This window comes from Puma concolor, chromosome C2 (assembly GCF_028749965.1).
Source record: "Puma concolor isolate L17-30 chromosome C2, mPumCon1.1.hap2, whole genome shotgun sequence".
Lineage (NCBI taxonomy): Eukaryota > Metazoa > Chordata > Mammalia > Carnivora > Felidae > Puma > Puma concolor.
Window position 1 is genome coordinate 153,101,146 of NC_141675.1, and position 144,179 is coordinate 153,245,324.

Consider the following 144,179-nt stretch of genomic DNA (forward strand, 5'->3'; position numbering starts at 1 on the left):
GATCTCCGGTGGTAGAAACGGAGAGCGGAAACTTCTGAGAGCAGAAGCCACTGGGATCACGCTTCACACAAACTTCTGGAAGGTTGCTCAAGTGGAAGCATCACAAGAGGTTAGAAACTGGAGAGGACCTGGGAGCGTGGCCACCAGCCAGGAGGCGACTGCAATAGATTACGTGGCTAATGATTTAGGCCTGGTCTCAGCCACAGGAGTAAGGGAGTCGGGACAGATCGGAGGGCTGTGTCTGCACAAGGCAGAGCTGGATGGAGGCCCGAATGGAGGAGCAAAAGAAAGCTTACAGAACGGATGATGGCCCCTGGTGAGACTGACCAGGCTGCCCCTCTGGCAGGAAGAGCAGAAGAAGGGTTAAAACGACACGTGTCAGGGTTATTTGCCTATGTCCTCCGGAGGCAGGGAGTGTGACTTAGGAAGGTTCAAGCTTTATCATCCAAGACTGGGATCCTGCCGATTTTACAGAGCCTCTGGGGGGCTGGGAACGCTTCAAGGAGGAGCCCCCTCCCCACCCCACCCCCAAGCTAAGTACTCAGTGAAGGTCTGTCATCCGGCTCATGAGCAAGGTCCCCACCCGTAGGTCATGCCACGGTTATGCTCCACTGACCAACCACATCAGCGTACTCAGGGCTTGATTATTTCATCTCATTTAATCCTCACCAAACTCTGGGAAAATGTGGCTACCCCATTTTACTGATAAGGATAAAGTCTACAAGAGAAACAAAGCAATTTTATGTAGCCAGCTCTTAGTTTAGGCTGCTATAACAAATGTCCATAGAGTGAGTGGTGTAAACAACAAATATTTATTTGTCGTCATTCTGGAGGCTGAAAGTCTGAGACTAGGATGCTAACATAGTCGGATTCTGGGGGAGAACTCTCTTCCTGATTTATACGTGGGGCCTCCTTGCTGTGCCGTCACGTGGTAGAGAGAGAGAAGAAGCGAGATCTGTGTTGTGTCTTTTTATAAGAGCACTAATTCTATTCACAAGGGCTCCACTCTCCTGACCCAATTGTCTCCCAAAGGTCCCATCTCCAAATGCCACCACATTGAGGATCAGGGTTGGTGCAGATCCCGGGTGCATAAGCTGAGACCAGATATGGTGCATGGATGGTCTTGGATGAATCAGTTGACCTGTTTGAAGGCATTTTGACTAAGTACCTGTAAGCAGAATTCTGTAGATAATGTCTTATGACTTCACAAAATTAGACAGCTTTTCATTTACATATTAGGAGAAATTTTTTTCTTGCATAATGATGCATGATCAATGGAACAGCTGGATGTCTACATGCAAGAGAGTAAAGGTGGAACTTTTCCTGGTACTAAACACCAAAATTAGCTCAAAATGCATTCAAGACCTAAATGTAAGTTAAAATTGTAAAACTCTTAGAAAGAAATAAGCCAGTTTTGTAACTTTGAGTCAGGTAATAGTTTTTGAGATACAATACGAAAACACACACACACACACACAGACAACAGAAAAAAGAACAAAACAGATAAATTGGACTTCATCAAAATTAAAAATTTGTGTGCTTCAAAGGGCAAAAGCAAGAAAGTGACAGATAACCCACAGAATGGAAGGAAATACTTGCAAATCATATATCTGATAAGAGACTTGCATCCAGAATATACAAAGAACACTTCTAAGTCAACAGTAGAGCAACACATAATTCAATTAAAAGTGGACAAAAGATTTGAATAGGCATTTATGCAAAATAAAAAAAATACACAAATTGGAATAAACACCTGAAAACACATTAAGCCTCATTAGTCTTTTAGGAGATGCAAATCAAACCCACCATAAAGTAGTACTTCACATGAAATAGAAGACAATGACAAGTGTTGACAAGGATATGGTGAAATAGTTAAGAAAAAACCCAAATATTTTAAAGTTAAACAACATACTTCTAGAGAACCATGGGTCAGAGAAGAAATGACAAGAGAACTAAGAATATTTAGAACTAAGTAAAAAAATAAAACACACGTATTAAAAATTTCAGGATACAGTTTTTAAAAATCTGAACTACTACCTTAAGATGTTAGAAATTAAAAAAAAAAAAAAGAAACTAACCTCCACCCCCCCTCCATGGAATAGTAAACATAAAAGAATCAATCAATGAAATAAAAAACTTGGAAAAAAGAAAAAGAATCCCACACCTGGTTGTTTCAGAGAAAAAAAAAAATCCATGAAATTGATAAACCTCTAATTAAACCCATCCAGAAAAAAGAGAAAACATATACCACACCAATAATGAAATAGAAGCATCACTACAGATCCCACAGCCATTAAAAGGATAAGAAACAGGGGGGTCTGGGGGCCTCAGTCGGTTAAGTGTCAACTTCAGTTCAGGTCATGATCTCATGGCTTGTGAGTTCTAGCCCCACATAAGGCTCTGTGCTGACAGCCTGCTTTAGATTCTGTGTCTCCCTCTCTCTCTCTGCCCCTCCCTGATTCATGTCTCTCTCCATCTCTCAAAAACGAGTAAGTAGTAAAAAAAAGGATAAGAAGGAAACATTATGAGCAATTTTACTCCAGTTGCTTCAATAACTTAAATAAAATAAATTATTTGACATAATGTCACTTTGGTTGTATTAAAGAATGCATTTATTGTTTTTTTTTAATTTTAGTTACCCAACATGCAGTGTTATATTGATTTCAAGAGTAGAAGTGACTGATATATCACTTACACACAACACCCAGTGCTCATCAAAACAAGTGTCCTCCTTAATACCCATCACTCATCTAGATCATCTCTACCCCCCCCACCTCCCTCCATCAGCCCATAGTTTGTTTGCTATCATTAAGAGTCTCTTGTGGTTTGTTTCCCTCTCTTCTCTTCCCCCACCTTCTCATATATTCATTTGTTTTGTTTCTTAAATCCCATGTATGAGTGAAATCATATAGTATTTGTCTTTCTCTGATTGACTTATTTCATTTAGGATAATACATTCTAGCTCCATCCAAGTCATTGAAAATGGCAAGATTTCATTCATTTTTTTGATGGCTGAGTAGTATTCCATTGTATATACATATTACATCTTCTTTATCCATTCACTAGTTTATGGACATTTGGGCTCTCTCCATAGGTACTGTTGATAATGTTGATGTTGCTGCAAACCCTGGGGTGCATGTACCTCTTCCAATCTGTATTTTTGTATCTTCTGGGTAAATACCTAATAGTGCAGTTGCTGGATCATAAGGTAGTTCTATTTTTAGTTTTTTTAGGAACTTCCATACTGTTCTCCAGAGTGGTTGCACCAGTTTACATTCCCACCAACAGTGCAAAAGAGATCCCCTTTCTCCACATCCTCGCTGACACCTGTTTTTTCTTGTGTTGTTAATTGTAGCCATTCTGACAGGTGTGAGGTGGTATCTCCTCATGGTTTTGATTTGTATTTCCCTGATGATAAGTGGTGTCGAGCATCTTTTCATGTATTTATTAGCCATCTGGATGTCTTCTTCGGAAAAGTGTTTACAAAAATACAGCATCATTCTTGACAAAAACCCTCAACAAAGTAGGGGTATGTGGGACATACCTCAACATCATAAAGTCCATATAGGAAAGACTCATAGGTAATATTATCCCCAATGAGGAAAAACTGAGAGCTTTCCCCCTATGATCAGTAACAAGACAAAGATGTCCACTGTTACCATTACTATTTAACATAGCACTGGAAGTCAGCCTCAGCAATCAGACAACAAAAAGAAATAAAAGGCATCCAAATCAGCAAGGAAGGAAGAAGTCAAACTTTCACTATTTGCAGATGACACGATACTCGATGTAGAAAACCTGAAAGACTCCACCAAAAAATTGCTAGAACTCATACACAAATTCAGCAAAGTCACGGGATATAAAATCAATGTGCAGAAATCTGTTGCATTTCTATACACCAGTAACAAAGGAGCAGAAAAAGAAATCAAGGAATATATCCCATTTACAACTGCACGCAAACAATACGATACCTAGGAATAAAGCTAACTAAAGAAGTGAAAGATCTCTACTCTGGAAACTATAGAATATTTATGAAAGAAATTGGAGAAGACACAAAGAAATGAGAAAGCATTCCATGCTCATGGATAGGAAGAACAAACATTGTTGAAATGTCTATACTACCCAAAGCAGTCTACACATTTAACGCAATCCTTATCAAAATACGACCAGCAATTTTCGCAGAACTAGAACAAACAATCCTAAAATTTGTATGGCACTACCAAAGACCCCGAATAGCCAAAGCAATCCTGAAAATTAAAAACATACTGGAGGCACCATGTTTCTGGATTTCAAGCTATATTACAAAGCTGTAGTCATCGAGACAGTATGGCACTAGCACAAAGATAGACACATAGATCAATGGAACAGAAGAGGAAACCCAGAAATGGACTCACAACAATGTGGTCAACCAATCTGTGACAAAGCAGGAAAGAATAGCCAATGGAAAAAAGACAGTCTTTTCAACAAATGGTGCTGGGAACACTGGATGGCAATGTGCAGAAGAATAAAACTGGACCACTTATTTACAGCATACACAAAAATAAATTCAAAATGGATGAGACCCCAAAATGTGAGACAGAAAACCATCAAAATCCTAGAGGACAGCACAGGGAGCAATCTCTTTGAATCTAGGCTGTAGCAACTTCTTATTAGACATGTCTCCAGAGGCAAGAGAAACAAAAGCAAAAATGAACTGTTGGGACCTCATCAAGATAAAAAGCTTCTACGACGCAAAGGAGACAATCAGCAAAACTAAAAGGCAGCCTAGTAATGGGAAAAGATATTTGTAAACAACATGTCTCATAAAGGGTTATTATCCAAAATCTATGAAGAACGTATCAAACTCAACACCCAAAAAACAAATAACCCAGTTAAAAAATGGGCAGAAGACATGCAAAATGTACTTGTTCTTAGGAGATACATGCAGAAATATTTAAGGTGTGACTCATTTTCAAATGGCTCAGCCAAATTTGGACAATTGGTGAATCTAAGGGCAGGGAATATAAATATTCATTGTGTTCTTCCTTTACTTTTTCCTGTATATTTGAACATTTTCATAATACGAAGTTGGGAAACAGAAACAAGGCACAAAATCTTGTCAGCAGAGAGGCTCTCACTCCAGGTTCGTCATTTGAGACAGGCTGATGACAGGAAGGACCATGTCATGACCTTTCACCCAGAGAGCAGTGTCACAACCCTCCCTCTGGGTCAGGATGAGGCTTCTCCGTGGTGCTGGAGCCTCCTACAAGATGGACACAGACAGGAAGGACCTAGGTCACTGGAGGCCAGGCTCGCCCTTCCATCAGTAGCGAGGGCCAACAAAAATAGTGAGCAGCTTTCTGTAGATGTGTAGCCACTAACAACAACCTGTAAATGGTCGGGCAGTCAGCATGGGCCTTGCTCTGTAAACAAAGGTCTGACCTGCTTAGTTCTTCCCAGAGGTCGGAAAAAGAGGCCTTGACTCCCACAGACATGAAACCTTGGCCTAACTGGATACTAATTACTCATAAGAGCTTTGTTTACCCAAACTTCCCATATCCCAAGTTTGGTAGTTGAAAGGAGGGCTTGCCTGAAGAAGCAGAATCAGTGCTAGGAAAATGGCACCGATCTATCCAGTCCTGAAAGTCCTTTTCCAGAAATGATGTCGCTACTTGCGCAACAATAAACAATACTCGGTTGATAAACCCCACATTCAGGGGCTGGGAACAGCTTTCTTATGTTCCCAAGGGGCTGTCTATTTGGAATCGGGTAACATTGAAAGTAAGAGTCGTTGGCCATCTAAGGCCAGGTTGGATGAGACCAGAAGTTCCCATATTTTGGAATATCTCTTTGTGATGAGAGCATCCGTGAAGGACCCAGACTGTGGGGAGTTCCCAACGTTAGGAACCTACAAGACGAGGCCTGATACCACGAGTCTCCTCTTGGCCTCAGGTCCTGCCTGCCGCTGCGCATCCAGCCGCCCTCTTCGTCTTGAGGGGACGCTTGAGAGGGAGCGATGGGTGGGAGGAGACCCAAAATATCTCTGCAGATGAATCCAGCTACTCATTTCCTGATGACCTGCGTGTTCAGCAAACGGGGCACCTCAGTGGTTCTATGCTCTCACTGCTGCAGGTGCAGTGGAGAGAAAGACAAAATACACTGCAGCTTTTATGCAGCTCACATTATGGTGCATATGGTAAAGTCAAAGTTATTTAAATACAGAGAAGATGTGAGGAAGACTTTGGAAAATCTGGGCTCTCATGCCAGCTTTGAAGCTGGCTGGTTGGGGCCTGAGTGAGGAGTCCCCTGACCACCCCCAGACCTCAAGGTCTCGTCCAGATTTCCAGGAGCAGCCCTTCCAGCCCCATCTTTGAATGAGGGCCGTCTTCCCCTCCATCCCTCTGTCAGCGGATGCCCAGCCTGTAACGCGTTTGGTTAACGATGGAAAGGGGTCCCTCCCAGCTTCCCCACTCTGACCATCTTTGGCCTGAAGGACTGGAAACTTTCCTCCAAATGGAGAAAAGTCCCGGTGGCATGTACATTCATTATCCACACAAGGTTACTGTTCCTTTTGGGAAATGTGTGCATTTTAACAAGTCAGGGCCGTTTTTAAGGCAGCCTGTCCTGGCATGACGGGTCGCCGCAAGAGGCACAGAGGGACACAGGGCTCTGGGTTTGTGTGGGGCACTGTGTGCCACTCGGGTGATACGGCAGCAGACAGGTCCCCTGGGTACCTGTGTCAATAGGGAGGCTCGCTGCGACAACCATCATTTCATCCCTTAGGGGCCTCATGGTGGAAACATGAGTTTAGTTTGTGTATGCTGTAAGAAAGTGGTTGAGTTTCATTCTTTTGCATATTGCTGTCCAGTTTTTTTCAATACTATGTGTTGAAGATACTGTCTTTTCCCCATTGGATATTCTTTCCTGCTTTGTCGCAAATTAATCGACCGTATAAATGTGTGTTTCTTTCCGGGCTCCCTGTTCTGTTCCATCGATCTTTGTGTCTATTTTTGTACCAGTACCATGTTATTTTGATTACTACACTTTCCAGTTTATCTTGAAATCTGGGATTGTGATACCTCCAGTTTTGTTTTTCTTCTTCAGGATCGCTTTGGCTAGTTGGATTTTTTTTGGTGGTTCCATACACATTTTTAGGATTCCTTCTTCTAGTTCTGTGAAAAATGCTGTTGGTATTTTGATAGGGGTTGCCCTAAATCTGTAGATCGCTTTGGGTAATATGGACGTTTTCATATTTTTTCTCCCAATCCATGAGCGTGGAGTATCTTTCCATTTGCTGGTATCATCTTCAATTTCTTTCCGCAATATTTTATTGTTTTCAGAGTACAGGTTTTTCACCTCCTTGGTTGAGTGTATTCTGAGGTATTTCATTCTTTTTTGGATTCAACTGTAAATGGGACTCTTTCTTAATTTATCTTTTGCAGAGTTAAGTTTTAACTAGAATTCAAACTGTCATACCTTTTAGGTTTTGCCATCAGAAAAAGTAAAATTTCAGAATGTAGCTGTGCATCGGTGCTAAAGTCCTCCATCATAACCCGTTCTCTTCCTCCCCATGCCCTCCCCATACTCTCTCCATACCCTCCCCTCCCCATTCCCTCCCTGTCCCCTTTCTCCAAAGTTGAGAGGACTAACGGGGGGGGGGGGGTCCCCTGACCCTTCAGCCTGATCTCTGAAGGGGACACGTTTTAAGGCACCTTCTGAGGGCAGCAGGGGCCCGGGCTGACGCTGCCCCATGGGCCAGTAACAATCAAGAGCCTTCTTCTTCACTCAAAGGGGAATGTGGCTGCGGTAACAGAACACAGCAGACCAAGGGGCTTCGAACTGCAGGACTGGATCCTCCCCCTGTTCTCCAGGCCGCAGGGGTGGGGTGAGGGTCCACCCGGGCTGGTCCCTTCTGGGGGCCCCAAGGGAGATCCGTTTGGTGCCTCTGTCCCGCTTCTGGGCTGCTGCTAAGCTGGGCGTTCCTGCAGTCCCCGCCGGGGGCTCGCCTGCCTTCCCCGCTGCGGGTCTGGGTCTCCTTCCTGTGCCTGCAAGGACACCGGTCACGTCGGATCGGGGGGGTCTGCTCTGGCCCCTGTGACCTCATCTCAACTAACTACATCTGCAAAGACCCTATTTCCAAATAAGCTCACGTTCTGAGGTTCCGGGGGGACACTGATCAAGCCAGCACGGGCACCAAGCACCAACAGGGTATGTCTGTCACCTCGCTCTGCATGTGGCAGCAAGACCCGCCCGTGACCGCATGCTGGAGAACAGGACACCCGTCTGGAAGGTGGGGAGGCCAAGGCTGGAGAGCAGGTTGCCACGGTGATTGTGTCTGGGGTCCATCACGGCCCCCTAGCTCCCGCCGGGTCCTGTCCTACCCCCCTGGGTCTGTCGGTGCACCCTCCACACGGGGCCTGTGGGTGGCCGGCGGCCTTTCCTCCTCACCCGCGAGTCTGGGGTCCATGACGGAGCCTCGGAGCGGCCTCATGGCTCCGGGAGGAGGTAGGAGCGGCCCGTCCTTCTGGGGGGGGGGGGGGGGGTGCTGCCCGAGAGTCCCGGGCGAGGCAGCCCAGGACTTGTCACCCTGGCAACGGACGGAGGACCCTTCAAAGCCTAACCCAGGGCAGTGATTCACACAGCTGCCCGGGGGTTGGCCTTTGGTGCAAAGACAAGAGTTCTGGGGGGTTTATGTCAGCCGGCGGCAGAGCCTTCGGGGGTCAGTACCCCCCCCCCCCCCGCCCCCATCACGTCAGGAGGGTTCCGTGGGCTTTGGCTTTGAGAACCACACCCGGGGATCTCCCGGGCGTCCCCGGCAGGGGTGAGGCGGGAGCAGTCTGGGCCGCGTCTGGCAGCCGGGACACTCTCGCCCGTCTCAGATGCACAACTACTCGTCCCCGTGAGCTTTGTCTCCCTCGGAAAGTCAGCCCATAGAGCCCGGCATCAGCTCTGCGGGGAGATCTGTCTCCGGCCTCGTCTTTATAAATCTTAACAGACGGGAGACGAGCGGCCTTTCCGTCTCACCCTTTCGGACCCACACGGGCGCCAGGGCTCCACGGCTCCGCTGTATTCGGCTCCTCGCCTTCCGGCCTGGGTAGCATTTCCGGGGGTCGGAGGACCGGGGCGCCAATCCGGACCTTCTTCCCTTTTCCCTCCAGGCTCCTTGGAGGCGCCCAGCGGAGGACTCCTGGGCATGCGCGGTGTATCCTCCCCTTCGGCCGCTCAGGGCGGGCGTGGCCTCGGGTCTGGGTTTCCGAGGCCCCAGAGGAGCCATCCGTCCGAAAGGCGGGGAGAGGCATTGCTGGGGACAGAACGGCCCGGGTCCTGCCCCTGAGGCCTCCCCCTTCCCCAGAGGCTGACCCAGGAGGGGGGGGGGGGGGGGTGCCCCCCTGCGCACACAGGAGCTGGGAGCCCCCAGGCCCAGGCGCTGCTCCCAGGAGGAGCCCGCCGTGGGCGGGATGGGTCAGCGGCCAAGGCCGAGCCCTCAACTTGCCGTCCCTGCCGTGGCCCCTGAAGATGTTCGGACGCAGAGGAAAACAACGCCCCCCAGGACCCCCCAGGGAGGGGGCAACTGTAATGGACAGTGGGGGGCCCAGAGGAAAGACGTCCTGCAATCTCAGCAACGGGGAAGCTTGTGACCGTCCTCGAACTTGTCAGGTGTGAGCCCGGGTGTGGCCACCTGAACTGCGAGCCGCCTCACCTTGTCTGTTCTGCTGGACTCTGACTCTGGACAGAGCAATTCTACTTAAGACTGGCATTTGCCATCAGAATTATTACAAACAGTAGGATTCTTTCACGTGCAAGTGGCAGAAACTCATCTCAAAGTGCTTAAGCCTCAGAGGGGACTCAGCTTAGGTCCTTTATGAGACTAAGACGGAGGCTTCAGGAACAGCTGGATCAAGGGTCCAGGTGTCAGGACTCTGGCTCTCTCTGTCTTTTGGCTTCACCGCTTTCTCTGTGATAGCTTGGTTCTCAAACAGAGGATCTCCAAAAGGGACATGATGGCCATTGACACCCCTGGATTACAGGATTCGAGGTGCTTGTGATTTCAGGAATGGAGTCCCCTAGGGGGACAAGATGGCCATTGTAGGATAAGAGCCCTGGACAAGGTAAGGGGAACAGTGTGTGTGTGCACAGAGTATGCATCCGTTCTGCCTCCTCCTCCTGCCCTCCCAGCTTTGAGCTTCTGGGCTCCGGAAAGCTAACTACACGACTTGCCTGGCTCACCCAGTCCAGGCTGTTTGGTGCCCTGTGTTTTCGCCTGTGCCCTGTCTTCTGCTGGAAATGCCCTCCCCCTTCACTTCTTCCCACTCCTACCCCACACTCACCTAAAGGTCCTTGGCCCTCCATGTCCGGTCCCGGCATCGAGAGCACATGGGGGGAGCGCGGGGTCTCAGCTCCCCCCACCACCTGATGAGTCAGAACCTTCTGTGACAAGGTCTTCAAGCAATTCAGACGCCCCTTGAAGTGCGGAAGCACCATCAGTGACTCCTGCTCATCCGTCAGTGTTCGGCTCAGAGGCCACCTCCTCCAAAGAGCCCTCCCGGCCTGCTCCCCGCCCCCAGCCTGCAGCAGGGGCAGTTGGAGAGCCGGGGTGGCCCGGCAACGGGCGCGCAGGCCACCTTCGCCAGCACTTCGCGTCCCCGAGCCGCTGTCTTCTGTGCCCGTGACCCTGCGGAAGGACGCTTATCGTCTGTCGTCGTTCTGCCAGGGTCGGCGCTCGGGAGTCTGAGCACTCACTTGGGAATCCTCCCCCTGCACTCAGGCCTCTCCTGTAGCCGTGCTTGGGGTCCCTGTTGTGGGAGCCCCTGGGAGGGGAGACCACCTGCTCGCGAGGGCTTCGGGTGCGGTGGGAGCGTGGTGGGAGCCCAGACCGACGTGCCTGCTGTGGACTCTCCTCCTCGGAAAGCTGGCTTCCTGCTGGAACGGTCCGCGCCCTCCTGAGTGTTCAGGGCTCCCCGTAGAGATTCTTCTAAGGGCTCCCCGGGGACGTGCGGACAGCCCTCGGGGTTCTCAGGAAAGATGTAAGGCCTTCTTCCTGGCTCTCCTCCGAGCACCCCCCCAGCTGCCCAGACACAGCCCCAGTCTGTCCTCCCCCATCACCATGATGAGCACCCAGTGCTCCATGTGACCCCGTGAGCCCCCTCCCCCTCCCCCATGTCCCCTGTCCTCACAGCCTGGGAGATCTGTGTAGGACACACATCACACACGTCCCCAGCGGCCACCCTCTCCCTCCAGGCCTACCCCTGCCCCTGGCATCCCCCCCTGCACCACAGAGACGTCTGTGCAGTTGCCCTGCCCCCCCATCCCCTTCCCTGTCACCTTTGCCGCAGTTCCCCTGCCCCAGAAGCACAGCCCTCAGGCCTTTATACTCTTGTTCTCTCTGCCTGGAACGTTCTGCCCCCTCCCCTCCCAGGCTACCTCCTGTTAGCTTTACTCTCAGCCTGAATGTCACCTCCGGGTGTGATCTCTGACCCTGGTTAGCCATCACCCTATTGGAACCGTCTACAGAGCAGAGATTACCATCCTTTGTCCCTTTGGTCTTTGTCACCTGGCCTTGCCCCTCCTACAACGTAAGCTCTGGGGTCCACGGGGTCCACGGGCTCACTGGGGTGTCCTTCCCATCACTGCCTCCCATGCACTGGAACACACATCATAGAAGCTGCACAGACATTTACTAAATAAACAGATGTGAATGAAGTAACATACACACACACTATGCATCAAATAGAGTCAAGGGTGCTGGTCCTTCTCCGAATTGCGTCTGGACCCTGTCTGCCTGCTCTGTGCCCGAGGCTGACCCCTCTGCCTGCATTCCCAGCCCCCCGGGGGGCCGTCCCTCTCCAGCAGTCCAAGGGGGACTGGAGGACAGAGGGGGCATTTCCCTGTTCCCTCGACAGCCCCCACTGGCCTCAGCTGAGGCCACATCCCTCTCCTCCCTCCGGACCGAGGTGGGACCAGGTTCCCCTGGTGCTGGTGGCTGGGAGCCCGCCTCCTAGGTCCTGCCCTCATCCGTGCTGGAGCTGGGGACTGTCTCCTCGCCTCGTCGTCCTCTGCACCCTGGGGGAGAAGTGCTCCTGGCTGGGACCCTGGCTGATACACAGGGCACCTGCTTTCTGGGGATGAGATCGAGGGGTCTTTCCTCTGTTTACACATCGCACACACACGTTTTTGCTTTTCAGTTATTTATTTATCTAAAAACAATTTTTAAAATTTTCAATTCTATTTTTACATTTTCAGGTACTCAAGAAAGAACTACAAGAGCCTAGATTCTACACATGTGCACGTGTGTGTGCGTGTGTGTGTGTGCGTGTGTGTGTGTGTGTGCGTGTGTGTGTGCACGGGTGCATGGGAGTGTGTGTTTGACATCGAGAGAAAACTTTTGACTGCATAAAATTTATAAATGTTCAACAACAGCATCTTAAAACCACAAAGATTAAGAAAAAAATGACAGAACAAGAAAGAAATGGTTGCAAATTCTTAAGTTTTCCCATCTATAAATTTAGGACTAAACTAATCCTATGAATTTAGGACGAAAATATAAATGTAGCGCTAAAATATAAACGTGGGACTACGCTAATAACAACTTTGTGCAAGTTTGAGTGGGGTGTGGTTTATGTTTTTTTCTCATTGTTTTTAAAACCAACCGAATGTTATTCATGTAAATATTAGGTGACTTCTGCAGATTTGTGACCCTAGTCCTAGGGCGCAGAAGTGGTTTTGTTTTGGACATTTTTATGTCCGACCTTATTCTATGTCAACCTTAGAGAATGTTTGAAGGACGAGTGGTGTCAGTTTAAATCAAAACGCAATACTTCCATGTTTCTAAAGCGTCTGAGGGGGAAATCATGTATTCGTGAGAACATTCACGCAGCTATATTAATGTGATGCCGCGGTAAAGCTATGCCGCTCCCCTAGGAAGACAAGTATAGCACGAGTGTAGTGACAGCAGCATAAGGAAAGCGAGGACGATCAGAAATTTGTCGCAGAAATGCGTGCAGGTGTGCGTGGGTGTGTGGGTGTTCAGGGCCCCACTGCCCCGAGCTGAGTCAATCCCACAGGCGACCCCGGATCCCTGAGCCCTCACAGTGGGGACCCTGGTGACCCAGGGGACCCCCCGACCTTCCCGGCCTCTCTGGGCTGCGGGGGGAGCAGCGGGAGCGAAAGGGCCCCTCGGGAAAGGCTGGCAGCTGGACTCCCGGCGGGCCAGCAGCTGCCTGATGTGGTCGTTTTCCGCCCTTAGCGCCTCGAGCTTCCTCTTGGTGGACACAGCTGCCGCCCAGCTCTTCTGGGCTCTGTCCCAGTGGGCGAGGACCTCCTGGTGACAGTAGGGGGAGTTTCTCTCCAGCTCTGGGCCCACGTCCTGGGCCATTTTCTCGTACAGGTTGCAGATCTCACATATGGAGCTGGTATTTCTGCACACTGGGAGGTTTCTTCTTGATCTCTAAGCAGACGGAAACATAATAACTTAGAAAGTACCAGTCCACACCTTCCTAATCAAATGATACAAGTTAATAGAAATAATATCGGCACAGGCCAAGGTCACTAGCCTCCTGATGTGATGCACTGAAGAGAACACAGCATTTCCCCTGTGGTTCCCCGGCCGGAAGTGCGTAACTGGAATCGGATTACGAAGAAATTCCAGACAGACCTGAGATAGGGGGCATTTGATGGAAAGAACTGGCCCGTATGCTTCAAACCTCTAAAGGTCGTTAAAACCAAGAAAGCCTGAGAAATTGTGTCATAGTCAAGGAAAACTCACCGGACAGGACCACTCAGTGCAGGACATGGTCCTGGATTCGATCCCGGGCCACAGGAAAGAAACAGTTAGAGGCAATAGCATTTGAGAAGACGAAGACAATGTGAATGCGAACAGTGGATTAGACAAGCACTGTGTCCGTTAGATGCCCGTATCGGTCATCACACCATCGTGGGGGTGTACTAGGAGGTCTCGGGGAACAGGGGTTACGTGGCTTCAACTTTGTCAAAAGAAAGAGTTAGTCTCGTCTCTTCTTGATTCTAGATTTTACCTTCACATAGAGCTCTTTCTCCCCAGCTACCTCTCAGAGGCTGCCTCCACCCAGGGAGACCCCACTCCCGCATTGCTGTTTCGGCTTCTTTGTTCTCTATTCCACAGATACTCCCGTCCCGCCCCTGGCTCCCGTGGCCTTAGTGTACCGAACATAGCGCCCGTTGTATGTACAGCTTCTACGCAGGATCCTGAAAAAAGAAAGGTTTGCGCTGCCCTGTTTATGGGGGCTACAGGATGGCCATGCTGGGTATGTTGGGCAGCCGGCTCCCAGGCTCCCCGTTGCTCACAGAGGACTGTCGCCTGCCGAGTTATTCGGAATCACTGAATTTTTCTGTTCAACCTCATTCTAGTTATTTTGGCTCTAAGATAAGGAAAAGTTAATTACTTGCGTATTTGATCAACTGAAAAAAACAAAACCTCCAGACTGTATATTTTGAGTCCTGATCCATTAGTACAACTTGCCCAGAGGAACCAAGTGAATGGTTTTCACTTTCAAGTCACGTAGAAGAAATTCTGGCTGCCTTTCTCGCTGCACCTATGCAAGGGCCAGAGTTTGTGAGAACAGCAGCGATGAAAATAGTAACTCGGGTGCTTGGTAAGCAGCGAATCTCTTCCAGGTTTGGTCTCGGGAGAGCTTTGCTCTGCGAGACATGGATGGGCAGCTTCCCATACAGGTGAGGAAACACCCTGTTGTTTTTCTTCTTGCTCTGGTCCTGTATGCACTTGGTTGGGGCACAGGTACGAATAATTTGTTCATACCTTTGTTTAAAGCTCTTAACTGCCAGGGTCGCCTGGGTGGCTCAGGCTTCAGCTCAGGTCATGATCTCAGAGTTCGTGGGTTCGAGCCCCGCATCGGGCCCTGTGCTGACAGCTCGGAGCCTGGAGCCTGCTTTGATTCTGTGTCTCCCTCTCTCTCTGCCCCTCCCCTGCTCATGCTCTCTCTTTCAAAAATAAATAAAAATATTGAAAAGTTAAAAAAAAAAAAGCTCTTAACTTTCAAAGGACAAAGAAGGATCTTCAGAATTTAATCTTTACGTAAAAGAAAACTAACTATCTTGCCCAGTTAGCTCCTCTTTTGCCTTGGTCCTTGACTGTTTCCTTTTATTTCTATTTATAAAGCAAATTAACAACAACAACAACAAGATAGCAGGATATGTGGAGAATAGCCAGGCTCCAGAACAGCCCTAAGTTGAATCCCCTCTGTCACCTACAAACGTGACTTCAGGTTCTTCCTTTAGTCTCTCGAGCCTCAGTTTACTCACCTGTAATGTCAACTTCAAAGTCAGGTTGAGAAGACCGAAGAAATAATGTGCATCGTGCAGCAGGCTTGCAGCGTCTCGTGGAGAAAGATGTACCTGGAGGTGGCAGGCTTCCTCTCCACTCTTGGGAGACTCTGCTCTTGAAACAGGGTTGGCCCCAGGCTGCAATGACAGGGCCGATGTCGCTGCGAACTTCAGGCCAGTGAGCAGGCGCCGTGCTCAGCCATCCTGGGGGGAGGTGGGGGCGCAACCCTATGAATCACCTGGGAAGAGAAGGGGTGGGCTGTGATCTAAGCGGTCAAGTCCGCCCAGAAACCCCCCTTCCTTTTTGTGCTTGGGCTCATCCCCTCCAAATGGAAGGGAATCATCTCTGTCAGTGTCCCGCTCTAAAGAAGCATTGGAGGGGCGCCTGGGTGGCGCAGTCGGTTAAGCGTCCGACTTCAGCCAGGTCACGATCTCGCGGTCCGGGAGTTCGAGCCCCGCATCAGGCTCTGGGCTGATGGCTCAGAGCCTGGAGCCTGTTTCCGATTCTGTGTCTCCCTCTCTCTCTGCTCCTCCCCCGTTCATGCTCTGTCTCTCTCTGTCCCAAAAATAAATAAACGTTGAAAAAAAAAATTAAAAAAAAAAAAAGAATCATTGGAAACAGTCGTTCTAAAAAAGTTTGGAGACGAAAAAAGTTAAGTGGTGACTACCAAAGCATTAGTCACAAATAGCAATGAGGAAGCCTGTTTTCGGTACCAAGATCCCTACCTAGGAGGGATTAAACAGCTCTTCCGAAAGTGTGCATTGTACGATTTCATCGCAGGCTGAACGCCAGCAAATCTCAGCATCCGGCCCCACACCAACATCTGAAACATCTTTTCCCTTCATCCCCATCCTCCAAGAATAAACACTCTTCATGGAAATCTCAAGAGGAGGCAAGAAAAAAAGTTGTTTTTCCAACCGATTTTAACCGTCTTTTCTAAAGTAGGAGGCTGTCCCTGGTGTACCTTCCTTATAACAAACGCCTCAGTCAAAGAGGGCCACTGCCGCTTCTTCTAGCAAGTTCCCTGGGTGCAGAGAGTCAGGACGTGGCACCTGGCATGACTAACAGGCACCAGAATCCGGAGGGTTCCCACTAACTCACCAGGAGAGCTCACATTTTACACCTTGCCAAAGGGAGACGTGCCCTGAACTCTGCAGTCCCGTCCGCCGGTGGGAAACCTTAAAAGAGATCAAACACTGTTATTTTGAAACACCAGAGCAAGTATTTCCAAGACGGTCTCATCAAGTTCCATGGAATTAACATGGCTCACTATACGACGAGAAAAGCCATCCGTACGCGAATGTTCTGCTAGCTAGAGGAGTGTTTGCTGGGAATAATGCAAACAGAGCTGGGGAGCCAGATCGTCAGGGAGCAGGACAGCAGCTCTGGAGGCGGGAAATGATGGTGCCTGGCAATCCGTGTTGCTGCATCCTGAAAACCTCTGCTCCTGGTTTTACCAGGAGCTCATAACATCATGTAGAAAACAGATTTACAGGGGCGCCTGGGTGGCGCAGTCGGTTAAGCGTCCGACTTCAGCCAGGTCACGATCTCGCGTTCCGTGAGTTCAAGCCCCGCGTCGGGCTCTGGACTGATGGCTTGGAGCCTGGAGCCTGTTTCCGATTCTGTGTCTCCCTCTCTCTCTGCCCCTCCCCCGTTCATGCTCTGTCTCTCTCTGTCCCAAAAATAAATAAAAAACGTTGAAAAAAAAAAAATTTAAAAAAAAAAAAAAAGAAAACAGATTTACAGAAGCAGTTAAATAGGAAACTGCATGGAAAATTTGTCAGGGAATTATTTGTTTTTCTGATTATGTAAGTAATATACATGTTCTTAGTGGAAAAGAGGAGAAATGAAAACATGGCATATAGAAGAAAATAAAATCATCCAAAGGACTCAATTCTCGATGAAAAATGACCATTTTCTGATATATATATATATATGTATATATTTTTTTCTTTTTCTACAAAATTGTGTTTTGCTCTCTATATATTTGTCTTATGCTTTTCCACTTAATTCGATTGTATTCTTATGTTGTGCTATCCGAGGGGCTGAATGCCTAGGACACCCATCGCAAACATACTTCTCTGAGACTTAGAGTTTTTTTTCTAAAATATTTATATGAACTTTGCGGCCTACTCTGAAACATATGTATATTTGTTTTCATATAAAATATGCAGGACACAAATATAAAATGTAAGTTTTATTATAGGTAAATAAAATATAAAGTGCAATCTGTTTGGTAAAACATAAAATTATAAAACATATAATATGTAAAAGATCTAAAAATGAAATATGCTTCACTCTACATAAGTGGAAGTGCTGTTCCTTCATACTCTTTGACATTTTAGTTTATGTCATTTAAACACTGCTATGGCCCGCACCTCCAAGAAATTTTTTTTTGCTTAATTTTAGGTAGCATCTTTAAAATTCTTTTTTAAGTTTAATTATTTATTTTGAGAGAGACAGTGCAAGTGGGGGAGGGGCAGAGACAGAGGGAGAGAGAGAATCCCAAGCAAGCTCTGAGCCGTCAGCAGAGCCCGATGTGAGGCTCGAACTCACAAGATCATAACTTCAGCCAAAGTTAGATGCTTGACTGACTAAGCCACCCAGGCACCCTGGGTAGCATCTTTAAAATACTCTAGGTTACTGGAAAAAACTCACTGGTAATTTTTATACATAACACTACCCACCCCACAACACACACACACACACACACACGTGGAAAAACGAATATTCATTGATGGACTCCTTGGCCATAATTTCAAGGCTTGGAGGAAGGGGATTTCCTCAAGAAAAATGAATCTCCAACCCAATTCTAGAGTTGGTCTGAGGTGCCCCTTCGCTACACATAGGCTGATCGATTTACAGAAAAAAGAAGTCAATGGGTCGCAACATTTTAATTAACATTTTTCTCTGCTGAATGTCATGCGGTTTGGGCTTTCACTACTTGCCTGTGAAGAAATGAGTCACCATATGGCAAAAGATCAGCCACGAAGGCGTCATCATGCTTAGCATGGCTGTTTGCTTTCTTCATATCCCCCAGATTGTTACATTATATTGCACATGATAAGGTTACATTCTCTGCAGACACAGGCATGGCTTTTCTACATGGAATTAAATATGTCAGTATTTCATGACTCGTTGCACAGAGTGTCGTCTCTCCCCACTGTGCCCCCTGATCTGGACGGACAGTCACCATTGTGGGGACCACCTAGTATATTTGGGCATCAGAAAAGCACACAGACTGAAAGATGCAAGAACAACTCCTACCCAGCAACTGACAAATGAGCCCAGCCCAGCAGAGGAACTATTTGAGATGTCCCCATCATCCAACTCACCAAAGCCCAGCATTCCACAGTTAGACATTCATATCATTGGCTTTAGCCTATTGAGGTTGCGTGGCTTACAAAAGTGCTGATGCCATGGAGGTAAAGCCATACACTTCCAGCAGTCATTTGCAACAGTGTTTCTCCAGGAGGAGGGATCGAATTGTCTATAACAGTAACCTAGGCGAAAGGAGGGAGAGAAGGGAGCACGGTTAGAGATTTATAGGCTCACCCCCAGAGATGTGATTCTGGAGCTCTTTATATCCTGAAATGAATGCATTATGAATCCTTTCTTGAGAGCAGAGAAGATACTAAATGATCTCTGGGGGTGATTCAGTGACCATCACTAAGGGACAAAGGGGAGCCTGCACAGGGCACCGAACACGCCCGATTTTTCCTGGAAGGTCATCTATTAAGTGCTTTCTCAGACAGGGTATAATAATGGTGTACCTTGGATAAATACACGATAAAATGACAAAAACAAATACGTGTGCTTTGTGCCCCGCTCTGTTCATCTAGGAAGGAGCGTACGTGGCACAAATAAAGCGCCCCCACTCCTCCCGAAGTTCCCTCCTTCATTCAGGCATGAGCCCCAGCACTGTGGCCGGGACACCAGCTGTTTGTAAGCGGACTCCCAGGGCGCATCAGCGGACCTCACCTACCTGGCCAGAGGCCTCTGGTGGGGGAGCTACTGGCCTCCGTAACAAAGTGCCCACAAACTGGGTCACTTGAACAGTAAGTTTACCGTCTGACAGTTCCGGAAGTTAGAGATGAAGCATATCAGAGGGGTTCCTTCTGAGGGCCTCGAAGATCTGCTCCAGGCCTCTTCCCTGGCTTCTGATGGCCTCAGGCATTCCTTGTCCTTGTCCATCTTGTCCTTGCGTCTTCACATTGTCTTACGCTGTCTTCCCTCCTTGGGTCCTGGTCTCTGTGCCCAAATGTCCCCTTTTTATGAGGACATCAGTCATATTGGATTAGGGACACCATAATGGCCTCATCTTAACTTCATCTTGTGCACCCAAATGACTCGGTGCCCAAGTAAGTTCACATTCATGGGTACTGAGGACCTCAACATCTTTTGGGGACACAGTTCAGCCCATAACGCCTCCGTCTTTCTCCCTGGGACTGTCTCAGCCGTGCCTCCCTGTGCCTTTGGTGGCTGGGGATGGCACCTGGTCCTGCACCTGTGTCTCCTCTTTGTCTTGAATGGCTGAACAAGCAGCTCTCATCAGTGTCCCCACAGCCCCGTGAAGGATCCCCACAACTCCTTAGCGACTTATGGGGTTCCAGTAAAGGCAGCTTATCCCAACAGGGTCACAAAGAAACTGAAGCTCAACCCGGATGTTTACAACAAAGTAGGAAATCGACAGGCGAGCCCCAGATGGTCTTTCAGAGTCTGATTTCACCAGCTTTCTCCTTAGTGTGACTCTTATTAAATCATTACTTAATAATAATTATATTATTCTTGGGGCGCCTGGGTGGCTCAGTCAGTTGAGCGTCCGACTTTGGCTCAGGTCATGATCTCGCGGTCTGTGAGTTCAAGCCCCCTGTCGGGCTCTGTGCTGACAGCTCAGAGCCGGGAGCCTGCTTCGGATTCTGTGTCTCCCTCTCTCTCTGCCCCTCCCCCACTCATGCTCTGTCTCTCTCTCAAAAATAAATAAACATTAAAAAAATTAAAAAAAAAATAATGATATTATTCTTGTGTCTGAGCTTGGAAACAAATTATACCCCTATCTCTGGAGGGATATTTAGATCTTGCCTCTGGGTCTTGTCCGATAAAAGGTTAAAATTCAATTACCAAATGATCAAAGAGTTCACTTTCCCCATAGAACCATCTTAACGTAAGAATATGATACTAGTGACAACAGCAATCATACTTAAGAGGCCAAGATTTAATTTTTCAAAACTTTGCTGATACCCACCCCCCAAAAAAGAAATCTCCTTGTCACCTCAGAGGAAGCCAAAAGAAATATCATTCTTAGCCCTCACTGGGAGGTGAAATTTCCCACCTATCATAAGGTACCTGATCTACTTCCCATGACTGTCCCTCTTCACGCCCAGAGATACTGAGCACCCTTCATTCAAAGTTTTTCCCAGTGTGACCAGTTGATGAAGCCATTGGCTCCTTCGGCCTCAGGTCAGTACTGGCACCATGATGGACCTCGCCTGGTCCTGCAAAACCACAGCTCAACTCCCAGTAGCCTGAGGAAGGGTGGGGTGTTCTCACTGCTCCAGGGCATTTCTGGAACAGATTTGGTAGCAAGCCATTAAAGCAACAGATATTAGGCTTGGGATTCTAACATGTGACTACATGGTTACTGTTAGCCAAATACTAGGAAACACTGCCCCAAATCAGGGGCGTTAGAGATTTTCTCAAGGGCACACATTTCAATGCGATCCTCTCCACTCTGGGTGCGCTCTCTTCACTTGAAACATGGAGGTTTACTGGAAAGAGTCATTCCCAAGAAGTCATGCCCATTTATTCTGCCTGCGGAGTAACACAGGGCTTCTTGTCCGGACTCCCCGTGTGCGTGTGTGTGTGTGTGTGTGTGTGTGTGTGCATGTGCACCTGTGTGCATGCAGGTGCATGTACACTGATGGAAGGGGACAGCCCTGGGCACCACCTAAATGTGCCTGCAAACAATGTTCACTTATTGTTCCTTCAGACTCTAAATCTTAGAAACAAGCCCCCTGGGCGGGCTTGGGGGAAGCTTGGGGAGAGGGGCCCGAGCTGGGCAGGCAGCCCGAAGGGACCAGGGGGTGAAGAGTCACTGTGTGTGCTGCCTGTGCCTAATGACATGCTCAGAGTCAAAGCAGGAAGGCAAAATACGTCCTATAAATCCAGGCGCAAGTTGGGGGTCGGGAAAGGGAATCTGCACGAAGCAGCATTAGAAGCCCATGATGTTGGAGCATAAAGTCGAGTGATGGTAGGGCGACAGACACCTGGAAGTTGCCAGGAAGGGGCCTCAGGCCCACTTGGTTCAAGTTTCCCCTTGTCCTGAGGCAGCCCTCCGCCACCAGCAGTTAGGAAAGGAGGCGTTCCTGCAGGATTTAGAGCCTGGGCGGGTCTGTGGGTCTTGGAAAGGGCTCCACCCCCGTATTTAGAGTTTCCAAGGTCATTCCCAGTTCTACCTAATCTTGGGATAACTACAGGCCTTTGCCGAGTTCCCTTTTCCTAATCTGAAACCCGGGAAAATAAAATCTCCCCCACGGGAGGGGAGTGGCTCCCTCCTGTCCAAGTTCCTTGCACAGATGAAGCGCATAATTCATTTTCCCTTGAGTCGAGCTTTTATTTGTTGAGCCTTGAGATGGCTAGAAGGGTGTACCTTTAAAAAGCCAGGAAGGGGGTGGGGGCCCTGTGCATTTGTGCCTGGCTTGAATGTTTCTTGACTTCATAACAGCCTGACAATTTCACATTTCATGCTTGTATACAGACCGTTTTCTGTTTTCACTGAAAATGAATACTTGCTTCTTTTTCTGTTCGTGAAATAACATTATAGCAGAACTGGGAAAAGGCAGAAATTTCTAAAGACACAGCCCCCGAACCACCTTGTAAAAATCACCGTTTGTGTTGAGATGTATTTCCTCTCAGCGTTATCTTTAATTTTTAAATTATGGATAAATAAATGAATTGATTGAGTGATTTCACAATTTCCTAAGGGGAACTTCCTGAGGAGATCAGTTTCAAGATCGGTTTTAAGTTTTTGGGCTACCTGCTCACTTTCTCTTTAGAAATATTGTGCTGATTTGTGGCCCTGTGATCACCGAGGGAGAGTTCAAGTTTTACCACCTTTTTCCTTAACATGAAATAGGTTGTTTAAATCTTTGCCAATTTGGGGGGTAAAAATTGTAACGTAGCTTTTCTTACTTACACTTCTTTGAGTTTTTCGGAATGCTGAGCATATGTGTATTTTGGTATAAATGCTTTCTTGGGTTTATTTCACAATGATATGATTGTTAGTTGTCTATTGCTTCATAACAAATTACCCCCCAAATAGGGACACGAATCGACAAACATTTATTATTTCACAAGTTCTGCACGCCAGAAATTCCAGGGGCACCTGGGTAGCTCAGCCGGTTGAGCGTCAAACTCTTGATTTTGGCTCAGGGCATGATCTCACGGTTCGTGAGATCGAGCCCCGCATCAGTTTCTGTGCTGACGGTGTGGACAGCCTGCTTGGGCTTCTCTGTCTCTCTCTGTCTCTCTGTCTCTCAAAAATACATAAATAAACATTAAAACCAAAACAAATTCCGGAGAAGCTCGGCTGTTCGGTTCTAGTTCGGATCTCGGTGGAGCTGCAGTCAAGGTGCTGGCCGGCACAGAAGTGGCTGAAGGTGCGACGGGGGCTGGGCAGTCTGTTCCCACATGCTTCACTCACTCATCTGTTGGCAGGAGGCCTCAGTTCGCTCCCATGTGGGCCTCTTCATACATCCGTTTGCTTGAGTGTCCTCATGATCCGACAGGTGCCTTCGCCCAGAAGCGAGGGACCCGAGAGTAAGTAAGAAGAAAGCCACAGAGGTGTCTTTCACGACTCACCATAAGGAGGTCACAGTGTAGTATTTTTGTAAATAAGTTACCAAAATTGACTGAAGAGAAAATGTAAATAGACCCAGAACAATGAAAGAAATGCAATTGATTGTCTCTATGTGAGAAAGGCACATTATCACATGGTTCAGAAAGGGATACTCGTAGTCCATACCACTTTTCCAGAAGAGTAATGGATAGGGTAAGTCTGACCACTTACTCTATGAGGCAAGAACAAAAACAGAAACAAAAAAACACCTGGATAGCAAAGCCAGAGAAGTAGATGGAAGGAAACGAGAAGGCTCGGATAACTAATAGAAACAAGCGATATTACATATGAAAATCCAAATAAAGTTAGCAAACCAAATAGAACTTATATATAAATATATCATAGTGAAGTAGGATTTATCACAGGACTGTATCAGCGGTTTAGCTTTAGAAACTCTATTATCTCCGGGTGCCTGGGTGGCTCAGTGGGTTAAGCGTTCCACTTTGGCTCAGGTCATGATCTCATGGTCCATGGGTTCGAGTCCTGCTTAGGGCTCTGTGCTGATAGCTCGGAGCCTGGAGCCTGCTTCGGATTCTGTGTCTCCCTCTCTCTCTGCCCCTCCACAACCCCCCCCCCCCCGGCACTGCACTGCCTCTCTCTCTCTCTCTCAAATATAAATAAACATTAAAAATTTAAAAAAAAAAGAAAATCTATTATCTATTCACCACATTATCAGATTTAGGAAGAAAAACATGATCATTTAATAGATGTAGAAAATTAATTCAACAAAAAATCTAGTGCTCCTTCATAAGAAAATCTACTAATGAAGTTGAAATGATAGGATGTATCTAACAGATATCTGATACTGATCATAAGCAAATATGATACTTCGTAGTGAAATTTCGTAGGCATTTCCTATAAAACCAGGAAGGGTTCTGACTCTTCTGTTCAATATTCCATGGAAGATTTTAGAGAAAATGTATCTCAGCAATCTTGCCGGGGAGAAGACTCCTACAAAAAAGTAAATTACATCCCTTTACATAGAAAACAAAAATTACAAGAAATAATTAAAAGATTTCATTTATTATTATTATTTTTTTAATGTTTATGTATTTTTGAGAGAGAGACCGAGTGTGAGTGGGGGAGGAATAGAGAGAGAGGGAGACACAGAATCGGAAGCAGGCTCCAGGCTCTCAGCTGTCAACACAGAGCCTGATGCTGGGTTCGAACCCACGAACCATGAGATCATGACCTGAGCTGAAGTTGGACGCTTAACCCACTCAGCCACCCAGGTGCCCCTAAAAGATTTCATTTAAATGAATCAAAATATTCCTTTTACAAGACGGTAAGATTCCCCTGTTTTTTATTATACATATTTCAAATTATACATATGTACGTATTTAAGTATCCTCCCACACACAGTTGATTCTAGTTGTTCACAGTCCTCATGTCCTGCGAAATCACCATGAACACCAAATTAGAGCATCCTGAGCCATCGCTTCTAGAGAAATACAAGGTGAGTCCTGCAAGCCTCTGGTCGCAATGATGTCATCAGTAGGTGAATGCATAAACTTGTTTCATGTGCGTTTCTGTTTAAAGATACATGATTTCATATTTGTTTAGCATATATCATTTCATTAAACATTGACTCATGGCCAACAGTGCCGTAACTCTTATCTGAACCAAGTTTATCTAACTCACATACCCTCCCTGTAAGGCACGTTATGGCCTTCTTGGGCATAGGAACACCGCGGGCACTTCAGCACCATGCTGGGGGTGGGAGGTATTTTAAACAGTGACGTTGCCCACGAAAAGTACAAAAGTGTGGAAAATGTCACACTAAATAGACTGAAAGAGGGACACTTGTTTATAGTGCAAAAGCTGAGGCAAAAAGGCAAGGTGTTACCCCCCTTAACCTCCCCTGAGAAGATCAAAACTGGACGTCCCAAAATTTTCACCGATTTGTGCGTGCATGTCTGCAAATGACAGACAAAGCATCACCAGTCTAGATTGGGGGTGACAAATGCATTTTAGAAAGTAGGAAATTTTACAAATATGGCATCTGTGAATAATGAGGATCAATTCTGTATATATGCATATACATGTGCCTACATATACCTATACATACAAACACAGTATGTATAATATATGTATACGTATCGATAGAATATATGTATGCAATAAAAGACATCGAAGCATGGAGGCCCTTGTGGAAAAAGTAAAAAACAAACAAGAAACTACCGAAGCTGTACACAGGAGTTCTGGGTGGGGACACATGTCGTGTTCACAAATGGCAAGACTTCATTTCTCAAAGGTGAGCATTCTCGTGTTGATCTATGAATTTAATCTAATTTCAGACAAAATCCAACCAGGGCTTTTTTTTTTTTTTTTTTTTTTTTTGTGGAAAATGGCAAGCTGGTCTCTATGTTCCTCTGGGAGAGATCAGGAATTATCAAGACCGTTTTTTTTTGTTGTTGTTGTTGTTTTTTTTAAATTTTTTTTTTCAACGTTTATTTATTTTTGGGACAGAGAGAGACAGAGCATGAACGGGGGAGGGGCAGAGAGAGAGGGAGACACAGAATCGGAAACAGGCTCCAGGCTCCGAGCCATCAGCCCAGAGCCTGACGCGGGGCTCGAACTCACGGACCGCGAGATCGTGACCTGGCTGAAGTCGGACACTTAACCGACTGCGCCACCCAGGTGCCCCTCAAGACCGTTTTATAGAGGAAGGAGGAGAGCAAAGGAGCAGAGCCCAGAAGAGGGAGGGGCGTTAATATTCGCTCCACCAGATGGTAAGTAAACAACCTCAAATCAACTAGAGGAGGAGAAATGCCAGAAAGTTACAGGTGAATCCCAGATGAGCAACTTGGAAACCTGAAAATGTAGGGAAAGTTTGTCTACCTTTCCAGATTGTTTAAAATGACAGCTTTGGGGCGTCTGGGTGGCTCAGTCGGTTGAGAGTCTGATTTCGGCTCAGGTCATGATCTCACGGTTCGTGGGTTCGAGCCCTGTGCCGGGCTCTGTGCTGACAGCTCGGAGCCTGGAACCAGCTTCAGATTCTGTGTCTCCCTCTCTCTCTGCCCCTCCCCTGATTGCACTCTCTCTGCCTCTCAAAAATAAATAAAATTTCAAAAAATTTAAAAAATAAAAAATAAAAAAAAATAAAATGACAGCTTTATTGGACTTTATTCACATACCATAAAATTCACCCTTTTAAAGCATATGCTTTTGTGGTTTTAATTACATTCACAGAGTTGTACAGCCATCTGTTGCACTATTTAATTTTAGGACATTTTCATCTCTCTCCCCAAAACACTGACGCCATTAGCAGTCACTCCTCATTTTCCCCTCCCCTCACCCTCTAGAACAACACGAATCTGCTTTCTGTTCCTCTGGATTTGCCTATTCTGGACATTTCATACAAATGGAACCGTACGTTGTGTAGCTTTTTGTGATTGGCTTCTTCCACTTAGCGTAATGTTCTCCAATTTCATCCATGTCATGTCATGTAGTGGTGCTGCGTCTGTTTTTAAGACTAAATAATATTCCGTTGCATGAGTAGACCACATTTTATTGATCCGTTCATCAATACATCTGGGTTGATTGGACATTTGGGTTGTTTCCACTTTGGGGCTTTTCTGAACTGGCAGCCACCAGTTTGTTCTTTGTGTTTGATTCTGTTTGTGTTTGTGTGGTTGTTTGGTTGGATTCCACAATAAGTGAAATCCTATGGTATTTGTCTTTCTCTTCTGCTTTAGAAAATTCTCGGTAATTATTTCCTCATTTTGCATCTTCCCTATTTTTTCTGTTTTCTTTCTGGAACACCTGTAGAACATATGTTACAGTTATTTATCTTCTCACATTTTCCATTTCTTTTTTTTTTTTTAAATTTTTTTCAACGTTTCTTATTTATTTTTGGGACAGAGAGAGACAGAGCATGAAGGGGGGAGGGGCAGAGAGAGAGGGAGACACAGAATCGGAAACAGGCTCCAGGCTCCGAGCCATCAGCCCAGAGCCCGACGCGGGGCTCGAACTCACGGACCGCGAGATCGTGACCTGGCTGAAGTCGGACGCTCAACCGACTGCGCCACCCAGGCGCCCCTTTTTTTTTTTTTTTTTTTTTTTTTAAATTTTTTTTTCAACGTTTCTTATTTATTTTTGGGACAGAGAGAGACAGAGCATGAAGGGGGGAGGGGCAGAGAGAGAGGGAGACACAGAATCGGAAACAGACATTTTCCATTTCTTTATGTCTCTGCTGCATTGTTCGTAATTTTCTCATATCTGTCTTCCAGTTCACGAATATTTTCTTCAGCCATATCTCTTCTGTTGTGCTGCCTGCCAATTAAGATTTTAAATTCAGTAATTATATGTTATGTCTCAAAGATATAACTTGTTTTTTAAACGGTTTTTTTCTGGGGTGTCTGGGGGGCTCAGTTGGTTAACTGTCCGACTGTGGCTCAGGTCATGATCTCATGGCTCACGGATTCAAGCCCCATGTGGGACTTTGTGCGGACAGCGTGGAGCCTACTTCAGATCCTCTGTCTCCCTCTCTCTCTGACCCTCCTGCATTTTTGCTCACTGGTACTCATACTGTCTCTCTCTCTCTCTGTCTCCCTCCCTTCCTCCCTCTCAAAAATAAATAAACATTAACTCTTTTTATTCCTTTTTACTAGCATTTTTTTTTTCAACTTTTTATTTATTTTTTTGGGGACAGAGGGAGACAGAGCATGAACGGGGGAGGGGCAGAGAGAGACGGAGACACAGAATCGGAAACAGGCTCCAGGCTCTGAGCCATCAGCCCAGAGCCTGACGCGGGGCTCGAACTCACGGACCGCGAGATTGTGACCTGGCTGAAGTCGGACGCTTAACCGACTGCGCCACCCAGGCGCCCCTTTACTAGCATTTTTAAACCTATATCTTTCATCATTTTAAACACACTCATTGTATATTCTCTTTCAATTGTTTTCTTATATCCCAGGTAATGGAATTCTAATTTCCTATTTACTATGTGCCTGCTGGCCCTCTTGTGGAGTGTATGATGTCCTTGTATATTTTAATTTTTTTTAATGGGAACTAGTCTTCATTGGAGTTTGATTTCTTTTTTCTTTTTTAAAAAAATTTTTTAATGTTTATTTTTGAGAGAGAGGGAGAGAGAGACAGAGCAGGATCAGGGGAGGGGCAGAGAGAGAGGGAGATACAGAATCCAGAGCAGGCTCCAGGCTCTGAGCTGTCAGCACAGAGCCTGACACGGGGCTTGAATCCATGAACTGTGAGATCATGCCCTGAGCCGAAGTTGGATACTCAACCAACTCAGCCATCCAGGTGTCCCTGGAATTTCCTTTCTTTCTATGTGGTCTGGGTTGTCAGAGTGTTTCTCAAAAGAGGTTTTGATCTTTGTTTATCTCCTAAGATTCCAGAGGGGCACACTGGTTTGGGACACATTTTATGCTTATTTCTTGCCAGGGAATTCCTGGACAAAGTGGGGGGATGCAAATTGGAACCCTAACTTTGTGATAGGAAAGGGCTATGCTACTGGATTCTTAAGGGTATTTCTACCTTTACACCCAAATCCGGGTGGAAGGAGATAGTTGTTACCCTTGTTGTAACCCTGTACTAACGGGTAGGTGATTTTCTGGTCAGCTTTCAGGATCCGGCCCTAATGGGGGGTAGTCTCAGTTCCCACTCTTGCTTTGTCTGGCTCCAGGACCTCAACGTCTGTCCCTGTCTGGGTATTGAAACCTTAGCCTCCTACATTTCCAAAACTAAAATCCATTCTACGCCCAACTGCTTTAGCATCAGGTCACATGCTTCTCGTACCTCTACTCGCGTCTTCTTCTTTCGTTTTAATGCTATGTAGTGTTTTTAAATATTTGCAGCCCAAGGCTTTTCCGGTTATCCAGACTGTCACAGTGCTGGCCACACACCCTGATATTTTAAGACCCACATTTAAAAGCTGACCTACGTTATTATCCAAGCTGATCTCAGGGATGTTTCCTTTGATTCGACACGCAGAAGAACTAACGTGTTAAAATACAGAACACATCCTCTTCTGAAAAAATACTTCTAAAAATCAAATTAACATCTCGGGGCGCCCAGGTGGTTCAGCCGGTTAAGCGTCGGACTCTTGGTTTCGGCTCAGGTCATGATCTCACAGTTTCATGAGCCCCAGCCCCACATCAGGCTCTGTGCTGACAGCATGGAACCTGCTTCGGATTCTCTCGGGCTCCCTTGCTCTCTGCCCATCCCCCACTCACACTGTCTCTGTTTCTCTCAGAGTAAATAAACTTAAAACAATGAACATCTCAGGTGTCCCTCTTGATGTTTTAAATGACGAATTACGTATTTGTGTCTCCTAAAGCGTTCATCACGGCCGAGACCTATATTTTCTTGGAAGCTGTGGATACAGAACCAGGATACTGTGCCCAGCAAATGCAGTTCCACCAACACCCAGTAGATGGCGTAAATACAACCAGGTTCCAGGGAATGGCCTGCGTGTGGCACAGAATCAGAAGGAAGAGAAGAACCATTTATCATTAAAAGGAGAGTTTTGACGGAGAGGTGGGGCTGTCTCAAGTTTGAGACGGTCAGGGAAGCTGATACCTTAATCTCTCCCAAACGACATCGGAAAATGTCTGCCAACACGACTCTATTTAAATTTTGTTCAACTTTCTCAAAAGAAAAACAAGAAAAAAGAGAAAAGAAAAAGGAAAAGTGATTGTCCGAACAAAAGAAAAGAGGACAAAGACAGGGAGATATCCAAAGTGGGGCAAAGCCTGTGTTTTATGGGACCTTTTCACCAGGTGGTTCTTTCTTTGATGGTGAAACCCTATTTTTTTTTTCTTTGCTCACTTGGGTTGATTAAAAGTGACCCTCCCTCCTTTCCCCCCAAAATACAAAACATAAGAAACGAAACACCATGTTCACTGGGTTTTGCCACAGCATGGACTTTCCTTTTCAGAAAAGGAACTTCAGGCCCTACTGAACTGGCAACCCAATGTTGAGGGAGAGAGAGTCCCGCCCTTGGATTGCCCAATGCGCTGGGTTGTGGTAAGATCAAGGCTTGTCCAATTCCTGTCAACTCCAAGGATGTGGAAGAAATTTCGTGTGAGACAAGCGAGTCTGCGGAGATGTTTAAAACCCAGGACCCTGGTGCCTTCACTTAGACGAATCTAAGTTCTCATTCTACGTCACACTCCACACGTAGTGACAGAGAGCCGCACGGCCAGGTGAAAGCGCACACACATCCAGCGTGCACACACACTCTCCGTGGAAGCCTTCCTCATCCTGTCCTTCCCTCAGCACTGGAGTCCGGGACTTCCCAGAGGAACAGAACAGGACCAGTTGGAGTGGTAAGTGTCCAAGCAGAAAAGGGTGCAGAATGGCTTTTCACAACAGGCAGCTTGGTGGCTGGATGCCTCCTGTTCCCCTAACACGTGGCCAAGATCGTCTGGAGTTTTGGAACTGGAGGCTCACGGCAGGAGAGACCGGGCAGAACTTGAAGGTGAAAAGCCCAGGGTAGGATTTAGTCACAAGAGAGGTTAAAAGGTGTTGCCAGATATTCAGATCAGACTGTGAGTGTCAAGGGAAGGACAGGAGCATGACTTTGGTGCTGTCCATTTCTTTGAATTGGTTAGACTGAAAGAAGTAAGCACAGGATAAGGCGAGAAATCCCTATGAAACAAACGAGCTGGAAAATCCTGGCTGTGCTCCCGGCTGATCTGGGGCAACGTGGAAAGGCGGAACGCAATTCTCAGACCACCTCCCACCCCACCCCCCCCCCCACCCCCGTCTTAACGTCCTTTGTAGATGTTCCAGAGGACTCGGTGGTGGGGGCGGGGCGGGGGGAGGTCTTTCATTAGCATAGGGCTCAGTTATGGAAAGACTACATGATTTTGCTGTGGAGGGAAAGTCAGCCAATGTGAGACCTCCGATTTTCATAGCATAAAGTGAGTACATGACAATGGCATTGCTGCTCAGTGGCGAATAATGTGTTTATGAGGATGTGAGCATAAAACCCGGGACGTTTCCCCATCGCATTGGCTCACGGCTTTCCTTGTTTGCTTCTATTGCTGCAACTCTGTGAGAAAGTGACACGTTCCCTTTTCTTGGTGACTGATTCAACACCCTCTTGTCACATTCATCACACTTTTCTCATTTTTTTTTTTTTTTCTCCAGGACTCACAGTTCTGCTTCTGGCCTCTCCTGGGGTTTCAAGATAGTTATTTTTCTCATCCGTTCCTTTTTAGCTTTGTGTGAAGCAGCGGTAGAATCGATCACATGCCTTGTGGCGTCCCTTGGAAATCAACTTTCATGTTTTCCGATCACTGGGCTTTTGGTGGCACTCCTTGAATACCGATTGAGAGGTTCCCTTAGCTAAGTTACCAAAAACAAGTAAATTCAAGTGGAACATTTTATTTTTTATTTTTTATTTATTTTTTATTTATTTTTATTTTTTTTAATTTTTTTTTCAACGTTTATTTATTTTTGGGACAGAGAGAGACAGAGCATGAACGGGGGAGGGGCAGAGAGAGAGGGAGACACAGAATCGGAAACAGGCTCCAGGCTCTGAGCCATCAGCCCAGAGCCTGACGCGGGGCTCGAACTCACGGACCGCGAGATCGTGACCTGGCTGAAGTCGGACGCTTAACCGACTGCGCCACCCAGGCGCCCCTAAGTGGAACATTTTAAGTAAAATCTCCACGGAGTCCTGCTTGGTTTTTTTTCTTACTCTGCATAGATAGCAATGATATTTATTCTATTACCAATAATAGCATAAAAACAAAGGCATTTCACTTCTCCAGATCCTTTCTTCTTTAAGAAGACTGTCTATTAAATAGGTGGCAAGCAAATTCAACACTGCATGAGACCCTGCTAAATTACAATACCAAGTATGGTAGTTAAATAGAGGCACGGTCCGGGCACTAATCTGTGGCAAGTTATAATTTTGCACCTAGACCATTTTCCTAACTGGATGCCCCTGGAGCTCCAGGACAAAAGTTGAAAGTAGCAAAAACATTCTATTCCTTAGTTTTATTGTGAGAAATAAGGGGCAAGTATGTAAGCTTCTAACAGCCTAACGGATTAATAAAAGCTGAAGTGTTGATTTTGTACAATTACTGCTACTAAGCACTGTATACAGTGGTTCAACCGGGAGCTATTTTGCACCCCCAAGGGACATTGGCCAATGTCTGGAGATAGTTTCGGTTGTCGTAACGGGGGGGAAGGGACGCTGCTGTCTTCTAGTGCGTAGAGGCAAAAGATACCGCTAAACATCCTGGGATGCACAGGACAAAGGGACACTCCCCAACAACAAATAATGATTTAGCTCAAAATATCACAAGTGGAAACACTGAAAAACGCTACCATAATGAATGATTCCTCCAAGGAAACCAAAACTCATACTACATGACTGATTTACATGGATTCGACTTTTTAGCACCTTTATTGAGGTGTAATTCACATACCAAAAAAATGCACCTCTTTGGAGAGTGTAATTCAATGACTTCTAGTTTGTTCGGGCTTGTGCAATCACCACAATCAAGTTTACACTTTTCTCACCCTCCAAATGTCACATTTTAATCCACTTTAGTCATTTCGCCCCCACCGTCTCCGCCCCCCAAGCCCTCGACAGCCACAGATATGCCTGCTATCTGTATAGAATTGTCCTTACTGTGCGGCTTTCATATCCACGCAATTATACGACAGGTCACCTTTTGTGCCTGGTTTCTTTCAGCATCATGTTACCAAGGTTCATACATGTTGTAGCATGTATCAATACTTCATCCCTTTTTAGTGACAAATGGTGTGGTGTGTAAATAAACTATATCTCTTTATGCATTCATCAGTAGATGGCATTCAGCTATTTTGAATAGTGTTGCTTGAACATTCACGTACAAGTTTTCGTGGGAATGTATGTTTTCGTTCTCTTGGGCACAGACCCAGGAGTAGAATTACTCGATCATCTACTTCCAAGTTTCCCGTTTCGGGGAACAGCCAAACTGTTTTCCGAACTAGTGCAACCACTTTGCATCACTCCTAGTAATGTATGAGGTTCCAATTTCTCCCTTCCATGTCTTTTTCATTATAATTATCCTCGTGGGTGGCAGGTAGCATCTTATTGTGGTTTTCATTTGCATTTCCCTAATGACTAATGACAGCGAGCATCTTTTCAATGTGCTGGTTGACCAGCTGCTTATCTTTGAAGAAATGTCCATTCAGATCAATCAGGAATTTTTTTTTAAATTTTTATTATTAAGTTGTTAAAAAGACTTTATATAGACGCAAGTCCCTTATCAGGTATATGATTTGCAAATGTTTTCTCCCATTTTGTGGGTTGGCTTTTCACTCTGTTGCCAGTGTGGTTTACAACTTAAAAGTTTTCAATTTTGATTGGGCTCCAATTCATCTATTTTTTTTCCTTTTATTACTTGTGTTTTTAAAGTCATATTCGTGGCTTTGCCTAACCTTAGGTCGCAAAGGATTGCTTTCATGTTTCCTCTCAGGAGCTGTATAATTTTAGCTCCTACATTTAGCTCTATAGTCTATTGTGAGTTAATTTTTTTGTATAATGTAACGAAGGCATCCAACTTCGTTCTTCCGCAAGCGGGCATCCAGTTATGCCGGCCTCACTTATTGAGAAGACTTTTCTGTCCCCATTGAATTGCCTTGGCACCCTTGTTGAAATTAATTGATCACAAATGTGAAAGTTTATTTGGGGCCTCAATTCTATTTTATTGATCTGTCTGTCCTTATGCCAGTTCTACATGCTCTTGTTTATTGTAGTTTTGTGATAAGTTTGGAAATCAGGAAGCCTGAGCTTCTCAGCTTTATTCTTTTTCAATCTTGGTTTAGCTATTTGGATCCTTTGGACTTTCATAGAAACTGACAATTTCTGAGAAACAGCTAGCTGAGCTTTTCTTTTTCATGTTTATTTTTGAGAGAGAGAGAGAGAGCGCATGAGCAGGGGAGGGGCAGAGAGAGAGGGAGACACAGAATCGGAAGCAGGCTCCAGGCTCTGAGCTGTCAGCACAGACCCGGATGCGGGGCTCGAACCCACGGACCGCGAGATCATGACCTGAGCCCAAGTCGGACACTTAACTGACTGGGCCCCCAGGCACCCCCCCAACTGAGATTTTAATAGACATTGCATTGAATCTGTAGATCAGTTTGAAGAATATTGCCATTTTAACAATATTAAGTCTTTCAGTCCACAAACATGAAATGCTTTCTCGTTTATTTTGCTTTCCTTTCATTCCTTTCGACAACTTTTTGCAGTTTTCAGTGTACAGGTCTTACATTACTTTTCTCAAGTTTACTCCCAAACATTTTTGGGATATCGTTATAAATGGAATTGTTTTCTTAATGTCATTTTCAGATTGTTCATTGCTAACATATAGCAATCTAATTGATTTTTGTAAATTGGTCTCATATCCTGCAACCTTGCTGAACTTGTAATTTTTTAGTGGATTCATTAGGGTTTCCTATAAATAAGACAATGCCATACGCAAATAGAGATAATTTTCCTTCTTCCTTTATAATCTAGATGGATTTTCTTCCTTTTATTTCCCTAATTTCCCAGGCTAGACCTTCCAACATAGTGTTAAATACATGTATCAAGAATGGACATGTTTGGGGCGCCCGGGTGGCTCAGTCGGTTAAGCATCCGATTTCGACTCAGGTCATGATCTCACTGGCCGTGAGTTCAAGCCCCTCCTTGGGCTCTGTGCTGACAGCTCAGAGCCCGGAGCCTGCCTCGGATTCTGCGTCTCCCTCTCTCTCTGTCCATCCCCCACTCATGCTCTGATTCTCTCTCTCTCTCAAAAATAAACATTTAAAAACATTTTTAAAAAAGAGTGGACATGTTTGTATTGTTCCCCATCTTAGGGAAGAAGCATTCAATCTTTCGTCGTTAAGTATAATGTTGTCTAGATATTTTTGTCGATGTCCTTTACCAGGTTGAAGAGAGTTTATTTTCTTCCTAGTTTGTTGAATATATTTTTTATCATGAACGGGTGTTAGATTTTGTCAAATGCCTTTTCTGTTCTTTTAAAATGATGGGTGGTTTTGTCCTTATTCTATTGATATGGTGTATTACATTAATTGATTGTTGGATGTTAAACCAGCCTTACATTTGGGGGATATATTCAACTTGGTCATAGTGGATAATCCTTTTTATATATTCCTGGATTCAGTTTGTTAGTATTTAGCTGAGGGATTTTTGGGTCTATATTCAGAAAAGATATTGGTCTGCAGTTTGGAGAGTTTTCTTACAATATATTTGTTTGCTTTTCGTGTCTGTGTGATGTTGGCCTCATAGAATGACCTGAAAATTTTTCCTTCCTTTTCTATTCAAATGCTGTGTGAACAGTTTCTATTAATTTATGTTTAAATGTTTGGTCAAATGTAATCATTGAGTCATCTGGGCCTGGGTTTTTCTTTACAAGAAGTTTTTAAGTTAGTAATTTAATCTTTTTACTTATTACATGTCCTTTCCAGTTTTGTTTCTTCTTGAGTCTGTTGTAGTAGTTCCTGTCCTTCTTTTAATTTTTTTTTTAAATTTTTATTTGACAGAGAGAGCGAGAGAGAGCATGGAGAGGGGCAAAGGGAAAGAGAGAGAGAGAGACAATCTTAAGCAGACTCCATGCCCGGTACAGAGCCCTGTGTGGGGATTGATCCAATCACCCTGGGATCATGACCTGAGCTGAAATCAAGTCGGATGCTCAACTGACTGAGCCACCGAGGCACCCTCGCGATAGTTTGTGTCTTTCTAAGAACTTGTCCATGTAACGTGTGTCCGTGGCACAGGGCTGTTCATACTATTCCCTTATTATTCTTTTTTTTTATTTCTATAGATTAGCAGTGATGACTGCTCTGGTCTTTTATTAATGATTTTAATAACTTGAGTTTCCGATTTTTTTCTTGGTCTAGCCAAAGCTTTGTCAATTTCGTTGATCTTTTCAAGCAATAAACTTTTGATTTAATTAATTTCTTCCATGGTCTTTCTGATCTCTGTTTTCATTAATTTCTGCTGAAGTTTTTAATATTTACTCCCTACGATTACTTTAGCTTTAGTTTTCTCTTATTTTTCCAGTGTTTTAAGGTGGAAGTTTGGGTTACTGATTTGAGATCATTTTTCCTTTTTAATGTAGGTGTTTATGGATGTGCTTTTCCTTAGAACCATTGCTTTACTTGTATCCTATATGTTTTGATATGTTGTGTTTAGTTGTTATTCATCTCAGAGTATTGCCTAATTTCCTTTGTGATGTATTCTTTGGTTATTTAGGAATGTACTGTGTATTTCCCCATATTTGCTAATTTCCCAAACTACTTTTTATTATAGATGTCTAATCTCACTCCATTATAGTTCAGAGAATATACTTTACATGATTTCAAACCTTTGAAGTTTACTAAGCCTAGCATATGGTCTATCTGGAGAAACGTTCCATGTACACTTGAGAAAAATATCTGTTCTATTGTTGAGTAGAGAGGCTTATAAATGTTTGTTTGTTCTTGTTTGTTTGTAGTGTTTTTCAAGTCTTATATCCTTTTAACCTACTTCCTAATTGTTCTATACATTACGGAAAGTGGGATATGGAAGTCTTCAGCTGTTATTGTTGAATTGTCTATTTCTTCTTTGATTCTGTCAGTTTTTTGCTTCATCTGTTTTGGGCCACTGTTTTTAGTTGCATATATGTTTTCAACTATATTTTTCTGATCAGTTGATGCTTTTCATCATTATAAAATATCCTGTTTATCTCTAGTACAATTTTTTTTTTGGGGGGGGGGTCTTAAAATCTACCTTGCCTGATATTAGTAGTTTCTTTTCTGGTTGCTGTTAGGATGGGATATCTTTTTCCAGCCTTCTGATTTTCAACCTGTTTGTTTTGCCTTGTTTTGTTTTGTTTTTAGAGAAAGAGAGAGAGGGAGAGAAAGCATGCATGCATGCACGTGCGTGAGCTGGGGAGGAGCAGAGGGAGAGGGAGAATATTAAGCAGGCTCCACACCCAGTGCCTGACAGGGGGCTCAATCTCACAACCATAAGAACATGACCTGAGCCAAAATCAAGAGTCGGACGCTTAACTGACTGAACCACCCAGGCGCCCCATCAACCTATTTGTATCATTGAATCTAAAGTTTGCATCCTGTCGACAGCGTAGAGCTGAATCATGTTTTCTTCTCCGATCTAACGGTTTCTGCCTTTTGATTAGACTGTTTAATCCTTTCACATTTATTATTGTTATTGGTATGGTTGGATGTGTAGCTTCCATTGGACTTTTTGCTTTCTACATATCTCATGTCACATTTCGTTCCTCTATTTCTCTTCACTACTTTCCTTTGCATTAAATGCATATTTTTAGCGTAAGACTTTAATTTCTCCAGTGACTTTTTTCCTTTGTTTTTGAGTAATTTTCTTAGGCTTAGAGTAAGTTATTGTCTAGGGTTTATGGTACATGCCTTAACTTATTGAAATCGACTTTAGACATGCTAACTTAATACCAGTGAGATATAGTAACTTTTCTCTTACAAAGCTCCAACCTCTTCCCTTGTTTTGTAATATTATTGTTATACATATTATTTTCTGTATGTTATAAGCCCAACAGTAAATTGCTGCAATTTTGACTTTATATAATTTCATCTGTTTTAAGGAAGCTAAGATCAGAAAGGACAGAGACTATATGTCTCAAGGCTTTGTTGTGATCGATTTTTTTTGTATGTTTCATTTCTTGTTCGCTACATTTGTTCCTGTAGATTCCAGTTACCATCTGGGTAACCATAGCTTTGTTCCTTTCCACCTCCTTTATGCTATCATGGTCATATATATTACATTCACATACGTTATAAGCCCTGAACCATATTTTGACTAAAAGTTCTACACAACATGGTGTGAAGTGATTAGTTATTGTAGTCCTGGGTTTCATGTAGACCAAAGAGAAATACGCAAATGAAACGACTTATTTTCAGCAAGATATAACAATGGCAAGCTTAAGGGACATCCTGACTTTGTGATCTCTTTGACAGACTGACTAAGGCTGGGTCTAAAGATCTCTAATTCATGAAAGAGTACTTCACAACTGGGAACTTGTTTTGAACTGGCCAGTGATGCTCTGAAACCCTCACAGCTGCTTCAATGTCTGATTTTCCTGTGGTTATACAGACCCAGCTTGAGTGGTGTCATATTATTATAGAGTTCCCTCTTGCCTATATAAACATTTCAATACATACGAGTTTATGCACAAGGACATCTGCTCTTTTGGAAAGCTGAGTAGTGAGGGACTTGTTTTTGCGATGTTCCATATTTCTGAATTTTAAAATTTGTTCAGCATCCCAAGTCTGACAAGTTCAAGAATGAAATGAAAGGCCAGGCTGGCAACAGAGGTGTTTTCTGACTCATGAATAAGCCATCCAGGTAGAGGCAATACCTGTCGGGCAGGTTGGGTGTGTTACTAGATCACTTTCTCCATGCTTCAGCGGAGGGTGATGTCCAGGCACCCACATAAAGTAGTTTCCTGCTAAAATCAAGAAATGCTGGGAGTTCAGCTGAGAACTTCGCTTTCCCAAAAAATCAATATGGTCAGTGAACGGTTTCAGTAGACTTAACAGGTTTTTGGACACGGAGACTCTAGTTTGGGTCTTGTCTGTCTTTCTTTCTTTCTTTCTTTCTTTCTTTCTTTCTTTCCTTCTTTCTCTTTCTCTTTCTTTCTTTCTTTCTCTTTCTTTCTTTCTATCTTTCTTTCTCTTTCTTTCTTTCTTTGAATGTTTATTTATTTTTGAAAGAGAGAGAGAGAGTGTGTGTGCGAGCAGGGGAAGGGCAGAGAGAGAGGGAGACACAGAATCCGAAGCAGACTCCGGATTCTGAGTTGTCAGCACAGAGCCTGACGTGGGGCTCAAACTCCAGAGCCGTGAGACCATGACCTGAGCTGAAACTGGACACTTAACCAACTGAGCCACCCAGGTGCCCCTGGAGCTTTTCTTGAAGTAGTTTAAGAAGTTTCCTCCCTTTTCCTTTTGCCTTTGCTTGTTAGAAAATCTGTCACCAAACTGCTTCAGGTTTTGACTAAACTCTCTCTTCTTTTGCCCAAAGAGATGAGCTGGAATTCGAGCATATTTGTTACTCCTTGAAAAGAAGGTGTAGACGCCTCCCACTACAACCCCACGCAGGGCTGTGATGGGAGCCCCGTGAGGGGGATTTGTCCTCCTTCTTCTCTCCGACTGTGTGCTCACTCAACAGCATGAATGTTTAGCATTTTGTCTTTGACGTATGGACTATTAAAAATACGAAGATACTGAGTACTTACAACTCCTCTAAAAAACCGCTTCAAGTCAGCGTCTGTTGGTCTGTGAAGCCCTCTGGAAGTTGTCTGTTAACTTCTACCGACAACAAAGAGAAATGGGGAGGTAAAATGCTTGGATCTCTGATGAGCTCCAGTCAGAGATGATTTCTCTAGAATAAGTATGTAGTTTTTCTAAACATAGGCCATTTAGACTATGCTAACATTTCTATTCTGCAATTGTGTTGTTACTTCCTTTTGCTTTCCTTTGTGCGCATTCATTTCTTCAAAAAGTAAATAACTGTGGGAGCACCTGGGTGGCTCAGTTGTTTAAGCATCCTTCGTCGCTCAGGTCATGATCTCACGGTTCGTGGGTTCGAGCCCCGCGTCGGGCTCTGTGCTGACAGCTCAGGGCCTGGAGCCTGTTTTGGATTCTGGGTCTCCCTCTCTCTCTGCCTCTCCCCTGCTCATGCTCTGTGTCTCTCTCCTCTCTCTCTCTCTCTTTCTTAAAAATAAACATTAAAAAAAATTTTTAATAAAAAATAAAACAAATACCATGTCGTTTCATCAAAGCGCTTGTATGGAAAGGCCACACCATCAGGGGGCCTGCTTCCGGCTCTCCCCACTTTCTACATTATCTTCCAGGTCAGGATGGGACCTCCTGTTCAGCTTACTGAGGGCAGTGATGGGGGTTTTAGCTTTGGTCAGTTGCCTGTACCTGGCTAACACGATTTCCTTCATCATCGCTTGCACTGGCTTCTAGTGTCGATTTATGCAAATAAAATTCTAATTATATTTGAAGAAGCCCATTGTCATTCCCTTCATGACTTCTTAGCATCCTTGCGCTCACTCCTCCACCAGGTGTTAAGGGAAGGAAGCCTATATTCTCTTCTCTCTGCACATCTAGCACGTTACCAATGGAAGAATCGTGCTCAGTTAACAGTCCCCTTTCTTCCTGACACATGGGTTCTCTCAGGCACCTTCGCAGTATGACTTAGATATATGCGTGGCTCCCCACCCAAGACGCTTGGTTCTGAACCTCTCTCCAAATTCTACTGGGGACCAATCTCCAGACCATTTTCCAGCTGTGAAAGCAGGCTCTGTCTGGGAACTTACGTAGGATCGCTTCTCCCCAAAGGAGTCTGGCCCAGAAAATATCCAGGGACTTCTCTTAGTTGCAGGGACACTGCACTGAGAGTGACTTAGTCCTAGGCGTGTCTCAAGTACTTTGATGTTCACCTGTTCACATCCCGGCACTAAATTCTACTTATGAGGTCAAGACACAACTCAGTCACAGTTCTGTACTTGGAGCTGTCTTGAGCTAGAAGCAGCGGAATAAATTCGGCTTGTTTTTCAAGCCTCGAGAGACCCAGAAGCAGGTGGTGTAGGGATTGGGGGTGGGGGTAACTCACAACGTCACAGGGACCCAGGTTCCCTCTTTCTTTCTACTCAGTACAGGTTTGAGTCTCCACACCGCAAGGGGGCCGGCTGTTATGCCACCAGCAGGAATAGGGAAAAGGTGAAGGGTGACATTGACACGGCCGGTTAAGTAAACTCTTGTGAAGATGTCTTCCAGAGGCGGGGGCCCCCTTGCCCAAAATTGAGTTTAGGTGCTGATGCTGATAATACCATAACTGCATCCATCCAGAAGGTATGGAAAGGTTTGCTACCGATATAGTGAGGCTTTATGGGGTGAGCAGGGCGGATCATCCCAAGATGATCCCCAAATATCTTAAGACAGCAGAGAAAGGAGCCTGCCTTGTACGTTACCGAGAGAAGGAGAGGAGGCCAGGGGGAGAGTTGCTACATGTGGGTCGGAGCTTGTGGGGTCGAAACTTTCCACCACCGGCAAGGGAAGGAGCACCCAGGCTTGGTTCTCAGCTTCCTAGATGTGGGGAAAAAGAGGGAGGGAGGTGGGGCTTACAAGCAGTCAGAGGTCAGAAATGGAGTCAGACTCCATCACACCGTCTTGTAGTCTCCTGCTTATCTCTCGTAAGCGGCTGAGAAGTGTAGGGTTTAACCGCCACCGAGGAGGCCTGACTGTTCGTGCAGAGAGAGTTCGTCCTGGTGAGTTAGGCAAGTCCCAGCCTCTTCCTTCGTACTGTCCTCACTCAGCAACTATTGCAATAGTTCCTCCCGGTGTTCCTCATTTGGACGTGAAAAGTGATCTTGGCTGTCCATCAAGATCAGTGGCGTTCAGGCGCTCTGCTCATTTTGGGCAGGTGACCGGGTCCAGCGAACTGTAGCAATGTGAGCTTTCCCAGGGCTCAGAGGATCAACAAGGCGACTCCGAGAAGGGGCTAGCAGCCACCCTTTGGGCCAGAGCAGGACCCACAGTGTGTGCTCGATATAAACACAAGCGTGCGAATGCAGGCGTCTTAAAGCTCGATCACGGCGACACCTCTTGTTGTTAATTGCAAAGACAAAACGAACGCACATTATTTAAAAATCAGCCTAATTCTGACTTCCAGGTCGAAGGCTGTAATTCTTTAAACCTGAGGGAGAAGTCCTCTGAAAGATTATTCATAAAAGGAAGAAATTTTTCCCAGTGGAAGGACAAGAGGACAAAAATAGAATAATTAGATAAAAGTATTTTTCAATACTGTATTGTCCAGGGTTTGGCATGGAAAAACAAGAGTGTAGAAGAACGTTTCTCCCTTGGGCTCTCTAAATCTCTTTACCTGTCCTTCCCTTACAAAGCATTTTTGGACTCAGAGCTCACTCCCTGGTTAAAGACAGCCCTGCAATTGGAAGACAGGTCCCTTGGGAAGGTCTGTAAGTTCAAATCCTACCAGTAGGTTGGCAGCCGTGACAATGGACATCTAGGGTGTTTCTGGATGGAGGTGAACTTGCAGAAATAAGCCATTTCCCACTGAACCATAGAAGCTATGGTGCCTGGCTTGCTGATACAGGAGGAAGAGAAGGTCTATCCACATGGCATGGATGGATGGAGAAGGATTCAGAACTCGTTTATATTTACTTTTTTTTTTTTTTTGCGCATTTTCAATACTTCAAGGAGCCAGATGTTCCTGGAGGCATGTTCACACTTGCCGCTAAGAATTCAACCAGAAATCTCTTTGATGTCACATTTACGTTACAACTTTGATATTTGTAACCAATCCTCAGTTCCCACGAGATTGCTATCTGAACGGCCCAAGGTCACAGAGCCAAGCCAGAAAATACACCAAATTTAATAGCCACCTAGGGCCTTTATCCTGCTTCCCCAGAGAACCCATGGGCAACTCACAGGACTCCCTTGGCAGGGAATCTGAACACAGGAGTTCTGAAAAACCTCTTCTGGGTCCTGATTCATTTTAAAATGCCCCCCGCCCCCCCCCAACCGGCCCCGCCTTTCTTCTTTTGAAGAGCTTCAAACAAAAATAATTTCCACTGTAGCTGGAAAAGTAGAAAAGGTACTTAACTCCAGCCACATTTTTGGTACCCTATAAAAGCTAAATAAAAAATAACAGTTCAACAATGGACGAGGTACTGCATAGATGTGCAAGATCTTGGCAGGCTCATGAGCAAACCAACGATAGGGGGAAAAAAAAAAACCCATCAGCTCCTCCAACCTTATCTCAAAATACAAATCAGAGTCACGAGGGAAAGACCAGCACCTCCGCCCAGGGCACAGGAGCATCCCCGGCTTCTCACCTCACCTTGAAATGGGAACAGCAAACATCCTGCGCATCTGCTTTGCTGTGATGGCCCGACAGCAGAAAAAGGACATTTTTGCCACGACTGTATCATTTCATGCAGGAGTTTGGCTCCCGTCTCCTGACCTTGTCAGCAAAATTGACACTGAAGCGTTAGAACAAGAGTCTCGGTTTACGTATGCTTTCCTATGAGGTGCAAATTTGCACATACAGGCACCGATTTAACTGCCACCCCCTTGCAGGGCTTCGAGTTCTGGGGTCCATTCCCTAGTCTTTCTGCTCGTTATGAACAACTAGATACAGCCCTCGGGTTTACTAGTCATTTCTACCTCCCCTCACCCTTGTAGCTCCAGGGACCCCTGTAGTAAAACACACGTTATCGCAGTGATGCCTGTTTCCCGCCCTCTTTTTTGACGACCATCAAGAAATGTAGACTCCCACCACGGCACTGCAGATGGTCAACCTCTTGTGGCCTCTAGACTTTCCAAAGTCGGCAACAAGTTAAAACGATGGGGAGTTCTCAAAGGTCATCGGGACGAGACGGTCTTCAGAGAGCCCGATGGCTGGATCGGAGGCACTCTGTCCAGTTTTCCCGATTGAAAACGGTTAAAAAGTTGCTAGGAAGTTCTGAAAAATCAACCGCGGTTATGATAACAAGTTAAGCATTAGCAAGGAAGTTTTTCTTGAGTGTGAGTCTTGATGCGTGGTCTGGGCTTTGCCAGTAATCTTACACCGGTTGTCTGTTTTCCTTTCAGAGGTGGGTGGGAAGTCGTTCCCCCAATGCATCTGGGTTGTTGAATATCCATTATGTTACAGGGGCCTATTCCTTCTTCCAAAACAATGCTAATTTTTATGGAGTCTAAGTGAAAACAGGAACATTTGCTTTCTTAGGGGTAAAGTTCTTGGAATATGACAAGGAGTGAGTACATTTCTTGACAAATAACACTTAACCAGACATTGCTTTCACAACTGACTTCTCTTAAAAGAAAAAAAAAAGATTTATTTTTTTTAATGTTTATTTATTTTTAGAGAAAGAGAGGAGAAAGAGAGAGAGAGAGAGAGAGAGAGACATAGAATCCAAAGCAGGCTTTAGGCTCCAAGCTGTCTGCCCAGAGCCCAACTCGGGGCTCGAACTCACAAACCGTGAGATCATGACCTGAGCTGAAGTCAGACGCCCAACTGACTGAGCCACCCAGGCGCCCCTCCTGGGGCTTAGTTTCTAGAAAGGCCCACCTCCCATGAAAGGCTTCTGTGGTCAACAGGTGGTACCAGCCATCAGTGTATTACTCACAATAAAAGTGGCACGTGGGCATTATTATTGCTGTTGAATCGAATAAACACACCCCCAAATTGCTAATTTGTTCAAATCATTGAAAGATTCTCTGTGATTTACTGGATTCGATGAGGATGCAAATATAATAATAATAATAAAAAAAAAAAGCCGGGAGAGACAGCATCATGGAACATATTGTACCTTATTGTAAAATAAAAATAGCCTTGGACAGCCCGTGGAATGTGTTCTGACAGCCTAATCAGTTCTTTACTGTGGTTTTCCTGCTGGTCGGGGAGCCCTGCGTCAGAGACTGGATGCCAAGTGACTGGTTTGCGTTTTGGTGAGACATGTTTTTCTTGCTGAGAATTTTCAGGTCTGCAGTTTCCCTAAGTGCAAGGCAGCTAGGTCACCTTCCTGTGCGCTGGGGCACTGCCCTTCGTGCCGGGTGTCTCATCGAAGGCTGGGGTACGGGAGCTCAGGTCACCGGTGGACCCCAGGAACCTACAGCCTCTGTGGCGAGGCCGGCCGGTCACCTCCCTGTCCCTGGCAAACGGCAAGGATGGGGGTGACCCACCGGCATTTCCAACGTGTACAAAGGCACTCGCTCTCCAGATCCAGACTCTGTGCTACAAACAGCAAATTCATGACAATGTGTGCCTTTGAGGCAACTACCTAAGTCAATCTGGGCAAAGCGATATGAGATTTTCACCCTCCATGGATTATCCTAGGGTTTTTTTAGCCTAAACTTTTCAAGAATGACTTGCTCTTTCTTTCTTTCTTTCTTTTTTAATTAAAAAAATGTTATTTCTTTATGAGAGAGAGAGAGAGAGAGAGAGAAAACAAGTGGGGGAGGGGCAGAGAGAGAGGGGAGACCCAGAATCCCAAGCAGGCTCCAGGCTCCGAGCTGTCAGCGCAGAGCCTGACGCGGGGCTCGAACTCACGGACCGCGAGATCATGACCTGAGCTGAAGTCGGACACTTAATTGACTGAGCCCCCCAGGCGCCCCAAAACCGCATTCTTCTGTCCAGGGAGGGATTATCCTCAACAGATGCAAGAGTACCGGCCGTCGTGGCTGCCTCCCTCCCCGGGCTCTGGGCACCTCTACCCGACGCTGTGCTCCCAGGTCATCTTGTTTTGTTCAGTCAAGACCCAAATGGTGCATTTTTCATGCTCTTTCTTGGTTCTTTACCCAAACAGAAAACATAGGGAGCCGGGCCTACTGTGGTTATGAGCTTCCCGGATCGACCCAAAGTTGCTTCTAGATACATGCCGTTCCCTCTGCTGCTTCTCTGCTGCTTATTTCTGCCCCACCGACAGTGCTCTGGGGATGCCCGAGCACCAGGGTTTCACGCGGGTCTCCACACAGAAAAGATCCCTGCCCTGCAAACACACACACGCACACACACATACACGAACATGCGCCCTTTGAGCCAAACCGAACAAACACCCAGGACAAGGAGTTTAAAAACGGAGGCCCACGCAATATGTGTTATCGATGTCCAAGGAGCTTTGGTTCAAATTCTTACCATGCCCGCAAGCTCTGCAAGGTTTCCTCCCCAGCCTGCCCCACGCCTCACCTACCGCACTGGCACCCTTGTTCCCCTGCACACCCCCAAAGCCTCCCTTCTCCGGCCTCCCCTCTAGGACTCGACCTGCTTGGCCGATTCCTCCCATCTCAGCGCCAGACGAGCCTCTTCAGCGGCACATGCCCGGCCTCCCGGCCACCTCACTGACCCCCATGACCCCCATGACCCCCGTCATGACTCCCATGACCCCCATGACCCCCATGACTGCCCTCCTTGTCTTCTTTACCTCCCGACGAATGAGGCTTTTGTACGTTTACTTAGAAGCTGATGGTGAAGAGGAGAGAAAGTGGGACTGCGCGGAGGGTCTGCTCTGTTTACCGCTGTCTTCCTAGCTGGTAGGAAGTCGCCTGACCCATCGCACTTGGTTCAACTTGGTGAATGTCAAATAAACAAAGTTGTCAAGCCAAATGGTGCAGTGTACAAGGAGGAAACAAATGCTGGAGTTTCGACTCCCTGCCTCTCCACCCGGCGCTGTGACCTCAGCACGGTCTAGAAAGAAAGAAGGACCCAAGCCTGAGAGTCACCGAGCAAGTCTTTATTTAAGTAACAAATGGCCAACAATCGAAATGTGGTTAAAAGGTGGGACATAGCTTACGTCTAATTCCTAAGCACTGAACGCCTCTCGCCCTTGTCTGCGCCATCAGTGAGACTTGGGCTAGATTTTTCGCAAGTTAAGATTTTGAATGGGTTTTCAAGCCACAACGTTCGGGGAGTATTTATCTTCTTTCTGACTTTTTCTACTGGGCTGTAATCTTCTGAAGGGCAGGGTTATAAAGTGAGCATCTCTTCATTCTCTTATATTCCCAGGACAAACCTTGCGCCTGGAGCTCGATAATTCCTTATTGGAAAGAACCCCTTTATTTCTGGAGATTTCCTGTACTTCTTGTGACCAGGAAGTCTGTTTCGAATGATACACTTCATACTGTTTTATCTGCCGAATCGAGGATCGGCGATTTCTTTTTTCCTCAAAAAGACCAGACAGTAAACATTACGCATTTTGCGAGCCATACTTCCTCGTCACAATTCTGTCACACCACCGTTTTAGCATGAAAGTAGCCATAAACAATCTCGTACACAAATGGGCATGGCTGCATTGCAATAAATCTTTATTTATAAAAACAGGTTGTGGGCCGCATTTGACCTTTGGGCTATAGTTTGCTTTCTCCTGTGCTAGACTATTCTTACCGTAAAATAACCATTCCTAAAGTGAAATGTTGGACGTAAACTATGTGAGATCATTTTCATTTGCATTTCTAGTGTTATTCATTTGTTACTTGAATAAAGACTTGCTCAGTGACTCCCAAGCTTGAGTCCTTCTTTATTCCCTTTTCAGAAGGTATGAAACTTGACCCACTTAAGAAACGTACCGAGGCACTGCCTTCTTTTTTTCTCTTCCTTTTTCTTTTAAATAATACCTCATTTTTGTGACTATCCTGTTGACACAAACTGAACCTGAGACAAAGCTCCTAGCGCTGGCTCACTAAGCTCTTTGTGGTCAAACTGGTTTCTCACCCACCAGACTCCGGGTGAGAGAAAGAGAGGACTGTACCAGATTAGATGTGTTTTGAGGAGGGATCAATATGTAATATACACCAGACTGTACCTCCTTCATTGTCCCTGGGTCTAACAACAGCTAATTCCCATATACAAATTGTACACAAGGGAGGACAAAGGGATGGGCTTTGGTCCCTTAGTTGTGACCCTAAAAATGCCAGGAGAGCAGAGATGCGTTGACATTCCAGGCTTGGTACAGAAACCCAAATGGAACCGAGCCCTAGGAATTGACCGTGGGCCACTGCCTTTCCTCGTCTGGTGGTTACCAAAACCCCTCTGCATAGCTGTGCCTTCCACTTTGCCTCTGTCTGATCTGGAACAGATTGGAGATCGTCTGTAGAACTTTTGACTCCCCAGGCCCCCGGGTCTCCAAGTGCCCCCTCTAAAGAGATCTAAGCCCAGCCAAAAAAAAATCTTTATCTCTGGTTCCACCTCAACCCAGAGTTCAAAATGACCTAGGGAAGTGGGAGAGAGGGAACTTTTTCTTTTGACTCCTGGAAAAGCTGTGTCTTATCCCAGGCCCTGGGGACAATGGCACTGGTGGCTAATGAGACAGTGGGGATTTGTCTTGCAACCTTTAAGGTATTTAGTATGCAGAACTAATGGGAACCAGTAGGTACTCCAGACTGAGAACAGCCTCTTTTCTTCTTAAGAAGAGGTTGTCGAAGTCACCAGAGGGCTGGACTGGAAACAGAGCAAAGGGCCAACCAGGGGCCGTGGACACAACCAAAGGCAGATGACCGCATGGACACGGTGGGTCCAAGATGCTCTTTTCAGGATGGGGAAAGGTACAGGCAGCCCTCTCTGTGGCCACGGAAGGGATTCTCAGCCTTGGTTTCAAACCCATCATCTCAGGATGGGAAACACAATATTGACGTCCAGGCCTCACCCCAGACTAACTAAATCACAATCCCTTGGCTGTTTACAAAGTTGCTCTGGGTGATTCTAATGTGTAGTTGGGGTTGGGGAACAGCATTCCACTTCATTACTGTCACAGTGCTGAAAACACTATCGGAAGGAAGTTACTAAAGGTTACCAGTCTCCCCACCGGTCCCTCCCTTGAGATCCTCCTCATCTGAAACTAGGCTGTGAGGTCACCTTGTAAATGATTCCACTTATATATTCTTTTCCAAAGATGAAGGAGGGGGCATCTGGGTAGCTCAAGTTGGTTAAGAACCTGACTCTTGATTTCAGCTCAGGTCATGATCTCACCGTTCATGAGTTTGAACCCCATGTCAGTTTCTGCACTGATAGCGTAAAGCCTGTTTGGGATTCTCTCTCTCTCCCCCCCCCCCCCCCTCTCTCACAAAGTAAATAAATAAACTTAAAAAATCAGTAAATAGGGGCACCTGGGTGGCTCAGTAGGTTAAGCATCTGACTTCACCTGAGGTCATGATCTCGGGGTCCGTGAGTTCGAGCCCCGCATCGGGCTCTGTGCTGATGGCTCGGAGCCTGGAGCCTGCTTCGGCTTCTGCGTCTCCCTCTCTCTCTGCCCCATCCCCGCTGGTGCTCTGTCTGTCTGGCTGTCTGTTTCTGTCTCAAAAATAAACCATAAAAAATAAATAAAATAAAACTTAAAAGATGAAGGATGTCTACAACTAGAAATCAAACGGGACTCCAGTCTGATGTCATGTGTTCAGTTTTGGCCATTTCTGTTTGTCATGGTGTGACCTGTTACTGCAGCTCAGTTAACCCCGAGGTGACCCACATGGGTGGCTGTAAAATACCGTGATTCAGAGTGTGAGCTTTGAAGTGAGACCTGGGTTTGAATTTCTGTGCCTCAAATTACTAGCTCTTTGGTCTTGGGCACATGACTTAACCTAAAGCTTAGTTTTCTCACCTATAAAGTGGAAAGAATAATCCTTATCTCAAAGATTTGTTTGCAGAGGGGGGGAGGCAGAGAGAGAGGGAGAGAGAGAATCCTAAGCAGGCTCTGCACCATCAGCACGGAATCTGACACAGAGCTTGAACTCACGAACTGTGAGATCATGACCTGAGCCAAAACCAAGGGACAGATGCTTAACACACTGAGCCACCCAGGCACCCCTGATTTGTTAATATGATAGTAAGTGCACTATTAGAATAAATAACTTGATAGATAATAATAATTAAACAAGGCAGTGGATATAAAACACCTAAATCAAATTCCTGCTCCATGGTAAGACTTCAACCAATGATGGTTTTTATCATTAAAACCAAAATGAATGGTGTGTCTGGGCCAGAGTCTCAATTTCTTTTCTCAAGGGATAATGGTTCAAGAATAAGACTCAAGCCCATGAAGAAACTCTTGATTTTTCTTGAGCAGTGAGCTCACTAAAGTTTTCTTATGTTGTCAAGTACAATCAGATCCAAGGGTATTGGTTACTGTCGGCATACAATGAGGACAAACGTTTGGAGGAAACTTTCTGCAGAATACAGGCCGAAAATAAAAATTCCAGGGCTGCCTTTGATTTTCTTTGAATGCACAGAAACTCATGTGAGGGATGAGGATATTTCCATATTCCCTACTATCTGCTGGAGGTTAAGAGATGACGTATAGTAACCTGAAGGGAGTGTTTCTATAATCTTGGTTGAAATGAGTGTTAATCATTTAGGCAAAGTATGAACATCTCTAGTGCTTGATTTCAATTAAAAAAAAAAAAACAAGTAGAAATATACCACAAAGCAAGTAGAGTTCTAACATAATCTTTAGGAGGTAAATTATGTTTCATGTCGCCCTACCTTGTGACCACAATATTGGCTACCTGGCCAATATGGGGTGTGTGTGTGTGTGTGTGTGTGTGTGTGTGTGTGCGTAAGGGCCAAGTATTTACCTAGTTGTCTATCAGACTGGTAGAACCAGTCCTACTCCAAAAAATTTCTAGAACTTGCTCTTCACGATAGTATAAATGCATGTTTGAGAACCAAACTCGAACCTCGTCTTTCTGACAGAAGACATTTTAAATCGGAGGCTATCCTGACCTTCAATTCAAAGAAAAACAGAAAGTTCCACCCAAAAGTCAGAAAATGAAGGACAGGTGGGTGGATGGATGGGTAGATAGATAGATGATAGATTTAATAAAGCCCTGGAATGAAAAGAAATGCCTGTTATTCTGTCCCCCAAAGCTCCCAAGGCCACTCCACACTTAGCCTTCAGTTAGAAAGATGGTATCACTGTTGTCAGGTTGGTGACAGAGTTTTTTTTTTTTAATAAATGAGTTTTTTTTAATGTTTATTTATTTAGAGAGAGTGGGGGAGGGGCAGAGAGAGACAGAGAGAGAGAGAGGGTGAGAGAAAGAAACCCAAGCAGGCTCTGTGCTGTCAGTACAGAGCCTGACACAGCGTTTGATTCCAAGACCGTGAGATCATGACCTGAGCTGAAATCAAGAGTCAGACCCTCAACCGACTGAGCCACCCAAGTGCCCCCCCCCCCCCATTTTTTAAAAAATGTTTTATTTATTTTTGAGACACAGAGACAGACCATGAATGGGGGCGGGGCAGAGAGAGAGTGAGGCACAGAATCCAAAGCAGGCTCCAGGCTCTGAGCTGTCAGCACAGAGGCCGACGCGGGGCTCGAACCCACGTACCTTGAGATGACCTGAGCTGAAGTCGGACGCTTCACCGACTGAGCCACCCAGGTGCCCCGAGTTGCCCCTTTTTAAAAAATAAACATAACATCACTATCTGGCATTGGGCATCCTGACATTTGTTCATTACAGGTCCTCAGAAAACAAACCTAAAAAGCAGAAAACAATTTTCAAAACTCAAGGTCCAACGACCCTGTTTGCACATAGCAAAGTCGGCCCCTGCGTGTCCCCTGCGTGTTTCATCCCGTGCCGGTTTCCCCCCAGGCTTCCCCGTGTGCACCAGGAACACACACACACACACACACACACACACACACACACAGTTTTTCGTGTACCACTGTAGACAAGCTTTCCACTCCTCGCCGCTCCCCTAACAAAACCAGACGGGACCTTGCTGACGCAGGCTTCCCTCTTAACTGAAATTCCATCTCTGGGACGCAGTGAACTGACCAGCGTCGCTGCTTCCACATTTGGCCCCTGCTGACCCCGCCCAGGTGGTTTCCACACCCCCAGGTTTTCACTGTACACTTACCGCTGGTAGGAGCGCGTTGCCTCACCAGGAACCGTGAACCATCAGCGCACTCCCACCCCGTATCTCTGTTCGCACACATCACCAAGTTAGTTGTATCTGTATTTGATTCAGTATCAGGCAGAGTCAACACGTCAGTAGCAAACAAGAAACCGGAGGGGTGTTTGTGCAACGTCAAATATTGTTTTAGGTTCTATCACCAAGATTGGAGATAGATTGTCAAGCTTGATTTCTGGGAATGCTAATGTCCCATAAAAGTCAAGAAATAATGCTTAACTCAGTGGTATAAACCTTCTAGCTTATCACTGCAATGCAAGGCACTTCAGGAAAACTGGCACGATCAAACTCGTTTCCCAGGAACGAGCTAATGAGGTCCTATTTATTCAAGCAATCTGAACTCTTTGACTACCCAAGTGGTTTTCGATAAAGAAAAAAATAGAGCGATACTCAGAAAACCCTCGGAAGCCCTTAGACCCATGTTGCCGTCCTTGGAAGAAGAAGCAGGACTTCTGGGGAATGAAATCATGGGAGATATTTTAGGCCGGCTCACGGTCTCTGCGTAAGGACCGGTAAAAACAGCAGATCTTGGAGGAATCCAAGTCTCCCACAATTGAGCTGTCCCCCAATTCATTGCAAACACAGAAGAAAAGAGCATCTAGGTATCAGAACGGGGCTTTGCACGGGATCATTAGTGGGGGGTGTGGGTTCAGGCAAAACAAGCGAGTGTCCTGTCACAGTGGCCAAGCGCCATGGGCAGGAAGAGTGTCTTGGCACCAGCCCCCTGCCCCACGGAACCCTGCTCGCCGGGGTCCCCTGACAGAGCGCTCATGGAACCAGACACATCCCTCACCCTCGTCTAAACTGCGCGAGAACCTGGGAGATAAATTTCCTTCCTTTAGTTCACTAGTGCACAAACCGGCTCAGAGGATTCAGTGAACTTCCCCCCGGTCATGCAGTCAGTACATTCTAGAATCAACTCCATGCCTGTCTGAGACTAAACCTATACGTTCCCCCCCGCCTCCTCGTTCCAGCATACTGTTTTGCCAGAAAGAAATCATATCACAGTTCAGCATTCCGAGGCAAGGATTACATTTTGGGTTCATTTTTTTTTTCTCTGTTGGTCTCCACACTACGGAGCGAGAGCTGACGGGTGAGATAAGATATACCATTAAACAATTTGAAAAGCAAAACATGACGCTGTTTGCCCAAGAGATCGCTGCGAGTCTAAGCCGATAACCCGAGGGTTCCTGTTGGTGCACATGCTCTACTGGGGGATAAGGGCTATTTATTGACTGATAAACCGTAATGCCGTGCCTTTGGAATCACCGCCGCCTAGTAAGTACACACAGATTTCAGAAGGGAAGTGAGCGAAGGCAAGTGTTCAGTGATTAGCAGAAATTCGACAATGGGAGTAGGGTGACAACTTACAAGTTGTTAGTCAACGCTCGCTCCGGACGGGGGTGACCACCGTGGTGAACCAAAGCAGTTGGGACACAACAGATGATGGAGATAGAAAACGTTGGGGCACCTGGGTGGCTCAGTAGGTTAAGCGTCCAACTTTGGCTCAGGTCACGATCTCACAGCTCGTGGGTTCGAGCCCCGCGTCGGGCTCTGTGCTGACAGCTCGGAACCTGGAGCCTGCTTCGGACTCTGTGTCTCCCTCTCTCTCTGCCCCTCCCCTGCTTGCACTCTGTCTGTCTCTCTCTCTAAAAAAAATAAATATGAAAGAAATTAAAAATAATAAGAAGAAAAAAAAGAAAAAAAAAAAGAAAATGTCCTCCAGCACGTGGCCAAAAATAAATGCACAAAGGGGGAGTAACCCGAGGGATATTTCTTAGTGGGGGAGTAAAGCCAATCCAGTATGCCGTTTCCAGCCTGGATACGTGCTGTCAGCCACCGAGGGAGTTGAAGGAGGCACAGCCTGGCTTTCAGGAGCCCAAGCTTGCCTCGGAATTCTCCAGATCCTCTTATTCGGGCTGGACCGTCAAGGAGAACAAAGAAAGAAAAAGGCCTCCTTTTACTGGCATTCTTTATCATCTCTTTGCCCTGCTGATGACTCGGCAGCATCTACAAGTGCCCTTGATAAGGGGAAATGCCGTGCGAGGACAAGAGTGGCCATGGACAGTCTTCCCCTTGAGCCTATTTTTCGTTTAACACATGTGTGTACCTTTGGGTAGATCGGCGGGAGGCAGTGTTTCCTTAAGCAGCGTGGACCCTCTGCTTAGGTTGACAAGGAATAGAAGGGGTTCACGGCTGATATTTTAAGAGTGCCTGGTACCCTCTTTCTGCACTCCTGCTCTGTCTTCGGTGTGAAGTCCTTTAGAGTTTATGACCACTTGGCTGGGATCTTTCACTTTGCACAATTTAGCCAAATTGCATCACTCAGTTTTTCCACAATAGCTAGAATATTTGGCCACAGGCACAATCCCGCAAAGGGAAAGATCCAAAAGCAAAGACCCCAGTTGTTTACCTAATTTTGCTAATAATAAATGCCTGAAATGAGTCCTAGGTGCATTTACATCCTGTAGAAATAGGGGTACTGATGGAGAATCAGGATGTTTTATGACATTCTTCCGTGTGGCTCTCGGAGATGGGAGCTATATGGGCTCATAGGGAAGCGATTCAGGATACTACAAAAGAAAGAGGTACAGCCTAATCATTTCAATAACTGGTAAATCGAAATAAAAAGAGCCGGAAAACATGCAATGCGCCCCCAGGGGGCTGTGCCAGAGGCCAGGGGCTGAACTTGGGAGAAGTGGACACGAGGCTCTGTGTATGTTCAGGAACCAAAACCTCAGGGCAACAAGTGTCAGGACAAGCGAGGCCTGGAGGGAGGGAGGGGACCGTTGGATGCGATGTGCTGATGAAGGGTAGTGTCCACATCACCAGATGGAGTCACACACCTTGCTTGCCCTTTGATATTTCCAGCCTAAAAAGAAAGATGCCCCACTGACTTGGTGATTTATTTTATTTTAGAGCGTAAGTATGCAAGGAGGGGAGAGAGTCAGAGGCAGAGAGAGAGAGAGAAGAGAGAGAGAGAGAAGGAAGGAGAAACAGGGAGAGAGAATCCCAAGCAGGCATAACGCTCAGCATAGAGCCCAATGTGGGACTCAGTCCCACAACCCTGGGATCATGACCTGAGCCAAAATCAAGAGTCAGACGCTCCACTGACTGAACCACCCAGGCACTCCAACTTGGTGACTTTTTATCACTAACCAAGGAGCAAGCACTAAAATATTCACTGCTTTTGTCTTCCCCAAGTGATCACTGAAATTATTCAGGGTGATAATACCATTTTCTGTACGACTCTATTTTAAATATTCTAAATGTAAATCTTGGATTCTCCAACACAGACTCAGTCTACTGGGTGCAAAATACTGCATTTGCCTATCTGGTAGAGATAGGGTCCATGGCCACCGATAGTTCACTGTCTGGCCTAGCCTATTACCTATACAGTTGGTTCAAGATTAAACAGTAAGATGGCAACAGAAGATGTGAGTCGATGCCTGTAACACGTTGCCGGATCAGTGATATGGCCGGGCTCTGAAAGGAAGGTGGCATCCCATTGGTTGCAATGACCTGGAAATGGGAACTCTACCCTGTGGATGTTGCTTTCCTGCTTCCCAGCCCACGCTGTCAACACTGAAAAACAGACAATACCGTCTACCTTTCATTGATGGGACTCGCCACCATCCACCTAGTAAGAGTGGATGTCAGGTGAACCGGAAACAAATTGTGCATATTTAACATGAGATATAAGGTGGCACCAACACTAGCTAAAGCAACAAAGTCCGACTTGAAAAAGGCAAGGGGAAACTGGATCACCATTGGGTTCACGTCAGTGGTGCTTCGTACGTCACCGACACCCGAGCCGTGCTGTAGGTGGGGACCTGGAATCAACAACTAGCTCCAGCAGAGGTTTAAAGGAAGGTGTCCACGCCCCATGAACAGTGGTGATCATTTCTGTGTCTAACTTTTTAAGCGTACATTTTCCCACTTGACAAAATTGTATCATACAAATGCCCTAGCAAAGGTCTGCTTGGTGCTAAAAAATTAGGATAGCATGCCTATGCTAACACTTTTATTTCCAAATTAAGTTTTGAAAATTTAGCAGTTGACTACAAAAGATCTAAGGGATTTTCCGGGACATGAGACTGCCAGGGCTAAAACAGGGAGAATCATGGGAAAACCAGAAGATGGTTCCTTACCCTCCAGAGGAATAACTCGGAGGTTCATTGCTGTTAAGGAACTTTTGAATGTTGGGGTAATCTCTGTGCCATCCCATTATAATTTTGTAAATTTATTCTGAGTGTGTCTGTGTGTGTGTGAGACAGAGAGAGAGAGAGAGGGAGAGAGAATCCCAAACAGGCTCCTCATTGGCAGTGCAGAGCTCGACGTGAGGCTCGAACTCACAAACTGTGAGATCTTGACGTGAGTCGAAACTAAGAGTCATACACTTAACCAAATGAACTACCCAGGTGCCCCTTTTTCTGAACAGGGCACATGATTTACTAGTCCAGGGGCTGTGTCCTACGGGATGGTTTAAAAACCAATAGATGAAATCAAGTTCAAGAACAGATGACCTTGTAAGTAATTCAGTGGGGGCCGTTCACCTGTTCTGTGCAAGGGATCATCCTTCACAGTGTTCAGGTGTAACTGGCCTTGTGACAAAAGTTGGGCGAGCTTACCTATGAGGCCAGCTTTTCTATTAGGTTTATAGAAATACTGTTACTTCACCTTACCTACCCTTTCAGTTGGTAGCCCCTAGGCCTTGAGTAGTTGGCTTGTTTAGCTCCTTTTCAGAATTTGCTGCTGTCGATAATTTCGAAAATTCTCTCAGGTCCTTCATGGAACACAAAACAGCCACACTCCTCACCCTAAATGATGCCCTCAAACTTGGCGTGTCTGATCACGATTGTTTTCAACAGAAGAGGCCCAAACATGTATTTATCTGTTTCCCCGTCGGTCTCAACCTCAATCAAGAAAAAAAAAAAAAAATGGAGTGGCTTGTGAGTTCTGGGTTGAGGCGAGCTGGCGGCAAGAAGTTAATGCAACAGGGATCTTGTTTGGACCATACGCCATGTTATGGGAAGGAGGAGCAAAGAGAGAGAGAATGCTAGAACTGGTCACAATCCTTGAAAGGCAGCACGATACTGTTCTGAGAGACCCCTGTAGTCTACAGAGATGTTGAACGTATTGTCAACGATCAGTCACTGAAACTCCAAAAGCGAAGGGTGAGCTCTGGGAATGCGAGCTGGTGCCTGCTTCCACGTTGAGTTCGATGCCTGGGGACGCCATTTGGTTTCTAGCCTGATCTGGTGTAGTATCCACCAGGAGAGCCTCCTTCGAAGGCTTGAGCCTTTGGAGAAATTATTCTTATTGTTCTATTAACACTTTATCAGCTTCAAGCTCCAAGCCCATCAGGCAAATCTGGGGAGAGAATGAGTCCAATAGCTTGTCCTCGTGTCCTGACAGCCTCACACTGAGACCCACAGCTCTTTTTACACCAGTTCGAGCTTTGACATGGGTTTCTGCCATTCGAATAAATTATATGGGTACAAACATGTGTAAAAGTAGGGACTAACATAGTACAGCGCAGGGTATGAGAAGCTACAGTGGGATGCTGGTGTAGATCCTGGGTTTCAGGCTCTGTGGACACTGTGAAGGAAACTCTCTGGTCTTTGGAGTCTAACTCAAAATATCAAGAAACTGGACAGAATGACCTGTAGGCTCCCTCGAGCTATGACTAAGCCTTGCTGATTCTTCTCCTTGCTTCCTTTCTGGGACATAACCATCAGTAAGTGATTCCCTCTCCCTCAGAGCCACTCCAGGGAGAGATGTCCGGTGGGAGAGGCAGGACGGCAAAAGTGCGAGACGAGGTGTTTACATGAACGGGATGGCTTGGAGAGCTGGCGAGATGCCCTGACAAAATGGCATTCTTGGGGGTTTGGGGCAAGCTCACTTCTGCTTGGTGACTGGAATGTCTAAATGGAAGGCAGAAATGATAGAGAACAAATATGGGCTGTGATCTCTTCGTTACAAAGTTAATATTCATAAAATGTAAACATTAATAAATAAAAATGTGGCCTTTATTTTTTTTAAGTTTATTTATTTTGAGAGAGAGGAAGTGGGGGAAGGGCAGAGAGGGAGAGGGAGAGAATCCCAAGCAGGCTCTGCGCGGTCAGCACAGAGCCCGATGTGGGGCTCAAACTCATGAATTGAGAGATCATGACCTGAGCTGAAGTCAGATGCTTAACCAATGGAGCCACCCAGGCGCCCCAGCCTCTATGTTCTTCCGGCGTTACTAAGAGAAGGGCACCTTTCAGGCTCTTGAGGTTCATGCTAAGGCCAGTGTGACCTATATACTTTCGTACTTAATGAAATACCCTTAATGGTTCTATAGCTGGATCCATTTTTGTTTTTGTGATTCTTGCCATCGAAACAAGATCCCGTAAGGCTCAGGTTAGAGCCACCTTGGCAAGTTGCCCCACAGGTGAGATTGCTTGGCTCTTCCCATGTTCACCATCATTTGTTCTATTTATTTTTTCTATAATGCCTACAGCCCTTCAGTATCCCTGCCTATGAAAAACTTACCAGTTGAACTCGATCGTCCCCTCCTCTGGAAGCCTACCTTCAAACTCCCAGGGCACAGTCCATTGCCCTTCCTATGGGCTTCTAGAATATTTTGGTCATGTAGCATTTATCACCCAGTTTATAGTCAGCTACTTCCCGATCTTGCACTCTCCTCCAGGCCTGGGACCGTGGGGTCGTTGTCACCCAGCAAAGAGAAGACACCCAGTTCAGTTATTAATCAAATTAAATTGACACGGCCTCAATAGCAAAGTGTTCCATTGGTGCTAGGCCCTGCTGGGATCTGCCTGGCACTTTGAGGAACTGACCATGTGCGTCTGAAGGGAAATTCCAAATTTTAGTGCTGACATCCCCAATTTTATTCTGATTGGGAAATTGATGTAGCAGAGGAGTGGGGTGGCGGATGCTGAGGGGGTGAGGGTTCACCGTAAGGGGGGGGGGGCCTGTACCAGTGGAAGGGATCACTTCCAGCATTCACAGGATGAGCCCATGCCCCTGGTGGCCTGCCCAGATCCCCTCGGACCTCCTTCCCTGCTTCTCGGTGTGAATATTTCATCCCGGTCCACCACCTCCTTAAGGCCACCCTTGGCCACTTCCTGGCAGAGGCAGAAAGCCAGAGCACCGGGGAGGTTGGATGTCCCATCAGCCCTTCTCTTAGTAATAGTGGCCGGGGCAAGAGCAGGAAAGTCCAGATCCCTTCTCTACGATGCTACTTTCACTCCAGAACCTCTCCAGATTCAGGCCTGAGCCTAAAATTGTCCCCTTCCTTAACTTCATCCCTCCCCTGCCTGCCTCCCTTTCTCTCCGTCAGAGCGATTCCAGGAGCACTTGAATAAATCTCAAGTGCATCCTTGTTGCAACACCTGCTTCTAGAAAGCCACTCCCAGACGAGTTCAGCTCTGTGGCTTCCTGGGGCAAGCCTCCCATTGACAAGGTCAAAGGCAAGCAGCGCCCCAGCTCTGGTCTGCAGAGTCTTGTGAGGATTGAAACGGACATTCTTCATTCCCCACGGCTCACCTACATTCGGGGGAAGGAGGAGTGCTCTACAGGCCTCTGGGACAGGAGCTGTGGGAGCAAATGAGGCACCCGGCCACATCCTGCTGAGCCTGTGCAGGGACTTGGAGCTGTGGGGTCATAGGCAGCTTCCAGGAAGTTTTAACATAACACTGACATAACACTCCATCAACAGTCCCATATCTGAAGCAACTTAAATAGATCTGCTCAAAGGTAAAAATGTACTTTTTTCCTCTTAAAACACTTAAGGTGTTTGAGAGAATGAAGGTTTTTTTATGTCTCCATTTAAGCCAAGATGAGAATTGGAAGCACGACAGCATTTTCTTTTTTTGGAAATTATTCTTGGGAAATGGCTCTCCTGAAAGGCCTAGGTCTTGTGACCTTTTCTGTCCAGTTTTAAGACATCATTTTAGAACTTTGGATAAAAATGCAGACTTTAGATGTGTACTCTAGTCAAATTTGACACATGTAAGAGTCTTGCTTTCAATTAATCAGGAAGGAAGGGAGGAGGGAGCGAGGGAAGGAGGGAGGGAGGGAAGGAAGGAAGGAAGGAAGGAAGGAAGGAAGGAAGGAAGGAAAGAAGGGAGAAAGAAAGATTTACTGAATACTCATTCATGTTTATTTTTTATTTTAAGCTAATAGACTAATAACATTAACCCTCTTCAATTACAAGATGATATGCTATGTGTTTTGAAGAAATCTGATCATAGATTCCAGACCCTCCTCTCTAGAAGTGGCTTGTAAAGCAGATTTCATTCACTGGATAGGAGAGAGATTGGGTGACCCAAAATGTTTTCGGTCAAGATTAATAATTTACCCTGGTTTTCTCACTTAGCTTCCGAAATAATTAGCTCATTCGGTTATCAAAACATGCTAAGGAAAGTCTGTCCCTGTGGGACCGAAATCTCATATAGATACTTTTCTAGAACTTTCCTACTCACCTCCCCACACTTTGCCTTGCATTTTTAATGCCTCGCCACCTTTTGTTTACCTACAACCTCAGCACCTAATTGTCTTAACCTCTAAATTATTTCATGTATTCACACTATTTTGAGCTCATTTCCTTCTTTCATCACGTTTAAGAGTGTGTGATGAATGAAATGAATGAACATGAGCTCTACTTTGTATGGCCCCGCAAGAACGAAAGCCAGAACACTAGACCGTGATTATCATTCATGTAATGTATGACTACATATTCGTGTAGTATATTCAAAGGAATCGACACATGCATATGTATGCCCACCATAGACTAATTTGAGAAAAATGTAGCCTAATGAAAAATGCATGGGCTGAGAGACAGAACTGTTTTGAGCCTCACCCCTGACCCCCTTCCAGCTCTATGATTCTGAGCAAATCACTTAACCTCTCTGCCTCCCTCGCCTTTCAATGCAACTAATCGTGCCTTTTTAGCCTGAGTATCAAATTGGTAACATCCCTGAAAGATCCTGAGAATAAGTTGAGAACGAGTATTCAAATGTTAGTTTATTAATTAAAGCGGAGACCGGAAATATTCATCAAAAAGTAAGAAAATAAGAATTAAATTTCAATTGTCACAAACTGTAGTGTCCGTTTACAAATCTACGTGACAACTGATTATTTTAGGGACTCCGACGTGCCAGGGGCATGCAGCAAACAAGACTGGTGCGGTTGAGTCTAAATGAAACCAGCGAGAAACGATAAAGAACCAGCACAATTCAGGCGGTGCTCAGGGACATGCAGAGTAAAAGGGAGACCTAGGAAGCGAGTTGGGTTGGGGTCCCATGAGATGAGGGGCCCAGCCCCCCTGAGCAGGTGCCATTGGGCTGAGTCCTGAATGGGGTCAATTGGGTAAATGCAGATCTGATGGAGAACCTTCTGGGCTGGTAGGGCAGCCTGTGCCCATCACCTGAGGTAGGATACAGACAGACCTTGAAGTTGGGTTTCCCCTTTCTTGTTATTCTCCACTTCTGTGTTTACCTGTTTTATTTTTTTTTAATTTTTTAATGTTTATTTGAGAGAGAGAAAGAGAGAGAGAGAGAGAGAGAGCATGAGCAGGGGAGGGGCAGAGAGAGACACACACAGAATTGGAAGCAGGCTCCAGGCTCTGAGCCATCAGCACAGAGCCCAATGCAGGGCTCAAACCCACGAACCGTGAGATCATGACCCGAGCTGAAGTCGGACGTTCAACTGGCTGAGCCACCCAGGCGCCCCTACCTATTTTATATGGGGCTTCCTTACGAGCCTCCTATGATGTCCGTCTGATTCTACGATCTGGAGTAAGATCACCAGCTGGAAGGTGTCTGCACCTTCCGTGTCGTCTTCATCCTCTCAAGCCCTGAGCCCCCGGGGAGCCCAGCATCTTCTCGGAGGGGCCACCGTACTCTCGCGGGCAGAAGAGGAAGCCCTTGCTTCCCGGGAAAGAGAAGAGCAAAAGGGAAGGGTGCACTGTTCCCACTGGGGAACCGGAAAAAAAGGGAATGATTTACGCCAGTCCTTGGAGTCAAGGGAGGGGGTGGGACAAAATAGGGACTTTCAGACATCCCCCCTTAAAAAGGAGAATAACCCCTCACCCCTTCCTGCCCCCATTGAGTTCCGGCCGCCTGAAAAGCCACAGCGGCGCCCAGCGTGGAGTCGAGGGGATAATGCACAGCAGCGCGGACCCCAGAAATCAGGGGAGGGGACGTATCATTTGCTTCCAACAAATCATTCAGCATAAAGCAGCCGCAGAGCCCTGAGCCCTCCGAGGCGCCTGCACAGGGTGGGTGTGAGGGTGCCGTCGTCACCTTTGTGACAGACGGCCTTCGCTTCCCTTGGCCTTGCCTTTGGGCCCATGCAGGAGGTCTCACTGGGGCAGGCGCCTGTGGGAAAGTCATCGCCTCGGAGTTTGCTGGGGCCCCTGTGCACTCTGGCCACGGGGAGCCTGGAGACCCGCACAGGCCTTGGACGGGCCTCCCCTGGATGGGTCATGGCCGCAAGAAACGGCTTGGTAGAGGGAGGACTTACCACTGTGCCCCAGAAGCAAACTCTGCCTCCATGTCCAGAGACTGAGGCTTCCCCCTTAGCCTTCTGCTTCGAGGACGGAAGTCATAAAGGCCCCAGACTCTGCACACAAACGCTGGAAGCCAGATTCCAACAGGGAACCTCAACCCCAGCTTCCGCGACCCAGAAGAACCTGATTTTACCCATATCCGTCCGACTTCTTTATGCTTCCTGATCAGAGAACACAGAGGCTGCAGGAAAAATCAACATGGCCGTAAGGAGATCGAGCGGAAAGCACACAGTTTTTCTCGGTGATATTTTGCTTTTATGTATATAGTCACCATATGAGTCATCGGTACAGGTTCCCTCTGCTTTTCCCAAGAGGCAGGAGTTTCTGTTAACATTCAGCTGCAGTGGGGACAGGGTGAGGAGGAGGGAACAGGAGGTATAGGGGAGCTGGCTACAAGAGAGCGTCTGGTTATTTATTTATGGTTTATTCGGGCAAAAGGGCCTAAAAACAGGCTTTGAGTGGCCCGGGTTTCCTCAACGGCTACATGGCCCTTTTCTTGAAAAGGACATCAGCTTTCTCTCCTACAGGTGTTCAGGGACCTCAGGGCTGGTGTCCACTAGAATGTTTTGCTGGTCTGTAGGTTTCCTTAAGGCACACTGCTGACATCATGGAGCCCTCTCTCCCTCTCCCTCTCTCTCTCTCCCTCTCTCTCCCTCCCCCCCACCCCCCCTCCTCCCTCCAGGTCCCTCCTCCCTCCGCTCAATCTCTCCCAATCTCTTTCCTCCTCTCTTCAGTTCCTTCAGGTAAATCCTCCTGAAACTTGTACCAACTAGTTTTTGACTGACAGCGAGCAGCGAGAGACTTTTCTTCACTCTGAGAGAACCAACCCAAACACCGATCTTTCCCAAGGCGACCTGTATCACCAGGACCATTTCTTTGCCAGGTCACCGCCTGCCTTCTAGCCAGGAGCCCGGTGCATCCCTGCAGGTAAGAGGTACGCGCCTCGGTCAATACCGGAGCCCTCAGCCGGCTGCAGGGTTTTCTGGAAAACTTTACTCCAAGGCAATGAAGGGGGTTGGTGAGTCTCTTAAAACTCACTTAAATCATTCAAAACTTCCTAGCTTATCTGGGGGAGATTTACAAGTGCCGTTTGCATGTGGAAAGCGGGTTTTTACTTAATGATGGGGCAAAAAGAAAAAAAAAAAGCGCTTTATTCCTGCCTGGGAAACCATATCCAGATGTGGTCTTGTTTGCTGTGGGTGTAAGTGATCTAGGTGGAGGGACGGAATGACTCCGGCTTCTCCTTGCTAGTGTTTTCTCTCACGGTGTCTGTTGGAGCGAGTTTGGTACTGATTTGCAGGGATGAGATAGTTCTTGGGTCGTTCTCTGGCCGTGAGCTTCCTTTGTCCGGGGAGAAGTCAGGGTGGGCTGCCGTAAGGCGAAACCTCACCGGAATAGTTTAAAATCTGTTACCTATCCTCATGAGAGAGAGAGAGAGGGAGAGAGAGAGGGAGAAAGTTACGTAAGTTTTCCACGGTAGGTAAACAATTCTGGCTTCGGAAACATTAGGAACCCTGTTCACAACCCGGCGGGGGAAGGCGTCTGCCTTAGAACCCGTGTGTGATTTCCTGTGAGTTCCCGCTGCTCTCAGCTGAGCAATGTCACTCGGCGTGGAATTTCACTCCCGTGAAACCGGTGTTGTGTCTCCTGCCTGCACTTCCGCGTGGTGTCGCCCGGAGGATATGAGAACCTGCCGTCCGAGGCGGTGTTTCTTGACCTCCCAGCTTCTCTGTGCCGCGGGTCGGGAAACTGACCCCACAACGCGATGTTCAACTGGACGGAATCCAAGACCCGAATCGTGTGCCCCGCTCGATTCACACGTGCGTGGGTTTATTTCTTCCGCGCGGAAAATAGTTTAATCTTTGTTTTGTTTCATGTGTGTGTGTGTGTGTGTGTGTGTGTGTTTACCTAAAGGAAGCGTTTTGAAAAAAAAAAGAAAATGACAAAGGATTTGTCAAGTCCTTTCTTTGAAACCTCAGAACCCCGCTCACACTCACGCACAGTCGGCTGCCATCCCAGATCTTACCCTATTGGGTCCTGTCTTTGTAAATGTTTACACACCTGTATAACGAGCAGCCATAGCCTGAGGTGACGGATTCTCTCGACTTACACTTGTCCTAAGGATCCAAAGGAGAGAGTCAAATGCGGCCACCACTCGTGTTCAATTCAAACACCAGCCGCTGATGGAAAGTATCAGGACGCTGGCCGTGCAAGTCAGCACTTACTTACCTCATGCAGGGCTCCCTCCTCCGCTCTTCCTTCCCGGGGCTTTTTTGGTTTGTTTTTGTTTTTGTTTTTGTTTTGAGCAGTTTTCCTTCTTTTCTAGCTGCAAATGTAATCAACGAGCATGCAGGGAGCCACCCAGAGGTAACATGGCAAGTCTCCCCTAAAGGTTGCAAATTAGAAGACTTTAACCAGACCGGGGTCATCCGTATCCCAGAAATGCTCAAATAACGGAGCTGACGGGTCTTCACCGAGTTAAATCAACGCATAAATCGTTGGGGGTTTGCAGGAATAGACTAGGTTGAATGTTGTGATTCTGGAAGCTTAAGGAAAACACATTTTTAAAAAGCCCTCCCACCCTCTTACCACTCCTTCCTCCACCAGCAGTTGTGGTCATTTTACGGAAAGTGCTGTTTCCCGTTTCCTCTCATCACACTTCAAGCCAGAGCAGACGGCCCGTGTTTGCAGGGAAGGAGAGCGAGACCCCAGGCTTCCCACGCCAGCGGCCGTGACAGCCAGTAAAATCGGGTCTGCGGGTTTCTTCACACAGGGCTCAGCACACCCCGGCTCTGCCCTGGCGTGCAGGAGATCTCCAAAGGGCTGTGCTTTCTTGTTTCGGTGTGTGTGCGTGTGTGTGCGCATGTGTGTGTAATTATATACCTGAAAGACAGCAACATGCTCAGCACAAGAAAACCCACCCATGTGGGGCAGCGGCTGCACAGAGGCAAACCTTTTCAGACCTAATCAGTGAACGTCTAACACTCGAAATTGCCTTTCCTGCCGCACCCCCTCCCCGGATAGAGGCACGGAGTCATCCGCTGACTTCCTCGCATGCCTCGCGTCAGAGTCCTGAGCTGCTCGTGGACTGTATTTGCCTGCTGGCCGCATCAGAACCTTAGAAGCGACACAAGCAGTCCACAGACAGAGCCGTAAGCATGATAGGGCACAGACGACTATCCCCTGTTCAAGGCATATAAATCTCCCTAATCATTTCCTGCAGTCTTTAATACATAGGTGATTCAGCTGCTGTCTTTTCGCAAGTTTTTTAAAAAAATTTTTTAATGTTACTTTAGAGAGAGAGAGAGACAGCGTGCAAGCAGGAGAGGGGCAGAGAGAGAGAAGGAGACATAGACTCTGAAGCAGGCTCCAGGCCCCGAGCTGTCAGCACAGAGCCCGAGGCGGGGCTCGAACTCACGGACCGTGAGATCATGACCTGAGCCGAAGTCGGACGCTCAGCCGACTGAGCCACCCACGCGCCCCTCCCCACTCCCCCTGCCCGCGGCAATTTTATTAAGCACCTCACACTGGACAAAATCGGGTATCTCCAAATGTGTTTGAATTCGTCCTTCAAGTCAAAGTAGCTCGACTTCAAAAATAATTAGGAAGCTATGGCGAGAGTTCATGTTAGTTTGGATGCTTGCAAAGAAGAAGGTGTTGCGTATTCATGGACAGATGCAAGGGGCATATCAGACTGAGGTTATTATCCATCCTTCGGTTTCCTCTGCCCTTCGCCTCCGTGTCATGGATCCACCTTGGCCGCGGGGCTGTGGGGGCAGCTGGAGAGTGGGGTGCGGCCGCCCCGGGTGGTGGGATAGCCTTGCTCTGTGCCCCTCAAGGATGCAGTGCCCGGGAAGCAGACAGCTCTGACCCAGCACGCCTGGCCCTCTGCTGCCGTTCAGGTAGCTTTCCCCCATCGCTGCTTTTACAGGCAGGTGAAGGGAACCCTGTGGCCAGAAGTGAGCAGTTCTAGAAATGCCAAGCCTTCCCTCAACTAAAGGACAAGAGGACATCCTGCTTCCCCACCTTGACAGGGAGGGTTGAGGGCAGAGAAGGAAGGAAATAATTTATAATCTAAAAAATATGTTCTGGGGGAAAAAAGTTTTATCTTGTAAGTGTTACTTTGTTGAGATGAAAGGGGGGGGGGGAATGAGCAAAATCCACATTCCTGCGTAAAAAAGGCAAGAAACTGGAATCTGACGAATGTCACAAAATGTTCTGTGGGTTTAATGCAGACGGTGGTGAGGGCTTCTCCGCTCAGCAGGGTGCAGCTGGAGTCCACGTGGAAATGCTGACCATATTCCCAGGGCATTTTAGCCCAAACGCTTCTCTTAAAGAAAGGTCATCAGAACTCGTGAGGGGTCTGTGGACCTGTGTTCCCTTCAGTGGGCAGGATGCCTTAACAGGTGGAAAGATCGGTAAACCCATAGTCAGCACCATCCAATTTGACTCTAGAAGGTCACATACAGCCTGATTCCAGAATACAGTCTGTGGTTCTAGACCTAAAATTCTAGAGCACACAATGCCAGGTGTTTTAGTCATGATACGGTCATGAACCAGGGATGCCTGATCATGCTCACAGCATCAGACGGGCGGGACACGAGAAGGACAAGGTGTTGATATTTGATACAAAAACACACATGTCCACAGGAAGCAATTGGCAATTACAGTGGAAAAGCACGTCTGTGCTGCCTGGGGGCTGAGGCCAGGAGGAAATGTTGCAAAGATTTAGCAACAGTTTCATTTCATTCTTTCCCACCACTGGGTGGCTCAAATTCAGAGCAATCTGAATACGTGTTGATCCACAGTAAAAGGAGAAGTAAGCAGTTCCTTGGGGGGCGGGGGCTGTGGCGCTGGCCAAGAGCCAGTGTGCCTGCCCTGGCCGCTGACCAACCCCCATCAACCCCCAGGGTCTGGGTTCTCAACCTGACCATGCCCCTGGGATCACAGATCAGCATGGGGCCGATGGGGGACACAGGGGACGCCTCTGAGTTGGGATCCAGTTCTCAGGCTGTTTGGAGGACCCAGGTAGTCAGATTTGGGTTTCAATCCACATTGTATTTCAGCTGAAGTTGCTTCCTAGTGTCGGGCTGATGACTATGAAATTCTTGTGTGTTTTCTCGAGTACCGGCACCAGAGGCTCATCAAGATCATATGGAGCTTGAAGAATATTCAATGTCGGGGCGCTCTTTAAGGAAAAACGTGACTAGAAAACTAGGTACAAAGGTTCAGCGCAAGTGAGGCATCTTGAAGCTAATGTCATTACCTTCAGGATAAATCCACCCTGTTGTACATAATAAAGGCCTGATACTTAGTATCTCTGAGGGATCGGTTGCATTCGCTTATGTAAATTTTAACTGCTGGCTGCCCTGTAAGTAACTGGAAAAAGATAAGCGAAAATACCATTGTGCTTACGCATATCTAATGATCGGTGATATATGGAAAATTGATCCGGGAGATCTGTAGAATGTTCCTCATGTCACTGGCGGGTTGCCGTGAAATGTAGATCCTTGTGCCGTGGCCAAACCTTTAGGCCATAATTAGGCCCAAGGGCAAGCTGCTATCAAAATGCTGCTTTTCCTACAGCAGAGGGTGTGGGCGCTGAAATTCATGCTGTGCTCACGTCAAAACTCAAAGAATACCATGCTAGTCGTGAGCCTAGAACCTAGCATGATATTAAAGGCATCAAGAGTGTGCCTGTCGGGGCGCCTGGGTGGCTCGGTCGGTTAAGCGTCTGACTCTTGATTTTGGCTCAGGTCACGATCACACAGTTCGTGAGTTCAAGCCCCGCAGGGGCTCTGTCCTGACAGCATGAGCCTGCTTGGGATTCTCTCTCTCTACTTCTCTCTCTACCCCAACCCCACTCGTGCTCTTGCTTTCCCTTTCTCTCTCTGTCTCTCTAAATAAATAAATAAATAAATAAACTTAAAATAAAAAAAAAAAAAAAAGTGCTTCTCTTCAAACAGGCTGGGGGGTGTCCCTCCCGAAATGGCCATGAAATGTCCCCGTGTCTGGCAAGGGAAAGCCTCTTCCCTCGGTTTCTGTTAATGGTGTTCCTAGTTCTGCCAGAAGTTAACAGTGCCATTTCTCCGTATGAATGCTTGCAAAACCCATGCCTACCAGGCAGACAACGCTCCACTCAGCGATGTTTGTGCCTGCAAATGCTGGCGCATCCGTATCTTGTTCTATCCTACTCCGCCGTGCCAAAGAATACAAGATCAGCTCCCCAGTTCTGGCTTTCTCACTTCCTGAGGTGCCCTGTATTCCTACCTTTGGAGAACACGTTGGAAAACTTTATCCTTTGTTTTGAAACACCTCGACCTTTGACATCATCTGTACTCTTCCTAAAAACGCCCTCCCCACATACCCGCCAGGAACTGAAGGAAATGGACAAGCCTTGGAGCGCCTGGTTCCTTTGTCCAGAATTCTTTAAACGCTAAAGAATGAGAATCTGCCCTGTCTTCTTTATATCTTCAAAAGTCCATGGAAGGGATCTTTATAAAACAAACTGTGAGCGACATGATGCACAGACATATAAGTGCAGGTCACAAACGCCACATGGGTGTGTATTTAGCCCACACATTAATAATGAAACTGCAGGTGTAGACAGAGCATTCCAATGCTAACAACGTACAGTGGGGCTTTATTTTCGACACCTTGTCTTCTTTCATAAGTTTCAAACCCATCATTTCCACCCGAGGTCCGTATTAAAGATGAAACATCCCTCAAATTGCCCTCTAAACAGTGTCAAAAAAAAAAAAAAAAGTGCCATCATAGGGATGCTGGTCTTAACAACAGTCTTTAACAAAGGAGTTGGGTGTTAGGTCGCATGATTCAATTCTTATCAATACGAATGCGGGGATGATCTGATCAAGAAATGCTCAGGGTTCTAGTTCCTGATACCACAACCCACCTGGCCCCTATGGGCAGAACTGGCTTCTCCCAGGCAGGCCAGAGCTGCAGCAGGAGGTAAGAGGGGGGCAGTGAGGGTGCCACTCCAGCGCCTCCATGACTCGATCTCCTGGGAACTGGGGGAGACCACCTAGTCGTTGGCCCTATACTTCCCGGCTCCGGCTTCTGGGGCAAGAGCGGTTCTCCCAGCCCAAAGGCAGGAGGGCATATCCTGAACCTCAGTCAAGCTAGACAGTAAAGCATCGTCCGTCCTGGGAAGTTCTGTGGCAAGCAGAGTCCTGAAGAGGGTTCCACATAACTCTCGCCCTGCAAAAAATAAGGTTTGTGCTTAGATAGGAAGCTACCGCGGTCTATAGGCCCCCCTTGGAACCCCACAGTCATCGTCAGCATCCTAAAGCTCTGAGAAGTCCTGCGGCAGAGCCAGGCTTTAACTGGGAGTCACGTGTTGTATGACCATGTTGGGCGACAGAACTGCCTCCCACCTCCTGCTTCCTTATAGCTATCTTTCGCTCCTCCAATGAATATGTCATCCGGCCGCACCGGGGCCACCTCTGCAGACTACTGTTGGCGTGGGATGGCAAGGTGTCATTCGCTCCAAGAACATGTTACAGTGTTCGTGTTCGTCCTGGCTCTGAGTTATACCTTCGGGACCTGCGCTATCCCTACAGGTGACTGGCCGGCCTTTGGGACCGCGAAATGGCTACAGATAGTCAGCTCCTAAGAATGTGTTTACTTTTTGCCTCTTTGTTTCTTTATATATATATATATATATATATATCTCCATCTTATTCCCTAAGGATTTAAGTGAGTTTCCAAAGACACTCACAGCCCCTCACGTAAAATGTAACATGACATAAAAAGTAGATGCGAAGGGAAAATAGGAGTATGCCTCAGAGAGGTAGTTAGAGTAAATCACTTGCTCACTTTATATGAGTTTTGAGGGGCAGAGAGAGAGGAAGTCAGAGGATCCCAAACTCACAAACCGTGAGATCATGACCGGAGCCGAAACCAAGAGTCAGATGCTCACCTGATCGACCTGATTTGGTCCCGAGTTTTATCTGCTTTTTGAAAACCGCAAACTGAACGTAGACAGGCCCACAGTGGCAGAATCTCGTTTGGGGCCTCAGTTTTAAATACACTTCGTGTTTGAAACTGGGAATCAATCAGGCCCTTGCAGTGTTGAGTTTTATAGGCATCGTTTTTTATGATTCTTTGGGAAGATAATGTCTATTCTGGCTCTTCAGATCTTTCTTTTTAAAATCACTGTCTATAATTTAATTGTCACTATGTGTGTAATTTGCTTGTCCATAAGTGAGGTGATAAATGTTCTCCACCGGTTTAGACTCGGGTCTGGCACCATTGCCAGGAGGCCATCTATGACCGGCCACGCCTGGTCTAGGAACCCTCTGTAGACGTCCCTCCCCCTCCCGGACGAGCTGGCTCACCCCGCTCAACCCTACGTTACAAGGCAACCTATGTGTCTGTCTCACCTACCGACTAGTTGTAAGCTCTGGGACAACGGAGACTTACCTGATGCTTTCTCGGCGCTCCCAGAGCTTGGTCCGGATCATTCCTTGGGCGATCCTCATTGAGTCAACAGGCATTGACACGAAGGTGGGATTTTTGCTATAATTACATCCTCACCCGAACCGTGGCCTGCATTTACGCCAACAGAGAACTTTTTATCCAAAGTGTTTTAAAATAGCATGTATCTGAAAACTACTACCTGGTGTATTTTTTTCCCTCGGTGAACGTTTCGACGTGATAGACCGGCTGCTAGAAGTGCTTAAATGGGGCACCACGCACCTACCACAAAGTAGCTGAATAAACCCCATGCGGGGAAAGCGAGCAGCATACAGAGTATTTTGGAAAGAAGGACACTGAAATAAAACTCCATGGCTTTGGCATGGGAGCGTGCACTGAAAGTTGGATCCTGGGGATGAAAACAAGGGAAAGAAAGAAAGAGGAGGAAGTGGCTGCAATCCTGGGAGGCAGAGGGGGATTTGACCCAGGGTGCGGCTAATCCAGGGGGCAAGGCCCTGGCATCACGTCGTTTCTAGTCTCCGTCAAGTGCTATGTTTAGTTAAGGCCTGTATTAGTGTACCTGTGGCAATCAGGGTATTTGGCTCTCAGTGTGTTTTAAATTTTAAGTCGAAGAGAATTTTCTAAGATTTCTCCATTTTGAGGATGAAATATTACGGGACTAAACCTTAGAAGAGACTCTTTGCTGTGATTTTAATCAAATGCATCTCACTCCGACTGGAAGCAGCCTATGCCAGTACATGGCATTTTGGAGTGTGAGGCTGTGTGAGGGTATGTATATTGAAAAAAATAAATTTTGTAGGGGCACCTGGGTAGCTCAGTTGGCTAAGCATCTGGCTTCGGCTCAGGTCATGATCTCACGGTCCGTGAGTTCGAGCCCCACGTCAGGCTCTGTGCTGACAGCTCGGAGCCTGGAGCCTGCTTCGGATTCTGTGTCTCCCTCTCTCTCTACCCCTCTCCCTCCCTCCCAGACTCTCTCTCTCTCTCTGTCTCTCTCTGTCTCTCAAAACTAAACATGAAAAAAATTAAAAATAAATTTTATAATGATGGATATTGGCCTGTCCAGCCCAGCCTCCTGGGAATGTTCTCTAAACTTCGCTTTTTTGCAGCACCCTTTGTTTAATTTTTGATAGCTGAAGAAATGGTCTATGAGGCACTAACCCAAAGTTGGTGGGAATGTATATTGAATGAGTTTGTAATCAACTCCTATTAGGAGTTTGGAGAGTTGGGCTCTGGCCCCAAGCCCCTTCGCCCAGTGCATGTGTGCTGCTGGCCAGCTGGGCAGGAGGCTGGGTGGTCGAGGGAGAAGACGCAGTCCTTGATCGCAGGGATCCCCCCAGTCGGCTTCTGTGATGACGTACGGGTGGGAACAGAAGAGAAGAAATAGTAGAAACCACTCATGCAGCAGAATGTCTGTGGCGTCAGGCAGAACAGAATCGCAAAAGGAGCCAGGCTAGCGGTCGGGGATAGTCAAGAGAGAAGACCAGATCTGTTTGGGACGGTCGGGAAAGGCCTCGGGGAATCTGAGAGAGTGTAGGCGAGTGGACAGGACTTTGAAAGTCAGGATGGGAGGAGCCATCAGAGCGAGCAGAATGGCAGGTGCACCAGGGAGGAGGGGGGTGGGGGTGGGGAGTGATGGCTACAGTCAAGGCGATGCTGAGAGCTCGCTAAAGACAACTTGGTTCTAGGTCCACCTTAATCCTCACAACAACTGTCTATCTTACCTGGGGGGCTTTGCTATCAGCCTTGTTTTCGAGAGGAGGCAAACAGGGTGCAGAGGGTATGTAGCTTGCTTCAGAAGGGGTGAGGCCAGCTCTGATGCAAGGTCATTGACCTCTAGAGGCCAGAGCCTTAAGCACCAAGCCTCCAGAGATGAGACTCAGGGGCAGGCGGGTTGCCAAGGACTGTCTGGGGTCCAGTTTGGTAAGCAGTGAGGGGTCACTGAAAGCTTTGGTTTTGGGGGTTCTGAGCTGCGCTCTAGGGCTATCAGGCTGGCCGAGCAGGCCACGTGACTTGCCGGAATGGGGTGTTGAGAGGCCAGTAGAGAGCCTGAAGACCTGGGGCCCGGCATGGTAATAGAAGGGGAAAGGGAGGCACTGGCAGGGTCCATTAGAAGGGCTCGCACTACATTAGTCAGGAGGGAAGGATTTCACAGGTGGCAGAACGAGGGTGCCGTTGTCGGGACCAAACACCGGGAGGAGTAACTGCATTTGGGGAAGATAAATAATATGATTTCTGTTTGGGACAAGTCAGTTCTGGGCACTTCTCTAGGAGGGGCGTCCCAGGGAAAGACAGAGTTGTTCTCAGAGGAGGTGCTGTCGGTCAACAACAGTTAACATAACAGGACCAGGCGTGGTCAAGAGCGTCAGGTAGAGGACACGAGACGTGCTATAAAGAGCAGTACAGGAGGGTGAGCGGAGGACCTTGGGGACCATAACCAGTGGGGGGCGGGGGCGGACGCGGACTAGAGGAAAAGTCCACCGCACGGGAAGAGAATGAGAGAGAAGGACTCAGCAGAGAAGCAGACGGAAGACCAAAGTAGCAAAAGACGGTAGGAACGTTCTGGAGATGCTCTTACTGATATCGCCTTGACTCATTTATCAGAGCGGGCAGGAAGCGGGTCTGGAAGTTGAGGGGAAGAAGCAGCAGGTGGTCTGACAATGCCAACAAGACAAGGTGGTGGAGAGGGCTCGGTAGCCTCTTCCCAACTCACACTCCAGGTGAAAGCTCAGAGGACCGAGAGATTACTGCGGCTGGCAAATCGGAGTCCTCAGGAGCGCAGGATGGCCCCTTCTGAGCCCGTCGATGGCGAAAGTCTCTTCTCTTCCAGTCTGCGTTCTAAGGGTGGCGAGCCCGGTCCTTCTCCTCCTGAAAGTCAACCAAGTGATCCAATAAATCGACCTCTATCACGATTGTAAATGTATAGGTTTCGTGGGGAGGGGCACTGACATGTGCTCCTGAAGGAAGTTTCCAGCAACTCAGGCTCCTTCGTACCTGGATGGATACCTGGTTTTTGCAAGTTATGAGCTTCAGTCTTCCTGAGACGCCCTGGAAAAGCGACAAGCCCATGCTTGAATGTGTTTCCAGTAAAAAGGGAAAGATAATGCAGTGTCCAAATTTGCTAATTACTGCCATGATTAAAGCAAGACTTTTCAAGTTTGTTCTTTCTTAAGATCAGCGACCTTGTGAACACAAGCAGGATCTGACAAAGACAGTCATAACGAGGGAGAGAGAACGAGCAAGCAATGCCAGTTCCCTCAGAACAATTAGCTGCTGTTGGCACTGAACCTACAGCTTGAAGTTTATTTTGCGGCAAATACTTTCTGGGTGTTTGGTGCCGTACTGTGATTAAACAAAACTTCAGCAAAACACAAAGTGCAGTATTATAGCCCTTTTGAAAAATGCATACGTGGATTCAAAGAGTGGAAGCCTTAATTTTTCTCAGCAAAAGTCAAATGAGTAATCTTTCAGAAACTTCTGGAAAGGAGAATATACACATGTGATAAGAATTCTTGAAGCCTTAAAGAAACAAAACATGAGAGAGAAAAAGCCCCTGGCAGGTAATGGTGGAAGCTTGACAAAAAGAAGTTCACTCTGTTAAGAAAGAGGCAAGGGGCGCCTGGGTGGCTCCGTCGGTTGAGCGTCCGACTTCGGCTCAGGTCGTGATCTCCCAGTTTGTGAGTTCGAGCCCCGCATCGGGCTCTGTGCTGATAGCTCAGAGCCTGGAGCCTCCTTCGGATTCTGTGTCTCCCTCTCTCTCTGCCCCTCCCCCGCTCACGCTCTGTCTCTCTCTCTCTCACTCTCTCTCTGTCAAAAATAAATACACATTAAAAACAAATTTTTCAAAAAGAAAGAGGCAGGATGCTCTCACGACGAGAGACTTTGGATTCTGGAAGCAGACATTCCGGATGTGAAATCCAAGTGTGCGAACTCCCAGCCATGGAGCCCTAGGGTAACGTGCACTGGTGTTATGAGCCCCGGTGTCTTCGCATATTTGGGGCACACGGGAAGCCATCAAACAACAGAGACTGGTTCCTTCTGTCTCCACCCCAGGGCCCCACTTCCCGAACAGATTCTTCAGCACCCCCTTCCGCCCAGCCCGAGGTGAGTGCACTTCCTTAGGATGGCTGGCAAGAAGAAGGGTAGTGAAAGCAGGTGAAAACCCTGGGCTGGAGCCCCCCCTCCAGGCTCTGCCTCGTGTGTGAGCCTCTGCCTCGTCCCCCACTTCCCTGTTTCTCATCCGTGAACTTGGAGGAATGCCTGCCATAGAGACACCAGGGAGTCAGAGAAGACGCTTTGGACGAACGTGTCAGGGAAGGCTCTTCTGTCTTCTAGGCATCAGTAGATAGAACCACTCTCAAAATGACCCACGTGAGCTGACTTTCCTCCCCGAGGACCTAATTCCCTTTTTACATGGTTCTGTTTTCCTGACTTTGTAAAGGAGCCCAGAATTCCAGAGGCTAGGTCACCACTCTTACAAAATCTTCAACCAGATTTTTTTTTTATTATTATTCTTTTACTTATAAAAGGGATCATGCCTCTGTAGCTACTCAAAATCTGACGAACAAGATTTTAGACTTGGCAGAAGCCCGTTGACGGGGTTGCTCTCAAGGCAGATTGAATCAGAAATTACCCTTGTAATTATTTTTTTGACATCCTTCATTTTTTTTTGTTTTTTTGCTGTTAAAAACACGCAGAAACATTAAAAAGGTAACTTTCTCCTAGGTTTTAGAAGAAGAGGAGAGTGACAAAGAGAAATACTACGAACTTGGCGCACAAATGAGCCATGCTCTGGAATTCGGGCGGGTCTAGGAAAAAGTACAGACTTCAGTGGAAAACATACATGGGTGTGTGAGAAATCCCTGTAAACTATAAATTGAGTACATACTGCACAGCCTGGTCGGGAAAGAAACCACAGTGCTCTCTAAAATCAGGGAAAAGGAGACAGAGAGGAAGGTTGGCACCGAAACACCAGGTGTCCCTAGGACTTGGGGACGTGTGCGGTTGACAGCCATCTTACCCAGATTTCCGGAATCGGACGGTCACGAGCGCAGACCAGGGCGTCCGTTAGCCGACCTGCTTATCGCCAACACTGTCACTTGACCTCCGTTTCCCAAGCTCCCCTCCTCACCCAGGCCCTCTGTTCGTTGCTCAGCATTCAACCTCACCTTGTTGGCTTTGCCGGTGTGGCCTCTTTCCCCAAGGCCGCCGTTCTTTCTTTACGCTTCCGGTCTTGTTATCCGCCTTCAACACCCTCCCTTCAAGGCCCACGAGGCTCGGTTGTCCCTTCCACAGGGGCCTCATCACTTCTGGACTCCCTGAATTTCCTTCTCTCTGGGCTGAACCCAACCCAGAATGTCTCTGGGCAATGAAGCCCTTTTCATATGTTGGGTCCCCGAGTGACTGTTTGTTGGGCACAGGTGCTGCCTCCCACCCCAATCAGATGACAAGCCCCTGATGGCTGGGGGCCTCTCACCCTTGACCGAGTGGCAGCCAGCCATGCTTCTCAGGGTCCTGCTTTGCACCCTGTGTTGGGTGCATTCAGCTGGCTGTTTGTGATCCTAATGCGAGGTGAGCCTTATTATCTCCCTTATTTATTTATTTATTTATTTATTTATTTATTTATTTAGAGAGTGTGAGCAGGGGAGAGGGGCAAAGGAAAAGAGAGAGACTTTTCAGCAGGCTCTACATTAAGCACAGAGTCAAATACAGGGCTCGATCCCATGAGCCTGGGGCCATGACCTGAGCCGAAATCAAGAGTCTGACACTCTACTGACTGAGCCACCCAGGCGCCCCTTTTTTGAAAGGAGGAATCTGACAATCAGGGAGACTGAATACTTGTCCAAGGTCACTTTCCCAAGTACTTTCCACAGGGCATCTCCCTTTGTCCTCGGGATGAGTCCCTCCTGAGCTTGGCACAAGTTTCCAGGCTTTAAGGGCCTCCCCTCTCCCCCCACTGTCATATCAGAAGACCTGACATTTGAACCCAAGTCTGTCTGGCTCCAACCCCATATTTTTTCACTATTTCATGTTGCATCTCTATCACCAAAATGCTCGAGACAAAGCTGAGCATGGAATAATATTGACTGAATATGTGATGATTCATCCGATTTGGCCAAAAACTGTAAATTGGACCAGGGTGTGTGTGTGGGGTGGGGAGAGAGACAGAGAGAGAGACAGAGAGAAGACAGGTTGATCACAGGAAAACAATCCCTGCTGTCCCTAAACTGTTGACATTTGTTAATAGTTCCTTCCCTGAACACTGTCATTCCCAGGGATGGTCCTATAAAGAATGTTCTGAGGACTGAGCTGAACACCATGTCAGTATTTTCTAGTCAGGAAGCAGTGAGCCTGTGCACTAGAATGCTTCCCCGATACAACTGTCCACAACCTGGCTGCAGGCCTCGTCGTTATTATTCCGGACAGGTACTCCACATCCTGTCCAGAGGTCATTATGGGAACAGACTGGCAGAGAAGAAACATCTGGAGAAATGCATACGGAGGTCATCGAAAATGATGGCACATGAGAGCCATCCAAAGTCACGGGAAATTTCTAGTGTGTTCTCATCTGTTGACAATAATTCTCCACCACAAGGGGCTGCTTGGTAGCTTGGCATTTTAATGTTTATTTATTTTTGAGACAGAGAGAGAGAGAGAGAGAGAGAGAGAGATTGGGGGAGGGGCAGGGAGTGAGGGAGACACAGACTCTGAAGCAGGCTCCAGGCTCTGAGCTGTCAGCACAGAGCCCAACGCGGGGCTCGAACTCACAAACCACAAGATCAGGACCTGAGCTGAAGTCAGACGCTTAACTGACCGAGGTGCCCCAGTAGCTTGGTGTCTTGAAAACCAACCACGCAACCTGTGACCGAGCACCGCAATCGGGCCCGTGACCGAGAGTGTGAGGCCCGCGACAGCTTTGAGAGTGATTGAAATGTGATTCTTGATCAGATAACCTCCCACGGCTCCAGAGCCCCGTGGGAGAGAATCCAGGCGAGAGGGAGAATTGCTAGCGTCCCCAGCACCCATGAAGCATGAGAAAATGCTGTGCCTCCTTCCAGGCGGTCGTTCTGCTTGGCAGTTTCTACTGTCAAACAGCATATAAAAGAATCTGGAGCCAGGTCAGATACAAGTACCTTTTTTTCTTTTTTTGCAAGGAGGCTGTCGTTCACCCATAAAGTCCAAAGTCCCGGGCTGGAATTTCTCGTGGGCCAAAGGCTCTGCTGTTCATCCACCATGGAAGTGGGTGAGGAAGGCTCCATTACCCAGCTTTGGCCATCCCGTGAGCATGCGGCCCAAGGTTGGACTGCACACCCGGTCCCAGGTCCTTCCTGCAGAACCAGGCCCCCTGGTCACTGCCCCAGATCTCCAGGACCTTCGATTGAGCTGGGTGCCAGCACCTGGACTCAAGGTAAGGCCCCCAGAGTGCTTCCCGCTGGCCACCCAGGGTGCCACGGAGGGAAGGGAAAAATAAAACATCCAAACCTCAAAAGACTAGGGAATTTCTGGAAGGTCCGACCAAAATGATTCATCGTGACCTCAGGCATGATTTTTTTTTTCCCCTACTCTCCACTCTTTTTCATTTCAACTAATATGTATCTTACTGATTTGAAGAAAACTCCCGTGTTTGAAACTTCTAGTGCTTAAATGTGAGTAGGCACTACGCTATGGGACCGCAAATAAAAGACAGTATTTAACCTCGTGAGGAAAAAGAGTGATGAATACTTGTACCCTGTGCTGTAGAGACTGAAGCCCCAGTTTATTTTCCTGAACGAAGGCTTTGGGTATACAACTATTAGTAAAGAACAGGCATGCCTCTAAAAATAGCAATTAGCTCTTAATTCAGATTAAATTCACAAATAAATAACTTGCAGCATTAGCACTGATGTTTGAGCCTTAAAGACCTTGATTTCAATGGCAAGGTGTCTAACAAATGCAGCTGTTTGAACAAGCACATACGGAGGCTTACTTCTTCCAATATCGTGTATTGTATTATCCACAAACCGCATGGCTTGTGAAGAGGGGGAAGGTATTTAAAATATTAAGTGATGGGGCGCCTGGGTGGCGCAGTCGGTTAAGCGTCCGACTTCAGCCAGGTCACGATCTCGCGGTCCGTGAGTTCGAGCCCCGCATCAGGCTTGGAGCCTGTTTCCGATTCTGTGTCTCCCTCTCTCTCTGCCCCTCCCCCGTTCATGCTCTGTCTCTCTCTGTCCCAAAAATAAATAAAAACGTTGAAAAAAAAAATTAAAATATTAAGTGATGATAGCTAGCTAGTAGTCTAGTTATCCTTACCGACTGCCCAATTGATAGCATTTTACCTTAGGCTTTTAGGATCTGCTTAAGGCCTGGTTAACTCTAAGTCACAATTTTTGGGAGTGAGAAAGATCCTACATAGACTGCTGTAAATTCATCTTAGCTCTGAGAGATGACTCATATGTGTATAACTCTATTTCATATACCTACCTATTCATTCTAATATTTGCAAAGCTTCTTCCCTTCCCTTCCTTTCCATTCCTTCCTTTTCTTTCTTTTCTTCCTTCCTTCCTTCCTTCCTTCTTTCCTTCCTTGGCATCTTTTAACCAGCGTCTCCCCCTTTTCCCCGATATTGACAAATCAATTTCCCCAGCTTGCAAATAACTAGAACCCCTTGGTCTCTAAGAATTTTCTTGTCAATCTGTTCCAATGTCCTATCAACAACTTGTCAATTACCCGTGACACCTGAGATTTCTCCCAGCAGACCTTAGGCTGTGTATGTTCACAGGGCGATTAATCTTTAAAACCACGATGGTCCTGGAGACCAAGGGCCTAGTCAGCCCAGAGCCGTGTTAGCTGTGCAGCTGACACGAGAGTCACACATTCAATGTACACGTTAAAGAAGTAAACCGAGTTTCAGGTTTTCGCGTTTTCTCTGCTGTTCACCGGCTGCCCATGCCGGAGAGAGCTTGGAGGCCATTTCGCCCAACCCTTTCATTTTACAGATGAGGAAAACAGGCCTAATTGATAGCTGGCGATACTAAATTATAGCCCTTCTAAAACTCAATAGCAGAGTTAGTAGGCTTCTTAATGTGCTCAATTACCGTATGGATTCCACGAGCCGATGAGCGCGCCGTGACCTTGAGAATTTACATTCTGCGGGTTTTCGATGTTTATGTTTCTACCGTGGTATTTGTAATCCCAAGTCCCGGTCACCTTTTACCGCTGAGGCCTCGCTGGTCCCCGGCTCCGGGCACCTCTCCTCTTCCGTACTCAGCCGGGGCTCCCGGGTGCTCAGCATCGACATCTGCGAAGTCATAGCAGGTGTAGCCAAGAGACCGGGTCCTGCGGCTGTTGAGACTCCTTCCTCTCTCGTCTCGTCTCCTGGCTTCTCGAGAGCTAGCCCCAGTTTCTTCCACATCTTTCCGCCCTGCTCACATTTCCCCAGAGGACCATACTTAGTCCGTTCCCTGGACCAAGGGCACAGTTCAGCAGCGTTCATCTTCCACTGCTCAGTATTTTCCCATAACGTTTCCTACCTTCCTTCCCCTCCCCCTCAGCTGGAACAGAAGCCTCATGAGAACAAGCATCTGCTTGTACCGTGGTGTCCCCAGTGTTTGAAAGAGTCCGGAAAATAGTAGGTGCTCAATAAGTACATGAGCAGTGGGTGTAACCTTTCCTCTTTCCCTTCTTTCTTAGGGAAACAGGGGTCCCCCCTCCTTTCCAGGACTCACCCCTGGGAGTGGCCGTGCCTCCTGTCCACCCTCAAATCTTCGACTCCTAGATCATGTCCTATTTCCTGAAATCTCATTTCCCTGGTTGTCCGCTCTGATGAGCTACACGGTTGCCCAACCCTCTGGCTGCTCTTGCCCAGCTGCATTTCCGGAAAGTCCTCCAGTCCTCCCCAATGTGGCCCGTCTCCTAGCTTCAGCCCTCAGCTTCCTTCTGCCGTTGGTATTTTTCCTTGGTACAGATCTCATTGACTCATGCGGTTCACATCTGCTCCCAGGCGGCGATTCCCAAATCTTCATCACCAGCCCCAAATTTACTTCCTAGAGAAGAACGCTGCAAAGCAAACGAGGAGGGCCAATCTCACGGCGTTGCCTTCAATACTCTGTCGTTCAAGCCTTCTTCTTCATCCAGGGACAAGGCAGCTCCTGTTCCCCTGCCGCCACCTCACATCTAACAGGTGTGTGAGTGTTACCTGTTGGTAAGCCAAGGTGGTGATGCCCTGGAGCTCGTGTATTGCTTTATTTTTATTGCATTAACGGCATCTTATCTCATCTCTCTCTCTCTACTCTCTTCATCTCAATCTGTCTTGCTACATGAGCCTGGCTTCTTTTTACCTGTTGACAGATCAAATTTATTTCCACTTGAGCTTTTAATCCATCCTCATATTTAATCTCTTAAGGCACCACAGTGATTCTCAACCATCAGGACACATTAGAAGCAAACGGGAAATTTTGAAAAAGTACCGAAACTCAGGCTCCTAATAATACGTCTCTCCTTTCCTCCCCCCGATGAGAGATTCTGATTCAGCTGATGTGTGGAGAAGCCAAGGGATTAAGACATTTAAAAACTTCTCCATATGTTTCTTATATGCAGCCACAGTTGGAATTATTGATACAACCTATGGTCCAATCAAATGAACCTACTCAAGAAAGTATTTTGCCACCACATCATCCTTTTTTCTTTTGCCTGGGAAGTTCCCCTCACAGACAATTCCCTTTCTCCTATTTCCTCTTCCTACAGAAAATGCACAAAGACTTCTGTAATTCTTCCAGTTGGAAAGAATCGATCCTTTCTTGGACGTTTTCCCTATGTTTCTATATAGTACATTCGTTCACGTCAGCTGGGAAGACACTGTTAGATCAGGACAATACAGAGCATTAGAATGAGACACAGTCCTTGTATTTATGTAGCTTGCAGACTTGTGGGATGGGAGAAACACATGAACCAATAAACATCATAAGTTGTATTATAGGAGTTTTTACATGCCCCTAAGAGTTAGCCGGAAAGGATCCTACTCTGCCTGGTGTTATAACAATTCATGTATATGTCATCTCCTCTATTAGATGGTAAAACTTGAGGACCAGGACCAGGCATAAGACCGTATTTTTCTTATAATAGTGTCAATTACTTTCTGAATAAGTGAGTGAGTGAGTGAGAGTGAATGATATATTGGTGATTAGGAGACACTGAGGAATCCTCACAGCTTCTAGGAAATAATGACCCAGAGCGAGGGGTTGTCCCACTGGAGTTTGAAGGCCATGGCACCATTTTTAATCCTAGGCTATGTGTGGTTTTAGTTTTCCTCAATCATTCATTGCATATTTTACGAAATGGTAATAGAAATAGCATTAGAAACTAGGTCCCATTTCTCACGACTGAGAAGGCGGTGATGGGCTGCTCAAAATAAGGCTTAGTCCCTTTGATTTTAGTAAGTAAATCCTGGGAATCAAATGAGATGGTCTGATGGGTGGAGGGAAGGACTGGAGGGCGAGGGGAGAGATTGGAAGAAATCCCTACCCGCCGTGTGGATTCATGAGCCTTCCCTCCTTTCCTTCTGACCTTAACCATGATCTTCCAGTGAAATCCTTGGGATTTTGAAAGATGTTGTCGAGAAAGCTGCGAAAAAGGCCACCAAGTGAATAAAGACAAATAGGATTCTGCCACAGTTTCTAGGCTGATTTTGTGTATGTGTGTGTACGGGGAGCGGGGTAAACAAGGAAGGAAACAAAGCACATGCGAACGTAATTAGACTTCTTTAGTGGAAAGCTCCGGTGCTTCAAGCAACTACAGGTATGATTAATCATTCCCGAAAAAAGCAAGCCATCCTTGGGGAGAAGAGCCGTATCTGAACATCTGTGTATGTACTCTTTGAGGACATCAGTGAATCACCAAGTGAGGGTCATCAACGGAGGAAGCTCCCAGCTTCCGGGAGCGTCTGAGTCAGGACAGACCAAAGGAAGCATTCCTTAACCCGGTGAACTGTAGCACAGTGGAAACTCACTTCTCGCAGAGATAGGACAATACGTGACTGTAAGTCCCTTCAAAGAAAGAATTTAGAAAGCTTCACATGTAATGATAAGTATGTTGAAACCATTCATATGTTTTAGGCCATGTCTTTGACCTTCATTCATCCTTTAATTTATGGATTGGTTATTAATCTATTGACTCATGTAGAGTCCTGAGGATGAGTCATCAAAAGTTTTTGTTGTTTTTTTTTTTTGGAGCACCTACTATATGCCAGGGACTGTGTTTCTGTGGCTACAGAGATGAACATGGCCCAATCTCTGCTCTCAGAGAACTCACCTTCCAGAAGGGGAGACAGATACATTCAGAGAAAGTCATGATACTGAAGTGAGTGTACTATACCTTATAGCGGTAAAGGAGAGGCAGGTCTTAAATGAACCTGCGGTGGGAGGAGTTAGCAGGGGAATCACAGGGTTTCGGCTGGGGGATCTGTGCTAACATGGGCCTTTCAGGTAGTGGACACACTGGGAGCAAAGGCAGGTAGAAAGATGTGGGGCAGCACGCAGTGTGCGGAGAAGTGCATTTCGCCATCACTGAAGCATGGATGATGGAGTGAACGTCCAGAGATGTGCCCAAAATGGCAGCCAGGGGGTCTCACCTAGAAAACTCGGACATTGGGTAAAAAGTTTAGACCTTATATCACGTAAGACATGAAAACCAGGTTGAGGGCTGTCTCAGGGGACGGACATAGACACGTCATCATTTTTGAAAGGGAGAGTGGCTCTAAAGGGGAGTCAGAGTAAAGAGAGGCCGAAAGGAGGTCAGAGACAGTGAGCAGGGTAGAGCCTTGAAAGGGCAGAGAGGCAGGGGATGGAAACAAGACTTAGCTGAAGGCAGAACCGAAGATGATGTGTTGTAATTGTAAAGGAAGTGGGAGAGAGAGGCGGACGGGCATCAGGCTTGGGTGGCCGCGGAGTCACTCATAGAAAGAAAGAAGAGAGGCATTGCAGCAGCTTCAGGCAAGTGCAGGAAAGCACCATGACCCTGCAGGGAACACTGGCTTCATAGGCATGGTCCCCCCTGAGTCTTTCAGCAGTGAGTGGACCGAGGCAAAGTACTCTTCCTCCGCTTCGCTCATCAATACACCAATATATGGGAGCATTCATTTTGAGACCCATGGCTGCTTTTCTCAGCACCGGAAGACTCCAAAATGCCTCTGCTTCTGTTCATTCACCCATTCATTCATTCATAAACATTAAGGGCCTGTTGGAACCTCGACATTGGCACACGCAACATAAGGTATGAGAGCTTATGTTCCAACAGGAGGCAATGGAGGGTGATGCACGAGCTGGAATTTGAGTCAGTCCAGGATCTAAATATTGTCACCACTACTGGCCAGTTGTGTGGCCTCAGGCGAACTGTCTGACTCATCCGAGACCCTTATTTTTACCAGAGTTTTGCCAGAGTGACTCTGAAGTTTGGAGTTCAGGAATACGAGCTGTCAACACAGTTCTGGCCATGTGTATGCTCTCGGCTAATGGCTGTTGTTAATCTGATCATTGTTACTGCAATTAGATATTCAGAAGTCCACCAACAGTTCCACCACACTGAGATAAATATTCCGAGAGACAGAAGCACAGGGACAAGGGGGCAGGTAGGGAAAGCGCCTAACCTGTGAGAACAAGGGAAGCACATCCCCAGAATGAGCAAGGTCTCAAAGGTAGACAGGAGGAAGTGAGTGAAGAAAGGGAGAGAGCTTTCTAGTAGATGGCCTGGCATGTTTGAAGGTATGGAATCAGTCAACAGAGGACCAACCCATTTGGGCAACCGTGAGTCATTCGGCATGGCTTGCACAGGCCGCGGAAAAGCTGGCACCGAGGCAGGGGTAGGAGGGGCGGCTCCTACAGGACTCACACGCCATGGTCATAAGGTCAAGGGATCAGGCCTTGGTTTGTAGATAACCGGGGCCGCTGAGCTGGGCAGTGGAGGAGAGATTTCAGGAGATCGGCAAGGCTGCACCGTGGGGAAGGCCTCACACGGATGGCCACTGGGGACAGGCACCTGGTTATGAGCCTCCTGGGGTCACCGAAGAAAGAAAGTATGTGCCTCTAAGCCAAGGCAGTGGGGCTGAGAAGGGGAGGGGCAGCTTCAAGGGATATTGATGTAAACCGGGGGTCCTCGAGGCTGTGTGATGCAAGACATTCTTCTCAGCTGAACCTTTTGTCCTCACCACCCGAAGACAGTAATTTGGCCTTTCTTGTTCCATGAGGTTTATTTACCTACGATCAAACATAAACAAGAGATGGCATGCAGGAAAGACAAAAGGGCATTGCCCAACGTTTGCAGCCAGGGTCTGGCTCCCAATTCCACCCTCTGAAACCAGGATCTCTTGACTGAAATCAGGGCTGAAGACAGATCCAAGATAGAACATTAAGAATTGGCCAACCTTGGGGCGCCTGGGTGGCGCAGTCGGTTAAGCGTCCGACTTCAGCCAGGTCACGATCTCGCGGTCCGGGAGTTCGAGCCCCGCGTCAGGCTCTGGGCTGATTGCTCGGAGCCTGGAGCCTGTTTCCGATTCTGTGTCTCCCTCTCTCTCTGCCCCTCCCCCGTTCATGCTCTGTCTCTCTCTGTCCAAAAATAAATAAATGTTGAAAAAAAAAATTAAAAAAAAAAAAAGAATTGGCCAACCAGATGTCATTTGGGGGCCAACTCATGTCAAACGGCCAATGGAATGGCCCTTTAGGACTTCTCCTTCGTCCACGCCACTGTCCTCGCTAATCCTGAACACGTGATCTCAGGCACGGAGTCTGAATCCTGTGGGTTGCATTGTGTTTGTGTGGGATGTGGGCCTAGATTCGGAGGAAGCACTGTTCCAATTCAATCACACAGTCACTTTTCCGCAGGGAATGGAAATACTTGGATACCAGCCCCGCAGCCGAGAAGACACAGATATTTGAAAACTCACGCGAACGTGAATGGCCGGGTAGACTCTGTGAATTAAGAGAATCGTTGTGTCAATATCGTGTGCGTCTGTGCACGTGTGTTTTCACTGACAAATCTTCACTGAGCGCTACAGATGTGGGTGGGTTCTTTTTCTCCTCTTCCTTTGGACTAAGAACGTTTGCAACCCACTGACTTTCAACACCAGCCTCCCATCAGGGTGAGGGTGCACGGAGGTAGCCCTTCCTAGTAAGAAACTTCCGACTGAGCTTTCTTCTGCTTAACACGGGAGCCTGGATGATCAGGAGTGGTCAAAATGTTGGTTTCTAGCTCTGCTTCTCGTAAAGGAGAACCAACATTGGAAAAGAATTATTAACCACGGGACTGACGTGTGATGCTGCGCGGTGATTTATAAGCAGGGTTTAAAAAAAAAGGAAGTCAGCTAGTGACCTTGAACTTTCTCCCAGAGGTAAAGCTTCCTTCTCCATAGAGTTCTGCGAGCGAAATCAGCTGGTGACGGCCACCATGGGAGAGAAAAGGGTCACTGAAACCGTTTCAGATTGCTCTGTGTTCTGTGTTGTGTAGTTCCGATGAGGAACTCGGGTTGCAAAATGCTGATTGCAAACCAAAGCTAGTGGCCGGCCTCGTCACCGGGAGCCTGGTGGAAATGCACATTCTCAGACCTCAGCACACAGCTTCTGAATCAGAATCTGCATTTTAACAGGATCCCCAAGACATCTGTCTGCACATGAAGGTTTAATAAGCACTCGTCCACAGCATCGGATTCTGGGTGCCTGAGGGGCTCAGTCTTGAGGTTCTGAGCGTCCAACTTTGGTTTAGCTCATGATCTCCTGCTTTCTGAGTTCAAGCCCCGCATCGGGCTCTTTGCTGTCAGCACAGAACCCACTTTGGGTCCTCTGTCTACCTCTCTCTCTGTCTCTCTGTGTCTCTCTCTCAAGAATAAATAAACAGGAAAAAATAATAATAAAGCACTCGATTCAAAAATGTACAGTCCCCCACCCCCACTGCATACACACACACACACACACACACACACACGAACACTTTGGACTTATAGGCACAACACATACACTTTTGTACATATATATACTAATACACATATACAAGTATGTACTAATATATTATGCACATTTTTTAAAATGCACAACACATAAACAAACGTTGAAAACAATAAAGTACAAACTCAGTTTGAATACTTCAATTCTGTCCTTGCTCTTGGATTCCTGAGGCACAAAACGTCAGAGACTCCTGCTCTGAGAACTCAAACAGAGAGCTAGCACTCAAAGGTGTCTTAAACCTTCAACCTCTGATGGCCAGTGTGCAGAACAGGAAACACATAGAAAGAAATTGGTTAGGCTCAACTGAATATATTTATGCCCTCATGCTTGTCAATTTTATCAGCGTGAGAAACCTAAGACCCATTTTCTCTTTAAGGCAGGATCTTGTAGGCTATCCTTTGAGCTACGACTCAAGTCTAAATCTTCACTGGTAGTTCAGTGATTCAAGGTCACTGGCATATTTGTACCCTCTTCTCTCTGACATGCCAGGCCTTGGACTGGCCTCCCCTCTGACCCAGAACATCAGACGGCATATCTTTAAATGAGCTTCAGCAGATACTAAGTCTGGACAGCTGGGAGTTCACTTCCATGATATCTTCGGCCACCCCACTCTTCCTCCAACATTACGTCCCTGCCATGTGGCAGTCCTTGTGTTGGCCTTGGGGTTAAAAGTTAAATGAAACACCCATGGAGTGCCTAGGTGGCTCAGTCAGTTGAGCGTCCGATCTCGGCTCAGATCACGATCTCACGGTTCATGAGTTCGAGCCCCGCATCGGGCTCTGTGCTGATGGCTCACAGCCCGGAGCCTGATTCTGATTCTGTGTCTCCCTCTCTCTCTGCCCCTTCCCCGCTCATGCTCTGTCTCTCTGTCTCTCTGTCTCGCTCTGAAAATATAAATAAACATCAAATAAAAAAAAAAGTTAAATGCAACACTCCCTCGCCGAGCCTGGTTTAAGGAGAAAGAGGGGTCCCAAACACAACAGTACAGCCACACGTAAGTGTTACTGTGAGGTGTGAATGACTTACAAAAGGCAGCAGAAAGGAACAAGGGGAACTCTCCCTGGAAGCTGAAGGAGGTGGCGTTCGAGCTGGGCTTTGAGGGATGAATAGGAGTTTGCCAGACATAGGGCACAGGAAAGGAATTCGGGGTAAAGGGACCCGCCTGAACAAAGGCGTGGGGCAGGAAACCTGTTGGGTGGAATGCAAACTCTTCCCACCCAGTCGATTAAATGAGGCCCGAAACTGATGTGAAATAATAAGCCTGGACACTTGCTGAACACTGGGTCCTCGGGGTGGTACAGTCTAAACGTCTCTGAAAGTAAATTATTTCGTATGGTTTGGCCACCACAGCGTGTGGAAAGTTTCTCGGTAGGGCGCAGTGAGCACTTCTCATTTACAGTAAAACCTGGAATGTTTGGGAATGGTCTGTACTAGGGAAATTGAATTTTCAGATTAACTCCATAAAATGGAAAGTCTGGTTGACAAACGCTCCTAATTTTGTTCTCCTTTGAAGAGATAACTGCTATTAACACGTTAGCTGCATTTCCATTTTAATCTTACCTAGCGAGGGAGACACGGAGCAAACACACTGTATGTCCAGCTTTATCAGCTTCCTGTTTTCAACGGGACACGTTTAGTGTTTTGCCATGGTTTTTAAAAACTGCACACTGTTTTAGCCTATACATATTTTATACATGTAAAATCGTTTCTTTCTTTTTGGTGATGCGGCTTGATCTGAATGTTTCAATATTGTGACTAATGCAGAAGATATTCTTGGACCTAATCCCAATTCGCACTTCTTAGACATAAAGTCACTGGGTCAAAGAGTAGAAATAAAGAGTTTAAAAAACAAATTTAATGTTTATTTATTTTGGAAGGAGTGAGAGACAGAGCACGAGCAGGAGAGGGGCAGAGAGAGAGGGAGACACAGAATCCGAAGCGGGCTCCCGGCTCTGAGCCGTCAGCACAGAGCCCGACGAGGGGCTCGAACGCACAAGCTGTGAGGTCATGACCTGAGCCAAAGTCGGAGGCTTAACCGACTGAGCCACCCAGGTGCCCCTAAATAAAGATTTTAAACTTTGGGTGTAACTTTGTCAGTTTCCACAAGAAAAAGCCACGGTGAGTGACCTGTCTGAAGCCGTCTATGAAGCCGTTCATCTCTGCATGGGCAACAAGATGGGCTGTTGACATATCTCTAAAAATGTGAGATGACTTTTCTTGGACCAGTGGCTTCTAGGTCTCATTTGCCAATGCCTCCAACTCTGCCAGTCCCCAGGGCTGCCCAAGGCTCAGACGGGGACTGCTTCTCCCACACTCCGTGTCCGGGAGAATCTCATCCACTTATACGTTTCAAATTCCATTTGCAGGATGAAACATTAAAGGCATCCCTCCTGCCCAGCCCTCTCTTGTGAACACCAGCCCAGACCCCAGGTCTTACCTCTGCTTAGGTCTGTCCTGCCCATACCCCGGAGCGCTCGCCCAGACCTCACCCCTGCAGGGGCTGGGTCACCAGGGGTGAGCTCCGCACACATATACCATCCAAGTGTTTGAACAGCACGGGTGTCTGAGAATCTATGAATGATCTTTAAATTCCGGTGGAAGATCCAGCCTCCTCTGAATGAGTATGTTCATTTTAACACCCCCCCCCCATCCCATCCCCCTTATCTTCATGCCCGGAGGTCAGGAGTCATTTTGGAGACCTCACCTGCTCCCTGCCCCCCACCTGTTACAAGTGCCTATTGACCCTGTCTGGAAGAGGTAACTCAGAGCCCCCCGCTCCTCTCAGTCGGCCGACGTTGCCCTTGTCCACGCACCGGTATTTATAGCTTGGATTACCGAAAGCACCAGCTCTCCAGCCTTCCAGCATCTATGCTAGCCTCTTCCAACTGATTCTGCCTGTTGCGGCAAACATGGGGACTTTAAAAGCCGGAGTGGTCCTCTCTTCCTTGACTGAAACCTGAGATGCTTCTCATTCCCCTGGGATGAAGGCGATGTCCTCAGGGAGCCCCCAAGTCCTGCGAGGTGTGGCTCTGCCCCGAGCTCCTGCCTGACTCTGCTCCAGTCCCCTACTCCCTGGAAGGTGCAAGCTCCGTGCCACCCGGGTCCTTTGCAGACACCGTGTGTCCCTCTGGCCAGAATGCTCCTCTCACTCCAAGCCCACCTACCTACCTGCCGAATGCTCCTCAGTCTTTATGTCTCCACCTTAACACCAGGGAAGCCTTCCCGGAACCCCAGACTAGGATGTATGACACAGCCCGGGTTCGATTCTCCCATCCGTTCCTGAATTTCTCCCTAAGGCTTCCCACAAATACCTTTAAACCTTCCTCTCCTGGTTTATCTAATCCCTCCCTTCCCTGCTCTATCATCAACTGCCTGGAAGCAAGAACCGTGCTGGTCTCGGATTCCCTGCTGGATCTCCGGCACCCGGTGCCGAGCCTAGCACATAACAGGTGCTCAGTGATCTCTTGGCGTTCAGATGAAGGAACGAGTAATGAAATACCTTCAGACTTTCCACCTTTTAAATGTTTTTGAGGGGCGCCTGGGTGGCGCAGTCGGGTAAGCGTCCGACTTCAGCCAGGTCACGATCTCGCGGTCCGTGAGTTCGAGCCCCGAATCAGGCTCTGGGCTGATGGCTCAGAGCCTGGAGCCTGTTTCCGATTCTGTGTCTCCCTCTCTCTCTGCCCCTCCCCCGTTCATGCTCTGTCTCTCTCTGTCCCAAAAAATAAATAAACGTTGAAAAAAAAATTAAAAAAAAATAAATAAATGTTTTTGAAGTGTATGTCTATAAAGGTTGCTGTTTGCGGGGGGGGGGGGGAGCAATGGTTTTTTATTCATTGCCAATAACTTGCTATAATCAAAGTAAGAACCCTCCGCTGTCGTCTGTGTGAACCAGAATTTCCTTTTGGTACGTCATATTCCGTACATTTTGTTTATTGCAAGCACCTAATGATAATAGCTCTTAAATAATAATTAGTGTGAGCAGGCAGCACGCTATGGTGCTTTATGTACTATAACCTCACACGGCCCCATCATGTGTAAGAATTTTCAGTGTCACCATTCCGCACATGAGAAACTGAGCCCAGAGGGGTTAAGTAAGCTGTCGAAAGTCACACAGCTACTATTAACAGAAGCAGGACCCTGTACTCTTAACCTTTATGCTGTTTATGAAGAAAGGCTTTTTTTTTTTTTTTTTTTTTTTTTTTTTTTTTTTAAGCCCAGAGGAGGTAATGTTCAACGTGACTTTTAAAGAACAGGTGGAAATTAACCCGCGAAGGGGAGAATGAGAACCTTCAGGGAGGAGTGGCAGGCGGGAGACAGGAGCCCCGAGGGCACTGACCTCAGGGGAAGAGGCCACGATGCACCCAGGCCACATCCTGAAGGGAAGAAAGGTGAAGCGAGAGCAGAGCTGGAGTCTTTAGTTTTGCAAAGGTGAACAAGACTTATCCTGGCGGCCGTAGGGAGGATTTATAAAGCGGAGTGTTGTCAGAACAGCTACTCTGTGGATGAGTAAGCTTTCTTTCTTCCTGGCAAGGGTTATGATGAAATCATGGTAACATAAAGTTGCATGTGCCCGAATAGTAGATTTACTGTAAAAATCCAGCTTCACAATTCTGGGAAATGCAATGTGTCAGGCTCTGAAGACAGGGGCTCCTGTGTGTTTCTGAGCTGTCATTTCCCCCTTTGTTTCCTCGTCAGGAGATACCGTAGGGTGGCTTCCTAGTAAGGGGTGAGGGGGTGTCTCCCCACGGGGACCGTCACACGAATCGTTCCGGTCGCTGCCAACCCCGGGCCGTGCGGTGATGTCCCGCCGGATAAGGAACGGACTGTGCTTCTGGTCGTTCGGTATCCCAGCTACTCTTCTAGAAGAGGCAAATCCCGTAACAAGGGTCAGGGGCGTCCCTGGGGAAATCAGTCGGGGAGGATTTAATACATTGGCTTAATTTCTGCCACAGGACCAGCACGTGGGGCCTCATGCACAGCAGGGTTTAAACCCAGGTCCATGGAGTCTGGGGAGGCCAGGGGTAGAGTGTCCATGGCCTAGGCTGGGGCGGGGGAGGGACGGTTCACCCTCAATCACCTGTAAGCAAAATGTATACTTTTTTTGCAACCTTTCTACCCCCAACTGGGATTCGGTCACAGGGGGAATCGTAGGATTTCCGCTTTACGTACAGTTGTTTCCAAGATTCGAAATGCCATTTCTGCTCACTGCACTTTCAAAACATTAGCGCTTACTAATTAATGCTTGAAAAAGAAGCCCAATTTTGTTTTTGTGAATGCTTTAATGAGTGCCTTTTACTGTCACCGGTGTCATTTGTAATCATGTTTCTTTTTTTTCTTAATGTTTATTTATTTCTTTTTTGAGAGTGACAGAGGGAACAAGCTTGGGAGGGGCAGAAAGAGAGAGAGAAAGAGAGAGAGAATCCCAAGCAGGCTCTGTGCTGTCAGAGTCAAGCCCGACATGAGGCTCAAGTTGATGAAATGTGAGATCATGACCTGAGCCGAAAGCAAGGGTCAGGCGTCTAACTGACCGAGCCACCCAGGCGCCCCTGTAATCATATTTCTTTCATTTTCATCTGTGTAAACCCATTCTGGGAAGGCAGTTTGACCACCAGGATCCTAATGCAGAAGTGGTTAAGGACCCCCAAGCTAAAAGATGAAAACTGAGACCGGCTAGCTAGACTTTCTGATACTTTCTGGTGAACCAGGCATGAAATGACCCCACTCTCTGTCATCCTACAATGGTCACATTAGTCAGCAGGGTTCCCAGTACTGGCTGCTCTTCTAAGAATGTCGTCTGTGCAGTAAACTTGTCTTTACATTTTTCGACCTTCTGAGCTACCCACGAGCATACATTTGTTCTTCCCTAGAGATGCCAGATTCAGAAAATAAAAATATAGGTCTCTTGGGGCGCCTGGGTGGCTCGGTCGGTTGAGTATCTGGCTTCACCTCTGATCATGATCTCACGGTCTGTGAGTTCGAGCACCGTGTCAGGCTCTGTGCTGGCAGCTCGGAGCCTGGAGCCTGCTTCGGATTCTGTGTCTTTCTCTCTCTGCCCCTCCCTGGCTCGTGCTCTGTCTCTCTCTCTCTCAAAAATAAACATTAATTTAAAAAAAAAAATAGGTCTCCTTTGTACTATATCTATATAGTACATATTTATGGATCTCAGATAAACAACAAATAATTTTAGTGTAAGTATATATCAAATATTGCATGGGACATAGTTATAGTAGAAAATCATTGGTGGTCTGTCTGAAATTCATTTTTGACCGGGAATCTCCTATTCTACCTGGCAACCCCTAAAGTCACCAAAATTGGGCTGATAGTCCTCCAGCTAATTAACTATAGATGGTTAGAAAGTGTCTTCTTATACTGTTTACTGATGGAGATTAGTTAACTGCCAAGGGTCTCAGACTTTGATTGGATGGAAAGGGATTTTGAAGTTTGAGATTTTCTTATTATCACTCAGTCACCATAAGCTCCTATGTTTTCAACTTTGCAACAGGCAGACAGCTCAGAAATATGACCATTCCTTCAAGTCATTTGACCACAGTCCAAGAATTTGGGTATAAACTGTGTTCCCCTGAGATCCTGTGATATCCAGTTTCTCTATCAGAGAAACGTGGTCAAAGTTTAAGCCGACAGTGAGACTGAATTTCAAAATCTTTTGACACTGATCCCATTGTTAAGTAACTAGGTTCCAAATCAAGCAAAAGCCCTAATTTCCTTTGTCTGGGACGAGATTCCAATTATGATAATGGTGTGCGTGGAAAACAACAAGGAGAAGAATGCCGCTCTTGTGTCCAGGTGAATCACCCCCGAGGCCATTAATCATCAATTGATAGAGACCAACAATTCCAAATTTATTCTAAACAGAAGAAAAAGTAGTCAGCGTGCAGCCAGAAAAACAAGGCAGCCTGAAATCGGTATGTAGATTTATAACGTGATACGCTTTTTTATATCTCTATGCCTTTATTATAGTGAAAATATTATATGTGTGAGGCAAGGAAAATGGGAGGGGTTAAAGGTGGTGGATCCAGAGTCTGAGGGAGTGAGAGACTCGTTAAGGGGCAAATCAACGTGAAATTTTGCAAACTATGTAATGATGCATTGTAACAACAACGAGGCGCTCTGCGAACAGTGCTGAGATGAAGGTTACGGAAAATGAACCGTCCTGGCTGGCTTCCCATTTTTTTTTTCCTTCCACTTTTAATGCTCCAGCCATGCTCAGCTTGAGTTTTATTAAACAGAATACACCAAATAAAAGATTTGTTTCTCTACGAGTACTGTCTGCAAAAGCAGACGCGTTCATTCTAATGTGTTCCAGGTTACGGTCAGACAAACCCAAACGCTCTGCGTTCTATTCTCTTTGGCTAAAATCTGAATGGGACCCTGTTGAGCCGCCTTCTCTGTGTTACGTTTGAGCTCATCCAGACAAGAATAGTGAGAATCCACGAGTTAAAGAAATCTCTTCCCCAAAGAGAAAACCAGGGGCAGTGCGTTAGGGAGGCTAACGCAATACAACTCGTCTTGGTTGGTTGTTTTTTTTTCCCCCCAGACATAAATTTTCCTGTTTTACCAGTCATTCCACAACAATGCACATCCAAGCCATGCTGTGATTAGAGGGGAGCGTATGCCTATTACCCAAGTTCTTCACATGTCGGAGCACGGAGAGACGAACGGTGGTAAACCAAAGGAAATTTCCATTTGCTTTTTAGCTGCTGCACTCTCTTACTCTATAGGAAAGTTAGCTGTTATTAAGTAATAACGTTCAGCTAAGTTGGTCACTTGTAACAACAGACAGATGTATAATGTTTTATTTAGGTTAGCCAGCTCTTTCACAAATAAAGGGCTGGAAATTAAACTGTCTTTGCAAAAATATTCTGCAAATGATACCTCTGCCTTATTCCAGTGCTCAGATTCTTTGCCATGGAAAATGAGTCTCCTGTTGAACCCTGTGTCTGTTTAAACTTGTTTTTGCCGAACAGAGAAAGGTTGATGTTCTATGGAATGAGAAAAAATTAAAAAAAAGAATCTGCATTGAGGGGTAAAGTGTATAACTATGCAAACCACATTTAGAGATGGAAAAGGATTTTTTTTTTAGTACTTATGGAATTTGAAACAATAATAATGGAATGGAAACATAGGGAAAAGGCTAAGTATTTGACCACAGCGGCAAATTGGATCATTAGACACTCACATGCAATGCAAAATGCAGGATTTGTCTTTGAAGGAGTACTTGTTGCTTTTCCAATGGATAATAGGGCACAAGAAAGACCTCGTCAATCCACCAAGCCATTGCTGACAAGCTCTGGCCATATAATCCTTTGCGAAGTTGGATTCTTCTTAAGACCCAGGTTTTGGGGGCAGCGCCTGAGAGATTGTGATTCAGCAGCTGAAGTGTGAAACTTAACTGGCATTTCATTTATTTTTTATTTTTTTATTAAATATAATTTATTGTCAGATTGGTTTCCATACAACACCCAGTGCTCATCCCAATAGGTGCCCTCCTCAATGCCCATCACCCACTTTCCCCTCTCCCCCACCCCCAACAACCCTTAGTTTGTTCTCAGTATTTAAGTCTCTTAAGGTTTGCTTCCCTCCCTCTCTGTTTATAACTTTTTCCCCCCTCTTCCCTTCCCCCATGGTTCTCTGTTAAGTTTCTCAGGATCCACATAAGAGTGAAAACATATGGTATCTGTTTTTCCCGGCCTGACTGATTTCACTTAGCATAACACCCTCCGGTTCCATCCCGCGTTGCTACAAATGGCCGGATTTCATTCTTTCTCGTTGCCAAGTAGTATTCCATTGTGTATATGAACCACAATTTCTTTATCCATTCGTCGCTTAATTGATATTTCAAATGAACTTCCAAGTGATACTGATGCTGCAGCTTTTGGGGGGGGGTGCGGATTCACCCTCTTCTACAGTACCAGTCTTCAGTGTCCATTGAGGTGAACAGCGCATCGCAAGAGATCTCATGGCAACGCAGACACCTGCCTGTAAGATGGATGGACAGGCACAAAGCCTTGCTTGCTTCCATCCTGTTTTCCCCCAGATACAAAGTGTAGGGTTTAAACTGAGTCCGCACTCCTCGGACTGTGCTAGAAATGCCGGGCATAGCTCAGCAGGACTTCTCAGACCCTGTAACACACAAACATGAGGGGTCCGTCTCCAGTGGGTAGAGATTGTGAGCTGTTTGGCTGTTTGGTAGGCAAAACTTCCCCCTCGTTATCTGAGCACAAATCCCTTTATTTGTGGCACGCCTGCACCACACACTTGGGGGAAGGCTTAACAAAAGACTGCTAAGAACTTTCAGCTCCAACTCTTCAACCATAGAGTCTAGGTTCCCTCCTTAGGCCCACGACATTCTTGGCCCACAAACAGAACGACACCCACCATTCGGGGAGGAGACTTTGGGGAAACTCTCAATCAGTTGCTTTCCTTTTCCCCCAGATTCTCATTCCCACCCCTCCCCCAAGACAATGTACCTGAACTTCCGTCCCCTGGGACCCTTCTCCTGGTGATTGAAAACTCTACTGGGCAGCTACCATAATTGTATATTTAACCCCACTAACTTTCTCTTCGTTCTTACACCAAAGGGCCCATTCCTTTGTTTGAAAGCAGCGAACGTTTGAGACAACCCAATTTATGTGCTTGGGAATTTCCTACATATTTTATGCAATTCATTAGGCTGTGCATAGTGTAGGTCACGCTCTCAAAGCGTAGTCTCAAGAGGAGTGGGGCCAGCATCACCTGGCAACTTATTAGAAATACAGATTCTCAGGTTCCACTCTAGACCCGTTGAATCAGGAGCTTGGGGTGGGACGCAGCCATGTTTCCAGACCTCTGGGTGATCTGAGGCCCACGGGAGCTAGAGACGTCATGGTGTAGAGACGAGAGGCTTGGAGCACAGGCTCAAGCAAACCACGTGCTGTATCCCAGTTTCCTAACCTGGAACCCTCAAATAATAGCAGCCCCTCTTTCAGAATCAAAGACAGAGTTCAAATTAATATGTGACACCTCTATACGGCCTGACAGGGTGTCAGCAATAAATCAACCATAGCTATGTATTCTGTAATGGATGCTCACATGTAGTGAGCAGGAACTTCCATTATGCTCCATGAATGTTCATCATGAGTAGAGATGCTCTTTGTGAGTTGAATTTGATGACCGAGGGCCACAGTGGCCACGTGGGAACATAGCTCTGGAGACAGGTCTAGTTTGCCAACAAGGTCCGCCATGAATGAACTCTGTGAACACGTGTCAATTACTTCAACTAAGCTTCGTTTCCTCCTTTAGAAAATCAAGAAAATACTTTCTTCATGAGGGAAAGGGAAGGATTGCATACAGTACTGTCTGTCATTGCTTTGGAAGGTTCCTGGTTCCTTTTAAGTAGTCCCTTTCCCAAATGAAAGCTGTCTGTAATGATAACGTGTGTCTCTCATCACAGATTATTCAAAGCCTCATGAGGCTTTGAAGAACAAAGAGGCGGCCACAAAATGAGCAGCGGGCAAAAGTTTATTAGAATGTAAGATCAGAAAGGAGAATAGTAGGAAAGCTCTCTTTGCAGAGAGGCGACATTCGAAAGTGTGTGAGGACTAGAGGCCAGGGTCCTTGTTTTGTAAGGTTCTGGTCAGCCTCCCCCCGTTCTTCCCCCTGGTTCCTTCTCAGATTCTTCCCTCATTGGCCTGATAGCTCTAGGTGCTGGGGTGTCCATTCCTGATTGGCTCTCATTGTACGAGGGGTGGTCTATGGCCATACTTAGGTCTTTGGTCAAATTCCTGAGGGAAACCTGAGGGGGAGTAGGTGGGGTCTGTTCCATTCTTAAGAGGAACCTTACTCCTGAGGGGGCTTGCTGTGGTCAGACACTCCCAGCATTGTTCCAAAACAGGTGTTTTTCCCCGGGGACCTCAGGTCCTAGTCTTTCCCTCTCGGCCTACTGAATCCTGTCTCCTCCTGTGATACTAAGACACAAAAACTTACAGTAGCTGTGTCCCTGTGGTCAGGCTTTCACTAGACTTTGCTTCAGTAACAATCAGTTCCAAGAATCCCGTGGCTTAGGCTACAAGAGTTTTTTTTCTCACCCTTGTTGCAAGTTAGCCTTGGCTCAGCTGTAGCTGTAGCTCAGCCACTGGTGTCTCCCTTCTCCGATTCTCCAGAAGAAGGAGCAGCCCCATCCGAGACCCACCAGAGACCCTGCCAGGAATCCGTTGGCTGCCTCTGTTCGGGCAGGAGTCACTGAGGCTCACACTCCATTGGCTAATGCAGTCACATGACCGCATCTGACACAAAAGGATGGAAACGGAGTCTCCATTTCCTACTCCCAGGGACAGACCCAGGGAAAGATTCGTTCTCGACGGACCCAGCCAAAAGGGACAGCACATAACTGGAAGCCACAATCAGCTACAACAACCAGTAGTCAACCACAGCTTTGTCGATTAGGATCCAAGTTCTTATCCTCAAAATATAGATCGAGACAGAGGAAACTCGGTGCAAATTTCCCATAGTCTCAACCGCCACTGCCCTTCAGATCCTTCAGATTCTTATGGAGGAGAAAGACCAATCATTCTTCCTAATCGTGTTCAGTTCTCAAGGGCCTGAGGGGAAAAATGGGCTTGCAGAATGAAGAGTCATTTCCCGGGCAGATAAGAACCAAAGAGCCACCCGTTGCAATCTGCTGAGAGTCAACTTTGTCCACCTTCTTCTTTCTCGGTAGACATGACCATTGCTGAGACCACCTGGGAAAAGCCATGTGTGTCCTCAGCTGACATGGATGGAGTTGAGAACGGCGAGTCCCAGGCTGCTTTGGAGAGCGGGGAAGAATATGGCATGAGGCCAAAGCCAAAGGTCCCGGCACATGAATTTGAGTGGCCGCAGTCACAGGATCCAAAGAGAGGATAGCCAAGCCTCACTGATTTTATTTTCAATTATTTTTAAACCTTTTGAGTTCAGTGAACCCCAAGCACATTCTTGTCGAGCATGTCTTTTTCTACTTACTAGTTAAAACCGTGGTTCCTTAAAGTGAAATTTAATCCAGGTATTTTGGATTCATAGTGAGGAGACAGATCATCCAAGAAATGTTTTGTTGGAAATATTTGATATCCAAGAAAGCTTTCAAAGCAACTTTTCCTATAAACAGGAACCTGTCTTGATAGAACTCAAGGTCAGGTCCCCTCAAATCGCAGTTTTCGTCTGGAAATCCGAAGTTATGGTTTGATTTGGGGCCCATTCCCCTTGAAGGTATGCGACATCACTTGAGTTGTGGTTGAGGGATCCCTGCTGCCTCCCTGTTTTGTTATCAGCTGCTTTTCTGTGGCTGAAAATCAGCTCTTTTTCTGCCCACCAGGGAATACAGAATGAAGTATCAGGACGGACAAATTGAAAATTCTCAAAGTTGGACTCAACGGAGTGCTACGTTTTTAGAAGGAATCAGTGGTGGGCTACGTAGGAGGGGGAAAATCATTCCTTCATGCTTTAAAAAATCAGTACTTATCACCAGCCCACGAGGTGGACGGCACTTATCTACGAGCACGGTGGAGACTTGACATCTCTGGAAACTAACGGCCTGATGTTCTCCGCTCCTGTGTGCAAGTGTTATTTTAGAACGTTCAGGGAGAGTGAGGGGATAAGGGTCTTCATCAAGGAGGGAAAAGCCGTCGCTCTCATTCCACCCGCATATCGCAGTGTGGTCGTTTTCAACTGTGCGCTCCTGGAACAGCAGCGTCACCTGGGAGATTGTTGGATGCGCAGATGCTCGGGCTCCATCCCAAAGCTACTGAAACCGGAAACTCTGACCCCTCCAGGTGATTCTGACGCAGCTAAAGCTGGAGCACTTTCGTCAAGGTGGCAGAGAGGGCAGGCACGGGAGCTTCACAGGGGCCCTACTGCCTCATGTCAACTGTTGGGAACTTGGGTGTGTCGCTCAACCTCTTTGTGCCTCAGTTTCCTCCTCGTGGGACTAATGACAGCGCCTGCCTCGTGGGCTTGGTGTGACGGTTAAGTACACGCGTGGAAAACACTGAGAACGATGGCTGGCACATGGCTCCGTACTGTTATCTATGTTGATGATGATGTCTATAATTTATCTGCAACTTTATTTTATTATTGCCCTTGTTATTATTCATCTGGATCTTTCCCACGTTGGACCACTTCTAACTCTATTCAGACTCTCTTCGTGCTTATTACATGCATACCTATTTCTTCTACTTGGTCGGTGGCTTTCTGGTCATTTATAGACTGACTTCTCTCTGATAGGACAGAGTGTTCCAGCTCACTGTGGCTGATTTCTTTGATCACCCATTCTTTTTTTTTTTTTTAATTTTTTTTTAACATTTATTTATTTTTGAGACAGAGAGAGACAGAGCATGAACAGGGGAGGGGCACAGAGAGAGGGAGACACAGAATCCAAAACAGGCTCCGGGCTCTGAGCCGTCAGCCCAGAGCCCGACGCGGGGCTCGAACCCACGGACCGTGAGATCATGACCTGAGCCAAAGTCGGACGCTTAACCGACCGAGCCACCCAGGCGCCCCTGATCACCCATTCTTATAAGACCCTCTTTCTCTGCTGGCACTTTCTCCTCTCTGAGGAGGTGATGGGAACTCCCTTTAGTTTTCTCCGTTCTCACTGTTTCGTCTTCAAGACTGGAAGTGTAGTTCGTCATATCACTAAATACCTTTTTCAATGTGCCCGCTGGCTAGTTCTGTCTCAAAAATATGTTTTTCTTTCCTTTATCTCCAGAAAACAAACGCTACACACCATAAGCAATAAATGACTTCATTCCATGTGTGTGTTATTGGCTTGAAGTAGAGAGGGATGTTGACCTCTCCGTTCAGTAGTTTCAAGGACTACACTTTATAAAGATATCACCCTGCTAAGATTACATTCCCAGCCCACGTGTCGGAACAAGATAATGACAACCGGAGAAATATATACAATTTCCAGAGACTAAAGAAGACTCTAATGGTTTGTATGGAATATTGCCTGTTTGTGGGATGAGAAGAGGGAACGTTAGGGGAGCATATCTTGTATCACTCTTTCCATCCTTAGCTTTTGGAAACCGCTGTTGTTTCTTAACGCGTCAGAAGTGAAGCCAGGTAGATTGCAGGACCACTGGGGGAAAAATACCTAAGTCCGTGACATAAAATTACGTGGAATGAGTGTGTGTATGGACCCCGAAGTCAGTTTCGAGGACGACGTCTGCTGCAGAATACAATGCTGTCAGTTGGGCGCGCGCGATGAAACGTGAATGGTGAAGCATACGGGTCAGATGGATGGGTGCAAAGGAGGAGACACAGGATCTTCACAGATGATGGTTACGGGTGACAATAGGGGCAGTGATGAAGAGAGCGTTTGCCGAGCCCCGCAAACACACAGCGAGAATCGAGCGTGCAAAGGGCCGTACGGGTCGGTAACGAGGGCCACTGACATGAGGACAGGGTACGTCTGGTAACTGTTCACAGCACCTGGCGGCCCAGAGAGGAAGTGGGAGGCATATGGGTGCCCCTGCGTGTAAGACGGACAGAAAGGTGGGGAGGTCTGCAGACAGCTACCTTCAGAAGAAGCGATCCAGAAGAGAAGGATGCAAGAGAGCCTTTCGAAGTGCGAACAGGTCACGTTACACTTTGGAGGTTGGAGGGGCACATGTGGTGTGTGGACAAGGGCTCCGGTCTAGTTTTTAAAGGCTTTGGACTTTGTTCTTTCTCTACCGTGAGCCAGCTGTGTGACGAAGACCAGTCGCTCTGACCTCCCGGGTCGGTCTCCTCGTTTGAAAACTGTGTGTCAGACGCCTTGGGCTTGACAATCTTTTCGGCTCTGATGTTCTGTGACTCAACAGTAATAATGCATTTCCACAGGCGGTAAAAATATTCTAGACTCTTCCCTCCCAGTGCTCGGTGTTTACTTCCTCTGCGCTTCCCCTTCCTGCCTCCCTGTTTGCTGGTCAGTTGAGAGTGGGCCTCAGTGGGGGTGAGTTAACCCCCTCTTTCCAGGGTGTTTTACTATTGAGCTCCCTCCACAGGGTGGGAATTCTGTAGGAAGGGCTGTGGTTGGGCCTTCGGTTTAATTCTTAAACCATTCCTTCGGCCTCTGGTCTACTCTGGGCACCTTGCCAGAATACCAGGGATTGGCAGGTGAACGCTAGGGCCCTAGCCCTGGGGCGGGGGGGGGGGGTGGGGGGGGTATGGTTAAGGGTCAGTCTCACCGGGTCAGTCTCTTTGCAAACACCTGTGAACGCCACGCGTCCCTCTCTCTTTCAGGCAGAAGCAGCATCCCCTGGTAGCCAGGTGGGCGAAGGGGAGCCAGCACCTTCCACCTGCCTCGAAGAAGACACCTTCTGACCTGCTGGGGGAGTGACCAGGTAGTAAACAGTCTGGGGGCATGGGGTGTTGAGAGGGAGGGAAAATGCGTTTACCCCGTGAGTGCGGGCCCCCCCCCGGCTGCTCTTTCCCACAGAGAGGTGCTGAACCCAAGACCCCCCCGCCTCCCCCAGAGGCCGTCGGTCGCGTTCCCCCTTTTAAGACCACCGATCTCGGATAGCTCTTGGTGTCGTCACCTCCAACACTAGATGGGCAGCAATGCAACAGAAGAGAGCTTTCCGCAGAAAGAGGGAAAAGATCCAGCTCATCCCAAGCCTGGCCCGTTGCCCCTTTTAAAGAGAGGTTAAAACAGAAGCTTCATGGCACTGCCTTCACGTACACAGGGCCAACTTCTCCAGAATCTGGCAGACAGCTGAGCTTGAGCTTGGAGCGCCGTTCATGCCCGCGGGACACTCGGGTGTCACTCACTCTTGAAAACTTAAGCCTCTGTTTTTATTCCAGTGGGTGGAATGGCATGCACTTTCCCCTGGCAGTCTCTCTCTCTCTCTCTCTCTCTCTCTCTCTCTCTCCCTTTTGAAAGCGCACAGGGTGCATGTGTCTACGTGCACATAAGCTGCATTTGTCTTTTAAAAAAAATTTTTTTTTCAACGTTTATTTATTTTTGGGACAGAGAGAGACAGAGCATGAACGGGGGAGGGGCAGAGAGAGAGGGAGACACAGAATCAGAAACAGGCTCCAGGCTCCGAGCCATCAGCCCAGAGCCCGACGTGGGGCTCGAACTCCCGGACCGCGAGATCGTGACCTGGCTGAAGTCGGACGCTTAACCGACTGCGCCACCCAGGCGCCCCAATGCTGCATTTGTCTTACTGGTGCTCATGTTTTGAGCGTGGCTATGCCTTCCGGCATGGCAGCATGGCGTTTTGTTTCCAAACTTTCGTTGGGGCCACTTTCCTCTTAGTTGACTGAGAAATGCCGCTGAGGGGCTGATAAAGCCGAAGCTCATCCTGTGTTTTCCTTCTAAATCGATCTCCAAATACGAGGAAGAGGCTGCAGCAAGAACAAGACATTCTGAATAGCTTAGGGCCCTTCTCTGCAGTGAAAATGAAAAAGTAGCTTTCCTTCCCAAGGGGGGAGAAAAAAAAAAGCATTTCGAGGGCCGCTCTGGAAGTGACACGCTCTTCATGAAACAGGAAAATTAAAAAGTGCAACCACTTACTGAATCCCCAACAAGTGTTAGCTGCTAATGGATGGTTTCACTTTCCTTGAAGGGGTTTGCCCAGAAGATTGCTTCCAAAACTTCTATGGAGACAGTGCTGCTCTAACAGCAAAGATTCCTGCGTGAATCACAGACCACTGTATTCAGTTCCTTTTTAGACAGGGGGAGGGTTCCTTTATCCTCCAAATACCAGTGAGGTGGGAAAAACCCGTGCCGACCAGGTGGTGTTCTCCCGTACTCCGTCACATCTTTTTCAAGGAAGGTAGGGGTGATTTATTCGCGTCACCAGGCAGGTAGTATAAGATGCCATGTGGCCTCACACCCGGTCTGTTCCTGTCTGTTGATGCAGAGGGGAGCGCTCCCTGGGACTTAGCGCGGGAGCCTGACGTGTCTTCTAGGTGGGACTGTTCTGCCACAGCGTCGGATGCCTGTCCTTGCTTACTTGTTTAACTTTTGAAAAGAGGTTCCCATGATGGTTCTAGTTGGTTCTAAAGGAGTAATGCAGAAATTTTGGGCCATACCTAAATGTCATATGTAACGTGGGATTTTATAGCATTTTCCCAAGAATAACCAGCGTATCGACCGAGCTATTAAGAAAGTGTAATTATTCATTATGTGGTGGGTGTTGGTTGTTTGATAACTTAATGCTTTCCCATGTAATCAAGAAGTAGGAGAGGTGAGGGGCGCCTGGGTGGCTCAGTCGGTTGAGCGTCTGACTTCAGCCAGGTCACGATCTCACGGTCCGTGAGTTGGAGCCCCGCGTCGGGCTCTGGGCTCATGGCCCAGAGCCTGGAGCCTGCTTCCGATTCTGTGTCTCCCTCTCTCTCTGCCCCTCCCCCGTTCATGCTCTGTCTCTCTCTCTCTGTCTCAAAAATAAATAAACGTTAAAAAAAATTAAAAAGAAAAAAAGAAGTAGGAGAGGTGATAGGTCATAGATTATTCACTGGGTGGGGTGGGGGGAGTGAATTTCTGTTGCAGAGAATGCCACACGAAAGGGTAAGTTTTTAAAAAGTTTATTGATATTACCCAAGTTTTAAAAATATGGAGTAATATTCTCCATTGCTGCATCGACACTATCTTATAGATGGTATGTTTTAGTTATATCAGTACTGACCCTATGCTCAGTCAACTTATGTTTAAATTTTCCAGAATCGGAGATCTGTGGTAGCTGAGTATACGCAAACATTCGTCATACTCTGTGGGGTAGACACACGTGTGTGTCATTTCACAACGAGAAGCTCAGCGTCGTTTTTGAGGGTGAGGCTTCGTTTTGGCAAACTTTCTGGTCACTATCTCATTTAACCATCACACAAACTCTGAGGAGTAGGTTGTGTTCCCATTTTACAGATTAGGGAGCTGAGATCCAGAGAGACTGCATAGCTTTTCGCAGGTCACACAGCAAATAAATTGGAGAGTCAGCATTTAGCCCAGGTTTGCTTATCTCCAGATATCTCCATGCCCCTCACCCCACCCTACTGCCTTCCTCCAGAACTAGCAGACTAGTCTTGCCTTCCAAATTCTCCTCTCTTATATACGTCCGTATATATTCCTACATATCTCACCTGATTATCCTGTGTCTGTTTTCTGGGTGTCCTACCACCCGTGACAGTAATGGAACGCCTTTCTTCGTCATCTCCTTAGGTGGCCCCAAGAGCCTGACAATGGACGCCGTTCACCTCAGCATGTCCAGCGCTCCCCTCGTGAGGCAGCCTTCAGGAGGTGGACCCAAGACCAACAGGCCCCGAGTCATGTCCAAGAGTGGGCACAGCAATGTGCGAATTGACAAAGTGGATGGCATATACTTACTGTACCTTCAAGACTTGTGGACCACCGTCATCGACATGAAGTGGAGATACAAGCTCACCCTGTTTGCCGCCACGTTCGTGATGACGTGGTTCCTTTTTGGAGTGATCTACTACGCCATCGCGTTCATTCATGGGGACTTAGAACCGAGCGAGGACGTTTCAAATCACACCCCCTGCATCATGAAGGTGGACTCTCTCACTGGGGCGTTTCTCTTTTCCCTGGAATCCCAGACGACCATTGGCTACGGAGTCCGTTCCATCACGGAGGAATGCCCTCATGCCATTTTCCTGTTGGTCGCTCAGCTGGTCATCACAACCTTGATTGAGATCTTCATCACAGGCACCTTCCTGGCCAAGATTGCCAGACCCAAAAAGCGGGCGGAGACCATCAAGTTCAGCCACTGCGCGGTCATCACCAAGCAGAACGGGAAGCTGTGTTTGGTGATCCAGGTGGCCAACATGAGGAAGAGCCTCCTGATCCAATGCCAGCTCTCTGGCAAGCTCCTGCAGACCCATGTCACCAAGGAGGGGGAGCGGATCCTGCTCAACCAAGCCACCGTCAAATTCCACGTGGACTCCTCTTCAGAGAGCCCCTTCCTCATTTTGCCCATGACATTCTACCACGTGCTGGATGAGACGAGCCCCCTGAGAGACCTCACGCCCCAAAACCTGAAGGAAAAGGAGTTTGAGCTCGTCGTCCTCCTCAATGCCACCGTGGAATCCACCAGCGCGGTCTGCCAGAGCCGCACGTCTTATATCCCAGAGGAGATCTACTGGGGCTTTGAATTTGTGCCTGTAGTTTCTCTCTCCAAGAACGGAAAGTACGTGGCTGATTTCAGTCAGTTCGAACAGATCCGAAAGAGCCCAGATTGCACCTTTTACTGTGCGGATTCTGAGAAGCAGAAACTTGAGGAGAAGTACAGGCAGGAGGAGCAGAGGGAAAGGGAGCTGAGAACTCTTTTGTTACAACAGAGCAACGTCTGATGTCAGTGAACGCCCCGGGTTGAACCCTGGGAGCCCTTTCCGCGTCCGAGCTCCCTTAGAATGCAGAGGTCACCGGGAAAACGTGAAGGTGTGGATTCACCCTAAAAAGCTGCACACACATACAAAATCACCCCCCGCCCCTTGGATCTAGTGCCTAAGCAATCATCGCCACGTTTGAGGAGTTCCTTTTCCAATGCTTTGTCTGCAGCGAACTCTCAAAATTCGTATTTCCTAAAATGGGGCTACATTTCCACAAACTTGGTGTAGGGCAATTGAAATAATGTCCTGCCGGGTGGACAGACAGTTAGCAATGCTGGTATTGAAAGGAAGTGCATTTCTATACAGGATATCAGCCATCATATAAGGTATTTATTCAAAACAATTATCAAAGACGTTATGGCCGAGAGTTGAAACGTGGTTCAGTATTCCTTTATACCATTGCTTTAAAGCACCCTCTTCTTTTCAAGGAGAGAAAATGCTATATATACAATGGAAGCTACTGATAATACATAAAAAGGGGTAAGGGACTCTGTGCTCACAAAAATCATAGTTCCGTTTATGCCTTGCTTCGTTGGATTGAATTGTAGGAGTGAAATTGATCAAACCAGGGGTAAACAGTTGAGAAAACATACACAAATGGACTTGATGCTATTAATTTTTTGGTCGGAATGTACTGCTATTTTCTATTCAACACCAGCAACATCAGCACCATCTGGGAGCTTATTAGCAACATAGGCTCTCAGGCCCCATCTGGACTTAGAGAATCAAAGGCTGTCCCTTAACAAGACCTCCAAGTGATTTGTATACAAACGAAAGTCTGAAAAATGTCCACTCTGAAAGTTTTCAAGGGAACTTTCTGAAGCCACGGGACCCCATGGGTCCCAAACCCATTTGGCCCCCGGACCTGTCCTTCTTTCTTCAGCTTGTTATCATGGGCCAATATTTTTGTCAGCCGTCTCCTTCCTCATCTGCAAAGGAAGTGCCACTGATATTCCAAGATTGAAAAAATTACTTGAGAGGAACGGCTGTCATGCTAAAGCACATGCCTGTTGACCCTAGTCAGCACAAAAGAAAATGAAGCCACATTACAATCGGAAACTTGCTCAGATGTTGAAGTCCACAGGGTTGGATGGGGCCATGAAGAACACAAGGGGTGAGGATAATGAATTCGTATACAGATGACTCCTTGGGGCATGAACTTTGGTAATCTTATAACGTGTAAAGAATGCCCCCAGCATTTAAATAAATCTCATGCAACTGAGTCTTACAGGGGTAACATTTTGCTCTTGGCAGAATCTAGGGGCCAGGAACCACATTTCTTTGGGGCAAAGAATATACGTGGGGCCGGGACTAGCTAAATGTGCCACAGGTGAATTCTCATTTCACTCAAACTGGGGTCAATTTGTGTATTCACTCAAGAAGAATGTGACTGTAAGTGGGGAGGCACTGTGTAGACATACACACGAGCCCACGTATATGTACACACACGGACACACGCACGCACGCACATCCTGGCTTTTCAAGCATAACTGTGGAACGATCAATGAAAGATGTTTGCAATGAAGAGAGCCAGTCCTCAACAAATATGCTCATAGATGTTTTATTCTATAAAGATGGGGGCACTGGGGCTCAGAAGAAAAAGGGAAGGCAATCTGGATTCGGGTTATCGGGGAAATGACGACACGGATTACAGCAAATCCGGCCCTATCTTCAGGCTACCACATTTTCAAATGTCCTTCCACGTAAGAGAAGATGTGGCTCACACATCTGACTGGGGGCTGAACACTTAATGCAGATGTAAGAATAACGGGGGTAAAGTTAGTGATAGAGGGGGTTTAAAGAACAATCTCAATGTATAAGAGGCTTTTCTTTTATTATTCAGGAATTGTTTTTTCTCTTTCTGTTGATAATTTAATGGCAGATTGTTTTAGATCTTTGTTCTCTTAACGAAATTGCATATACAGACATTAGCCCTTTTAGTTATTTTATGGTTTTTTTTTTTTATTGTATATTGTGGTGTAATCGACAGGAAAATAATGCCACAGGCATGTTTACAGGTTTTCTATTGCACTATTAAATTCTCTTCATGGTATTTACATCAGTGCCAATTTAAATGTGATTAAGATGAGGAATCCTGCATACTTGCATAGTATTTGGTATATTGATGGAGCATGAGATGGAGAAATCTTTTGTGTGTCCATTGAGCTTATCTATTTCAGCCAAATCTGGAAGACTTGGTCATCTGATCTTTTGCACTACCTGAAGCAGCATCCCCAAAGCCAATACTGGTTCAAGTCGATAAATCATATAGTAATACGATATTCTGTAAATAGTTCTATACTTATATCTGGTTGAAACTTAGCATTTCCCAAGCACACTTACTTATTATTACTTGGTGCACAGCACTCTGGTGTTAACAAACTAACCAAAGATGTAGGTGGCAAACTTATTTGATTATATCTGGACGGTCTTTTGACTGAAACAGATTCATGCTCAACACCCAACTGAGAAGAAATCGAGCTAATGCAACGTTTTTGACCCAAAAAGCCTTCTGCGCTTTGGAACGTCCAATGCATCAGGCCTTCTCGGTGAGACCATTCCAAACTGTCACGTTCCTTTTGAAAAAACCACAAAGTCAATAGCGGCAAATCAGTGTAATCTGATTCATTTCAGTAAGAAAATATATTGTACTTGCTTGGTACCTGGTAGCCAATGGTCCCAGACAGCAGAGCCAAGATTCACTCACTGACCTTCCTCAGAAGCCACTTTTGGAGACGGGGTAGAGACACACGTTGGTTTGCTTTCCCATTCAGGGGGAAATCACAGCACCAGATGAGACTCCAGAAATCTAAAATAACTGGCTAAAAGTGAAAAATGCCATGAATAAGGAGATCAGGTATTGAGATGAAATTAAACGATGATTCATTTGCTTTTTCTTTAAATTAAATTTTCAATTTTAATTGATAGTGATTTTGATGCCATTAAATGCAAATTAAGAAATATTAAAAAGGTGACACTTCTCCTGTATTATTCTTTTGTCCTTGCCTGGATCCTTTGAATTTATGTCATCTGGAGAAAGAAGGAAAGAGAGACAAAAAACATAGAAGACCCTAGGTCTTTGCTTTGGTAGTTCAGTCACAGGTCATCATCCTCAGGCTTGGGTTTGTCACTGTGGTCAAAGTGTTGACATTTGACCGTGTGGTTGACAGTCTTGGTTTTCACTCTTGTCAGACTTTTTTCTTTGCCTGTTAAATATTTGAAACATGTATTTTGAATGCAGGTTATTTTATCAAAGTTTTCTGGGATGGTGTTTTTTAAAATGAAATGCTAGCATTTCGAGTCTCGATTTCCATGTTCTGTGGTGCACACTTGAATTGCAGCATTTGACTCTGGATACAGTCCAGATGCACTTCATTTTCTTCCTCCTGGAAGACACACTTGAAAGACTAAAGTTTGACATCTCACACTCCTCCTTGATTATTTGCATTTAACGCTCTGTGAACTTCAGTTTATCTTGAATCAGAATCCTTTGCCCACCCCAACTTGGGCCTGTGGGCAGTGATTTTCCTAGCCTTTAAGAGACACTGATGAATGAAGTCCAACTCTTTCCTGAAGCTTTCCACTAAATACTTACTGAAGAAGAAACAGAAGGCGGAAATGAGGTGTTAGCCACTTGACTTCATCTTCCTCCTCTGTCAGTTCTGCTGAGCTCAGTTTGCTTTCCACTTAATGTGTGCTTCACTGTCTGTTTTTCATCTTTGCTATCTACTCTATCAAGTCAACTTATTCTGTGGGTTAAAAAGAATCGATTCGGGAGGCATCTGGGTGGCTCAGTCAGTTGAGCATCTGACTTCGGCTCATGTCATGATCTCACAGTTCGTGAGTTCAAACCCTGTGTACGGCTCCATGCTGACATCTTGGAGCCTGGAGCCTCTTTCAGGTTCTCTGTCTCCTCTCTCTCTGCCCCCTCCCCTGCTCACGCTCTGTCTCTGTTTCTCTCTCTCAAAAATAAACATTAAAAAAAATTTTTTTAATAATTGATTCAAATTAGGGGCGCCTGGGTGGCGCAGTCGGTTAAGCGTCCGACTTCAGCCAGGTCACGATCTCGCGGTCCGTGAGTTCGAGCCCCACGTCAGGCTCTGGGCTGATGGCTCGGAGCCTGGAGCCTGTTTCCGATTCTGTGTCTCCCTCTCTCTCTGACCCTCCCCCGTTCATGCTTTGTCTCTCTCTGTCCCAAAAATAAATTAAAAAGTTGAAAAAAAATTAAAAAAAAAATAATTGATTCAAATTAGTAATTTGTGAACATTTAGATGGCCAAAATTTGGGAACAGGAATTTTTATTTTTCTGTTGGCATTTGCTGGTGTATAAAAAATAGAAGACTGGGATGCCCAGGGGACTCAGTTAAGCGTCTGACCCTCGGTTTCAGCTTAGCTCATGATCTCACGGTTTTATGAGTTCAAGCCCCACGTCGCGCTCTGTGCTGGCGGTGTGGCGACTGCTTGGGACTCTCTCTCTCCCTCGCTCTTTACCCCTCCCCCACTCATGCTGTCTCTTTCTGTCTCAAAATAAATAAATAAAACTTTAAAAAAAATAGAAGACCAAGGAACAGCTGATAATTGCAGTTGATAGTTAATTCCTAATTAAATTACAATAACTGATTGTGGAAGTCAATGGACATAATTGATATAGGAGTACAAAAGCCAAAGATATCGTATGGATAGGTAAATGCCATAGAACTCTGAGTAGTAATAATCATACCAGAGTGAGGAATTCTAGGCATGCTGTGTCTACAGAACATGTCTTGTATTTAATGATTTTTTTTTTGTCCTACATCCTGCATGGACTTTATTAAGATGCTCTAAGTGTTCAGGGGCACCTGGGTAGCTCAGTCACTTAAGCATCTGACTCTTGATTTCCATTCAGGTCGTGATCTCAAAGTACTTGCGTTCAAGCCCCAAATGCAGCTCTGTGCTGACAGCCCAGAGCCCGCCTGGGATTCTCTCCATCCCTCTCTGTCTGCCCTCCCTCACTCATGCTCTCTCTCTCTTTCTCTCAAAATAAATAAATAAATAATAACGTTTAAAAAAGATGCTCTAAGTGTCCTGTATTCACTTTTTTTCCAAAAAACTTACAAAATCACACAACCAATTAGAAAAACATTTCAAATTCAACTGGATGTCTTGCATATTTATTTGCTAAATTTGACAGTCCTGCAGAGAGTATTCATATAATCCCAAACTATGCCCATCTCTAGAAGGGCCCTTCACTTAGAAGCTACAGTTTTCATACAGCAGGCAGTAAAGAAAGGGAGTGTTCCAGAAGGGTATTTTCCTGGCTTGCCCCCTTAGTAAGAGTACATTTCAACAAAACACAAAGGGTCAGTGATACATTCCATGTGGCGCAGAACAGCATGTTCTTCGAGGCTATCAAGGAAGGGCCTAGGATGATGGCTTCAAAGTCCTCTGCCACATGGTGGACAGGAATCCTAGTTCCCAAGCCCATGCCAGAGAATCAGGCCTATGGTTAGGGTGGATTCTCAACAAGCACTGGGGGGGGGGGGGTGCGGAGGAGGGGAGGCAAAGCCAAAGACACGGAAGTAGGCATCAAAGTCCATCTCCAAGCTTTTTCTCAGCAGGCCCACCTGATGATGGTCTTCACTCACCATGGTCTCCTCTTCATTCAAGGCCAAACCGTGTCTAGCATCCAGGCACACCCACACCCTGAGGACACCCAATTTCATCCCTCAAAAATATTCAAGTAAAGGTAGAACCCGCCCGGAGTTAGACTCAAAGGGGGCGCCTGGGTGGCTCAGTTGGTTAAGCATCTGACCTCGGCTCAGATGATGATCTCATGGTTCATGAGCTGGAGCCCTGCGTCGGGCTCTGTGCTGACAGCTTGGAGCCTGGAGCCGGCTTCGGATTCTGTGTCTCCCTCTCTCTCTGCTGCTCCCCTATTCGTTCTATGTCTTTCAAAAATAAATAAAACGTTAAAAAAATTTTTAAATATTAGACTCGAAGGAAGCTACCACAATTGATTAAAGGGTACTTATCGCCTAAAAAAAAAAAATCAGAAGTTGTTGACTCTGAACTAAGAAATGTGACCCCTTAGCTTGTAACTACTATTATTGTTATATTGCAAATGTCCTTAATATAATGGAAAAAGTAAAAAGCTTCCAAGAAGGTGATTGGGAAGTTCAAAGGAGGGATTTTTTAAAAATTCACTGTAATTTAACTTTATTCTTTCATCTTTAATCAAATCTTAATATTAAGGATGTTGTATGAAATCAAATCATTACAGGAAGTATGACTGTATCAGGGACTTTTTACAAAAACAAACTTCCAGATCGCAAGAGGAAGCTGTGTTTGTGTGCGGACACAGAGTATTAAATAGCAGTTGGGACAGGAAGACAGGATGACAGCCAACTTGGATCTATTTTGGAAGAATTATTTCTGTAGGGTGTCATGGAATTATAAGTTACAAAAAGTGTGTTTCACTCTGGTAAACAGACAGCTCCATTCCAAAAGGACCCATTCCAAGACACCGCTTAATCAAATTCACGAGAATGTTATGGAGAGCAAAAATCCCCAATGACCTGCGGATCTTACAAGCAAACAGTCCCACGACTCATAAACCCTGGCCGTGTGTGCGAAGCAAAATTTCGATCAGGCCTCAGTGTCCTGCTACATGCGGCGTTACGTCTGACTGCTGCACCGTGCCACAGGACGCCTGTCCTTGCTTGTCAGTGACTTTGGAGCCGCTCTCGTGCTTGGATTTGCCTAAGCGGCATCGTGACTCCCAAGATCCCAATCGATCCCAAGATCGGGTTGCTACTGGTGGGTGTTAATATAGGTATACTATGTGACCACCAAGCCCAATCAACCTCTGACCGATCAGTAATTGTTCTTGGCATACGTCCCTTTATGTTCTCAAAAGCCACACACCTATGTGTCGAGCCATTTCTTGCTTTCATAAGTATCTCCTCCTCTTCCTGTTTACGTGTGGAATCCCTCCCGTCTGTGAGACAATAGCAAATCCAATAAGGCTAATTTTATAGTCTTGAGCTTTTTAAAAAATTATTTTTATTTCATTGGAATGGAAACAGCGTTACAGGGGTGCTCTGATGGAGAGGGACCTAGTATTCCCTTGGAGAGCTCAGCGGCTGCTACCAATGATAGTAACTACAATAATTTGGGAGTGGGTCCTAAGACCTTGTTAAGATGTTGTTATCTGCCAGGGCCTGAAAGAATGTATTTTGATTCCTTTTTACTCAAAGAAAAGAAGATGAAGGGTCTGTCTCATCTCTTTCTTTTGCCTTGATGCTCTAGTGATCATTTCGTTTTCATCAATGATTAAAGATCAAGTAACTATTTAACAACATCCTTTCTGCACCTCAACCCTTACCAAAGTCCCTTATGTTTCATTGCTCTTCTGCTTTGATGGGTTAAAAGAAAGAAAACACGTAGTTACATAACCCTTAAAGGCACAACGATTTAAAGTCCACACGGCAGAGACGTGCACGGAAGCCATCTTCCTGGAAGTGCCTTGCTGGGGAAACCACGCACACATACAACGAAGGAATAGGTGCGGTCCTAAGCCTGCGACAGGTGTCTCTTTTGGAACCTTCCCTTGTGGAGTTTTGGCTCCTTCACCGCCACCTTCTCAGTGGTGGCAAGACTCGTTGCGTGAGAATGTGACTTAGAAATTAAAAAAAGACTAGCGCATATAGTAAGAAGTCAACTTTGAGAAGGTTGTTTGGGAAAGAAAACAAAATGTTTTCCAGAAAGCGCACAGTATTTTGGAACACAGTAATGAGGCTCGGGAGAAGGAAATATTTTATTAATTTTAATTTGCGCTGATACGTATTTTTTTTCCTAACCCTTTGTCTCAAGAATCTCCTTGTCTTTGTGGGATCACCTTGGCCCAGAACCGAGCTATCCGTGTCCAAGCCATAAGATAGTTTTGTCTTCACCACACCACGTCCCTGGGGCAGTGAAGATAGACATTTGTCACAGCAGCACGGGAAGCCTTGCTCCTGGGCTGAAAACAAGGCCTCCTGGCAGCTGTGATCTCTCTTCTCAAAAATCCTTGCTTTTGGTAACCTGCCTTCAAAACTGTCAGGCCAACAAGTTTAATGGTTTAATTTTCCGTGCAAAAGTCCACATTCTTCTCAGGAGATTTGTATTCATTTGAAATTTTTCCCCAAAATTTTCTATATCTTTGCTTGGATTTAACATATCCGTCGCAGGACTCAGCGCATAGTATATTTGAGTGTCCCAAAGGTCTTTTCACCAGTCTCAGGGGCCACCGTCTGTATTTCTTGGTGTGCCTCTACTGAGTCTGTCACAAACTCTTGCCCTTGGCAGGTACACCTTCCTATAAGCTCTGTTTACGTGTGATTTAAAGATCTACCACAGGGGCGCCTGGGTGGCTCATTCTGTTAAGCGTCCAGCTTCAGCTCAGGTGGTGATCTCGCGGTTCACGAGTTCGAGCCCCGCATTGGGCTCTGTGCTGACAGCTCAGAGCCTGGAGCCTGCTTCGGATTCTGTGTCTCCCTCTCTCTCTGACCCTCCCCCATTCATGCTCTGTCTCTCTTTCCTTCAAAAATAAATAAACATTTAAAAAATTTTAAAAGGATCTTCCACATGTCTGCTGCAACTACGGCCTCACAGTTTTACAGCAACACAGAATAATGCATGTTTTTCTTTACCCCCCCCCCCACCATGAATATGGCTGACCTACTATGTTGCCCGCACGCTTCTTCTGCTCGTACAACCACACACATACATGCCTCAGGACTTCTGGCCACACCTTGAATTTGCAGAGAAGAAACCATCCTACACTCGTAGGGCTCTGAATACTTCAACAACTTTGAACATTTAATAGCGTGCTGCAGACCTGGGGAAGGAGGTAGCACGTGTCTGGTTACCTGTACTTTCCAGAAGACTCGACGGTTCACCGAGGTTCAGTGTCTCACCCTGTGTGACCTCGCAGGCCAGCACAGGAACCTACACTTTTCCTTTTTGCTCCTAAATTTACAGCATGGAATGTCATTGTGGAGCTGATTTCTATGGGACCTAGGTCAACATGGGATCATCCAGGGCGAGCATGAGGCTGGGAGTCTGGGTGAATTCCATGACGGCCCTAACATGTTGCAAGGGGCCTATGATTCAGGAGCTGAGCACACGGGATAAGGATCTAGAAGGCAGAAATGACATTCAGCAATCATCCTGGAAGGAAAGGGCAGAGTGGTACGAATGCCACTTACCAAGACAGAAGCAGAATCCACACCGCTGCTGCTCATCTAAGTAGGGACCAGCAGTCAACCGAAGAAGAGATGTGGGGGGTGGCCGGGATCAAGAAATCCTGGAAGAAGGTCGTGGTGACCCAGCAAATCTACCTTGTTTGGTTCAGAGTTCCTTACGTTCATTATGACTGCATCGTTCTCCTTAACACAGGTAAACATTGTTAGGATTCCCCATTTTACAGAAGACAAAACCAAGGCTCGGAGAAATTAAGGAACTTGTCCAAAGTTACACAGCCAGTAAGTGACAGAGCCAGGAGTAAAACCCAGGACGGACCCAAGTGCAAGTCTGTCTTCTTCCCCGGGCTCTAGCCTGCATCCCGGGTGGGCGTCCAAAGGAGCGTAAGGGATTTAGTGGTTGATGTTCTCGGAGCAAACAAAGCTGCATTTGCTTGGCCCTCAAGTGTTTTTGCCAAGTGAAAACACAAGCATGGTTGAGTTGCTGTGTCACCACAGACCTGGCTGGCCCATGAGTGCAAAATTAATGCTGAGCCACAACAGCACAAATATGGATTTTGCCTGAGTGTTGCCCGCTGGGGATGGGGCGGTACATTTCCTACTGATTGTTTGGCTGGGCTCTGAAGACATGAGTCATAAGGATTGATACTGGGAACTTCAGTGAAACTCTCAGGTAGGCGATCACTTCAAGGTCTTGGCCAGTCAAGCAAAAGGCAAAGAGAGTTTAATAGAGAGAAGCAAACACCACAGAATCAGCAGAACTCTCTGGAACCGGATACTAAGTTTATGGGGCCTATTGAGGACAAGCGAGTGGTCCCTGCACCCTGCTGTGATAGTGACCAGGGACGGAGTGGAAGTGATCAAGACCCAGCCACCAAGAAAAGCTAGAAACATGGACAAAGGTCACAAGGGAATCTCTGGAAGCTGACTGTGGAAGGCGGTTCTGATGGATGGGTCCCGACACCATTTCATGGGCAAATGGGAGGCAAGGGCAGTATGAATCCACAACAGAGGATGAGATCAAAGAGGTGAAGTTTCGGGAGTAGGCCTCCAGTCCTAGGGAGTCCAAATCAGAAGCAGAGCCCTGTCCCTAGGAGGGAGTCAGTGAAGAAGGAAAGCAAGGCAAATCTTATTTCTGGAGGAAAAAAAAAAAAAAAAACAACCCTGAGGTTGGAACTCCACCACAAAGAGGCTGGCTAAGGTAGGAATGGAACCAGGCAAAATATCGTGGCTTCCTCCCAGGAAAGAAGGGTTCGCAGTGAGCAGGACCTAAGTCGAGGTGGACTTGGTGAGGACCCAATGGCCCGTTGCCTCTTTCCTTTCCCTGAGTAGGAGTCAAAGCTGGAAATCAGAGCTCCCGCCTCAGGGCTCCCTAAGCAAAGCTTAGGAGGCCAGGAGGCAAGCACACCCTTCTAGACATGGTGTGTCGTTTATTGAAAGAAAACATGGTTCCTCGCTTCGCTTAATATTTACTCAGCCAACCCAGACACTTTAATAAACACGTGATTACCAAGCCACATCCTCTGGAGTTCTGTGATTGCCACGTTAGTGTGTGTCTTTCCCTTTTAAGCACACACGTCGTGTTGAATTAGGGACCACTTAATGAGCTCATCTTGATTTGATTACTTTGGTAAAGACCTTATTTTCAAAGAAGGTCACATTCTGAGCTTCCAAGAGTTAGGACCTCCACCTTGCTTTTTGACAGGACAATTCACCCTACAACTATTCTTTCCTACCTTCTTCATTGCCAGCTTGTGCACACTCAACCCTCCTCCTATCCTTCTTCTTGGAAGAGGTAAAGGCTCCCTTCAGTAATAGTGACTGTCCTGAATTTCCCAGTCCTGCAGAATGGACAGACAAAGCAGACCTCTAGCAGATGTTCCCTTGTGATTTGGGAATCTATGGCAGGGGACACTCCTAGACGCTCCTTCTGAGAGGGTTTCTGGTTCTCAGTGCAGAGAACCAAGAGTCTTCTTCCTGGGAATTCTCTCCATTGCTTCATACAAAGGAAGGCTTTTGTGACACTGGTTTTCAAATGGTCGGAGGCTAGCTGTAGTCTCTACAAGTTAATCATATACTGGGCTCCCCATCATCCCAACTGCTATCACAAAGAGCTTGCTGATTTCCCAAGACTTGGAAGTACTTGACATGTAGGTGCATTTCATAACTCTGTGTCTGTCATTTTTGGCGTTTTGTGTCTCCTACTACAAAGGTTAGGAAAAACTCTTCTTTTAATCAAGGCATGCTTCATGGAGGAGGTTCTGCAAGGACTGCCCTTTAGATGCTGAGGGACGCCTGCTGGGTTCCCACACTTGCATCATTTTGCTGAATCTGGTGGCATCACATGTTTATGAGAATGAGGCTCTTGTATATTGTTTTCATCCCCAAGCCGTCTCTCCCCCAGCACTGGAAACCTGAGACCCAACCTTGCTTCTCCCACCTTCCCTCCACCAGCATCTAATCCATTGCCAGTCCCTGCCCACAGGACCCCTGACGGGGCTCCCATTCTGTTGCTCTGCCCTTCACTTGGGCCGCCATTGTCCCTTATCTGGTTTTTCTGAAAAGTTTCACACTGACTGTACTGTCTCTAGTCTTCTTCCCTTCCAATCCACCCCTCATGATGTGCCCAGAGTGGTTGTCGAGAACTGATGACATTAAGATCTGGTGGGATTATGCCCTCACACCACACCTGACTCTTCAAAAAGGCCAAGTGTCCTAACATGGCATTGATGGCTTTCTGAGATCTGGCTCCTGATAACCTTCTCCCTCGTCATCCCTGTGCTTTGGGTTCTATCTTCAAACGTCCTGAAACATTTGCAAATCCCTGAATGCTTCTCCAGCCTCTAGGCTTTGGGTTATGCTTCCCCCTCCGTCTGGGATTTCCCTGGCCAAGTCCTGCTAGGTCTGCTGACAGCTTTGTACAAATGGCTTTCTTGAAAATATCTATGATATCTCAGATGAGGGCTCCTGACCACGCTATTGACTTCCCATAAGGCATAGTTCTCACCTCCCAGAGGCTTCCCTGATGCATGACTGAGCTTACAACGCCTCTAGATAACAGTCCACAACTTCCCAGCTGTATCTCCAGAGCCAGGCCTTGCAAATGAGCAGTTCCCATCCTTGGTTCACTTCTGTAACTGACTCAACACTGGTTCTTCTGATAAAACTAGGTGGGGTGTGAGGTAAGATAGTGAGACATTTGCCTTGGGTACTAAATGTAAGGGGTGCTAAAAAGCCAAGTAATCAAGACAAATATTTTGAAGCAGTGTTTTTTAAAATTGAAATCAATGCAAGAAATCCATGATGAACAAACTCTCAAAAATTTAAATAAAGATATAGGATCAATAAGAATGCTCAAAGGAACATCTATAACTTCAGGTCTTTATTTTAGAGAAGAAAAGCCTAAAATCAGTGATTTAAGCTCCAGCCTCAAGAAGTGAGAAAGAATAAATGGAAGGAAGGAAATATCAAAAACAAGATAGAAATCAATGAAATAAAAAAATACACAAACAATAGTTCTGTTTGAGGTAACAATTTTAAGCTCCTACAGATAGAAGCTATATAGCTTCTGGGAAAAAATGCATAAAATCAACTTCCCAAGGATTCTACAGAGTGAACAGGAGCAAGTAAGCTCTTAAGAAGCATTGAAACTCACAGGAAGCAGCAAGCATGGGGGACGCTCCCTTCTCTGTAGCTTTGCCCTAAGGCAATTGCAGTCGTGGTGTCATAAGTCAACTAAAACTCCAATGAAAAGTCACCATTATTCTGGCTCCGGAGAAAAGGGAAGGTGCCCGGGGCAACCAGGGTTACTGGAGGGTGGCAAAAATCTAAGAAAGGAGGGAACATGGAGTGGGAATCCCTAATTCTGTGCATAAACTCTAGAAAAATCTGTGGGTGACCACTGAACCGTTCACACACAGGACAGACTGCAAAGTCCAAACTGAGAATACAGGCACTGCACACACACAGGTGAGATCAAGTTGGAAGTTTAACCCTAACCAAGTTATTGCCCGTTAAAAGAAAAAACATAAGCACACTTCATAAGAAGAACATAGAATTCAGAGTCTCTACTATATGCCCTTGACAATATTCAGGATACAGTCCAAAATTAAACAACATATGAAGAATCAGAAAAACGTGACCTAGACTCAAGAGAAAAGACAATTAACAGAGGTTGACCCCGAGATGACAGTCGTTAAAACTGCTCGATGAGGTAGAGAAAATACAATGGTGATGAATGAAAAAATAAAGAAATCTCACTAGTGATATAGAATACATAATTGTATATAAGCCAATCTGAAATTTTGGAACTGAAAAAATAAAATATCTGAAATAACAAATTCGCTAAAGGGTTCAATAGTGGAATGGAAGTGAAAAGGGAAAGGATGGGTCAACTTGAATATAAATCAGTAGAATTATCTAAACTAAAGAACAGAGAGAAAAAAAGTTAACATAGGCCAGGGAACTGTGGGATAATGTGAAATGCCTAATGTACCAGCAAGCAGAGACCCAGGCATTGCATTTTTAGTCATTACCCAAATAAAACGAAAATGTATATCCACTCAAAGACACACATCATTGCTAATAGCAGCTTTATTCGTAATAGCCAGAAAATCCACGAACAGCCTAAATGTTCATCAATGGGTGAGTGGGTAACAAAATGTGATCTACCTATACGATGGCATACAAGAGAAATCAATGATCTACTGATGAAGACAATATCGTTGGATCTCAAAGTCATGTTATAATGAGCAAACGAAACCACATAAAGAGAATACATACTGATTTATTCCCTATCAAATTCTAAAACATTCCAAATAATCTATATTAACAGAAAACTAATCCGATGCTAACCAGCCTGGTCAAGGATGGAGAAACAGAAAGTAAACGGGCATGAAGAAACTCTTGGGGGCGATGGACATGTTCAGAATTTTTGTTTTGGTGACGGTGCATAGTCTATCTACCTCAAAACTAAGTCCTAGAGATCTGCCGTATGACCTAGTATATGTAACTAACAGTACACCATCATAACATTTAACATCTACAACATGTTAAGAGTTTAGATCTCATGTTAAGTGATCTTACAAAAAAAGAAAACTCCATGAAATAGAATATCGGGAAACTTTTTGAAATAATGCATATGTTTAGAACTTTGGTTGTGGTGATGGAATCATGGGTATGTGCACATGTCCAAACTCACAAAGATGTACGCATGTAATAGGTTCTGTTTTTGTACATCAATTATACCTCAACAAGCTAAACGCACACGCACACGCACACACACACACACACACACCCAGAACAATTTAAATGAATGCAGTTATTGTATCTTAATTTTACCACAATAAATCAGATTAAAGAATTGGTGTTTATGCTAACCACTAGGGAGCTAGTTAAAATGAAAGTTCTGGTTCCTAGACTTGGGATGGGTCCCAAGATTCTGCATTTGTCACAAGCTCCCGGCAGATGCCCAAGCTGCTAGTCCAAGTTCCACACTTAGGGAGCCTGGGACCACGGGACTTAATCTAGAGAAGATGTAGCAGAGGAGAATTTTATAGCCTCCTGGCGTGTGTGATTAACATCACCTCTCCCATTCTTAGAGGGCTGTGGTATGTCCCACAACTTCTCCTATACAGTCTTATCAACCTGTGAGACTCTAATGGCAATAACAATCCCATCTGGCATTTACGAAGCACATCTTAAGTGTTGGATACTGTTCTCAGAGCTGTACAGGAATTTACCCGTTTAATCCTCAATGCCAAGGCAGGTACTATTATTATCCTATAACAGGAAACGTCAAAACCAAAGCACAGACAGTCTAAAGGACTTGCCCAAGATCATTAGCCGATGCCCAGAAGAGGCAGACTCAGCCCTAGTCATCACCCCCGTGACATTGTGCTCTGTGTCGTCTCAGAAGAATGATCATCTCCCAAGTGTGACAGGTTCTGGCCTGAAAGAAAGTCAGAGCTGCTGACTTGTGTGAAGAACCTTCCCACTTTGTCATTCTTTACGGAGAGCGTTATTGTTTCAACATCAAATATTTATTGAGCACTTGCCGTGTGTCGGGCTTTATCCACAAGATGGCGGCAATCTTGCCACATTCTCCCAGAGTTATGGCATCCATTGGCAGTCTGCTTGTTGAACAGTTTGCTGAGGATGCCAACCGCATTCCTTACCCTCCTTCCGTTCTCCTGGTTTTGGTGTTGTGTCAGAGCAGAATTTGTGCCACCCTTTTCCCTAGTGTCTCCTCGTAACAGAGCCCAGCCTGTGGGAGGGCCATGATATGAGCCTCTGGGGACTTGGGCTACCCTTTTGATCCCTGCTATCAAGGGAATGGAGTGTTGGTCAGATCTCCCTGCTGTAATGGAGCTCCTAAGTGAGATAGAAGGCAGGGAAACCTCTGGAATTTCTTCCTGGTGACCCCTCAAACAGTTACATCCAGTCAGTTTCTAGGGCGGGAGCTGACACCCTGGGCTCATTACCCATCCTCCGAGAAGTCTCATGATTGTAAATGTTGAAAACCTCCTATTTTCCTGTTGTCTCAATATCCCCACAAGTAGGCTGCAAGCACCCCACCCCAACAACCAGGTGCAGCGGGGTGATAAGGCTGGCCCCTGCCACAAGTTCCCCTCCTTGCCCTCTTGGACCATGACCTAGTGACATTCAAATGCACCAGTAAAATCCCCGCATGCTTTTTGCTGGTCTACTCTGCCCGACTTCACTAAAGGCACTTGCCTGTGGTGTCACCCCCTCTTGGCTCCCTGCCCGCCTGGTGGAGCCCACCCCCTGGGTGTTCCGCCCAGGTGGCTGCTGCGTGCTGAGCCACGCCAGGCCTCCCTCCTCCAGGACCTGCAAGTATAATCAATCCCGTTTACTTTCATATGCCTCTCTGTTGTGTTATTCTGTGTCCACCCAGATCCATCACCAAAGAAACCTGTCTTAAGTAACATAACTATTCCATACAATACGTGGTTTTCTCTCCTGGACTGAGGGTAAGAGGGTTCCAGGTTCCGGGGTGAGCCTCTAGCTCATCTAGCAGCAAAGCTTGCGGAAGTTGGGAGCTGAGCACGGTGTCCAAGGACATCTGTGTGATGCATTGACCGTGTCTAGGACAGCACGGGAGCCTTTCAGGGCAGCCGGAAGGAGGAGTTTCCTGAAGGGCGAGGCTGTTGATGATAAGAACGGATTAGCAAGTTACTCCAAACTGTAGATCTTCCCTGAGGAAGGGACCCAGACTACTGACCTCTCCAAGCCCTCAGGGATCTAGAAGTGTACCTCAGAGAGTTTCGAGTGTGTCAGGATTTTGTGGGTTCCACAGAGCGGAACATCAGCCGCCAGAGAAGCTGATCCAAGGGGACGTTGGCCAGGCCCACCTCCCAGCTGAGGACGCGGCTTAAAAACAGCCTGGGCAGCTTCCTGGTAGTCTCGTCGCTCTTACAGAACAGTTATTTTGGTGAGCTGAGTGTAAATGAATGAGAAACACACGGATTTAATTTCCCTTGAAATTAGGGATGGGTGAGCCCAGCCACAGTTTGGAATTACTGAATGTCTCAAACTATTTTGCTCAAGTGCTTTGGGTTCAGAAAAACCAAACCCGTGGTTCTGCACAGCCTGTTTCTCCTCATCTGAGTGAGCCTTCTCATATTTTAAAGAGGATCTGATCTGTATGTTTCAACTTCTTCACACTGCACTCATCAAGATGTTCAATAAGATTTCTCGGAAGCCTGAGAAATACGTTGTAGCTTTTATTTTCAAACACCTTCGGTAGGAAAAGGAAACAGTGGAGAAGTTTGGGAAAACGCTATGCCAGGAAATGTGGGTTCGGGTTAAAGTTCACACTTTCGGGCCGTTCTAGGACCCAGAATCACACGCCTATTCGGTACACGGTCATAACGTGCTAAAGGAGTGTATCCAAACTGCCTTGGAAAGTGCAGGGGAAGGTGGGTAAGTTCAATAAGGATAAGCTCTGGGGAGGCCGGAAAGTGTGGTGTTGGATTTCAGCTGTCAAGCTGCATATCCCTCGCAGCCGTAATAGAACGGAGCAGAACTATGGCATCCTAACGTCACCCATCCGCATGGATCTCCACCATTCTCCAGGAAGCTCTTTGTTTTATAAGACATGGGATAAAGGGGCTGCTTATGGGCTGCTTTGGGGCGGATGGATGACCAGAGATGGTGAGAGAACTGTGTCTCAGGAGGTAGGCGTAGAGAAGGAGGAATGCAGCGCCCCCTTTTTTTCAGAGATGTGGCTCCAACCAAAGACTCACAGGCGAGTCCTAGAGAGCTCTTTTCGCCTGAAGCTCAGCTTGAGGTTCCAGGAGACCGAGTAAGACACAAAGGGGAGAGAGGCAATTGTCTCCCTTCTTATGGAACAGTCTGTCTGCCTTCTGTTGGAAGCACAGTAACTCACCAAACCCTAATGGACCCACCTCTGTTTATAGTGGCACGGGGCCGATCATGAAGTCCTGGACGCCGCCCAGCAAAAGAAAGGAAGGAAACAGCAGATTCCTTGGGTACCTGATAAAGTTGGTCTCAGGTGCCTGGGGGATGCCAATTTGTGGTGGGGACTTTATACAGGAAACAATAAAAGTAACTGACAAAATCCAGAGAATCAGAGAACAAGGTTTCTTCTGGTTACCACGTCCCCATTTCAATATCCAAGCTGGGGTCTGATGACCAAAAACAGATTACATACCTCTTTAAAACTGTATTTGTTCCGGCTTTGAAATTAGAAGACCCCAACAGGGCCACGTGGCAGTGACGACAGCAGTCGTCAACGTCCTTGGACTCCCCAACATGTCTCAGTCTCCTTTATAGCGGAGTTGAGGACACGTGACTGGTTCTGGCCAACAGAGTACCATTATGAATGATGTATGTCCTTTTCTGACCAAGGTCATTAATTCGTCTGTCCCTTCCTTCTCTTTGCTCAGGGATCTGGGACTGCAGATGGCTTAGGCACACTGGACTTCTTGCAAAGGAGGACGAAGCCTTGATTCTGAGAAGTCACTGGGATTTGTGGGTGGGAGAAGCTTGTTTGTTACGGTGGCTGGTGTTAGCTACCCTGACACAAGCTGTAACTTTTGAGTTTCTGACTTAAGATGCGTCATTATGATGCCCTGATGTTAATAAAACTGGTGATGTCACTCCAGAGTCTCAGAAGTTTTCGAAAATGCACTGGTGCCTTCTATTAGTTATCTCATGTCGCATAACAAATCACCTTGAGAGGGGGAGGTTTATAGCAACAAGAGTTTATGACCTCAACGTGTTTGACGGTCAGGAATGCGGGAGTGGCTTAGTTCCGTGGTTCTGACTCCAAGGGTCTCATGCGGTTGGGGGCAAGGTAGTGGCAGAAACGGCAATCACGCGAAGGCTCATTTGGGCCTGGAGAAGATGCCGTTGATGGGAGCACTCCAGTTTTCACTGGTTATTGGCTGCAGTTCTCACTCGCTCACCACGCGGGCCTCTGCAGAGTGACCCGCATGGCGCGGAGGCTGGGAGAGTGATCCAAGAGGGAAAGCAAGCAAGAAACCACGATGCCTTCACTTGCTCTGCCTCCGACGTGGCCCTCTGTCACTTGTACTTCGTTTCCCCGCTCACAAGCAGTGAGTCACTAAGTCCAGGCCACACTCAAGAAGAGGGTAATAAGCGTGGCATTTTCAGAAGAGTGTCAAAGAATTGGTGAACATATTTTAGACCACACACACCCCGTCACTTGCGAACAAAGCCAATGGGGATGGAGCCATGGGTTTTACATAAGGTTGCAGGGGAAGGGCTTCAATGAGCCATCACAGATCAGGCTCATGGCGCGTGATGGTGTGACGACTTCTTCCTTGCTGTATTTCCTGGTCTCGTGAGCAAAGCAAGGGAGCTGAAGCCATTCTAGTCAAACTAAGTAGACCGGGCCCTCACCTGAAGCTGCCTACTGAGACGCCAAGGTGGGCATAGAGGCCTTGCTGGTCATTGGCTCTTGTGAATTACAAGCTGCCTTTGGCATGATTCTCACGAAGCAGGGGCTCTGGCCGTGTAGGCAGGTAGAGGGGCAGCATCCCTCTGACATAACTACCACCGCCAACCTTCCCGGTTTGCCTGATGTGGTACAGCCTGCCGCTTGCTGGTCCAAACTCCGGGAGTCTGCATGGGAGGAAGAGAATAGGATAGATAGAATAGGAGGAAAGTCTTCCTTCTGCACAAAACATGGTAGGCAGGTGAAGCTGGCCTTGGCTTAAGCCAAATGGCAGGAAATGGCACCAACACTGGAAATACTAGCTCCATCTTCTACCTTTCCTCCTATATCCACAGGGTCTATGGAAGTATGCCTTATGTAATGAGCACTTTGTTGAATATTCTTTTGTTCATTGAATGGCACAGCACTCATCCTGGAAGAGAATGTTCTACGTCTGTTAGGTTGCTGGTGTCAGACACTTCATCATCCTGGGCAAACTGGTTGCAGGCTTGCACACTGGGGAAAGGGTGGTGAGTGCCTACATAGGGATCACATTGGGATTTAATCCACTTCTGTTGTGGCCCGTCCTTGGCTGAGCCCACTGTGGGATCTGCACCCAAAGTTGGGGCAAAGGCCAGAGATGAAAGCACAGTCAAGCCACACCTTCTCAGGCTGATGGCGTTTCAGCAGCCAGATACCATACTCTGCTTCGGCAGCCATAGAAAGCAGCCACTGGAGACAGCTGGTGAGTGTGGTCAAGCTGGCTATGCTCCATTAGTCTGCCAGGCCCTGGGAGCTACTGGTAGCCACAAGAAGGGGCTATCTCTTTAGATCCCCTCTGCCCCCCGCCAGATTAGGCACTAACGTCAGGCTCTGGGACCATTTCAGCACTCCTTCTGAGCTGCCATTAGTGAGGTTGTGAAGTCCTTCAGCCTCAAGGGACAAGAGTGGAGTTTGGTGCCCTCCTTCTAGAAACAGACAGATAAAGAGCCAGGGAAAAATGAACTTCTTTCTCATCTGGGCACGGGTAGCCCTCGTGGCTAGAGTGTGAGACACCAAACTGATGAAGTAAGACATCCTGATTAGAGTTACAGTTTTATTTTAGCTTGAAAAAGACACTGTTTGTTTGTTTGTTTGTTTGTTTGTTTGAATATCAAGAGGAGAAAAAAACAGAGTGTGGTGTCACAGAAGCCAAGGTCACTGTCAACAGTCTCAAATGCCACTGAAAAGCCAAGAAAATGAGGGTCAAACAGTTTCCATTGACTTCACTCTCTTGGAACTCACTGATGATTCCCGGAGAACGGTTTTGATAAAGTAAATAATGGGTGCGAGAACGGTTTTGATAAAGTAAATAATGGGTGGGGTGGGTTGAATAGAAAGTTAAGATTAGGAAATGAAACCAATGAATGTAGATACTTTCAAGAGGTTAATGCTATAAAGAAGACCGGAGAAAGCTGAACAGGTGAGAATTGGACAGGTTGTTGAGGGAAGATTTTGTTTTATTTGTTTGTTTGCTTGCTTATAATTTCTTTTTCTTTTTTCCTTATGTAAATGTGTATGTGTGTAAAGCCAGTATTTTGAATATGATTTAAAATGTCTATGTCTGTTTTCAATCAACTGAGTTTTGTTTTATTTTATACTTTTTGAATTTCTTCACCTGTTTCTCACACTCTATACTCTGTTTCTGCCTCTGGAAACCACCCATCTGTTCTCTATATCTATGAGTTTGTTCTTTGTTTTGATTTGGTTTGTTTTGGAAAGTTGTACATCTGAGAGATATCGTACAGTCTTTGTGTTTCCCTGTCTAACTTATTTCAGTCAACGTAATGTCCTGAATGTTCCTCCAAAGGACACACAGTCTGAAAGTGAAAGAATGGGAAAAGATTTTCCATGCAAATGGAAACCAAAAGAAGGCTGAATAGACTACATAGATTTTAAAATAAAGCTTGTAATAAGAGACGAAGGTTAGGTGTTACACAGTAATAAAGGGGTCAATTGAACACCAGTGTGTAACATTTATAAATATTTATGCACTCAACATAGGATCGCTTAAATATATAAAACGAATATTATAACAGACCTAAAGAAGGAAACTGACAGCAATACAATAATAATCGGGGACTTTAATACCCCACTTACATCAATGTAGACATCATCCAAAGAGAAAAGCAATAAGGAAACATGGCCTTAAATGCACACTAGACCAGATGGACTTAACAGATATATACAGAACGTTCCACCCCAAAGCAACAGAATACATATCCTTCTCAAGTGCACACATGACATACTCCAGGATAGATCAGATGTTGGGCCACAAGGTAAGTCTTAATAAATTTAAGAGGATTGAAATCACATCAAACACCTTTTCTGCCAACAACGATATGAAACCAGAAATTAATTACACAACGAAAACTTGAAAAATCACAAATAGGTAGAGATGAAACCACATGCTACCCAGCAACAAAGGGTCAAAGAAGAATTCAAAAAGGAAATCGCAAAGCACCTCCACGCAAGTGAAAATGGGAACATAGCATAGTAGAATTTGTCAGATGCAGCAAAAGCAATTCTGAGAGGGAAGCTCATAGAAACAAGAAAAGTCTCAAATAAGCAACCTAATTTTACACCTCAAGGAACTAGAAAAAGAAGAATAAATGAAGCCCAAAGTTAGTAGAAGGAAGTAAATAACGATGGTAAGAGCAGAAGAAAATGAAATAGAGACTAAAAAGACAAAAGAGAGGAGTATTTGTGTGTATGTGTGTGTGTGTGTGTGTGTGTGTGGGGGTGGGTGGCTGGGTGTGGGTGTGTGTTTAATAGTTTCTCCCTGTTCCTTTTTTTCTTGCTTTCTTCATTTGTGGTTTGATGACTTTCTTTAATGGTATTCTTACATTCCTTTCTCTCTACGTTCTGTATATTTACTACACATTTTGGCTTTGTGGTTACCATGAGGCTTACGTGGAAGCAACTAGTAACAGACCTAAAGGAAGAAATTGACAATAGCGGTGACTTTCATACCCCACCTTCATCAGTGGATAAGGCTCCAGGATGTGATTGGCTTCCTTGAATAATTCTGTGGGCTGGCGGGCGACTGAATGAAACCTACTACTCGCGGATAAGCAAGAATTGCATCTGGTCCACTTGATAAGAAATACTACCTGCTTAGGAGGACCCTATCGGCAGGAACAGAATGGAGGAATGATGAGGCATTGGGCCGTTTGGGGCTCTCCTGATTTGAACTGATTTTTTAAATGTTTATTTTATTTTTGAGAGAAAGACAGAGACAGACCGTGAGCAGGGGAGGGGCAGAGAGAGAAGGAGACACAGAATCCGAAGCGGGCTCCAGGCTCCGAGCTGTCAGCACAGAGCCCGACGCGGGGCTCGAACCCACAAGCCATGAGATCAAGCCCGATGTGAGGCTTGAATCCACAAGCCGTGAGATCACGACCTGAGCCAAAGTTGGACACTTTAACCAATTGAGCCACCCAGGCGCCCCTGAACAGATTTAAGGCAGCACATGACATTAAGCCTTAATTTTAGGCCTTATGCCACACACGCTTCAAGTAACTGCATCATCAAAACACTCCTACAAAATATCACCATTTTACAGACAGTGGATCTGAAACTTAGCAAAGTGTCCAGTGTTAGCCAGCTGGTAAGCAGCTGAGCTGGCATTCAAATCTGTTTGTTAATCCCGGAGCCTGACCCCATAAACCATTGCTTCCAGGGCAGATGTAATCGTCCACCTTAGGAATGGACTGGGAGAGGGGACGAGAAAGAAAGAAGAAAGAAAGAAAGAAAGAAAAGAAAGAAAGAAAGAAAGAAAGAAAGAAAGAAAGAAAGAAAGAAAGAAAGAACATGAGCAAATACACCACATGTTACCCTCCCCCAAAAGCCATAAAGCTCCATTTAAACACAGTCTCTTCCTCTGCTCACCCACGATTTGACTTTTCCAGTCCCACACAACCTTCCCCAAGGCAGCTGGGTTAATAATACAGCCCAACTGACCGTTAGCAGCCAGACTCACTTCAGATGTGCAACCTGGTACTTTAATCACTGGCCCCTGAAATGCATGCCTACAAGCCCAACTGCTCCGGACGCACTTCTGATTATACTGCCCTGGGGAAGAGAAATCGTCCAAGCAGATCAACCAGCTCCCAGGTGTTGCAAAGTCCCAAGCCAAAGATTGCCCCGAATTAGTCACCCTTCTGCACATGCATGTTGGGCATGCCAACGGGGCTTGGATTTCTAGAATAAATTCCTTAGCATTGAAAGGGATCTTAAAACTCATCCAATCCGGCCCCTTCGTTGCCCAGTTAAAGAAACAAAGCTTGAGTGGTATCCTCAAGGCCACAAACTGAGTCAGGGCAGGACCTGCTTGAATCCCTTTCTTAGACCCTTTACCGACCCCCTCCTCCTGTGAGCCCTCCCGCTATAGAGGTCAAAGAAGGCAATTGCGCTCTTTTTCGAAGTCCCTTGCTGTTAGGGTGACCATTCGACGCAGACGTATCACGAGGGAATCTGCCGAGGGAATCCGGGAGAGAATTTTCCTCCCTGATAGAAGAAAAGAGGGAAGCAAAGAGAACTCTTTCCCTTCCCTGCTCACCTGTCTGGGGCTGAATTGTGCCCACCCCCCAAATTCTTATGCTGTAGTCCTACCCACCCACCCCACCCCCCCTCCTACCATGGAAGGTGACAGCATTTGGAGGTATAGTCTTTAAAGTGGTAATCGAGTTAAAATGAGGACATTGGGGTGGCCCTAGACTAATATGACTGCTGTCCTTCTAAGAGGAGATTAGGACGCAGACACACACAAAGAGAAGATGATATGAGACGTAGAGAAAGGAACATGATGAGCCAAGGAGAGAAGACTCAGCAGAAACCAACCTGCCTGCTGACCTCTTGATCTCAGACCTCCAGCCCCTGAGTTGTGAGACCGTAAGTTTCTGTTGCTTAAGCGCCCCCCGCCCCGGCCCCCAGTCTGCGGAACTTTGCCATGGCAGCCGAAGGATGCTATACCCCAACCCCTGCCCCCTGGCTCCTATAAGAGCCCTTGAGGACACGATGCTCGAAGCCAGAGGAAGTGTCTTTCAACCATGAGGAGACTCTCAGAGCTGCGACACAGCAACCTGGCCCAAAGCTCTGCGTTTCTGAAAGTCCCCAGCCACGGATGTGCTGCTGGGGCACAGGCTACCTTTGGGCAGTGAGGCTGTAAGGCCCTCTTGGTCGGTGCCCTATTTGTTCAGCCTTCCAGCTCGCGGATCTGCTCTAACGTCATGCCCAGACTTCAATATGCTCGTGAGGTGTCATTCCTGGAGTTGGACTGTCCTGACATCTCAAGCAGGATCCCCGTCACACCTCAACTCCTACACCAAGCTCGTGACTTGCACTCTGCTTCCCTGGGTCCGGGGATTACCATTATCAATCACAACGTCACCCTCGAGCTTTCGTGCTTTAGTCAAGTCCCGGAGAGCTTGATTTACGAGACAGAGTATTTGGATGGAGGCAACGTGGGGTCTATGGAGATTAGTTCAAAGTAGGGTACAGGGGTTCATGAAGCCACTGGGGGCCTCCCAGCAGGACCTTGGTCCTAGGATAATCTATGTTATGTTATTGAGTCCCTGGGCCTGGAATCAATCGGGCCCTTTGTTCTAGCTGTGTCCTAACCCTGCCACGTGCTCAAAGCCTGAGCAGTCAGCTCACCAGGCTGCCTGCACCTCTGTCACCTGCCTGTGCCAGCCACCCCCTTCCCGCCCCTCCCTCCCACGAAGGAGCCGGCTGCCCGCTGAGAGCTCCGCCCCCCTTCACATACCAGCCTCACCCTTCGGGTGCCTCTTGTGACTCGCTTCCTTTCCTCACATCCCTGCCCCTCCTCCCTCCCGCTCTCCAGTCCCCAGCTTTCGCTCACTGGGCGCTCAAAGTCATCTTCTGCCTCCTAGGTTGTGTGGCGAATTCCTCTCCCAGCCTCTCTTAGTGCCTTTCACAGGCCTCTGGCTTAGACTATGCCCAAAGCCACGGTCGCTCCTTGTTTAAAACGTGTTTCTTTCCTCCCACGACCTGAGATCCCGAGGGCAGGAACTGCCATTCATCTTTCTTCCACCCAAGCTTCTTTGGGGCCCTACCCCGTCCAACAGCCTCCCCAGGCACCCACGCAGCCCCAGAGGCCAGTGGGCACAGGCACTCACCTGTGTCGGGGACTTGTTCTTACTCGTTTCTTTGCTTTCGCCAACCTTCTGATCCCAGCAGCCGGAAGCTGTGATGTGAAATCTCAGATTTATTAATCACTTCCAAGGTGCTGCACTCCCTGATAAGGATTTACATACACCCGTTTTATTAATTCTGATGACAGCTCTTATATACCTTGTATATAGGGTGTATGCTATTTGTGTTCATGGTTCCCCGCTTTACAAATGCAGCACTGGAGTCTCAGGGTGGGTGATGGGAACATGGAAAGATTGCACAAGATCACACAGTCAGGAAGCGGTGACGCCAGAAGTCCAGAAAGAGAGCTCAAGGAAATACCAGCCCAATCCCGATTCTTTGCTGCCTTCTCGTTTTCACTGGCAGACAGGTTGGTGTGAAAGTGGGGGTTCCTTGTTCAAAGAGACTGGACGACTGAAATCTCTGAGCTCAGTCTCCTCCTCCCTTCTCTCTGCCAAACTTTGGGTTTGCACTGCAGGATCCATGAGTCAATGTCAGCCTTCCATGAGCCCTGGCTTTCAAATAGCCTTGGCAGGGAACACTCAGTCAGGGAACACTTTCCCATACTTGGAGATCTTTACGTATGTAAATCTCATGCAGGCTCTTGTCCTAAGGTTGTGGTTTAGGTGTCTAATTGCGACTATATTCAGATGATGTGTGTAGCATAAAATGTGCTTGAGCTCAGGACCCAGCTAGAGTAACGAGGGCCAAAAGTGAAGTCCCAGGTCATGTGCTCACACTGTGCGGGGGGCCACAGGCAGGTGCCAGGCAGACAGGAGGTTAGGCCCACCACCCAGCTCAGCCTCAGGGGCAAGTCCATACCAGGGGTTTGCCTGGAGTGGTCTCCTACATAACACAGATGGTTCTGGAGACCAAGTCCCCCTGGGGGGCCCCAGGTGGCTCCAGGAGTTCTAGAATCTGTGACTCTGCACCCCACTTTGAACTGACTCTCCATGGTGCCCCAAATGTCTACCTCACCATAAGTCCAGCTACCTGTGACTTGGGTAAGCCAGGGACCACAGGCAGTAGGCCAAGTTTTGCAATGCCCTTGGTGTATACAGGGCAGCACTTCTCAGAATTTTCTGAGTACCTCCAACTATAAAGGACAACCCGGGACTGGAGGGATAGCTTGGAGTAGCCCCATAATGATCATGGAATGTCTTTGAAGTCTTGTATTTATCTTAATAATTGATGGGAGTTTTATGTCCCACTCCATAATATACTGATGTCTATTTTATATTAAATATAGAATTAGAGATTGCCCAGACCTTCAAAAAAATGTGCCCTGTGGTTTCGCGTTGCCTCAGTTGAGGGCTCTGTGCCCTGGGAGTAAAAATGCTCCCGTTTGAAAGCAGGCTAATCTAAGACATTAACCTCATTGACTATTCCAGAACCTTCTCTGGCTCACTCTTGGGAAAACCACAGGCAGCCAGGGGCCTGAACTTAAGCAACATGCCCATATGGTGAAACCAACCAGAGGGGAAAATTTCCAGGAGATATTTGCACATGAGCAATCATTTATTTTTTAGACATACATATATGTTGCAAGTGTGGGCTCACCTTTCTTGTCCACAGGATCCCAGCCAAACCCACTATCTGGGTACTTCTAGAATGTTTGATCCACAAATCAGGAATCACAAACAAAAGCAGTGCTGTCTATCCTACACAGCGCCCACCCAGAAGCTACTGGCCTGGAAGACAGTGGAATGGTCTCCTAAAGTTGAGCCGCTGACGTACAGATGACACGTGGCAGGGATAGGGTGCCATCATGCAGGATGTGGTACACCAACTAATGACCGTCCTATGGTGCTCTGTCTGAAACAGGTCCAACATCTGAGTCTGGGAACCAGAGGTTGGGAGTCAAATGGCCCTGCTCCCACCATCACTGCCGATGAGCCATTTAAGGAATTTGCACTTTGAAGTCCGTATGGTTTGAAGATTTCTGGGTCTAGAGGTCCGAGTTCCCAGAGTTGGGAAATGCTTCACAGGGGATATGAAGAACCTCGCTGAAACTTAAGCTACGGCTGCCATCAAGTAACGTCAGGCTCCTTATGCCGAGGGACGAGCAGGCAAAGAAAGGGGGTGTCATACTGCCAAGGGTAAGTCCTGATCTTTAAGAAATGATAGGCTGCTGCTACACAGCGGGCATAGAAAAAAAAGGCTTGGCACTTGGGTAACAAAGTAGGGCATCTCTCAGTGCTCGTCCTCTCAGTTCCAATGATAAAAGAACAGAAACCATGACCTAAATGGGTATGGTACACAGGGACTCAGATTCGTCAGAGATGAGAATCTGGGTCATTCTATCAGGCGATCTGTCTATACCAGCAGAGCTGTAGCCAAGGAGGAGGGAATCTAGACCGGGCAGTGGATAAAGGGGACAACACGCGTCAGTTCAATGATAGCCATTGAGTATCAGCCTCTTCCTCTGCTCACTGGTGTCTTCCTCACTTCCTTAGATGTAGATTTCCTCCAGAACACTCTCCAGTCAGCTTCTCCATCCAGCTCTCTGAGCTGTTCCAAAGTACGTATGCTAACATGGTACGCTTTCCTAAGATTTATCTGAGAGCGAATCTTCATTTGAAGAGTCTTTCCCCCTGTAAAAATTAGTGTCCCTCACCCACTTCAAATATTACTGTGGCTCATTGCCCTCAGCTGAAATACAGCTATGGCATCATAGAAAAGGAATATTTCAATGATTAAACGAACACCATTGAGCCATAGGGCTTCCTGTCTTTCCCTGTCTGATATTTCTGTTAATGGTGAAGCGTGGCATTAGAAATGGCATATTTTGACTTATATTGTGATATTCTGAATACAGAACAGCCAAAGCAGTTCAGGTCATCGTCACTTGTTCTTAGATGTAAGCAGAACACTTTGTGGAATGAGCAAATTCTTCAAGCTACATTACATAAAATGTGCAGAGAAAATTTTTATGAGATTCCTGTTACAGTTGGTGGGCTTTCTTTAATAAAATAGTTAAAACTTACTAAGCCACATAACATGTATTCTAATCATAATCAATCATCATCTTACTTCACCTTATAGAATATTGTGCATTTGTCTTATTTATTGCCAAAAACTAGACTTGCTCAAACTTGTGATGAAAACATTTAGGTGCTAACTTACAAATACACACCAGGGTGGACAGATTTTTCATCCTTCCTTTAAGGTGTATGTGAACATTGTGAAGTGTAGCTACAAATAGGAAAAAATAATGCCATTCATACCTGCCATGTTTTCAAGCGATTGGTAAAGAAGAAAGAAAGAAAGAAAGAAAGAAAGAAAGAAAGAAAAGAAAGAAAGAAGAAAGAAAGGAGAAAGAAAGAAAGAAAGAAAGAAGAAAGAAAGAAAAGAAAAGAAAGAAAGAAGAAAGAAAGGAGAAAGAAAGAAAGAAAGAAGAAAGAAAGAAGAAAGAAAGAAAAGAAAAAAAAAGAAAGAAAGAAAGAAGAAAGAAAGAAAAGAAAAGAAAAGAAAAGAAAGAAAGAAGAAAGAAAGAAAAGAAAAGAAAGAAAGAAAGAAAGAAAGAAGAAAGGAGAAAGAAAGAAAGAAAGAAAGAAGAAAGAAGAAAGAAAGAAAAGAAAAGAAAAGAAAAGAAAGAAAGAAGAAAGAAAGGAGAAAGAAAAAAAGAAAGAAGAAAGAAAGAAGAAAGAAAGAAAAGAAAAGAAAAGAAAGAAAGAAAGAAAGAAGGCTAAACCACATAATAGATATCCCTCCACATGGGGTGGGGAAGAAGTGTCACCTCCCCCACAACATGACAGTCATACATTCTAGATTTTCAGAGTAATCCCAAATTCTACTCTTTTGATCTATTATCCTTAGAAGCCCGTGTAGTGCAGTGAGATAACTTGTCCTCTTTGGGAAAAGGGTATGGAACACATAGTCCTTATAGTAGCCACGCACCTTCTCTTCCAGCCTACAGAGACTTGAAGCACAGAGGCTGTTGCGTCCTTGGCTTCCTGGCCAGGTGTTCCTGGCTGGCCTTTCCCCAGCAGTTCCCAGCAGACCTGGTTCCTGGAAGTCATGCCTGTGTTTCGCTTCCAGGCCTATCTTTGCCCAGAGTTTCAAATTCCCCACCACAAACCTCTGTTCTTTCTCCCCAAGGACCCTCATCAGTTTTTGGAAAGGAGGGTTTCCCTTGCCCACTCCCAGTGCTTTAAGTCACAGCCAGCATCTTTGTCAGGGGGCCACCGGCCCACCCTGCTAACTAACCAACAACTCTGTTTTTGCTTCTGAGGAAAAGTGCCTCCCTCATGTGATCGTCAGAACCCAGCCAGAGGATGCATGAGGGCAGAGCCTGGACCAAGGGCCAAAGGCAACAAGCCCAAGCTGAGAACCGAGACATGAAGTCATCAACAGTCACTGCTGCTCCAAACACACCCTACGGTAGAGCCTGAGGTGTCCATAGAGTGGCCAAGAGGCCCCATTCCCTTGATACAGCAAGGTCAAGAGTCCCAGCCTTGGAGACGTCAATAGGCTTAGATGGCCACATCTGGTGTTCAGTCTTGACCCTTGATGTTGTACAAGTATTAAGCGTGAGAGTTCTTACGCTCAGATCTCCCATGTTCTCCACCAAAAGGTTTAAAGCTTGGTAGCTTTCAGAAAAGTGCACCCCATCGTTTGTGGCGTCCATGTCTTCAATTAACTGGTATCTGCAGAATTAGCTCGGTGAGGGCAGGGACGTCCCTCTCCTTCATGATCTTATCCCCAATGCCTAGGTCACAGCTGCCCTGGCAGAAATCTTCAGCTCCTTATTACCAGGGTTGTGTCTCCCAATCTGCTACTCACTGACCACCTCACTCTTTCTTACCCACCTGTACGACACGGGTTGGATCTCTTTCATTACCTTACTTCCCCGGTTGACCTCCAGATGCCATCAGGAGTATATGGACAGGTTCAGCCTGGGAGTCCCTGAGCTGGTAGGGAGGGAACAGTTCCTCTGCAACCACCTTCTCAAACTCTTTTTCATTTTGCCGCCTCAAACTCCGTCCCTTCCCCCGGATGATCAGAAAATAGAAACAGACTTTAGGTTTAAAAGGGTCTCTGTGAAGCACCGGGCCACCTGCTGAGATATTACATTCTCATCAAGATATTTAGAATCGCATTTATAACCCCAGAGTATTGGCCTTGCATTTCCTTGATACTAACCTCATAAATGTCCCCATAGCATGATAGTGGACTAGCGTTCAGAAGGTCTTTCAAGAATGATGGGGATTGTATGAGGAGGAAAGAATCAGCCCCTTTAATCTGGCAGTCTTGGTCACTTAGACTGTGAAACAATCCTTCTGCTCAGTCTTTCCCTCTTCTGAATAATCAAATAGTCCCTTCCACGGCCTCGGTGAATTCAAATGCAGCACATTTACCCAGAGAAAGAGGCCACGGATGACTTGGATGAGAACTGCCCTTTCCCACCCACGAATAACGGCCCCGCAGCTAGCTTAAGCTCTGGTGAGCACCACGCCTGCCCCAGCGAGCCCAGAACAATTACTCCTGCTGACACCCTCTATCACTCTCTCTCCCCAGGACACTTCCTCTGTTATCAAGTAGAGCAAAGCCAGGAAAAAGTAAGTGAATCAAGTGTTTGCTTGGCTGTCGAGTGTCGATAAAATGTTGGCTTTTGTGTGGTTCTGGGCCGGGTATGCACTCCGCGAGCCAGCCACCCCCGGGGGACAAAGAGAACCAAGGAGCAGGTGACAATCCTTAAACGGTGCCCAGTTCCGGGTTTTTAGCCCAGCGCCTGTTCACTTACCCCAGAAGGTCGACTCACAAGGGACTGTGTTTATGCTGAGTCTGTCCCGGGGTCACTTTGGCTGAGTGCAGGTCCCACAGCAAGAAACTGAGCCCTAATGCCAAGAGAGATTAGAAGCCCGCTGGCAGGAAAGAACAGAGAGAGTGAAAAAGAGCAGTCCCAAGACATCTTTTGCAGATTGGGAGTGCACTCTGATGAGACTGGAGCCTGACTTTCCAGAGAGGCAAAAAAAAAAAAAAAAGATTGTGATTCCTAGTATTACTATAATTATCGTGATTATTATAATATTCATATATTAATAAACATCCACTGAGCTGTTTGCTCACATCTGCTGGTGTCTACACTTTTGGCTCCCTTGGGGCTCGCTGGAGCAAATGTGACAAAAACTGGACTCTCTTTTTTTAATGTTTATTTATTTTTGAGAGAGAGAGAGGAGCAGAGAGAGAGAGAGGGAGACAGGATCTGAAGCAGGCTCTGTGCTGACCGCAGACAGCCCAACGTGGGGCTCGAACTCACGAACCACGAGATCATGACCCGAGCCAAAGTCGGACGCCCCCAAACCTAGGCTCTTCTGACTCCAAAAGAAAGCAAATTATCACAAGTTTAAAGCCTGAGTAATCTAACTGGCCAATAAAAGGAATCTAGATATTTTCACAAAAAGTAAACCATCGCACAAAAGGGGATTCTCCCTGCGACCGACGCCTTCTCCCTAAAAACCGGAAGAGCGAAAAGCTCTGCGTGTTGAGAGACCCATGCTTTCCTCCTGGTTCTGCCGGGAGTTGGTGCCGTGGCCTTGAGCATGGTACCGACCTCCGTATGTCCTCTCGGGCTCGAGAAGGAACTGATATCTGCTGTGCCTGCCTTGATATGAGAAATCAAGCACACGTGGAAACCCTTGAGAAGGACGAAGGGCCAAACAGAAGCAAGGTCCCAGGGGCATTGGTCCTACTAATGCCGGGCCTTGCGCGAGGATATGCGTTATGTGATTATTCGGCTTTGTGGGAATTATCTTCAAAAGAAAAGGAACTGTGGGCTGGAATATAAAGCCTCTGATGGAAAAGGGCAGGTAGGTTACTTTTGCTTTGGTTCTTTCTTTGGTTTTAATCCCTTAGGCCGTGTAATCACTGTAGTGTCAGTTATCGCAGATCACAAATCCGACGCACTCAGACGCACGGCCGCCCCAGGATCATAGGCACGTATCATTAGAGACTCATTCAGGAAAAGTTCTCCCAGACTGATGAGTGACTAGAAAACATGGAAAGAGTAGAAGAAAGGGCAAAAACCATAGATGAGGCAGAAAAAGCAGGAGATGGGGACTGGCTGAGTAGACGTGATGATGCCCTGCCCAGATTCCCCTTCAGGGGAGGACGTATGGCTCCCAGCTGCCAGGATGGCTCTCAGCCCTCCTTGGATGGCCTCAGTCACGGGGGGATGGCCCACAACCAATGATGGGTGGAAGAGGGAGTATAAAGGCCCAGCATTTGGCCATTTTAGCTCCCAAGTTCTCCCCAGAGTCAGCCGAGGCTGCCTGTCCCGCACCGCAGCTCAGCTTCTCCCTCAGCCCACCCATGCTGTCCCACCCGTCCCTCCCACTGGGGGTGTCCATCCCAAGGGCACCCTTTCATCAACACCTACCCTAAACTCCAGGTCAGAGTGTTCTCCCAGACAACTCAAATTGTGACAACTAGGAAATAGAATGGATGGACTTCTCCAAGACAAAGAAGCGAATGACAAGGGCAAGGGGCAGACCTCCTTCCTTTGTGCCGTTATCACCTGTCCCTGTCTGGGTCTCTGCGGCAGTCAGGTGCCGGAGCACAGCTAGGTTCCTCGGGCAGCTGTCTCACCCTAGCTCCGTCACTCACTAGCTGTACGATCTTGGATAGATCAACCTCCTGGGGCCTCTGTTTACCCATTGGCAAGCAGGGAGACTCCCCACCTCCCAGTTGAGTCATGGTGTGAGGGTCTGGTAGAGTAATGATGCGAATGAGCACAGGGAACCGTAACACTCCCCCTGCTAGTGGCCATTTCTCTCTCCCCCAACAAAAGATTGAGAAGCCAGTAGGAGCTTGAATACAATAGCTTGAAAGGATGAGTTTCTACTCTGCCCTTCAATTCCCACCCTGCAAGCTGATCGTAGAGAAGAGTGGGGGTCTAGAAGTGATGGGGGGGCATGATTTTCTCATTAAACTCTCACAGTAGGGTAATCTTGAGTCCCTGCTACCTGTCGCGCATTAGGCCAGTCTCTTGTGCTGTTCACATGGGGGGCGTAACATTACCGAAAATCCCTCACACAAATAAAAGCCTCCCACATGGAAAGGAGCCAAGTAAGAGGAGTCACAGAAGGTCTCCACTAAGAAGTGGCATTTGAACTGAGAAGCAAATGATGGGTAGGAGTTACGTTGACAAGGAAGGGAAGGAAGGTGGTTCCTAGTCTGATTAAATGCGAGTGCAAAGGAGTCCCTGTGGCAAGGGGGCCAGTGAGCACGAGGTCTGGAAGCCTGGGGGTGAGGCCGCGGAAGAAGGGGAGTGAGTTGTGGGGCAGGGCTGTAGAGGTGAGCGAGAACCACACGGGGAAATTCTTGGCGGGTGAGTTAAAGACCATCATCTTTATCCTAAAGCACGATGACGAGCCATACGATCGATTTACGTGGAGCATTCAAACGAGTGTTCTGGCCGCACAGGGAAGGACAGATGAGAGGAGGCCAGAGCGGGTAATAGTAACGACAGCCGGCACGGAGTGATTTAGTACGTGTCTGGCGTACTCACCAGTGTTTAATTGGAGTGCAGGCACCCGACGAAGCAGGTACTGTTTTGATCCTTATTTTAACTACGAAGAAACTAAACCACGGACAGAACACATAGCTAGTGTTCCAACCGGGCTATCTGGCTGCGAAGTCACATACTTAACGACTACCCAACACGATCTTACGGGTAGACCAGATGGACGGCTATTTCGGTAATCTAAGTGGGGTGGTATCGGTGGAGCTGGGGAGGAGCAGATGTATTTCGAAGATATGTAGGGCATTAAAAGAACACACAGACACAGGGGATTAAGAGTACACTTGTGAGAAGCACTGAACGGTGCACAGAGCTGCCCAATCATTATATCCACCTGCAATGCACATAACACCGTGTTATTTATAATTCAATCATTTTGTTTTTATTTTTTATTTTTTTTTTAATTTTTTTTTTCAACGTTTATTTATTTTTGGGACAGAGAGAGACAGAGCATGAACGGGGGAGGGGCAGAGAGAGAGGGAGACACAGAATCGGAAACAGGCTCCAGGCTCCGAACCATCAGCCCAGAGCCTGACGCGGGGCTCGAACTCACGGACCGCGAGATCGTGACCTGGCTGAAGTCGGATGCTTAACCGACTGCGCCACCCAGGCGCCCCTCAATCATTTTGTTTTTAAAGGAAAGATGAGAATTCAGTTACAGATGGGTCACAGAGATGTCGGGGAGAGAGTCTCAGGGATAAAGCTGGGGTGGAAGTGGGGGGTGCCGCTCTCCGAGATGTGGATCATGGGCAGAAAACCAGGGTGGTGGTGTTTGGGGGTTGGGGCGGGAGGCAGGGAACAGCATGAGTCCTTTGGACCTGCGGTGCGCTGAGGTGCCTTAGGGACATCTCTGGTATTGAATCCTCAAAGGACACATGGTTCTATCCTCTCACAAGATTCCAGCCCTCTCTGCTTGGTTACGATTCACCTGATCCGGCATGCTCATTTGTTAATATAATGTAGTTAGTGTGCACACAGGGGAAGAGGCCACTATCACCGCTCAAGATTCTTTCTGGGGGCAAGAGGGCTCCCCATCAGCCCTGGATATCAGCACTGCATCAGCCCATCAAGCGTGAAAGTCCCTACTATGCAGCAAGGGGACCACGGAGCGTGGCAGATGGTGAAGAGCATAGATTTTGGGTCAGATTCTGTGTTACCTCAGGCTGCCATAACAAATACCACAGGGAGGGTGGCTGAAACCTCAGACGTTTATTTTCTCCTCGTTCTGAAGGCTGGAGGCCCAAGATCGAGGTGCCTCCACAGTTCATTTCTGGTGAGGACTCCCTTTCTGGCTTGTGGATGGCCACCTTCTCAACATGTCCTCACACGGACCCCTCCCCGTGTGTGTTGTGAAGAGAGAAAGACCTCCGGTGTCTCTTCCTCTTGTTAAAAGGATACCAGTCTAATTGGATTGGGTCCTCACCCTATGACTTCCTTTAACCTTAATTACCTCCTTAAGGCGCTCTCTGCATGTAATCACGCTGGAATTAGGGCTTCAACATACAGATCTGGGGGGTTGGACACAGTTCAGTCCATAACAGATTCTAAGCCCTATCATTTATCAATTGCGAAACTACATCCTTACGCAATTTACGAATCTCTCTAAATCTGAGTGTTTCCCTCTGTAAACATAGTCACCGATAGGGTGCGATAATACACACACAATGCCTGCCATGCAGTGATCCAGCGTCGGTAGCCACTATTTTCTCCAGGGGACGTATTGGTAGGTTATCACTCTCGGACTGTTGTGCATTTCAGAGCTCGGACCCACCGCTGGACCCACAGCAATCCCCACCAACTGCCTCCTGCCCTTATTCTGTTATCCCCGTCGCCTGACTTACAAAAACAGTGGCCATGAGCTGTGACCACAGTTCCGAGATGGCTTCCCAGACAGGAGTGCTCCTCCTCCCAAAGATGGTTTGTCCCTGTGCAGCCACGACAATGTTTGGCGTTCAGGTGCCCACGTGAAGATGAAGCCCCACCCGTGAAGGTTGCTCCGTGACAGTAAGTGTTTAGGGGGAAGGGGAAGCGTTTGCTTGAACAGCGTCGCAGAAACCGAATGGTAATTTCCTCATGTGACAAATAGGCGGGGCGACCCCCTTTGGAGGGACTACTTCTTTCCTCAGAGCTGGTTCCCAGGGGAACATGGCCACACCTTCTGTGACCCGCGGAGGAGGAGTCTTTTCTTGGGAGAGACGCAGCAGGGCTAGCTTGCTGCCATTAGGAATTTGCTTTGCGGAGGCTTCCAGGATGCAACTGGTCTCAGAAGGCGGTGGGTCCCCTGTGCTGTGGCCTCTCGTGGGGGGTGATCAGGAAACAGGCCACCGAGTCACACATTTTCCTGCTGCCCAGGACACTGGAGATCTGTCACTCCAATGGTAGGACAGGAAACGTGAGACGGCTGAGTCCCTTAGACCCTGGTTTCATAGTCTAATGGTTTGAATGAAAGACGGATTCCTAGATACCCCAGATCCTGGGAGAGAAGATGTCCCTGCTTAGGAATCTCTGGGGAGCACAACCATGGCTGATTTGGGGACAGGATTTCATAGGGGAGGGGCTAGGAGCAGGGCCCACCCCTTCCCTGCAGTCCACGGCACCAGCAACCCACAGGGAAGCACGCTGTGTCCGCTAAGATGCGTCAAGATTCTATCACTGCGTTAGAAATAAGCAGCTAAGTTTCCCGGTAATTGTCACCATCTGCACCCACGAGGGAGGAAAAACTCATGTGAGCACAGTTTCTAAAAAAACAGTAGTATTCTTGAGAGAAAAGAGGGCAAAAAAGGCTTAACTTATAATTTGTGTCTACTAGAAGAAAAAGGAAGAAAAAAAAAAACACATACACCTGACCCCTCGCCACCCTTTCTCAGGATGGGAGGTTCACGTCCGGAACCTCACACGCTGGGGCTTCGTAAGGCACCCCTGCATCCCCGTTTCCTGGAATCCACTGAAAGAAAATGGCAAACCGGCCAAGATATTTGCCTGAGGTTTGCTAAGAAAACATATTCTCCGTTTCAGTTGTTTTCTGAGGGGAGGGTCGGAGATGTGGTTTAAGTAAGAAAATTGCTCGTGGACAGTTATGGAAATAATGACTCTCTTCACTGCCCCGCATGTCTGGCTACAGTTACAGGAAGCAAAGTGGAACAGTGTTTTCAAATTACCTGGGGGGCGCAGGCAGGGAGAACAAGCCAGTGAGCAGGCCAGAGCCGAGGAAACATCATTCTGTGTCAGTTATCAGGATAATTCCACAGCCGAAGCATGCTGTGGTTAGTTACTCTTAAGTGGGAGGTGGGAAGGTTCTGGTTTCTGGAGACTGGCCAGACTTGAGATGAAATAAGAGAATCTATTTCGTCTGATTTGTTGCCCACACTCCCTAGAGAAGAATGTAGCTCGGGTCTCTGACGTCTACCCACCATGAACCCCCAAGGACTTATTGTCATGCTCTTTTAATAAGGTCAGTCTATTACATGTCAACCAAGCTGTCTGACGTGAAGATGCTTCTAGGCAGTTATCGCGCATAGTATTAAGGCACGGACGGTTTCCTTAGCTCTGAATCAACCCGTTAAGGAATAACAACGCCTTGAAAATGCAGGCAATTTTAGTTGTTCGACCATCACCCTTAGTGTTTTCTTTCCGACATGTCTTTGTGGTTCCCGTGTGGTGTCCTGGGTCTGTTACGCTCTATTTGGAGGATAAACTAAGGGCGTCTTACATGCGCTTTTATATTCTGGGTTAAAAACTCAAAAATTTTACCTATCTTCACTAATCAGTGGAAGATCCTAAGACCCTGGAGATCATGAAGCTCCAATAGTCAAGACGGGTCATTCAATACATAAGCCTTGGTCAATAATGCATCCAGGGGCGCCAGGGTGGCTCAGTCGGTTGAGCGACCAACTCTGGCTCAGGTCACGATCTCCCGGTCCGTGAGTTCGAGCCCCGCGTCGGGCTCTGTGCTGACAGCTCGGAGCCTGGAGCCTGCTTGGGATTCTGTGTCTCTCTCCCTCTCTGCCCCTCCCCCACTCACGCTCTGTCTGTCTCTCTCAAAAATTAAAAAAAAAAAACTTAAAAAAAATTAAAAAAGAAAAAGACCGTCAGACTCTTTCAGCACAAGCTTGGCCCTCTAAAAAAACTAAATAATGCATTCATTCTGCCAACCTATCGACAGGTACTTCCTAGCTGCAGGATGCCGCGTGCTGGGCGAGGGTTTGGGCCTGGCAAGGTGAATCAGATCCCCTGAATACAAAGGGCTTTCCAGCCACAGAGCAGCATCCACAGGAAGTCAGAGAAGGGGGCCTCTTGCGGAAATCCCCAGAGAGGGGGAATA

General features: G+C 46.7%; 1 protein-coding gene and 1 long non-coding RNA gene across 7 annotated transcripts; both read left to right on the forward strand.

Moving 5' to 3' along the window:
• Positions 1-30,194: 30,194 nt before the first annotated feature.
• On the forward strand, positions 30,195-108,957 carry KCNJ15 (potassium inwardly rectifying channel subfamily J member 15). Of its 6 annotated transcripts, XM_086675978.1 has the most exons (4): positions 30,195-30,481; positions 62,932-63,124; positions 101,872-101,972; positions 104,789-108,957. In XM_086675978.1, exon 4 carries the CDS (start codon positions 104,809-104,811, stop codon positions 105,934-105,936), a length of 1,128 nt encoding a protein of 375 aa, XP_086532104.1. In that variant the 5' UTR covers positions 30,195-30,481; positions 62,932-63,124; positions 101,872-101,972; positions 104,789-104,808; the 3' UTR covers positions 105,937-108,957. The 6 variants fall into 6 exon arrangements, with proteins under 6 accessions (XP_086532104.1, XP_086532107.1, XP_086532108.1 ...); XM_086675981.1 differs by lacking the exon at positions 62,932-63,124; XM_086675982.1 differs by lacking the exons at positions 30,195-30,481; positions 62,932-63,124 and adding an exon at positions 77,810-78,059.
• Positions 108,958-135,155: 26,198 nt separating this feature from the next.
• On the forward strand, positions 135,156-135,949 carry LOC147577619 (uncharacterized). Its single transcript, XR_015255874.1, has 2 exons — positions 135,156-135,199; positions 135,575-135,949. It is a non-coding gene; the product is annotated as an uncharacterized LOC147577619 (long non-coding RNA).
• The last annotated feature ends 8,230 nt before the right edge of the window (positions 135,950-144,179 follow it).

Bases quoted from the DNA above. Each gene is read 5' to 3' on its own strand.
- KCNJ15 (XM_086675978.1), top strand. From the start codon at position 104,809: ATGGACGCCGTTCACCTCAGCATGTCCAGCGCTCCCCTCGTGAGGCAG.